This window comes from Culicoides brevitarsis, chromosome 2, assembly GCF_036172545.1.
Source record: "Culicoides brevitarsis isolate CSIRO-B50_1 chromosome 2, AGI_CSIRO_Cbre_v1, whole genome shotgun sequence".
Lineage (NCBI taxonomy): Eukaryota > Metazoa > Arthropoda > Insecta > Diptera > Ceratopogonidae > Culicoides > Culicoides brevitarsis.
Genome location: NC_087086.1, coordinates 16,611,251 through 16,742,024, shown reverse-complemented (window position 1 = coordinate 16,742,024; position 130,774 = coordinate 16,611,251). Strand labels below are relative to the sequence as shown.

Below are 130,774 nucleotides of genomic sequence, written 5' to 3'. Positions count from 1 at the left end.
TCCCCCAAACTTTAAAAAAAAAATCCCAGGAATTACCATCAAAAGTCGAAAGCATACGTAAATTATTAAAAAAAAAACTTTTAAAATTGGTTAAAATCTATAATTTAATAATGGTTCTTAAGCTTAAAATTTAAAAGATATAAAAAAAACGTAAAAAATCCGTAAAAAACGTAATTTTGATTTTAAAAGTTTATTAAGCTCAAAATTCATCAAAAATTACCTTAGATCTAAGCTTATCTTTTGAACTATCTCTCATTAAGCTCGAAAATTGATAAATATGAGCAATTGTAAAAAATTAGGGAATTATTATAAAAAATTTCTCCATATCAAAATAAAATAAGACGAAACACTGTTAAAATCTTTCTTAGCTAAAACTTAACAGAAAAATACCAATTTATCATTTTCAACCAATTTATAACTTAAAACTGCCAACAAATCGAAACTGAAAAAAAATTCCTTTGACATAGTTTTGATTTGAAAACTAAATCAAGACAAAAACTGTGTCAAAAACTATGTCAAAAACTGTGTCAAAAACTATGTCAAAGCAATTTTTGTCAAATCTTGCTCCAAATGGATAAAAATTTATCAGAGGGGCTCTAATTTATCATTTTCAATCATTTTATAACTCAAAACCATCAAAAAATTGAAACTGAAAAAAAAATTTTTCTTTGACATAGTTTTGTTTTGAAAACTAAATCAAGACAAAAACTAAATCAAAAACTGTGTCAAAAACTATGTCAAAGCAATTTTTGTCAAATCTTGCTCCAAATAGATAAAAATTTATCAGAAGGGCTCTAATTTATCATTTTCAATCATTTTATAACTCAAAACTGCCAAAAAATTGAAACTGAAAAAAAAAAATTTTCTTTGACATAGTTTTGTTTTGAAAACTAAATCAAGACAAAAACTAAATCAAAAACTGTGTCAAAAACTATGTCAAAGCCATTTTTGACAAATCTTGCTCCAAATGGATAAAAATTTATCAGATGGGCTCTAATTTATCATTTTCAATCATTTTATAACTCAAAACTGCCAAAAAATTGAAACTGAAAAAAAAAAATTTCCTTTGACATAGTTTTGTTTTGAAAACTAAATCAAGACAAAAACTAAATCAAAAACTGTGTCAAAAACTATGTCAAAGCAATTTTTGTCAAATCTTGCTCCAAATGGATAAAAATTTATCACAGGGGCTCTAATTTATTATTTTTAATCATTTTGCAACTCAAAACTGCAAAAAAATTGAAACTGAAAAAAAATTGTAGAAAAAGTTTGTCCAAATGTTAAAATGTTAATTAAAACATTATTAAAAAGTACCGAAAAAAGTAGAAAAAATTTCTTTTCCTTGATCATTATTTTCTACTTCTCCCTCCTTAATATATGAGGCCCAATATAAAGTGAATCATTTTTTTAAATTGTAATTGCCTTAAATAATGTATAACATTATCACTTTCATTCGTCTCATTGTTGTTTACAAAAAATTTTCCTTCAATTTTTATGGATCAGTTATTTTAGTCCGTTCTTTTGTTCCCACACAAAATGCATACGATCGCGACTTACGACTACGATTGCACCCGAAAATGCAGAAAATCCGAACACGGGAACTCCATAACGGCAGCCTTGACAAAAAGATCCATTTCGAACGAAAAGTTGGCTCGATTCATCGCCAAAAAGTGTCGAAATTTCGCCGAAATCTTAGATGATGAGGTAAGAAACTGCTGATTTGTCGATTTTCTTTGTTTTCTTATCGCCTCTTTTCGACTCTCACAGGGACGTTCTGCATTGCATTTGGCAGTTTCGGTCGGTGATCGTTATGACATTGTGGAATTTTTGCTCCGGCAAGGCGCCTCAGTGAATTTACGAGATCGCGAATCAGGTCAATCATCGTTGACGCGAGCAGTGCTCTACGGGAATCTCGCAGAAGCAGTTCTGTTGGCACGGAATGGCGCCACACTGATGCCCGATAATGATTTCATCAATCCGTTGCAGTATTGCCATCGCGTGAAGAAGCCGATTGACAACGAAAATCGATGCGAAACCTTTGTTTGGGGCAAAAATAAGAATTACAACATCGGGATTGGGAATGTGCAAGAGAAGACGACACCAGATTACTTGGATGCCTTTCGAAAAGCGCGGATTTATGTGCAACAAGTGTCGATGAGCTCGTTTCATACGATGTTTGTGACGGATGATGGGGATCTGTATGTGACGGGACATGGCACGGGTCCTGGAGGACGATTGGGAACGGGAGATGAATTGACGTTGGTGAGTCCGAAGAAGGTAAAACTTCCGTTTAAGGAGGAAGATGAGAAAATTATCGATATTAGTGCGGGAAAGAACCATTCTTTGGTATTGACGAACAAAAATCGCGTTTATGCGACAGGATCGAACAGTCATTCGCAGTTGGGAATCAAATCCATACCGGAAATGTTGTTATCTTACATGGAGATACCGACAAATTTTAGGTAAAAATTGATTTTTATCCGAAAATCGAACATAATTCACAATTTTACTTAATTTTTCAGTGAAGCAAAGAATGTTATTGCAAACGACTATTCCTCAATCGTTGTTACCAACACAAGTATATACGGTTTTGGTACCAATATCGGTCAATTCGGGTTACGACGGGATGTTGAAAGACTTTTTAGTCCTCGAAAGGTAATTTTTCATCAAAATTTATGAAAAAAAATTTAATATTTTTTCATTTTTTAGATCAACACGAACAAAGAACGCTTCCCATTGGACATTGTAGCTACCACAAATGCCGCTGTGATATTCTACTCGAGCACTTCCGCCCTCCTGTACATCCTCTACAAGTACGAAACGAAAATCTACAAGAAACCTTTAATGGAACGCATTACCCAAATAAGCGCCACAGGCGGAATTATCGCTGACGGTCACAAAAATTGCCAAAAACAGGACAAACCATTACGTTTTATCGTGCTTACCGAATTTCACAACGTCTTTATTTGGTACGAAGCCACTGAAAAGTTCGTCAAATGTTCGTTTACAGCCTCACGTTACCTGGAAATTGATAAAATTGTTTGGTCAAACGATGAAATTCTCCTGTCGTACATGGGAAACTTGTACAAGGGATCGGCAACGCATGAATTGAAACATAAAACAGTCAAAATTCCCGGCGAATATCAAGAAACGTACGTCAAAAAGGAAGTAAGTTCGGATCAAAAGACAAAAATCGAGCTGAAACGCATCCCTTTCATTGATAAAGTGATAGAATTCTGCTCGGATCCGGAAGGAGACAATTTCGTCGCTCTCGTTGAGAATTCACGAAAATATCATTCGTTTACGGAGTTCATTGAGAAGTCTTATGACTATGGAAATCTTTTTGCTGCTGTCGATGAATATGATTCTGTGCATGATTTGACGTTCAAAATGGGTTTTCGCAGTTTTCCTGCTAACCAAATCATCATTTGCCATCGTTCGGAGTACTTGAAAAAAATCATCGAAGATCATGCGGGAGAAAAAATCATTGAATTGCGAGAATTATCGGATTTGGGACTGCCATGTGACATTTTTGAATTGATTTTGCGGTATATTTATACGAATCAACCGATTATGAAGACAGAAATTGAGAGAATTACCGTGGATTATGCCCAAACATTCACAATGCTAAAGAAAGTATTGACCGTTATGGGACTCCATGAGCTTATTACTGCTCTCAAAAAGTAAGAAAATTATTTTTTTGTTAATTTTTTTGTTTTTTCATGATAAAATTTTTATTTTTTAGGAACAGTCAAAAGATAACAACTCCTTTTACGCCCTTGAAACGCACAGATTTCCCTGAATTTTATGACGTCACTCTCAAATTGGACTGCGAACAGGAGATTCAAGCTCATAAATGCATCCTCATGTCACGTTTGGAGTACTTTAACATGATGTTCGATCACAGTTGGGCTGAACAGGATACTGTCAACTTGAAATCCGTGCCCATTGAGTTCATGCAACCCATAATAGACTTTTTGTATTCGAATGCGACCGAAGAAATTCGTGCCACGAAATACAGTGACAACTACATGTTTAACATGATAACGATTTGTGATCAATTTTTTGTTACCGAATTGAAGACAATTTTCGAGTTGATGATCAGCGAAAAGATTCACGTGAAAAATTGCGGAGAAATTTTGGAGTTTGCTGACACTTACAACTGTGAAACGCTTAGAAATTGTTGCATGCAGTACATTTCACTCAATTTTTCGCGGATTTTGGAGTTGCGAACACTTGAGTCGACGGAACCGAAGGTCTTGCAACAAGTAAATAAATTTTATCGACAATTTTTCAGCTTGGTTTCGTACTGGACCATCACGCCATATGCAAATGCTGTCACTGACGAGGAGTTGGAACAATTTGTCGCAGATTTTACGGTGGATTTAAAGGCAAATCCCGACGATGGAGCGAAACAAAAGCAAAAAACGAAAACTATAAAGCCCAGTAAAAGTCTTCTCGATCGACGGAGTTACGAAAAAGTCGGGATAATCGCGATGCAGGAAGAGTCATCGCAAAATTTGATGCCTGTAGTGTCGGAAGATTCAAAGCAACAAGAATTTCTGAGTGAAATGACGCAATTAACGGAGAAATTTGAATCGGAAGCAAAGTTATGGACAAAAGTAAACGACAAAAAGGACGTCAAAAAGAAGCAAAATAGTGTCTTAACGTCATTAAAAGTCAATGACATTCTCAAGACTGAATCAAAATCTTCTAATAGCTTCACAAATCTGAAAGCAACGACACCAACAACGCCAAAAGTTATCGAATCCCCCAATAGTCGCAGCACAATCGAACGCACACCGGAACCAATGACGCCGAAACAAGCCATAGAATTGACTGAAAACTCCCCACGGACCAAATTAACCTTCTCCATTGCCGATATCACGCCGTTAAAGATGAAAACGAAAAACAGAAAACGTCTTTCATCGGGATCCACAAGCGATGTACGGAATTTCTTTCAAAACGAAAGTCCAACTGTAGCTCCAGTCACTCCGCCAAACCCTTGGAAGACGATTCCAAATATCGAAAGCTCGCCATTGAAATCTGATCCGCTGCCAGGACCGTCAACATCTTCAGCAGCTGCAGTACCGAAGACGCCGCCCGCTACAAAGTCCTTTCAAAGCATCGTGAACAATGAGCGGAAACAAAAACAATTGATTGAAAAAATCAAAACAAAGTCGCTGGCATTGACACAACTCGAGGAAAAGTGCATCGAGGAATTGCACGAATTTTATAACGTTGATAACATTTTTGATGAATCGATAACGATTGAGCGGCGTCAGGTGTCATGTGACGACGATAGAATTCAATGCGTAAAGTGGTATCAAGATAAAAAATAAATCATTACAACTTGAATATTTGTATGATATTTATCGGAGATATTTATTATTTATTTGAGTTGCAGTTTCGTTTTTTGAAAGAATAAAAATTTCTTTAACATTTTTTTCCGTTGAACAATAAATCATTTGTTTTGATTAAAAATTTTGTAAAATTAAAATAATCGATGGTAAGAAGCCTAAGAAATTTTCATTCGATTTTTCAAAATTTAATTTTTTTTGTTTCAAATTGTTTAAAAATCTTTTGTTTTTAATTTCTTTTCTACATTTTTGACTCTATAAATTTTTTTATAAAAATCACAGATGGTGCCTAAGGCAGTAGTCGAAAATATTTTAAAATTTTTATTTTTGGAAAATTCAAAAAATTGGTATGATTACGTAAAAAAATTAAGAAATTCTATTTTCAAATAAACAAAAATTAAAATTTAGCTTAAAAATCATATAAAGTTAAGTTATTTTTTAAACATTTAGAAAAAAAAATAATTTTTCAAGATTAGACAAATATTTTAAAATAAAATTAAAGCTAATTTTACCTGACTTCCTAAGTATTTAAGCATACCTACACTGTATTATTTTAAAATTATTTTTAACGAATATTACCGGATTTTTATCAAAAATTTTATAATTTTAATTTAAATTTAAATTAAATATATTTTAAATTTTAATTTAATTTAAATTAAATTTTGTAGTATATGTTCCATATACTACTTTGTTTTTACCGCACAAAAAGGGCCCATTTTGTGAAATGCCGGCCTAAAAACATCGAAAAATTGTCAGAATCAAAGGCGGTAAGGTGCTAAACGACAGTAAACATTCCAAAGAATTCGAATTGAGGCAAAGAATCTCCAGCTTGAACAAAAAAATCTGGGGCTCAAAGTTGGGGAAAATGACAAAAACATGGCTTTTTTAGAGCAAAAAAATATCCTTATTTTTATAGCCGAGAAATTTTTTGAAAAAAATTTTTTTTTTTCAAATTTTTTTTTTTCAAAAATTTTTTTTTTCAAAAATTTTTTTTTTCAAAATTTGTTTTGTTTTTCAAAAATTTTTTGTTTTCAAAATTTCAAAAAATTTTTTTTCGCCTGTACATCGGAAACGCAAAATTTAGAAAAAGTCCAAAACAAAAGTTGTTTCTAACATCAAAACCTTCATTTTGAGACGGAGAACGGTAATATAGCTCAATTTTCAAAAATCTGTACATGAGCCCTCATAATAAGAGGATTTTGACTTAAATTTTTTTTAATCAATTTTTTTCGCTAACATCTTTAAATGGCTCCTGTACATCGAAAACGCAAAATTTAGAAAAAGTCCAAAACAAAAGTTGTTTCTAACATCAAAACCTTCATTTTGAGACGGAGAACCGTGATCTAGCTTAATTTTGAAAAATCGGTATGTGAGCCCTCATAATAAGAGGATTTTGACTTAAATTTTTTTTAATCAATTTTTTGCTAACATCTTTAAATGGCTCCTGTACATCGAAAACGCAAAATTTAGAAAAAGTCCAAAACAAAAGTTTTTTCTAACATCAAAACCTTCATTTTGAGACGGAGAACCGTGATCTAGCTTAATTTTGAAAAATCTGTACATGAGCCCTCATAATAAGAGGATTTTGACTTAAATTTTTTTTAATCAATTTTTTTCGCTAACATCTTTAAATGGCTCCTGTACATCGAAAACGCAAAATTTAGAAAAAGTCCAAAACAAAAGTTGTTTCTAACATCAAAACCTTCATTTTGAGACGGAGAACCGTGATCTAGCTTAATTTTGAAAAATCGGTATGTGAGCCCTCATAATAAGAGGATTTTGACTTAAATTTTTTTTAATCAATTTTTTTGCTAACATCTTTAAATGGCTCCTGTACATCGAAAACGCAAAATTTAGAAAAAGTCCAAAACAAAAGTTGTTTCTAACATCAAAACCTTCATTTTGAGACGGAGAACCGTGATCTAGCTTAATTTTGAAAAATCTGTACATGAGCCCTCATAATAAGAGGATTTTGACTTAAATTTTTTTTAATCAATTTTTTTCGCTAACATCTTTAAATGGCTCCTGTACATCGAAAACGCAAAATTTAGAAAAAGTCCAAAACAAAAGTTGTTTCTAACATCAAAACCTTCATTTTGAGACGGAGAACCGTGATCTAGCTTAATTTTGAAAAATCGGTATGTGAGCCCTCATAATAAGAGGATTTTGACTTAAATTTTTTTTAATCAATTTTTTTGCTAACATCTTTAAATGGCTCCTGTACATCGAAAACGCAAAATTTAGAAAAAGTCCAAAACAAAAGTTGTTTCTAACATCAAAACCTTCATTTTGAGACGGAGAACCGTGATCTAGCTTAATTTTGAAAAATCGGTATGTGAGCCCTCATAATAAGAGGATTTTGACTTAAATTTTTTTTAATCAATTTTTTTGCTAACATCTTTAAATGGCTCCTGTACATCGAAAACGCAAAATTTAGAAAAAGTCCAAAACAAAAGTTGTTTCTAACATCAAAACCTTCATTTTGAGACGGAGAACCGTAATCTAGCTATATTTTGAAAAATCGGTATGTGAGCCCTCATAATAAGAGGATTTTGACTTAAATTTTTTTTAATCAATTTTTTTCGCTAACATCTTTAAATGGCTCCTGTACATCGAAAACGCAAAATTTTGAAAAAGTCCAAAACAAAAGTTGTTTCTAACATCAAAACCTTCATTTTGAGACGGAGAACCGTGATCTAGCAAAAGTTAATTTTGAAAAATCGGTATGTGAGCCCTCATAATAAGAGGATTTTGACTTAAATTTTTTTTTAATCAATTTTTTTGCTAACATCTTTAAATGGCTCCTGTACATCGAAAACGCAAAATTTAGAAAAAGTCCAAAACAAAAGTTGTTTCTAACATCAAAACCTTCATTTTGAGACGGAGAACCGTGATCTAGCTTAATTTTGAAAAATCTGTACATGAGCCCTCATAATAAGAGGATTTTGACTTAAATTTTTTTTAATCAATTTTTTGCTAACATCTTTAAATGGCTCCTGTACATCGAAAACGCAAAATTTAGAAAAAGTCCAAAACAAAAGTTGTTTCTAACATCAAAACCTTCATTTTGAGACGGAGAACCGTGATCTAGCTTAATTTTGAAAAATCTGTACATGAGCCCTCATAATAAGAGGATTTTGACTTAAATTTTTTTTAATCAATTTTTTGCTAACATCTTTAAATGGCTCCTGTACATCGAAAACGCAAAATTTAGAAAAAGTCCAAAACAAAAGTTGTTTCTAACATCAAAACCTTCATTTTGAGACGGAGAACCGTGATCTAGCTTAATTTTGAAAAATCGGTATGTGAGCCCTCATAATAAGAGGATTTTGACTTAAATTTTTTTTAATCAATTTTTTTGCTAACATCTTTAAATGGCTCCTGTACATCGAAAACGCAAAATTTAGAAAAAGTCCAAAACAAAAGTTGTTTCTAACATCAAAACCTTCATTTTGAGACGGAGAACCGTGATCTAGCTTAATTTTGAAAAATCTGTACATGAGCCCTCATAATAAGAGGATTTTGACTTAAATTTTTTTTAATCAATTTTTTGCTAACATCTTTAAATGGCTCCTGTACATCGAAAACGCAAAATTTAGAAAAAGTCCAAAACAAAAGTTGTTTCTAACATCAAAACCTTCATTTTGAGACGGAGAACCGTGATCTAGCTTAATTTTGAAAAATCGGTATGTGAGCCCTCATAATAAGAGGATTTTGACTTAAATTTTTTTTAATCAATTTTTTGCTAACATCTTTAAATGGCTCCTGTACATCGAAAACGCAAAATTTAGAAAAAGTCCAAAACAAAAGTTGTTTCTAACATCAAAACCTTCATTTTGAGACGGAGAACCGTGATCTAGCTTAATTTTGAAAAATCGGTATGTGAGCCCTCATAATAAGAGGATTTTGACTTAAATTTTTTTTAATCAATTTTTTGCTAACATCTTTAAATGGCTCCTGTACATCGAAAACGCAAAATTTTGAAAAAGTCCAAAACAAAAGTTGTTTCTAACATCAAAACCTTCATTTTGAGACGGAGAACCGTGATCTAGCTTAATTTTGAAAAATCGGTATGTGAGCCCTCATAATAAGAGGATTTTGACTTAAATTTTTTTTAATCAATTTTTTGCTAACATCTTTAAATGGCTCCTGTACATCGAAAACGCAAAATTTAGAAAAAGTCCAAAACAAAAGTTGTTTCTAACATCAAAACCTTCATTTTGAGACGGAGAACCGTGATCTAGCTTAATTTTGAAAAATCGGTATGTGAGCCCTCATAATAAGAGGATTTTGACTTAAATTTTTTTTAATCAATTTTTTGCTAACATCTTTAAATGGCTCCTGTACATCGAAAACGCAAAATTTAGAAAAAGTCCAAAACAAAAGTTGTTTCTAACATCAAAACCTTCATTTTGAGACGGAGAACCGTGATCTAGCTTAATTTTGAAAAATCGGTATGTGAGCCCTCATAATAAGAGGATTTTGACTTAAATTTTTTTTAATCAATTTTTTGCTAACATCTTTAAATGGCTCCTGTACATCGAAAACGCAAAATTTAGAAAAAGTCCAAAACAAAAGTTGTTTCTAACATCAAAACCTTCATTTTGAGACGGAGAACCGTGATCTAGCTTAATTTTGAAAAATCGGTATGTGAGCCCTCATAATAAGAGGATTTTGACTTAAATTTTTTTTAATCAATTTTTTGCTAACATCTTTAAATGGCTCCTGTACATCGAAAACGCAAAATTTAGAAAAAGTCCAAAACAAAAGTTGTTTCTAACATCAAAACCTTCATTTTGAGACGGAGAACCGTGATCTAGCTTAATTTTGAAAAATCGGTATGTGAGCCCTCATAATAAGAGGATTTTGACTTAAATTTTTTTTAATCAATTTTTTGCTAACATCTTTAAATGGCTCCTGTACATCGAAAACGCAAAATTTAGAAAAAGTCCAAAACAAAAGTTGTTTCTAACATCAAAACCTTCATTTTGAGACGGAGAACCGTGATCTAGCTTAATTTTGAAAAATCGGTATGTGAGCCCTCATAATAAGAGGATTTTGACTTAAATTTTTTTTAATCAATTTTTTGCTAACATCTTTAAATGGCTCCTGTACATCGAAAACGCAAAATTTAGAAAAAGTCCAAAACAAAAGTTGTTTCTAACATCAAAACCTTCATTTTGAGACGGAGAACCGTGATCTAGCTTAATTTTGAAAAATCGGTATGTGAGCCCTCATAATAAGAGGATTTTGACTTAAATTTTTTTTAATCAATTTTTTGCTAACATCTTTAAATGGCTCCTGTACATCGAAAACGCAAAATTTAGAAAAAGTCCAAAACAAAAGTTGTTTCTAACATCAAAACCTTCATTTTGAGACGGAGAACCGTGATCTAGCTTAATTTTGAAAAATCTGTACATGAGCCCTCATAATAAGAGGATTTTGACTTAAATTTTTTTTAATCAATTTTTTGCTAACATCTTTAAATGGCTCCTGTACATCGAAAACGCAAAATTTAGAAAAAGTCCAAAACAAAAGTTGTTTCTAACATCAAAACCTTCATTTTGAGACGGAGAACCGTGATCTAGCTTAATTTTGAAAAATCGGTATGTGAGCCCTCATAATAAGAGGATTTTGACTTAAATTTTTTTTAATCAATTTTTTGCTAACATCTTTAAATGGCTCCTGTACATCGAAAACGCAAAATTTAGAAAAAGTCCAAAACAAAAGTTGTTTCTAACATCAAAACCTTCATTTTGAGACGGAGAACCGTGATCTAGCTTAATTTTGAAAAATCTGTACATGAGCCCTCATAATAAGAGGATTTTGACTTAAATTTTTTTTAATCAATTTTTTGCTAACATCTTTAAATGGCTCCTGTACATCGAAAACGCAAAATTTAGAAAAAGTCCAAAACAAAAGTTGTTTCTAACATCAAAACCTTCATTTTGAGACGGAGAACCGTGATCTAGCTTAATTTTGAAAAATCGGTATGTGAGCCCTCATAATAAGAGGATTTTGACTTAAATTTTTTTTAATCAATTTTTTGCTAACATCTTTAAATGGCTCCTGTACATCGAAAACGCAAAATTTAGAAAAAGTCCAAAACAAAAGTTGTTTCTAACATCAAAACCTTCATTTTGAGACGGAGAACCGTGATCTAGCTTAATTTTGAAAAATCGGTATGTGAGCCCTCATAATAAGAGGATTTTGACTTAAATTTTTTTTAATCAATTTTTTGCTAACATCTTTAAATGGCTCCTGTACATCGAAAACGCAAAATTTAGAAAAAGTCCAAAACAAAAGTTGTTTCTAACATCAAAACCTTCATTTTGAGACGGAGAACCGTGATCTAGCTTAATTTTGAAAAATCGGTATGTGAGCCCTCATAATAAGAGGATTTTGACTTAAATTTTTTTTAATCAATTTTTTGCTAACATCTTTAAATGGCTCCTGTACATCGAAAACGCAAAATTTAGAAAAAGTCCAAAACAAAAGTTGTTTCTAACATCAAAACCTTCATTTTGAGACGGAGAACCGTGATCTAGCTTAATTTTGAAAAATCGGTATGTGAGCCCTCATAATAAGAGGATTTTGACTTAAATTTTTTTTTAATCAATTTTTTGCTAACATCTTTAAATGGCTCCTGTACATCGAAAACGCAAAATTTAGAAAAAGTCCAAAACAAAAGTTGTTTCTAACATCAAAACCTTCATTTTGAGACGGAGAACCGTGATCTAGCTTAATTTTGAAAAATCGGTATGTGAGCCCTCATAATAAGAGGATTTTGACTTAAATTTTTTTTAATCAATTTTTTGCTAACATCTTTAAATGGCTCCTGTACATCGAAAACGCAAAATTTAGAAAAAGTCCAAAACAAAAGTTGTTTCTAACATCAAAACCTTCATTTTGAGACGGAGAACCGTGATCTAGCTTAATTTTGAAAAATCGGTATGTGAGCCCTCATAATAAGAGGATTTTGACTTAAATTTTTTTTAATCAATTTTTTGCTAACATCTTTAAATGGCTCCTGTACATCGAAAACGCAAAATTTAGAAAAAGTCCAAAACAAAAGTTGTTTCTAACATCAAAACCTTCATTTTGAGACGGAGAACCGTGATCTAGCTTAATTTTGAAAAATCGGTATGTGAGCCCTCATAATAAGAGGATTTTGACTTAAATTTTTTTTAATCAATTTTTTGCTAACATCTTTAAATGGCTCCTGTACATCGAAAACGCAAAATTTAGAAAAAGTCCAAAACAAAAGTTGTTTCTAACATCAAAACCTTCATTTTGAGACGGAGAACCGTGATCTAGCTTAATTTTGAAAAATCTGTACATGAGCCCTCATAATAAGAGGATTTTGACTTAAATTTTTTTTAATCAATTTTTTGCTAACATCTTTAAATGGCTCCTGTACATCGAAAACGCAAAATTTAGAAAAAGTCCAAAACAAAAGTTGTTTCTAACATCAAAACCTTCATTTTGAGACGGAGAACCGTGATCTAGCTTAATTTTGAAAAATCTGTACATGAGCCCTCATAATAAGAGGATTTTGACTTAAATTTTTTTTAATCAATTTTTTGCTAACATCTTTAAATGGCTCCTGTACATCGAAAACGCAAAATTTAGAAAAAGTCCAAAACAAAAGTTGTTTCTAACATCAAAACCTTCATTTTGAGACGGAGAACCGTGATCTAGCTTAATTTTGAAAAATCTGTACATGAGCCCTCATAATAAGAGGATTTTGACTTAAATTTTTTTTAATCAATTTTTTGCTAACATCTTTAAATGGCTCCTGTACATCGAAAACGCAAAATTTAGAAAAAGTCCAAAACAAAAGTTGTTTCTAACATCAAAACCTTCATTTTGAGACGGAGAACCGTGATCTAGCTTAATTTTGAAAAATCTGTACATGAGCCCTCATAATAAGAGGATTTTGACTTAAATTTTTTTTAATCAATTTTTTGCTAACATCTTTAAATGGCTCCTGTACATCGAAAACGCAAAATTTAGAAAAAGTCCAAAACAAAAGTTGTTTCTAACATCAAAACCTTCATTTTGAGACGGAGAACCGTGATCTAGCTTAATTTTGAAAAATCGGTATGTGAGCCCTCATAATAAGAGGATTTTGACTTAAATTTTTTTTAATCAATTTTTTGCTAACATCTTTAAATGGCTCCTGTACATCGAAAACGCAAAATTTAGAAAAAGTCCAAAACAAAAGTTGTTTCTAACATCAAAACCTTCATTTTGAGACGGAGAACCGTGATCTAGCTTAATTTTGAAAAATCTGTACATGAGCCCTCATAATAAGAGGATTTTGACTTAAATTTTTTTTAATCAATTTTTTGCTAACATCTTTAAATGGCTCCTGTACATCGAAAACGCAAAATTTAGAAAAAGTCCAAAACAAAAGTTGTTTCTAACATCAAAACCTTCATTTTGAGACGGAGAACCGTGATCTAGCTTAATTTTGAAAAATCGGTATGTGAGCCCTCATAATAAGAGGATTTTGACTTAAATTTTTTTTAATCAATTTTTTGCTAACATCTTTAAATGGCTCCTGTACATCGAAAACGCAAAATTTAGAAAAAGTCCAAAACAAAAGTTGTTTCTAACATCAAAACCTTCATTTTGAGACGGAGAACCGTGATCTAGCTTAATTTTGAAAAATCTGTACATGAGCCCTCATAATAAGAGGATTTTGACTTAAATTTTTTTTAATCAATTTTTTGCTAACATCTTTAAATGGCTCCTGTACATCGAAAACGCAAAATTTAGAAAAAGTCCAAAACAAAAGTTGTTTCTAACATCAAAACCTTCATTTTGAGACGGAGAACCGTGATCTAGCTTAATTTTGAAAAATCTGTACATGAGCCCTCATAATAAGAGGATTTTGACTTAAATTTTTTTTAATCAATTTTTTGCTAACATCTTTAAATGGCTCCTGTACATCGAAAACGCAAAATTTAGAAAAAGTCCAAAACAAAAGTTGTTTCTAACATCAAAACCTTCATTTTGAGACGGAGAACCGTGATCTAGCTTAATTTTGAAAAATCTGTACATGAGCCCTCATAATAAGAGGATTTTGGCTGAATTTTTTTTTGTTAACATCTTTAAATGGCTCCTGTACATCGAAAACGCAAAATTTAGAAAAAGTCCAAAACAAAAGTTGTTTCTAACATCAAAACCTTCATTTTGAGACGGAGAACCGTGATCTAGCTTAATTTTGAAAAATCTGTACATGAGCCCTCATAATAAGAGGATTTTGACTTAAATTTTTTTTAATCAATTTTTTGCTAACATCTTTAAATGGCTCCTGTACATCGAAAACGCAAAATTTAGAAAAAGTCCAAAACAAAAGTTGTTTCTAACATCAAAACCTTCATTTTGAGACGGAGAACCGTGATCTAGCTTAATTTTGAAAAATCTGTACATGAGCCCTCATAATAAGAGGATTTTGACTTAAATTTTTTTTAATCAATTTTTTGCTAACATCTTTAAATGGCTCCTGTACATCGAAAACGCAAAATTTAGAAAAAGTCCAAAACAAAAGTTGTTTCTAACATCAAAACCTTCATTTTGAGACGGAGAACCGTGATCTAGCTTAATTTTGAAAAATCTGTACATGAGCCCTCATAATAAGAGGATTTTGACTTAAATTTTTTTAAATCAATTTTTTGCTAACATCTTTAAATGGCTCCTGTACATCGAAAACGCAAAATTTAGAAAAAGTCCAAAACAAAAGTTGTTTCTAACATCAAAACCTTCATTTTGAGACGGAGAACCGTGATCTAGCTTAATTTTGAAAAATCTGTACATGAGCCCTCATAATAAGAGGATTTTGACTTAAATTTTTTTTAATCAATTTTTTTGCTAACATCTTTAAATGGCTCCTGTACATCGAAAACGCAAAATTTAGAAAAAGTCCAAAACAAAAGTTGTTTCTAACATCAAAACCTTCATTTTGAGACGGAGAACCGTGATCTAGCTTAATTTTGAAAAATCTGTACATGAGCCCTCATAATAAGAGGATTTTGGCTAAAATTTTTTTTTTTTTTGTTAACATCTTTAAATGGCTCCTGTACATCGAAAACGCAAAATTTAGAAAAAGTCCAAAACAAAAGTTGTTTCTAACATCAAAACCTTCATTTTGAGACGGAGAACCGTGATCTAGCTTAATTTTGAAAAATCTGTACATGAGCCCTCATAATAAGAGGATTTTGACTTAAATTTTTTTTAATCAATTTTTTGCTAACATCTTTAAATGGCTCCTGTACATCGAAAACGCAAAATTTAGAAAAAGTCCAAAACAAAAGTTGTTTCTAACATCAAAACCTTCATTTTGAGACGGAGAACCGTGATCTAGCTTAATTTTGAAAAATCTGTACATGAGCCCTCATAATAAGAGGATTTTGGCTGAAATTTTTTTTTCATCAATTTTTTTTGTTAACATCTTTAAATGGCTCCTGTACATCGAAAACGCAAAATTTAGAAAAAGTCCAAAACAAAAGTTGTTTCTAACATCAAAACCTTCATTTTGAGACGGAGAACCGTGATCTAGCTTAATTTTGAAAAATCTGTACATGAGCCCTCATAATAAGAGGATTTTGACTTAAATTTTTTTTAATCAATTTTTTTGCTAACATCTTTAAATGGCTCCTGTACATCGAAAACGCAAAATTTAGAAAAAGTCCAAAACAAAAGTTGTTTCTAACATCAAAACCTTCATTTTGAGACGGAGAACCGTGATCTAGCTTAATTTTGAAAAATCTGTACATGAGGCCTCATAATAAGAGGATTTTGACTTAAATTTTTTTAAATCAATTTTTTGTTAACATCTTTAAATGGCTCCTGTACATCGAAAACGCAAAATTTAGAAAAAGTCCAAAACAAAAGTTGTTTCTAACATCAAAACCTTCATTTTGAGACGGAGAACGGTAATATAGCTCAATTTTGAAAAATCTGTACATGAGCCCTCATAATAAGAGGATTTTGACTTAAATTTTTTTTAATCAATTTTTTGCTAACATCTTTAAATGGCTCCTGTACATCGAAAACGCAAAATTTAGAAAAAGTCCAAAACAAAAGTTGTTTCTAACATCAAAACCTTCATTTTGAGACGGAGAACCGTGATCTAGCTTAATTTTGAAAAATCGGTATGTGAGCCCTCATAATAAGAGGATTTTGACTTAAATTTTTTTTAATCAATTTTTTGCTAACATCTTTAAATGGCTCCTGTACATCGAAAACGCAAAATTTAGAAAAAGTCCAAAACAAAAGTTGTTTCTAACATCAAAACCTTCATTTTGAGACGGAGAACCGTGATCTAGCTTAATTTTGAAAAATCGGTATGTGAGCCCTCATAATAAGAGGATTTTGACTTAAATTTTTTTTAATCAATTTTTTGCTAACATCTTTAAATGGCTCCTGTACATCGAAAACGCAAAATTTAGAAAAAGTCCAAAACAAAAGTTGTTTCTAACATCAAAACCTTCATTTTGAGACGGAGAACCGTGATCTAGCTTAATTTTGAAAAATCGGTATGTGAGCCCTCATAATAAGAGGATTTTGACTTAAATTTTTTTTAATCAATTTTTTGCTAACATCTTTAAATGGCTCCTGTACATCGAAAACGCAAAATTTAGAAAAAGTCCAAAACAAAAGTTGTTTCTAACATCAAAACCTTCATTTTGAGACGGAGAACCGTGATCTAGCTTAATTTTGAAAAATCGGTATGTGAGCCCTCATAATAAGAGGATTTTGACTTAAATTTTTTTTAATCAATTTTTTGCTAACATCTTTAAATGGCTCCTGTACATCGAAAACGCAAAATTTAGAAAAAGTCCAAAACAAAAGTTGTTTCTAACATCAAAACCTTCATTTTGAGACGGAGAACCGTGATCTAGCTTAATTTTGAAAAATCGGTATGTGAGCCCTCATAATAAGAGGATTTTGACTTAAATTTTTTTTAATCAATTTTTTGCTAACATCTTTAAATGGCTCCTGTACATCGAAAACGCAAAATTTAGAAAAAGTCCAAAACAAAAGTTTTTTCTAACATCAAAACCTTCATTTTGAGACGGAGAACCGTGATCTAGCTTAATTTTGAAAAATCGGTATGTGAGCCCTCATAATAAGAGGATTTTGACTTAAATTTTTTTTAATCATTTTTTTTGCTAACATCTTTAAATGGCTCCTGTACATCGAAAACGCAAAATTTAGAAAAAGTCCAAAACAAAAGTTGTTTCTAACATCAAAACCTTCATTTTGAGACGGAGAACCGTGATCTACAAAAGTTGAAAAAATTTTGAAAAATCGGTATGTGAGCCCTCATAATAAGAGGATTTTGACTTAAATTTTTTTTAATCAATTTTTTTGCTAACATCTTTAAATGGCTCCTGTACATCGAAAACGCAAAATTTAGAAAAAGTCCAAAACAAAAGTTGTTTCTAACATCAAAACCTTCATTTTGAGACGGAGAACCGTGATCTACAAAAGTTGAAAAAATTTTGAAAAATCGGTATGTGAACCCTCATAATAAGAGGATTTTGACTAAAATTTTTTTTTCATCAATTTTTTTGCTAACATCTTTAAATGGCTCCTGTACATCGAAAACGCAAAATTTTGAAAAAGTCCAAAACAAAAGTTGTTTCTAACATCAAAACCTTCATTTTGAGACGGAGAACCGTGATCTAGCTTAATTTTGAAAAATCTGTACATGAGCCCTCATAATAAGAGGATTTTGACTTAAATTTTTTTTAATCAATTTTTTGCTAACATCTTTAAATGGCTCCTGTACATCGAAAACGCAAAATTTAGAAAAAGTCCAAAACAAAAGTTGTTTCTAACATCAAAACCTTCATTTTGAGACGGAGAACCGTGATCTAGCTTAATTTTGAAAAATCTGTACATGAGCCCTCATAATAAGAGGATTTTGACTTAAATTTTTTTTAATCAATTTTTTGCTAACATCTTTAAATGGCTCCTGTACATCGAAAACGCAAAATTTAGAAAAAGTCCAAAACAAAAGTTGTTTCTAACATCAAAACCTTCATTTTGAGACGGAGAACCGTGATCTAGCTTAATTTTGAAAAATCTGTACATGAGCCCTCATAATAAGAGGATTTTGACTTAAATTTTTTTTAATCAATTTTTTGCTAACATCTTTAAATGGCTCCTGTACATCGAAAACGCAAAATTTAGAAAAAGTCCAAAACAAAAGTTGTTTCTAACATCAAAACCTTCATTTTGAGACGGAGAACCGTGATCTAGCTTAATTTTGAAAAATCTGTACATGAGGCCTCATAATAAGAGGATTTTGACTTAAATTTTTTTAAATCAATTTTTTGTTAACATCTTTAAATGGCTCCTGTACATCGAAAACGCAAAATTTAGAAAAAGTCCAAAACAAAAGTTGTTTCTAACATCAAAACCTTCATTTTGAGACGGAGAACCGTGATTTAGCTCAATTTTGAAAAATCGGTATGTGAGCCCTCATAATAAGAGGATTTTGACTTAAATTTTTTTTAATCAATTTTTTTTTGCTAACATCTTTAAATGGCTCCTGTACATCGAAAACGCAAAATGTAGAAAAAGTCCAAAACAAAAGTTGTTTCTAACATCAAAACCTTCATTTTGAGACGGAGAACCGTGATCTAGCTTAATTTTGAAAAATCTGTACATGAGGCCTCATAATAAGAGGATTTTGACTTAAATTTTTTTTAATCAATTTTTTGCTAACATCTTTAAATGGCTCCTGTACATCGAAAACGCAAAATTTAGAAAAAGTCCAAAACAAAAGTTGTTTCTAACATCAAAACCTTCATTTTGAGACGGAGAACGGTAATATAGCTCAATTTTCAAAAATCTGTACATGAGCCTTCATAATAAGAGGATTTTGACTTAAATTTTTTTTAATCAATTTTTTTCGCTAACATCTTTAAATGGCTCCTGTACATCGAAAACGCAAAATTTAGAAAAAGTCCAAAACAAAAGTTGTTTCTAACATCAAAACCTTCATTTTGAGACGGAGAACCGTGATCTAGCTTAATTTTGAAAAATCTGTACATGAGGCCTCATAATAAGAGGATTTTGACTTAAATTTTTTTAAATCAATTTTTTGTTAACATCTTTAAATGGCTCCTGTACATCGAAAACGCAAAATTTAGAAAAAGTCCAAAACAAAAGTTGTTTCTAACATCAAAACCTTCATTTTGAGACGGAGAACCGTGATCTAGCTTAATTTTGAAAAATCTGTACATGAGGCCTCATAATAAGAGGATTTTGACTTAAATTTTTTTTAATCAATTTTTTTCGCTAACATCTTTAAATGGCTCCTGTACATCGAAAACGCAAAATTTAGAAAAAGTCCAAAACAAAAGTTGTTTCTAACATCAAAACCTTCATTTTGAGACGGAGAACCGTGATCTAGCTTAATTTTGAAAAATCTGTACATGAGGCCTCATAATAAGAGGATTTTGACTTAAATTTTTTTAAATCAATTTTTTGTTAACATCTTTAAATGGCTCCTGTACATCGAAAACGCAAAATTTAGAAAAAGTCCAAAACAAAAGTTGTTTCTAACATCAAAACCTTCATTTTGAGACGGAGAACCGTGATCTAGCTTAATTTTGAAAAATCTGTACATGAGGCCTCATAATAAGAGGATTTTGACTTAAATTTTTTTTAATCAATTTTTTGCTAACATCTTTAAATGGCTCCTGTACATCGAAAACGCAAAATTTAGAAAAAGTCCAAAACAAAAGTTGTTTCTAACATCAAAACCTTCATTTTGAGACGGAGAACCGTGATCTAGCTTAATTTTGAAAAATCTGTACATGAGGCCTCATAATAAGAGGATTTTGACTTAAATTTTTTTTAATCAATTTTTTGTTAACATCTTTAAATGGCTCCTGTACATCGAAAACGCAAAATTTAGAAAAAGTCCAAAACAAAAGTTGTTTCTAACATCAAAACCTTCATTTTGAGACGGAGAACCGTGATCTAGCTTAATTTTGAAAAATCTGTACATGAGGCCTTGCCTTCATAATAAGAGGATTTTGACTTAAATTTTTTTAAATCAATTTTTTTGCTAACATCTTTAAATGGCTCCTGTACATCGAAAACGCAAAATTTAGAAAAAGTCCAAAACAAAAGTTGTTTCTAACATCAAAACCTTCATTTTGAGACGGAGAACCGTGATCTAGCTTAATTTTCAAAAATCTGTTCATGAGCCCTCATAATAAAAGGATTTTGACTTAAATTTTTTTTAATCAATTTTTTTCGCTAACATCTTTAAATGGCTCCTGTACATCGAAAACGCAAAATTTAGAAAAAGTCCAAAACAAAAGTTGTTTCTAACATCAAAACCTTCATTTTGAGACGGAGAACCGTGATCTAGCTTAATTTTGAAAAATCTGTACCTGAGCCCTCATAATAAGAGGATTTTGACTTAAATTTTTTTTAATCAATTTTTTGCTAACATCTTTAAATGGCTCCTGTACATCGAAAACGCAAAATTTAGAAAAAGTCCAAAACAAAAGTTGTTTCTAACATCAAAACCTTCATTTTGAGACGGAGAACCGTGATCTACAAAATTGAAAAAATTTTGAAAAATCTGTACATGAGCCCTCATAATAAGAGGATTTTGACTTAAATTTTTTTTGCTAACATCTTTAAATGGCTCCTGTACATCGAAAACGCAAAATTTAGAAAAAGTCCAAAACAAAAGTTGTTTCTAACATCAAAACCTTCATTTTGAGACGGAGAACCGTGATCTAGCTTAATTTTGAAAAATCTGTACATGAGGCCTCATAATAAGAGGATTTTGACTTAAATTTTTTTTAATCAATTTTTTGCTAACATCTTTAAATGGCTCCTGTACATCGAAAACGCAAAATTTAGAAAAAGTCCAAAACAAAAGTTGTTTCTAATGCCAAAACCTTCAATTTGAGACGGAGAACCGTAATCTAGCTTAATTTTAAAAAATGGGTACATGAGCCCTCATAATAAGAGGATTTTGACTTAAATTTTTTTTAATCAATTTTTTTCGCTAACATCTTTAAATGGCTCCTGTACATCGAAAACGCAAAATTTAGAAAAAGTCCAAAACAAAAGTTGTTTCTAACATCAAAACCTTCATTTTGAGACGGAGAACCGTGATCTAGCTTAATTTTGAAAAATCTGTACATGAGCCCTCATAATAAGAGGATTTTGACTTAAATTTTTTTTAATCAATTTTTTGTTAACATCTTTAAATGGCTCCTGTACATCGAAAACGCAAAATTTAGAAAAAGTCCAAAACAAAAGTTGTTTCTAACATCAAAACCTTCATTTTGAGACGGAGAACGGTAATAAGAGGATTTTGACTTAAATTTTTTTTTGCTAACATCATTAAATGGCTCCTGTACATCGAAAACGCAAAATTTAGAAAAAGTCAAAAACAAAAGTTGTTTCTAACATAATAAATTTAATTTTTTTGCCCTCATAAAAATTTTTTTTAATCAATTTTTTTGCTAACATCTTTAAATGGCTCCTGTACATCGAAAACGCAAAATTTAGAAAAAGAAGTCAAAAGTTTTTTTTTTGTAATTTTAAATTTTACATTGTGTTTATCATGTTTGTCCAGCATTGAAGAATTGGCAATAAATTCTCTTTCGAAAACGCTAAAACCTTCATTTTGAGACGGAGAACCGTGATCCCAATGACAAAACATTTTCCTCATATAAGGATTTTGACTTAAATTTTTTTTCAATACTTTTTTGCTAAAATAAATGGCTTGTACATCGAAAATTCAAAATTTAAAGTCCAAAACAAAAGTTGTTTCAAATTTCAAAACCTTTTTTGCCGGAAACCGTTTAGCTAATTTAAAAAAAATGAGCCCTCATAATAAGAGGATTTTTTTTTTAATCAATTTTATTAAATGGTTAATCCAAAATTTAGAAAAAGTCCCAAAACAAAATGTTTCTTTTTCAATAACCTTATTTTATACGGATCCTTTATATTTAGTCACTATCGGGTTTGTCAGTCAATTTTTTGTAACATCTTTAAACGGCTCCTGTTGATGCAGGTTCCCTTAGGTCTTAAATTTTTTTAAATCCATTTGTCACTAAATCGGCTCCTGTACATTTTAGATCAGCTCAATTTTCAAAAATCTGTTCATTCCTTCGACAGGTCGTGCTTATTTTGCTTCATTTTCCCATTTGTGGAATCGAGTTCCCAATGCACAAAAAATTTTTATAAGAGTTCGAAATTATAACGGAAAATAAACGGTAAATTCAAAATTAAACCGAATCCCAGTGCAAATTTCGAAAATCTAATGATGCAGAAATGTTTATCTCGTCAAGACGCACAACATTGCCATACATCACTTTTATCCTGGGGTTCTCCAAAATGGACCTCCCATACAAATGACACCTCTTATTATAGATCCTTTATATTTAGTCACTATCGGGTTTGTCAGTCGGTTCGTACACGTCTCACGGCTTTCCCTTAATAGATAGAAGGTTCATTCCTTCGACAGGTCGTGCTTATTTTGCTTCATTTAGGTCCCATTTGTGGAATCGAGGCATGATCCCAATGCACAAAAAATTTTCCCCATATAAGAGTTCGAAATTATAACGGAAAATAAACGGTAAATTTTTTTTTTAATCAATTTTTTCGCTATCATCTTTAAATGGCTAAATTCAAATTTAAACCGAATCCCAGTGCAAATTTCAAAAATCTAATGATGCAGAAATGTTTGTCTCGTCGAGACGCACAACATTGCCATACATCATTTTTGTCCTGGGGTTCTCTAAAATGGACCTCCCATACAAATGACACCTCTTATTATAGATCCTTTATATTTAGTCAATATCGGGTTTGTCAGTCGGTTCGTACACGTCTCACGGCTTTCCCTTAATAGATAGAAGGTTCATTCCTTCGACAGGTCGAGCTTATTTTGCTTCATTTAGGTCCCATTTGTGGAATCGAGGCATGATCCCAATGCACAAAAAATTTTCCTGTACATAAAGAGTTCGAAATTTAACGGAAAATAAACGGTAAATTCAAAAATTTAAACCGAACCAGTGCAAATTTTGAAAAATCTGTACATGAGGCCTCATAATAAGAGGATTTTGCAGAAATGTTTAATAACAATTTTTGCACAACATTGCCATAATCACTTTTATCCTGGCTCAATTTTCCAAAATGTACATGAGCCTTCATAAATTTTTTAATCAATTTTATTTAACACTAAATCGGGTTTTAAAATCCAATCCCTTACGGAGAACCGTGATCTAGCTTAATTTTGAAAAGGTACATGAGGCCTCACAGGTCGTGCTTATTTTGACTTAAATTTTTTTAATCAATTTTTTGTGGAATCTTTAAATGATCCCAAAATTTGAAAAACAAAACAAAATTTTCTAACATATAAACCTTATTTTAAAAAATAAACGTAATAAATTCAATTTTTCCCAGTGCAAATTTCAAAATTAGGATTTTGACTTAAATTTTTTTTAATCAATTTTTTTCGCTAACATCTTTAAATGGCTCCTGTACATCGAAAACGCAAAATTTAGAAAAAGTCCAAAACAAAAGGTTTCTAACATCAAAACCTTCATTTTGAGACGGAGAACCGTGATCTAGCTTAATTTTGAAAAATCTGTACATGAGGCCTCATTATTTTGACTTAAATTTTTTTAAATCAATTTTTTGTTAACATCTTTAAATGGCTCCTGTACATTTCCCATTTGTGGAATCAAAAGGCATCAAAACCCAATGCACAAAAAATTTTCAAAAATCTGTACATGAGCCTTCATAATAAGAGGAAATTTTAACGGAAATTTTTTTTAATCAATTCAAATTTAAACCGAATCCCAGTGCAAATTTCGAAAATCTAATGATGCAGAAATGTTTATCTCGTCAAAACGCACAACATTGCCATTTCAGAAAAACCTAATTTTTTTGCCCCATACAAATGATACCTCTTATTTATAGATCCTTTATATTTAGTCACTATCGGGTTTGTCAGTCGGTTCGTACACGTCTCACGGCTTTCCCTTAATAGATAGAAGGTTCATTCCTTCGATTAGGTATCCTGGGGTTCGTTTATAATAAGAGGATTTTGCTTAATTAGAAGGTTCATTTGCTTCATTTAGGTCCCATTTGTGGAATCGAGGCATGATCCCAATGCACAAAAAATTTTCCCCATATAAGAGTTCGAAATTATAACGGAAAATAAACGGTAAATTCAAATTTAAACCGAATCCCAGTGCAAATTTCGAAAATCTAATGATGCAGAAATGTTTATCTCGTCAAGACGCACAACATTGCCATACATCACTTTTATCCTGGGGTTCTCCAAAATGGACCTCCCATACAAATGACACCTCTTAACCCAAGGCGGTCACAATTTTTCGGTTGAATTTTTGTGGGTAATGTTTTTCAAAACCTTCATTTTTTGGAATAGCTCAATTTTCTTGTACATGAGCCTTCATAATAAGAATTTTACTTAAATTTTTTTTAATCAATTTTTTTCGCTAACATCTTTAAATGGCTCCTGTACATCGAAAACGCAAAATTTAGAAAAAGTCCAAAAAAAAAGTTGTTTCTAACATCAAAACCTTCATTTTGAGACGGAGATATATAGTTCTTAATTTTGAAAAATCTGTACAAGGCCTCATAAAAGAGGATTTTACTTAAAATATAAATCAATTTTTTAAAAAAATCTTTAAAAAATGTTATACAAGAAGTTTTCGAAAACGCAAAATAGATTAGAAAAATTCAAAAAAACAAAAGTTGTTTCTAACGAACTAAAAAGGAATAGACGGAGAAAATGGTAGCTCAATCGAAAAAATCTGTAAATGAGCAAAATTTTTGACATAATAAAGGATTTTGAACTTAATTTTTTATTTCAATTTTTCTATGTCGCTAACATCTTTAAATATTACATTCGAAAACGCAAAATCCTTTAAAGTCTTTTTTTAATTTTTAGTAATTGTGTTTATATGTTTGTCCAGCATATGAAGAACTTTAAACAATGACTCGGTACACAAACGGGTTATGTAACAAACATATACTACAATTCGAATTTGCTTAGCTAATTCAAGGTACTTTTTTCTATAATTTTTCGCCAAAATCGAACATAAAGTAATAAAAAATTTAATTTTTTTGCCAAAATATTTAATATTTAAAAAAAATTTTTTATTTTTTTTTTCATTAATTTTCACTTAAATTAGATAAAGTTGGTTATTGAAGCCTTAGGGAAAGAAAAAAATTTTTTTTTTCAATAAACTTTTTTACTTTATTAGTCTGCATTCGCACCATAAAATTTTCGAAAAATTTACAAAACATCTCACTAACAACTAAAAAAATTTATACAAACAACAATTGTAAGCCTGCTGCAATACGTTTTTTTTATCGACATACAAAGTTCAATAAATGTTTAAGATTTTTAATGGCTAATTATAATTTATAAAAAATCTATAAAATATACATAAAAGCTAAAACTAATATAACTACCAGAGTATCAGTCTTGTATTTTTTTAACTATTTTTATCGTAATTTTATTGGATTTACCTGCGTTGGTACTTGTAAAAAAATTATTTTTGAGTATTGAGTGAAATATTTTTCGTATACGATTTATAAGCTCGATTGTTCCCCTTTTGGTTGAAAAGTTTTTTTTTTTATTTGAGGAAGGAGTTATAGGAAGCGAGGCTTGAAAGCCACATTTGGAAGCTAAAAGCTAAGCTAAGTTTATTGGTAGATCAAAGAATACTCTGGACGATTTTTTCTCAGTAATTTAAGTTTTTTTGTGTGACTTGATGGCTTATGAGTTAAAAATAGTTCGTTGGTTCGTTCATTCCTCATCTTCTGCGTTAAAGTGATGATAATGATGGTGAATGTGGACATATCGATGCACGGTAGATGGCGTTGTGTTTGAGGTAGTTGTTGATCCAGCGTTTTCTGTGCCGCTGCCGTTCGCTTGGAGCGTTGTAGGTTGTGCCCCGTTCTCGTCTTCCGCGTCTTTCAAAAGTAAATTTTCGCATTCGCTTGGCTCAGCAGTGACGGGAATCGAAGCATACTCCAAAACGTACGTTTTTGAGGTGTCCGTTCGTTGATTATTGGGCGTCGTTGGTTCGTTGTCGACGTTGTTGTGTTGGGTCTTGATGTGTTTGCGTGTCGCGGACGAAATCAGGACCTCCTTGTTGAACGTTTTCTTTGGTGAGACAATGTCGACAAAGTCATCTTCCGTGATTTTCAGTTCGGTTTCGGTGAAATCGTTATTTTTGCGTGGCGGCGTATCCAAATTTGTGGGTTTGTTGTTGTTGTTTACGTGATTGTTGTTATTGAGACACGATTTGTCGTCGAGCGTGTTCTTCATGACGATCAATTCGTTGTTGGTTTGACTTCCGCGAATGTCTTTCGTCTCGAGCCACAACTCGACATGGTTAATACTGCGATTTATCTTTTGTTCCGCCGAGAGATTTGGGTTGAGTTGGTTCAGGAGCGACGTGCTGAGCTTCATGGGTGCCGTTTCGCGTGACGGATGTTGCGTTTGCGGTGCAGCAACTTGATGATAATTTGTGTGATGATGTTTGGTGCGAAGACGATTTTTGTTGTGATGATGGGTAAGACGATTGGGTCCCGTGATGACCATTGGGCTCGAAGAGAGATGTACTCCGTTTTTGGCATTTGTGCAAATTGTGGCGTGCAGGAAGGAATCGTAGCCACAGAGATTGGATTCGTGATGAGCGCTGCCGTTGGAAACGTGTTTTGGCGTGACATTGACTTGGTTGAGGGCATCAATGACCTTCGTTGTCATCGTGTGCGAACGATTTCGGTGTTTCGTTGGAGTTTCAATGGATTTTCTGCAAAGAAAAAAATTTCAAATTAATCTCTATGAGCGTAAAATTATGTAATAAAATTGTAAAAAGTCAAATATCGTAAAAGTTATCGTTGTTGATTCTACTTGACATTACGAGACATTATTTACTTAGATTAGCTTGACGCGCAAATCGGCTCCGCAAGCAAGATAAAGCTAATCTCGTAGCAAATTTCTTCTATTTTTCGTCAGTTTCTACTTTCGCTTCATCAAAAACGGTCCTAAAACCCCAAAAAATGTCCGGAATTCAATTGCAAGATCTCGACCTCACCCTCGAGGATGTCAAAACGATGCTACGGAGACATTACGAGCTCAATGGAACCAAAAAATGTCCCAAAATCAATGAAATTGTGATCCGTACTCTCGGAGACGTTCCCGCTGGCATCATGTCGTCGCATTTTATCATCACCGTAACCTTGGAAGATGTCAATGAGAATGAAACCACGTGGTCTTGCTTTGTAAAGCGAACCCCTAAAGATGATTTTGGCTCAAAATACGCCGAAGACTTGGAAACGTTCGACAAGGAAGGCAACATTTATCAGAAATTGATACCAGCGTTGCAGGAAATTGCAAAAGGACGCACTCCCTGGACCGCTGTTTGTTACTTAACGAAGGGAATAGACCTAATAGCCTTAGATAACTTAACATTACAAGGGTTTGTGCCTTCCATTTCGGGTCGTTTACTGGATTTCGATCATCTGAGTGTCGTAATGAAGGCTCTGGCACGCATGAATGCCGCTTCCATCGCATTAGAAGTGAAACATTCCAAGCCTTTGACGGAAATTTTCCCAAATTTACTGCGTGAAAATGGATATCCAACAACAAATACGCCCGGATATCGTCAATTGGGGGTCCAATCATTCACGAAAACCGTTCAACATTTCGTTAAATTGCTTTCCGCTGAAGGAAAAGTCAAGTACGAGAAATTTTCAACGGAGGAACTTGTCGAAATGGTGCCAAAAATCATGCAGGAACTGTTCGAACTTGTCAAACCATCCACGAAATTCCGCAATGTCTTCAACCAATCAGATCTGTGGGCCAACAATATCTTGTTTAAGTATGAAAATAATGAAAAAGTCGTCGATTGTCGTTTGGTAGACTTTCAATTTTCGCGATATGCTCCCCCGATGTACGATATTTGTACTTTATTATTAACATCGACGCCTCGAAAGTTCAAGGAAGATAACGTCGAAGCACTTCTTGACCTTTATTTTGCATCTTTAACTAATGAAATGAGCATTTTTGGGTTGCAAGCTGAACAATATCTCACGAGGAAGGAGTTGAGCGACAGCTTTAAGGTTTATAACAAAGCAGCTTTGATCGAAAGTCTCTGCTTTTTCCAAACAATTTACTTGCCGGAAGAGAAATGGAGCGATTTGGTCAAGACTCCGCAGACTTTTGAGGACTTTGTGTTGAATAAACACACGGAAATTTGCTCAAAAGTGTTCGAAACTCACGCTGGGTACCGCAACAAAATTACTGAAATTATTCAAGAACTGTTGGATGTCTCACTTTTATCACAATAATGCGATTTTTTGACTTTTTTCATTGAATAAAGAGGTTTAAAGGGATAAAAACTCACCTATTGGGTTGAAAACACAAACGATTCTTCTCCATACTTTCTCGGATGATCTCAATTAGTTCATGTCGCTTCAATGGGCTTTTCCAGCATTGTTGCTCCTCATTCCGAATGTCATTTTTCCACAAATTTTCATGTCCAACCGAGAGACTTCTCGCACGAGGCTTCACATTGGCGTCATTTGAGACGTTTTTCTGTTTGCGCGATCTGGATTTCCGTATGAGACGCTTTTTGTTGCTTTTTTGCACGACCAGATCGAACGGACACGACTCCACGGGACATTCCTTGCAGATTATATTGCAATTATCGATGTCATTGTTCTTGTATTCCTCATTATGGCAACTGTTCATGTCAATTAAATAGTCCTCGTCTTGCTTCGCCTTCAGATTGTTCACGTTTTCGTAGATGTCGTCGCGTCGCGGCGTGCCATTCTGCTTGACATTCGTTAATTTGTTGTTGAAACACTCGTTTGAGGTGTCGTTGAAGCAAACGCGTGTCTTGTTGTTCGCCATTAATTCGCGATTTTCCGAATCGGTAGCTGTTGTGGCAGTTGTTGTCGTCGAACAGTCTTTCGACAGACGATTTGTCTCATCGTTGCGTTTTCGTTGCTTTTCGCACGACGTTTCGCTGCAATTTTCCTCATCGACTTCATCTTCATCGGAAATGAGTTTTCTTGGGCGACACCGGTTTCGCCGAGATATTTCGTCTTTTTTCGTGTTGTTATAGTGCGGTCTGGTTTTCGAATCGGGCGAAACGGTTAAGCGAACGTTGATGGTTTTGCTGCCGTAATGCGGCACAACGACAGACTTGCCGATCGATTCGTAAATCGTCGAGACAATTCCCGCGATATCATCTTTGGTTATTTTGCCATGGCCATCCAAGTCGTACAGCGTGAAGGAGAACTGAAGCGGCTGTTGTTTGCTGTCATCCTCCAAACTGACGTCGCAGGTAAATTCCTAAAAAAATAAAGAGAGAGACAAGAATGAAATATATTTATTTTTGAATCGTTTGTGAGGTATTCAATTAAAAAAAATTAACAGACGATCTTTAGACACTTTTTTTTTTGATTGATCTTCATTATGAATGGAACGCAATTTATATTTTGACAATACATACGGGACCATGATGCTTGTTTTTTTTTTATTTTAAATTTTTGTATAATGATGCGCATTGTGCTTCATCATAATGAGCAAATTTTTCGAAAATTTAACTTAAATCGATATTAGCGTATTTTTTTTTGATAAAAATTGAATTTTTATTCCGTTTAAAAAAATGTAAATAAAAATTATTTATTTTTTAATTTTTGACAAAGAGAGAAAAATCTTATATTGACGAACAAAAATTAGACCTAAATTGGATTTTTATCTTATAATTTATTTGTAAATTTAATAATTTTTTAAAATTATTTATTTATTTTTTATTAATTTAAAATTAAAGTAAAATTAAAAAATTAAAATTAAAAAATTTAATTGAAAAAAAAATAAATTTAAACGTAAAAATAAATTTTAATTAAATAAAATTAAATTAAAAAATTAAAATTAAATTAAAAGAATAAATTTAATTAATTAAAATTAATTTTAATTAAATTTTGTTTAAAAAATATTTAATTTAAATTTTGTTTATTTATTTTTTTTAATTTATTTCTAAAACTATTCTTTCTGATCAAAAATATGTTTTTTTTTTTATTTTTTTTTTAATCTAATATTTTACTTGAAATCCATACAAATTAAATTTTTGATCACAGACAGACTAAAACCCTCAAAAAAGTTAAACTTTAAAACGAAACATGCCTTCAAAAGCCGGTAAGATAAAAGACGTCATTTATGAATTGTATCTCTTTCGCATGAATAGCAAGAAAACTTGTGCTGGTCAACAGTTTTTAATTTTTTTTTACATTTACAATCAATTCTATGGAGTGCGGTATAAAGTTCAAGTCTTTCATTTAAAAAACGAAATAAAATGAGAGACAAATGGTCATCGCCAGCTCTATCGCTGCTACTTATCGAGTCGTGCCTCCACTTTTATGACTAAAATAAAATAAAATACTTAACTTCTAAACGCGCTTTATAAAAAAAAATGAAAAAATAAGCTTCATTTAATTGCAAAAATACTAGAAACTCACAGCAGAGTAGATTATGCTAAATACTCTTTAAGCAGATTAATTTTTTTACGATCCTGACCATTTTGTGTGCAAGCTATTTTTGTTTTAGCCAGACACATTCGAGCAAAAAATCGTTGACTTTTAAGCAGATAAAGGTAATCGCGGCATGATCAAAGTCAATCAAAAAAATGTACGTATGTCTCGGACACACATTTGTGTATTATATCGAGATACCGCCGTTCGATATTGCGCACAATTTGTCAATTATAATTAAAAATCGAGGCGATAAAAAAAGTTTGATTTCCCGTTTTTTTTTTTCAATTTTATTTTTTTATATTTATTGGCAATCAATCAAAATTTTGAACTCACCTCTAATCTCACACGATCGTCGGAACCACCGTCATTACTGCCGTCCTTGCCGAGTGCTGTTGACTTTCGGTTGCGATTAATTTCCTTTCGCTGTTTCTTCGTATGCGACGAAGGACTTTTGCGGCCGCTTTTGTTGATGATTTTGTGTTCTGGGTCACTGCCAATGAGTAAGTCTGGCGGCGCGCTACACGACGAGGGAGCACGTGCTTGGTATATCAGTTCCTCAGAGTCTGTCTGGCATTCTTGAAGCACTAAAAAAAAAGAGAAGGAAAAATATTTTTTTAGTAAATTCCGAGAATTTGTGATGTTTTGATTGAGCTCATTATGAAATTTATTCAAAAAAGTTGTTGTTTTGTGCTCGGTGCTCATAGATTTTTTTAGTTTATAATAAAATTCAAATTATTTTTATTGTTATTGCTGGAAGAGCAAGAGCGATGTACTTGTTTATACTGACATTCGAACAATATAAAGAGGAAAAAAAAAGAGTTTGCTTGTTGTATATATAATATAAAATAATATAATGATAATGTATTAAAAAAACGACGTTCTTTGAAATGTGAGTAGATCGTATTATTTGTTAAGAGAATCGGAACAAAAGAATAAAAAAAATTTTTTTTTGAGGTATATAAAGCGCACTTCAAGAGGATTTCTTTGAAATGAGATGAAATGATTTTTTTTTCATCTTGTTTCTTCTAATTTGAACATTTTTTTCTCTCTTGTGTGTTTGTTGATGCACACACAGATTGACTATAACAACATTGTTGTGTCGTTTAAAATAAATATCCTCTCATGTGTTTAAAATTCATTCGAAATTCATTTAAAAAGAAATCAAGCAATTGTTAGGAAAACAAAAAAAAATTAAATCAGATCGGATTTAAAATGAGCTTTAAAATTTAGAACAAGATGGAAGATTAATTTTAAAGCATTAGAAATTAATTCCAAAGTTTTTTTTTAAATCTTTAATTAAAAAAAAATAAATACAGTTGTTAAGCAATTTATGACAACTTTTTAAATTAAAGCTGATTTTTTTTTATTTTTTGTTAAATATTTTTATTTAATATTTTTTTGTAAATTTAAATTAAATTATTTATTAATTAATTAAATAATTTAATTTAAATTTAAAATAAATTAAAATTTTAAATTTAAATCTAAAAATTTTTATAAATTAAAATTTAATATTTTTTTTTTCATAATATTTTAATCTCATATTTTTTACAATTTTTTTAAAATAAATAATTAAATTTAATAATTAAAAAAATTATTATATATTTAATTATTTTTTTTTTAATATAACAAAAATATTAATAACTTTTTAATATGTATATTATAAAAATTAATAAAATTAAAAATTTAAACAAAAAAATAATAAAAATTAAAAAAAAATCTATTCTGTCACAACCTCATTTAAAAAAGTGAAAAAACTCTCGACCAGCTGATAACTTCAAAAAAAAAAAAAAAAATGAAAAAAAAACTACGTAAGAGATGACACACGCCACTATGAGGTAAGCCAGTTCTCACAAAGATTATGCAAAAATGTGCTTTTAAAATAAAATTATGTAAATTCATAGTTTTTATCATCTATCAGACTCCTCTTCTCCAAACTCCATACATCATCAGTCGTCTGTATAAAATTTTATTTTATTATTATTAATGAGGGAATTAGTAAATTAGGAGCGATTTTACGAACGACCTCAATACGTCATTCGTCAGCCACCTTATAAATATCTGCTAAAACACGAAAATTATGCCTAAAAAAAATACAGAATCAACAAATGTTGTTGCATTAGTATTTCATCAAACAGTAACATGGCGCCACTATTAAGTTACTTTTTAAAATATGTAAAAAAAAAAATGTTTAATGAATATTTATAGAAAATTTTTAATTAAGATGTCAGACATCCGTACAACAACAGTTTGTTTGTTTTCTCAATCATCATTCTTCATCTTCGTTTTTTTTTCTTCTTTTGTCTCTTATTTTATTTGTAAGAATTGTCGCAAAAAATAAAAAATGACAACTAGAAATCTCTCGAGAAATGAAAAAATGAAGATTATTGATAAAAATTCGCATTTTCTCAAGAAAATCAAGAGGAAGAGATAAATCTCGAGATTAAACACTAAAACGTTTACACAATATTTTGTGAGCTCTTAAAATATAAATGTAAACAGAAACTCACATAACACACTTTGGGAAGAAATTCACGTCCATCTAATACTTTGCCGAAACGTTTCCAATGAAATTCCCATAAAATTCTCGTAAAAATCTCGTCTCTGCAGTAAAACAACAAAATTTATTCTTTATTTACATGAAGAAAAATCCCAGAATAATCGAGGGAGAGAGAAAAATCTCGGTAAACATGAAATTTTTATTTTATTTTATGCATCAAAACTTTTTTTTTTTGATGAAAAAGAAAATTTTCCGAGAGAAACTTTAAACTGTTATTATTATTATGATGTTATGTTTTCCTTTTGTTGATACAAAGTGAGAAAAAATAACATTAAAGCCGTTACAATGATCGTTAATGAGGTAATTCGGAGTAATTATGAGGAGTAAACATGACATTTAACGGATTTTAATATTCAAATAAATTTTTTCTTTGTATTTTAAGCGAAATTACCGAACGTGAAACGTGAACAAACATCCAAATGACAGATTATTATCGATTCTTTCACACCAAAAGTAATTCTGGGACGGCAATTCCCCAAAAAAAATAAATACTTGAAATTGTTATTCACTCGGCAAAATCCAATTTTTCCGAACAATAGAGAGATAGATTTTCGATGATAATGACACACACACACAAAAGGGAAAGACGACGAAATTTTGTTTTGTTCGTTCATTCTTAGAAACTCTTCATTTTTTTTTCTGGGCTTGGCTGATGATGAACCGATGACGATAAAAATGAAAGACAAAAAAAAGAGATATGAAGAGGATGTTTGTGACGTTTACATTTGGCGTGGAATGAAAACAAAAAAAAAAAAAAATTGAATGGAAGATCCGTGATTCTACGTGAATGAAGCGAATTGTGTCACTTTTGGCAGAAACGACGACAAACTTTGTGTCATTATTTCTCGATTTAACGACGAAAAAAGGTAACATATTTCTTCTGCGCGGATATGAAATGCCATAACCGAGTACGTGAGGGATGGATTTTTCCATTATAGGAACGTCGCGTCGTACCGTAACACTTACGGAGGCACGTAACTCGTAATATAATTTAATTCATTCGTTTCGAGACAGTTGTAGAATTGTTAAATAGGCTCAAAAGTTTGCCTTATGGAGGAAAAATGGGCAAAATTGATCTCTTATGGGGTCAGATTTATCCTTTAAGACTCCAATTGACCTCTTAATTCAAATCAATAATTGCTGAAGAAATTTATTTCACTCGTTAAGGAATTAATCTGACCCCTTAGGAGCCTAATTTAAGACCTTAGGAATCAAAATGACCCCTTTTATGGGGTCAATTGGACCTCTTTAGGAATTAATCATCTCCAGACCCCAAAAATTAGACCCTTAAAGAGGTTTTAAATGTCTTAAGAGGTTAATTTGATCCAATAAAATTTTATTTTAACCCCTGAGAAGGTCAATGTGATTAAAGAGGGATCAAACTGACCTCTTAAGACTTGTGAAACCTCTTTAAGAGACTAATTTTTGGGGTCTTGAGTAAAATAAATTCCAAAAGGGGTCAGATTCATCCTTTAGGAATATAACTGACCCCTCAAGGGATTAATTTAAGACCTTAAAGAATCAATCTGACTACTTTTAAGAGGTCAATTTGACCCATTTTGGAATTTACCAACTTTAGACCCACAAAATTAGGTATAAAAGGTACTAATTTTTGGGGTCTGAAGAAGTTAAATTCCAAAAGGGGTCAAATTGACCTCTCAAAAGGGGTCAGATTGATTTTTTAAGGAGTTAAATTAATCAGAAAATTCATTTTGGGGTCAATTTGACTCATAAGGGCACAATTTCACCCATTTTTCATCCACAAAGTAATTTCAATAAGGCGACCGAGTGTGAGAAATTGGTTTCTTATCACATGACTCGAACAAAAAAGAAATTTTTGTTCCAAAGTTACTCATCAATTATTGATCGTAGTTCCTTGTTTTCATGCCGAACCGAGAACAAAACCGAATGTCGGCCCATTTTATTATTTACGAAAATGCTTTTTATTTATAAATGCACTAAATTTGTGTTCCTTATCTATTCCATTATTATTGTCTTTCTTGCTTTTTCTGTTTCTGAATTTACCGCACTCTGTGGTTTTGTTACCGATATCGAGCTCGAAATTTATTGTCTTTTCATGTTTTTTGTCTTCATAGAATATGCTTCGTTTTAGTCAGACCAACAGATAAGCACACAAAAAACGCTTTTAAATGTAAATTATTTCCAGACAGACGTCGATTGTCAAAAAATTGTGATTCCAGTCGTCACCGAGACAAATTTGAAACTAATTTCCCTCTGATGGTGCATTAAAAATGCAAGATAATGCCGCACTAATGCTCACATAAAATTATTATTATAATTAAAAAGCAAGACGACGAGGAACGTACAAGAAGAAAAAAAATAACTAATAAAACGATAAAAACTTTAAAGACAGTAAAAACCACAAAATTAAATAAAATTAATTGGCGCCGCACTGGTTTGACAACCATCTGCGTATAGTATACAGAACGGAGCTTCGCACGATAATAAATGCTCGCATATATTGTAAATCTTTAATGAATAAGAAAAAAATCAGGTATCACCATGCGGTGTCTTGCAAAGAGCGAAAACAGTATCTGGCTGTAAATATAAAAAAAAGTACGCTATACGTAAAGTAATTGCACATAAATTTATAACAGTGAATTGAGCGAGCGAGCAGTACTGGTAATTAATTTGTATGGCAAGGCAAGGCAACGTGAAATGGAAAAATTTGAATGAGAGGCTGTTTTTGTGCGGTAAATGGCTAGAAATGAACTTCCGTTGTTGATCTATTAGGCGAAAATATTTTATGAATGTTAGGTTTTTTTTAACCCTTTGATGATCTTTGTTTGAAATTTTCTTTTGAAATATAATTTTTTGCTTTTTAAAAAAAATTGATTTTAATGAAAATTAGGATCGAGGCACCGTCTACCGGGTGGCACCCCCTACCGTGATTTTCTTATTTTTATTTTTAAAACAAAAATAAAATTTTTTTTTAAATACGATACAATTATTGTTTTTTAATTTAAAACAAAAAAAACTTTTGTTTTTGAAAGTAATTTTTTTAATCAAAAATTCAAAAAAAATTAATTAAAAAATTTTAATTTTTAAGGATCTTTTTCAGATTTATAAATTTAAAATTTATTATTAAAAAATTCTTAAAAAATCAAAATTTTGTAATTTAATCCATGAAATTAAAATTAAATTTAATAATGAAATTATTATTCAACACAAAAATAATAAATAAATTAATTATTTTAATAATTGCACCTATTAAGGTATTTTGCAAAGTTTCAATTTAAATCTTTAAATCTGGGAAATTTGAGAAATCCAAAATACAAATTAAATTTCAAAAAATAATATTAAAATTTTAATGAAGTTTTCTTTTTTTTAAAAAATATTTTCAACTATTAATGTCTTAAATCATTTTTTTTAGGAAAAAATTCAAATTTTTAGAAATTTTAGAATTTCTCTATGAATTTTAAACATAAATTCAATTTTTTTTAAAAAAGATTTAATTTGTTTCATTTTTAATTATTTAAGACAAAAAAATTTATGTTCAAAAATAAAAAATCCTTAGCATCACGGTAGACGGAGCCTCTACCCTATTAATTATTTTAACATAATTTTCTTTAATTTTATTAATAAATTACAAATTATTAAATTTTCTTTAATTTTATATTGAAATTTTCAACCCAAAAATTAAAAAATTATTAATTTAATAATAATTAAATTTATATGAAAAAAATAAACAAATTAAAATCTTAAATTTTTAATAAAAATTACAAAATTAATTAATTAAAAAAATTATTTAAGACATTTAAAATATTTTTAAAAAAATTCAATAAAATTATTATTTTTCAAATTTAATTTGTAATTATAAAAAAAAATGTAAAAATAAAAAAATCTTTACGTAAGCAATAAAGGGTTAAAATAAAAATAATAGTAATGTAAAAAAGCGAAACAATTTTTCGTTAACTCGAAATTATTCATAACAGTAATTAATTGCATGTCTTTTCCCATTTGAACAAATTATACACATAAACAAACATTACGTTATTATGTTAAATGTAACAAATTAATAGAAACAAATTGATTTGCTTCTGTAATACGATAAGCGAAACTTGTTTATTTTGCAAACTTTTTAATACGTATTTTATTACATTCGCTTTAAAAATACTTTTTTATATTTTTTAATTACTTTTTCCGCACTCGAGTTACTTTTTCTGCTTAAAATTTTTAATAAATTTTAATTTTTTATGCCAAATGACAAAGATCAAGAAGAACAAAAGATCCATTTTATGCGTAAAAACTTCAAAGGGAAAATGTGTGAAATGTCTCCTCTGCGTGTTCAAGTGCTTCATATACATGCTAATAAATGCACATGATGCATCACATTGAAGATCAAAGCGATTTCTGAATTTGTTCGCATACTCATGACAATAACAACACATTATTGCACCATCTTTATTATATTGTGTTTTTTCTGCGATTTTTTTTTGTTTGTGTGTGTAAAATTAAGCGCGCACAGGTCAGATGAAAGAACCAGAGAAAACATCAAACGAAAGAATTTCAAGTCCGGTAGTTATAAGACATAAACATTAAATAAAATATAATTTTTGCGTACAATTTTTCGGTATGGAGTCGTTTCGTTTTGGCATGAGTTTGATCGTTTCACGAAAAAAAAAATTCCAGTACTGAAAAAAAACTTTTTTTTGAGTCAAAAACACGCTTCTGTCTGTGCCAGTTACACGTAAAACTTTTGCTTTTCTTCTTCGTATGACATGAATATTTATAACATATATACGATTTTATTCAAATTTCTGGTGTAATAAAATAAATTAATATTTTCTTCTCTTTTTTTTCAGTATTTTATGGTTCTTTTTTTTATCGCCCATAGCATACTTATTAAAATTCTACGCTTTATACGATAAATTTTATTTTGAAAAAAAAAAAGTTCAGTACCTGCTGACTTGAGCGAGTAGCGAGTATAATCCGACTAAGGGTTTCTTTAGTGTTGAAATATTCTTTCTTTTGTTTCTTCCAAATTAACTTTAACTTTAAAATTCTCTCTCCAAACCAAAAATAAAAAGGATGAAGAAGTGAAGAAAACGAAAGTATAAAGAAAAAGCCGCTAAGACCTTTTTTATCGGTTACTTTGGTGCATATCTGTTTCTCTTCAGTTTTTTTTTTGTTTTTTCGGGTTCGTCTGTGATTCGAGTTAAACCATGAAATGAACATCACAGAAGGCGAACCCCTTTTTAAGTATTTTTTTTTTTGAAACTATTTAGAATCAAAGCCGATTAATTGTCTACTCTCCTCCTCGAAACATTAGAATTAAAAGCAATTAAACTTAAAAAAAAATGTTAAGTGCCGTCATATTTTTATTTTGAATGCATTTCGTCAAAGCCAGCATTAAATACAAGATCCAGACTTGATTTTTTTTTATGAAATAAGAAAAAAAAATCCATAATCGGACAATGTTCTTAATAATTTCTGGTTTTGTTATCGACACGAAATGCATTTTTTCATATATTTTTACGATTGCACTCCATTTTATTCGAACTAATCTTTATGGATGTGATTTTTTTTTTTTTTTTTTTTATATGTGAGAGTTAACTCTTTCAATCATTGAAAGCAAAAAAAAAATACGAACGAAAGATATAATACAACATTATCACATATTGACCTTTTGACCGTTTTATAAATGAAGTTTCGTCGATGCAACAACTTAACTGTAAAAATATATTTTTTTTATAGCGTCGTTATTGAGAAAACAGTGATAGAAAAAAATTTCTAAGAAAATTTCGAAATTATTTCGAGTCGAACTTTTCTAATGATAATGACGACGATGACTGATTTAGAGTTTTGTTCTAATGATTATCTTGTTACGACATGACATTTCACGACATAAATTTCCTCTTAAAACAGAATTCTAACACGTCGAATGACCCGAGTTCCCGCAGACATTTTGATTACGAAATCTTCTTTTTTTTGTCATTAAAATGCTTCAAAATCATTCGAACGAAGAGTTTCTCCGCATTCTTAGTGTCGTCTGCGACTCACAAATCAGACACAGACACACACATGTTTTACTGAAGCTGCTGCTTGCAAACGACATTTACCGTAAGAATTTGTGGGAGGTCGATACTTCATAATTCACATTGAACAATTATGACAAAAATCTGTGATTCTGAATAACTTTTTTTTTTTTGCTTTTCATCTCTTCTCTTCGTTTCGTTCCATTCATTTCTCCGTACGACGGTGTCGATGTCACACGAAAACGCATGGCATGCATCTTTTTGTGTCATGCTGTGCGGACTTTTGTAGTCATGGTGCGACGAGATTCTCGAGATTAAGGTTCTCCGAAGCTCTTCGGAAACATAAAATCATCATTATTAGTATTAAAATAGACGAATAGTTGCAGATGATGTTGTTTTGGCATTAGAAAGGAACGACATGAGGTACCGTTGTTTCTTGTTCGGTGTAGGTAATGTCTTGTTTTAAAGACTTTTTTTGCCTTTTGAAGATAGATCTGATTGATTGTCATATTCGTTTCATGTAAAATTGTGCAAAAAGCACTTTGAAATATTTACTTTTTTCTATAAGTACAAATATTAATAGTGATAGTTAGGCAGGAATAATTTTTTGTACTTTATTTAATAATTTTGACGTAAAATAGAAAACTTTCTTAAAATATTTTAAAAAAATTAAAAAAAAACTTAAAATATTTCATTGATTTGCAATTTATTTTCAAATGTCAATTCAAAAAATGATCGTTAAAATTTGAAAATCGCCTTTTTGCTAATTCTAACGTTATAATTTTTATTATTTGAACCTAAAATGACGAAAAATTATTAAACTTGAAGAAAAATTTATTTTTTAAATAAAATATTTCGTTAAATTGTCAACTTTTTTAACATTCAAAAAACCAATTTGAAAATGTCAGCTCAAAAATTAACAGATTTATAAATTTGAAAATCGTTATTTTGCTAATTCAACGTTACGATTCAATTTTTTGACGGTTTATTAGAAATTTGTTCAGACTGATAAAAAATTGTTTTTAAATTAACATATTTCAACTTACTTGCCAATGTTTTCTCGTAGAAGAAAATTTAAAAATTGCTTTTTTTTTGCTAATTCTAACTTTTAAATTTTTAACGTAAAATAAAGAAATTATGTTCTAGATAGATTTTTGAATTAAAATATCTCCTGAAGTTCTCAAATTTTTCTCATTTGAGATCAGAAGTTCGAAAATTTCTTTTCAAAAATTGAGAGTTGAAAAATTTGAAAATCGCTTTTTTCCTAATTCAAACTTTTTTTTTTATCATTCTTTTAGTACAAAAACTTCTTAATTTAACTCAACTTCCTCATTGTTCCTGTCTCATTGATGAATAAAATCATCGAGAGATGAGTGTCAGCCAACGCAACAAGATTGTTTGCTTGGTCTCTCAAGTGCATTACCGTATTTTTTATTTGTTTGTACAATGTATTTAGATATTAATGTTGATGTATCCACTTACTTAAAACACATTTATTTTTCTTATAACATTTACTTACGATTATTATTATTATTTGAAACCACTTACGACGAAGAAGCGTCTCGCGAGCACTTTACACACACAACTTTCATCTGAATCCATATTGTTTGAAAAAAAAACTCTTATTTATTTTGTGAGTGAAACGAATTCTGAGAGATGAATATTTCACACTAAACGATTTTTTTTTAATTTTGCGTTTTTTTTTTTTTTTTGGTTAAGAAGCATGTCTAAATAATGATGAAGTTGCGTGAAATTTTAACTAGAATCTTTATTGATGAGTTTTTTACGCATTGATTTGTGTTTTTCATACTATAATGAGGTAAAGCCCAAAATAGATTTCTGATGATCATTCATCATTATTTATTATTGTTATTATGGTCTTCGTTATTTTATTTTTTTTTTTTTTGTACAAGATGTTGTTGGTGTGAAGAAGTATTTTACATCGAATCCAACGATAACTGACATACACCTCTCTTTCTCGGCAGTACATTCACCTTGGCGTGTATTTTTTTATGTGAGCGGAGATGAAAATCGGTAATTTGATGTTCCAGATTATTCTATGGATGGATATTAATGGTTGGATGTTCGAAAGTAGTAAATATCATAATAATAGTAGTTCATCAAACATGATGAGAACTCAAAAAAAGTTCATGTGTGATTATAATCTCATCATTAAAGCACCGTTTTGATGGCAGAGAAATACAGTGGTAGAATGCGAAAAATGCGTTATTGAGCAGCGGAAATTAATTCGCGACATGAAATTCTAATATGAAGATTCTAATATGAAAAAAAAAAAAAATAATAATTTAATAAAAAATTGAAAAAAATACTCTTCTTCTATAAGTTATCTTAAAATATTGAATAGTTTAATTTTTTCAAAAAACAAAAAACAAAGGAGCAAATTGTTCTTATTTTACAAAAACAAAAAAAAAACAGTTTGTAGTAAAAATTTAGAAATTTAAATAATTTTTGAATTTTTAAAATAATTTTTCTTTTAAATATTTTTTAAATTATTATTTTCTTAATATTTTTATCTCATCAAATTAAATTTTATCTTTTCTAAAAAATTTAAAATTTTTGAATAAAGTTGTCTTGTTTTTAAAATTTATTTTAAGAGTTCATTTTTTATTTAATTTTTGATATTTTTTAAAATCAAAAAATTATTTCTGGATCAAAATTTATAAATGTAGTAATTAATTAAGTGATTTAAAAAAAATCAACCTACCACCGTATCACAAATGCTTCAAATTCCCTAATCCATCATAAATAGTTAAATTTTAACAATTTTTTCTATCCATCATCCATATCAAAGAAGGAACAAAACAAAAAAAAATTCTTTAAAAAAGACCGCGATAGCGCTTTATTAATCCCTTCTCCTTCATTAAAGCCGTGATGAGGTCAATGGATGATGATTTGGACCAACCATGACACACATGAACTAATTTAAAATCTTGCCTACGGATTTTATAAAATAATTTTTTTCTCTTTTTTTTTTATTATTCCTCGATTTTACGGTTCATAGAAATGAAAAAAAAAACGTTGGAGAGTATCCGACTAGCTAGAGAAAGATAATAAATAACATGAAAATACAATATAATAGATCAAAGAACATCGTCGTTTTCTTTCTGACTCGTATCTTCCATTAAATTATATCAAAAAAAAAAATCAACGAACGACGATGCGTGTGTGAGTTGTAAATAGTGCTTTGATCTTGATTTTAATGATGATCATCGTGATTTTGATCATAAGTTAACAAAGTTTCCAATTTCAAGTCGTCGTCGTCGATGTTTGTGTGTATGTTGTCACGTCAAGTCCAGTCAATTCAATTCCTCTTTTGTTTCGATTCGAATTTGAATGGTTACATGCACTCATCCATTCGAGTCGTGAATGTGCTTTTTTGTACAATTCTTCATCACTGTCATGCTGCATCATGCATTGACACATCCGTTGTTGATCAGTTCCTAACTGACGAAAAATTGTACCTACGTTGAAAAAAAAGTACGTTAAGGCAGGTACAATTTTTAAAAATATTTTTTTTTTATTTTAGAACTAAAAATATTATAAAGAATAAAAAAAAATAATTTAAATTTTATTTTTGATGTTTTTTTTATTTTTTAATTTTAAATTTAATTTTCAAAAAAAAAAAAATAAAATAAAAAAAAATAATTTTTAAAATGAAAACTATTAAAAAAAAAATAAATAAAAATTTTTTAAAAAGAATATAAATAAGATATAAGGACAGAGAACAATTTCAATATTTTTTTAAACTTGATTTATTATTCGATTAATTAATTAAATTAGTAATAATTTTAAAATACATAAAATTAAAAAAAAAATAAAATAATTAATTAAAAATTATTAAAATTAAAATTAATTAATTATAAAAAAATATTAAAATAATTTATTTATTTAATTTAAAATTAAATAAATACTTCAATATATTTTTTAAATTTATTTATGAATTAACAAATAAATATTTTTTTTTAATTTATTAATTTTTTTATTTTTTTTTAATATTAAATATAATTAATCAATTTTTTGTATATTTTGTCGTTTTTGGTCACAAAAATATTAAAAACAAAATTAATTTTAATAAAAATTTAAATAAAAACTTTAATTTTCAGACAATTTTTTTGTATTTTTCATTCATTTTAAATCTAAAAAATGCAATTTTTAATTATTCTCGCTTGGGATTTTTTAAAAAAATTAAATATAAAATATGAAACATTTTTGAAAACTGCACTCGCCTAAGGAGAAAAATATCTCGAAAAAGATGCAAGATGCGTTTTTTCTTCTTTCCTGCATCGACTCGACATGCATGTGTGTGTATGCAACGACGATATGTGATGGAAGAATAAATACAGATAATAATCAACGTTTCTACACGTAAAAAAAATAATAACAACAAAACAGAAATCTTGGAAAAAAACAGTTTTCTGACGACGACGATGATGATGATGATGCAGCCGATTATTACGATCGTCGGGGCATTTCATCGACAAAAAAACCGTTCGATCAATAGAGAAAAAAAACTTCCGTCATCCAGAACACTCGAGAATCAATGTCATTTTTTCTTATTTTTTTTTTTGGCGAAACCACTTGGTCGCACACAAAAAACCACAAGAGATAAAAAAGATCGATTTTTATTGTAAAATTTCCGTGCAACGCGGCTACTGTTATTGTTGTTGTCTTTTCCTTCGATTTTTGCCACAAAAATATAATCTCATTTTTTTTACTGTTGCAAAGCAAAGTAACCACATGCAACAACTTACGCTTAGATTGTGTACGTACATTCACATTTTTTGAGCACGTGGCGGTATTTTGCTTTTTTAGTCAATCAGAATGCACGTACAAAGCAGCAGAGAAAAGCAGCAACAGACCAACAATGCCTTATAAAGCAGCTACCATTGCATTGTTCCTTATCCACCAAACCATATATTTTGCTAAAGTTATGTTCCTCGTCGTCGTCGTCGTCGTCGTTCGAGTAATATTATATTTCACCGTGTATCGCAAAAGTGGGATCGTATCAAAAAAAAAAAAAAGGTACAAAAAAGCAGCAACAATAACAACGGAGCTGAACATACAATCAATGTGTGGTGATGTTCTTCAGAGGAACCGAGAACCTGTTCTCGTTCGACGATTTTTTTTTTAGTAATCATAAAAATTGAAGAGGAAGAAGGAAAATACAAAATAAAAACCGCGCGCGCGAAAATTATTCAATGGCTTACAGAACATTTTTTTTCTCTGTCTGCAAATAATTAGAGAAAGACGTCCTGCGAGAGAGAACAAAAGAAGCGCGCGCGCCCTTTTCTACTGAAAATATTTTTTCTCGGAACAAAAATCTTCAATCCGATGATCCGTCATCCATCAAAAACAAAAAAAAAAATATTAAATGTCTTTCCAAGTAACGTAAATATTTACGAAAAAAAATAAAAATTAAATACTGAACTCGGAATTTTCGGAATATTCCGACAAATGCAAGTCTCTCGGTGCCTTATTTATTATTTTTATTGTATTTAAAACCTGGTGTGGTGGTAAAACTTTGATAATTTAAATACACTCAACACACGTCTGTCCATCATTTATGAGCCATACACGCAACGGCAACAGAAAAAACATCAAAGGCAAGGTTGCCGACAAAAGTAAGCAAGCTCGTTGTACGGCACAGAGAACTTGATTTTCTGTTCGTTGCGTATATTCGACGACGACGACGACGACTTGGTAATGTAAATATTTTTTTTTTTGCTTTTCTCAATATAAATAGAAAGAAATGTTTGTAATAAGTCGCGATTTTAATGAAAAAAAAAATTTAGAACTACGAAATTCAATAGAAATTCAATGGACGACGACGGACAAAAAATATTAACAATCCGCAAGAAATTTTTTAAAAAATACAAAAAAAAAATACGAGACGAAGATTGACAGCACAGTACACAGTAGCATGCAATTATTATGCATCTTTTTGCCGAGTTCTTTTCTGTTCCTTCTTTTCAAACGAGCGACGACGACGACCAAACAAATGTTCGTTGTATGTTAAAAGTATAAACGAACACAAAAAAAAAATTCTTCCTTTCTTTTTTTTTATTTTGTATTTTTTTTTTCTTTCGTATAATTGCACGACGACCAAACCAACTACCGTCTTGAATTTTTTATCTTGGGATATTCTTCTAGAGCAAGAGAGAGATGTCGAAGAATTGCAGCAATGAAGAGACATGCCAACAAATTATAGCTTTTTTCTTCGTTTCAATCGAAATAATTAATAAGCGGTGTCGCGCTTTGCTTCCAACAAACACGAGACAACCGTCGTAATTGCCCTGCTTCGCTCTCAAAAGGAAAAAAATTCTTTCATTGGCAGGTTGTTATTGCAACATTTTACTACTTTTTATTTTTTTTTTCTTGTGAAAAAATATTCTTCTTTGTTACTTTTGAACAAAATATCGGTCAAAAATATTTCAGGACGTAAAAAAACAGTAGAAACCAATCGTTAAACGTTTTTTTTCGTCCATAAAAGAAACATGTACATTTTTTTGGGATAAAGGCACCGATCCTTAGAAAAAAAATTGTAAAAATGGCTTTTTTGTCTAGTTTTTGAAACATATATGAACCGACAAACAAAACGTTTCGGACTCAGGTAAGAAAAAAAAATTTTTTTTTTTCATTTTTTTTAAGTAAAAGACTTGAACGTATTTTATATCGTAATTTTTATAGTTTTTCGGACAGACAAAAAAGTTTATAGGACAATACTCGACTTTTTTTTCGTATTTCTTTGGCACAATGAACGCCTACAAACAATTTTTTCGTTTTTTTTTTCAAAAGAAGAACTTTCAACATGAATTATGGAAGATTTTTTTTCTTTTTTGGTCTTTTTTCATCAAATCTCTCACAAAACAACAATAAAAAAAATAAATAAAATTAGCTCACCTGAAAATTGCTTATATCCTCCGAGTATTTTGTGTCTCCACCATTTGACAATATTTCCTGCCATACTTTTTTTTTTGTTGCTGATTGTTTTTTCGATCGAAGTTTTATCAATTTATCGAATCATAAAAATAATAAAAATCATTTTACAATAAAAAATTTTATAATTTCTTGTGTAGTTGTTATCTATCGGAAGAAGAGTTGTAATTATTGTTGTTGTTGGACTTGAACGGAAGATACATCCATTATAAGAATTTTTTTATTTCTTTCGATGTTTGTTTGTTATTTTGTTAGATAAATCAAAAAACACTCATATACACATATTTTATTTTATATTTTTTTTTGTTGGTTGTAACACAATATGTAAGTTATATATATATATGTTGATGACGACGACGACGAACGACTCGTTAGCACAGATTTCTTATAAATACACAATAAACTTTTTTTCCTGTACGACACGACACGACAGGAAAGTGTATGGGGTCTTTTACTCTCCTTCTAGTAATGAAACTATGAGAATGTTGTTTACAAAAAAAGGCAGACAACTGCACTGACGTCTCTCGAACTTTTAATATTTCGTCGTTTTTTTGAACAGTTTTCGACATGTACGATTAACTAAAATGAAATCCTGGTTTGTCACTTTCTAATATGATATTTTATTTTGATTTTTATTTCACTTTTCGTTGTTGTTGTTTATTTTTTTTTTCGATGTGTAATAATTGTTATGGCCAATATTGTAAACAATTTTTAATACTGAATTATTATTTTTGTGTCAATACTCCATAAAAATTGAAGTAAATTATTTTTTGAACACCGTTTTGTGCTTAAACTGACGAATTTCTTTGAATTTTTTGTAATTTATAAATAAAATAGTAAAAAATATTTTTTTAAAAACGCGAGTTTCTTACAATATACGTCTGCACAATACGAAGCTACTATTGAGAATGAACGGAATAATGGTTTGTTTTCTTCATCATCCGTGAGGAACGACGCACGTTGTATGAATGAATGAATGGAACATGGTAACACCGAAATTCATACAAAAATAAAGAGAATGAGAGTAAAAACATTTTTTGAGAGGAAACGAAATTCATTCAGTTTTTAGTACTACGGAACTGAAGAATGAACGGAGAAATTTTGTTTGTAAATAGACGATGATGGTAAGACGTTACATCAACATTGCATTACATTATTTAACAAAAGGAACAAGGATTAGGAGAGATGATGATGAATAAGATAAGGAAGTTTCCCGTTTTGAATCATGATCATGCCTTGAATAATATTATTATGGAAATTTTTTTCAAGAGGTGGATGTAAAATTTGTCATATTTAAGGATGATTTGAATAATTTTTACAATTTCTGGATGAAGTTTTTTTTTTAATGGATTTAAAAAAATGTTTTTTTTTTTTTGAAAAAATGAAAAAACATTAAAATAAATAAATTTGAAAACATCTTGCTAGAGCGAATTTCTTTTGTTTTTTGTATGATTTTATCGTAAATAGTAATTTTTCAATTAAAAAATTAAAAAAAAATGTCAAAAATATTTTTATTTTTAATTTTATATTTTATTTTTCCCCCTGAATTTTTTCTACAAAATCGTAGGGGGGCGACAAAAAATGGATAAATTATATTTATTCGCCTTAATGAATTAATATATTGGTGAATAAAATTTTTAAAGCTTAACTGATGTGAAAATTGAACGGAAAAATTTTAATTATTTTTGAAATGAAAATTCTATATTTAAAAAAAAATTAATCAACTTAAAAAAATACAAACTTAGCTTTAAAATATTAATATAAATTTAAATTTTTTTGATGCATAATAATATAAGAACAAAAACTTGACTTGAAAAAATGCATAAAAAAATTTCGGTTCTAAAAACATGCAGATTATGAAAAAATAATAACTTTAGAGCAAAAATATATTAAATTTTAAGTAAATCCTGATAAAAATATTAAATTTTATTCTTAAAACTTTTTTTGAATTTCATGAAAATTAAATATTATAAAAATAAAACATTAAAAAAATATTTAACATTAATATATTTTAATAAATATTAAAAAAATAATTAATTAATAAAATTAAAAATTAATATTAAAAAAAGTTATTTTTATTCCAAATTTGCTTTTAAAATTCAAAATAATTAATCTTGGATAAGAACATTTTTGGATAAAAAAAAATTAATTGAAAATCTTAACCGAAGAAGAAAAAAATTGTTACCAACTGTCACTTTTAATGTTATAAAGTGTTTACTTAACATTGACTTAAGCGTGAAGTAAAACATTTTTGTCTATAATCGTCAAATTTATGACCAAAAACTCTATAACAAAAAATTTACTTCCATATAAATTTTTATATTTTTTTTTTGTCTAAATAGTACAAAAACCCAACATATGACAAAAAAAAATATTTTTATATTATTTGTCAAACTCAAATATTTATATTTGAAAAGATATTAAAAGATATTTCAAAGATAAATATAGTTCCTCGTGTGTTCATTGCTTGTACGAATTACAACTTTTAGTGTTGCTCTCTGCAATTATTGATATTGAAGATCAACGAAACACATTAAAATATACATAAATATACGAAACGCAACAACAACAAAAAAAACGGTGCGAGAGATATTTTGCGAGATACAATTTTGTTGTTTTTTTTTTCGTGTTAAATTTGCAGCAGACAATGCAGCACAACAACGCAGCAAAAAGCCTACGGCGCAGTTTTAATGCTGGTAAAGTGTTGCAAATTATAGCGTTCTTCGTGTAATTATAATGTTTGGTAAAATTAAGTCAGATATCCTGGTCTCCTCAAAACGCAACGCACTCTTATTCATCGACGGGCACGATAGTTCGAGGAAATTAACACGTTTTTTTTTTCGTTATTTTTAAAAGTTTCTTACGAAATATTAATGTTTGTTAATTTTTCTGTCAAATTTAGAGATGTGGTGTTAAAATAAAGACCAATTTATTGTCGTTTTGTTTGAACAAAGTGTGCAATTTTTTTCCAGACTGGAGTTTCGTGTGTGTAAGAGGAAAAAATATAAAATAATAAAATATTATACATGACAATTCATTCTTGCGCTGCGCGATTAAATATGAAGTCAAAGATGAAACAAACCGCCCGCCTGTCATTTACAAAGAGCACATCTGTGTCCAATGTTCAATAACATTATAAGGCGAAGCCACTACACACAAGAGAAAAAAATCAAGAAATAACAATAAAAAGTATTTTATTATACGAACGAACGACAGCAATGTGACGTATAAAATTATAACAATATATCATTAGTGTTGTTAAAAGATGTTCTTTTAAGAATGTCACATGGATTTGTGTACACAAGAGAAGCAAAAAAAAAAAAAAAATTCACAATTATTTCACTGAACACGTTCAATTAATTTTTCATCATCGACCGATGTCATCTGTTGGCTTGTCGCTCATTAAAACAATTAAAACGTCGATTAAACGAAATATTTTCCGATAATTTATTGCATTACGCCAGCATTTGAGGTTTTACAGCGCATTATCTAACAAAAAAAAAATAAAATAAAAATCGAGAAAGCTTTTGTTCTGATCGAAGAAATGTTTGAACGTATTATTGAATGTTCATGTAGAAAGCAATAATAAATAATAAAAAAAAAATTTTGGTGCATTCTCATAAACAACATGATCGACTATCATCATGCACGAGCAACACCTGTCTTTTTGTTCCTTCTTCGTTTCGTTTTTTTTTGTAGTTTTTTTTCTGTGTTAACATTATCGGCCTTTTGTGTGTAGGCAGAGTTCAAGCAACAATGTGTAGAAAAAAAAAATCATAACTGACTTTGTATCAAAGTTTTAGGTGAGATATTTTGAAAAAAGTTGTTTTTTTAAGAAGGATTTTTTTTATTGATCATTTGGATTAATTTTTTTTTTACTTTTTAGAAAAAATCAATTTTAAGAGAAATTTTCTAGAAATACAAAAAGTCTTAAATTTTGATATTTTTTTAAAATAAAAACTTTTTTCTTTCTTTTTTAGGTGTAAGAAGACTTTCTTCAGCAACCACAAAGGCAAATTCACCCCCTATTGACATGATCAGGTACAAAAAATGAGGAAGTTATGTTCGCTGTTCTTGTTCATTGTAATGATGTCTGGTGTCCTGTTGTTTAATGTCAGCGATACAAGTCTGCTTTTGTTTCTTTTATTAATATTAAAATACCGAAACTATGAAAAATTAAACTTTTGAACGGTTTATTTTTAATTTAAGTATTAAGAGTTTTATTTAAAAATAATTTTCTTGGATTTTTATTTAAAAAAATTACTAAAAATGAAATATTTCAACTAAAAATATAATTATTATTAATTTTCAATTTAATATTTTTCATTTATTTTAATACATAAATGCTTTACATCGGAATGATTTTTGCTGTGGAAGAAAAAAAAATAAATTTTCTTAAAAATATTAAATTAAAAAAATAAATAAAAATAATTTAACTAGAAATGTCATTAATTAAATTTCATTATTAAAAAAAAAAAAAAATTATAGAAAAATTTAAAAAATTTTTAAATTAAAATTTTTATAAAAAAAAAGAATTAAATTATATTTAAATTAATTTATTTTAATTATTTATTTAATTTTAATTTTATTTTATTTTGTATTATTAACTTTAAAAAAAATACAAATATATTTCAATATTATATTTAACAATGAATTTTTAGACAAATTCCTTAAACAGACGACACAAATATTCTTTTCATGTCATATTTACAATTAAAATTGCATTCAACATTCAAAGCAACATTGTTGCATCTATCATACATTCACAATAAATAAATAATTGTAAAAATCTTTTTTTATATCATTTAATTTTGCAGTTAATCAAAGCGATGACGGAACTAATTTAATTTGTTCTACATTAGTCTCGAATTATCTAAACATAATAAATTAAAAAAGAAAAAAAAATCAAATCGAATTTTTTCTGAATATTTTTTAACGTACATTGCTCCCGAGGCAAAGTCAGAATGATACAAAATCGACACATGTTTGATGATGAACAATACTTACATTTATATATATTTTTAAAAAAATTATTCTATCTTCTTATTATAATTGTTTCAAAAAAAAAAAAAAAGATCTGATAAAATTTTTAGAAACACATGATAGCACATCAATATCGGAAGACGTCCCTCCAAGCGAAAATTAATATACAAAAATAAGAAGAGAAAAAAAACTGATATACAAACACTATTTATAACTGCAGGATACGTGGAAAATGTTATTATTATAATATGTATTATGATTATTTCTTCTACAAAAAAGATTAAAAGCAAGCATGCCGCCATGACTTTACAATAACACAAAAAAAGAGATATAAAAAAGAAGAAATCAAGCACTGTCCCCAAGGTATCTCTTGATTTTTTTTTTTTGTTGCATGAATGATGAACACACATGGAACTGTATACTTTGTATCAGATAAAATACGGCAAGTGTCGTATTACATAAAGTCGCGGCTTTTTCTGCGATGATGAAGAAAGAAATAAAAATTATAAAAAAAACATTTAATAATTAAAATTAATATAAAATTAAATTAATTTGTAATTTTTCGAAAGATAATTAAAAGTCAATTGAGGATTTCCTCTTTGTTGCGATTTTCTGCTGTCTCAACATCAACGGGAGTTGCAACAATCTTAACTTCTTCATAAAAAAAAACAACATTCGCCGATGCACCACAGTCTCTCTGTCTGGTGAATTGATAATTTTTATGTTTTTATTTTATATATTTCCATCCAACGCCGCAGCAAAGTATTATCTCCGCTCCATGCTTATTCCGTCAATTCTTTATCTCCATCATCTTTGTGGCGTATATTTGGTACGACGGACACGCATATTCACATACAATACTACATAGCGTGATTACTACTTGCGCTCGTTTGATCTTTGCCGACAAATTAGTTTCTCTATCTTTGCATTACTTTGATAAAATGTTACGTTTTGTGTGTAGGAGACGAAAAAAAAAGAGTAATAAACGTAGCTTGATTTTTTTTTGCTGTAATAAATTAAGGAAGATAGATCGAAGTTTATTTCGAAAAATCAATAGGATGTCAGAATAATCAGATTTACAATCAACATCATCAATGGATATTAACGTTGGCATGATAGTGATCAGACGGAAGCTAAAAGGCAATGTTTCGTGCTTTGAGAACAGTGACGCAGATGTATTGCTTGGAAGTAAAATAACGTTGAAAAAGTTAAATTTTAGATTTTTTTTTAATTATTTTTTATCACATGATCTTCAGAATTCTTTGAAATTTAAATTTTTAGTTAATTTTAAAATTTTATTTTTTTTTATATTTTACTACAAAAAATATTTACGGTAAAGTTATTTTTGTATTTTTTTTAGGTTTTTAAGAAGTCTAAAAAAAATTAAATATAATTTTTTTAAAATTATTAATTTTAATTTTGATTATTAATCAATTAATTTTAAAAATTAATAATTTTTTTTTAATTTTAAAAATTAATATTTTTTTTATTAATTTTAATAATTTAAATTAAAAATATTTAAAACTTATTCTAAATGGATGAAATTTTAAAAGAAAAGTTCTATTTTATCATATTTTAACCATTTTATAGCTTTAAGTTATAAAAAAAAATTAAACTGAAAAAAATTCCTCTGAGTTAGTTTTGTTTTTTATTTTGAAACCATATCAAGAACAATACTCGATCTAGATTTTCGTTAAAACGGCGTCAAATTTGCTCCAAATGGAAAAAATATTAACAAAAATATCTATTTTATCATATTTTTGAATATATTTAACTTTTTAGGACCTTTTTATATATAAAAAAATTATAAATTTTATATATACATAAAAAATTATAATTCTTTTGTTTTTTCGATACTCACTTTTAAAAAAATTCAAAATATTGAAGCATTCGAGATCACATACATAAAAAATACCTGTCGTCGTACTTCAGAAAATCGCCAGACCTGCGCATTCATCTTTCAACTATTTTACACTGGGTGTGAGAGCATAACTTTTTTTCATTGGGAATTATTTAAATTTTTCAGCCGTTAAATATATATATAAAAACTCCTTAATTTTTTTTTTCAATTTTGTTATTTATTTTGTATACCTACAAAATTATTTATTTTCTTTCACATAATTGTTATTTTCTGTTTTTTTTTTCTTCATGTTTCTTCATTTTACTATATTATATTGTTTTCTGTTGTTGTTTTTTTCTTCATAAATATTAATTTTTATATGTAGTTTTTTGTATATAATTATAATATTTTTTATTTTATTTATCTACTTTTTTCATTTCTTTTTGTTTGGTAAAATAAATACATATGATCTTGTAAGCATTTCTTGTTAAATCTTCATGTATGTATAACTTAATTTTAATTCATTTAATAAACACATTCTTGTTGCTGTTTACGTAGCTTCTAGTTTTTTTATATATCTTTTTTCATATAACACGGTAAATAAATATTTTTTTAATAATTGTTTCTTTTCAATAAAAATAAAATATAATAATTTTTTGGTTATTTTTTATCTAAGCCGTTTATTTTTTTATGTATATTTTACTTTCAATAGTTAACTGTTAAGCAATTTCATATTTTTTTATAAGTTTATTGTTTTTCCGTTCACCGTTTTTTACTTTTTGCTTTAGTTACGAATATTCTTTTTTTTTCATATATATTTTTTTTTGTTGATAGACATTACATTGTGTTTTTTTTTCGTTAATTCAATATTTAAGGTAATATTTTTTTTACTTTGAACTGAGTATTAATTTAATAATTAATAAAATCGTTTTTGATTTATTTTTAATAAATATAAATTCATATTACTTTGTAATAAATTCAACAATTATTATTTTTTTTATAACAATAAATATATATTTTTTGTATGGATAATTTTTCTTGAGTAAATATATATGATAGAACTTTGATAAATATATATCTTTATTCAAAATATAAATTATTATGTTTTCTTAGACAATATTCGTCTACCCAAAAAAGTTTTATTTATTTTTTTTTTGTACTAAATCAAAACATGTATGCAAAAATATTGTTTTATTTTACGGAAAACTTTTGAAACTTTATTTGATTTGGTGAAATTTATTATTATTTTTAAATTTTATCTAATAAAAATAAAATTGGATAATAAAAGTAAAGTAAAGATAAAATGTTATTTTGGGTTTTCAAAGTTCATCATAAGAAAACACGTGAAAAAGAAGGTCTCTGGTCAAAAATTAAATTCGGAGAAAATTTTTGCGCCTGTAAAGTTCACTTTAAAAATATTTTTTGTTACATTCTATTCATCTTAGCAGTTTTTTCTTTCTATAAAGATACATTTATATAAATTTCACGCGTATTTTAGTTCATTTTATTTATTTTTTATCCACCTATTATTATCTAGTTGATATCCTAAGAGTATTATAACAAACTATACACGACAAAAACACTTTGCGATGCACATTTTGGCCGCATTGATGACAATTTCACAGTAAAAAATATATTTTCGGTATGAAATTGACATCAAGTGAGGTCCTTTGAAATCGCATTTCGGTCTTTTGCTTCGTGATAACTAATAATTTTCTTTTCATATCCTAAGGTCTTATGATCTAAGCTTAAAACTACTGTTATTGTTGTCCTAATTTCGCTGGACTTAGCACTATTTCCGATGTATCAGCTGTCGAAGTAGATGAAGAAGTTGAAGCAGCCACTTGTCTTGTGTGCGTTGATCCGTTGCTTCGTGAAGACGTTGATGATGCGGTTGTCGTCCCTGATGCTGTCGCCGACGTGAGCGGTTGCAAGAGTGTCGTTGTCGCTCTACTGAAATCGAAGTGAGACCCACTGCTGCTACTTTTGCTCGAACTACTTGCTGCTGGCGGCGGCGGTGACAGTAAGTTGAACGTAAATTTGGATGTGGTCGTCGCTTTGCTCGAGCACGGAACGTAAGAGGGCGGCGGCGGCGGTTTTGTCGACGCGGATGACGTCGCGCCTTGCATTAATTGCGGTATAGATATCACAGTACTTGGACTACTACTTACACTGGTTGTACTACTTGTGGATGATGTTTGATGCGTTAGCACGTGCGTGGACGAGGCGGATGGCGTGGCACACGTCGTGGTTGCGGTCGAAACTACGGAAACGGGAAGAACCATTAGCGAGGTTTCCATGACTTTGCCACTGTCGGTCGAGAGCTGAGAAGGTGTTGGTGATGGTATTAAGGCGCCGCTGGTTGTTGTTGTTGAAGGTGAGACTTTTTGATTGTTTATTGAGAGTCGTTGACGTGATAATTTACTACTGCCGCTACGGCGATGATGAACACTATCGGAATGCTTTATTGACGACGTCCTGCTATTCGATGCCGACACCGACACTTTTTTGCTATTGCTAGTTTCATTATCACTTTCAATTAGTTTTTTGCTATCGTTATCATCCTGTTCCTCCTACAAAAAATCATAAAAAATCAATTAAACCTTTTAAAATCACCGGAAAAACTCACTTCATCCTCATCACTATAGCTCTCATTGCCATAGTCGTCATTTGGATCGAATGGATGTGGATCGATGGGTGATGTTGCAGTATTATCAATTACGTTAAGTGTGTCTATGTCTATACTATTAATACGTTTCAGTTCCACGTCGACTGCAAAAAGGGAATTTTTCATGAGTTTTCATTAAATTTTCATCAATTTGTCAACTTACCTTCTTGTTTGTCCGGCTCTTTAATTGTCGGCACAACCAAACTTGTCGCTAACTTACTAATATTTTTATTGTTACTCGTCTTATTTCTTGTATTAGAACTAGAACTACTGTTTTCCGCTACAGGCGTCGTCTCCGTTTCGTTTTGCAGGAACAGCGACGTTGTAGCAATTTGACGGAGAGCTTCGACACCCTCGTACGTTTTAGTCTTAACTATTGACTTGGTGTTTGATCGAGATAGTTTTGGCTAAAAATATTCAATTAAAAGTGAAAAAAATTAGAAATTGAATTTTAAACTTTTTGTCAGAGCAAATTAGGATATTTTATCGAAAATTAAAATTAAAAAAAATAATTAACTTTAAATTTAAAGTTAATTTAATTCAATTTTTAAAATTTATTTAGAATTTTCAGTTTTACTAAATTAGAATTAAAACTTAATTAAAATATTTTTTATAAATTTTAGATTTTTAGATTAATAATTTTTGACTTAAGAATTAAAAAATTAATTAGAATTAAAAATTAAAATCTTTTATTTTTAATAATTTTTTAAAAGTTGAATTAAAATCAAATTAAATTTTTTTTTCTAAAAAAATATTGAATAATTAATTTTACATAATTTTTAATATTTTCATTTTTTGTTGATTTTTTAAATAAAAAAAAATATTTTGAATTTTTTGTTTGTAATTTTTTAACGTTTTTAGACGTTAAACCTTGATTCTTAACATTTATTTAATTTTAATTGTTATTATTTTAAAGTTTGAACTTAAAATTAAAAAAAAACAAACAAAATTTCCCAAAATAAAAAAGATTTGGTCACGTGACTTTCAAAAAATTTTTTTTTTTCAACATTTCAATAGAAAATGTGTTAATTAAGTAAATTTCTTTAGTTTTTTGTATAATTTTACCATTAATTTTTCATGATTTTTTAAATAAAAATTCCAAAATATGTCAAAAATATTTAATTTTATTTATAATTTTTATTTTTTTTGAATTTTTTCGACAAAATCCGAAGACAAAAAAATATATTAAATTTATTCGCCTTATTATATATTATATTAATTATTAAAAATTTATTTTAATAATTTTATTAATTACCCAATTTAAATAAATTTATTTTTTATTAAAAAAAAAAATATTATTTTTTAAATAATCATTAATGTTGACTTTAAAAAAAAATCTTTTAATTTTTAAGAATTTTTCAAAAATACAAAAAAAATTTTAAATCCAACGAGTTCAAAAATCAAGATAAATTAAAATCTAAAAAATTGTTACCTGGCTACTATGAGGACCCATTGGCGTTCGTGCTATTGAAACTCTCTTGTCTCGCAGTAGGGAAGTCCTGTGATCCGCATCATTCTTGTCTTTTTCGTTTTTCTTCCGTTTTCGCTCGTCCTTGTTACGTCGTATACAACTCGATGGACAAATGCAAAAAAAGATCCGTAATACCATAAATACAAAACCGACAACTATCGTGATGAAAAAAAAATTACATGAAAAAAAATCAAATCTCAGGTGCAATTTCCGTAAATATACGTTACCTATCATAATCGGACCTATAAGTCTTAATTCTGTCGTTTTAAAACCCTTTTCTCCGGTGCCCACAAACGCTATCACCAGTCCAAGTGCAATCGTACCAAAACCAATGTAGAGAAAGGCATTTGCAAAGGTGCTCGGGCCACGTATCACACTGATGATGTCATCGTCGTCCGATGAACCGGCAAGCGAAACATCCTGAACCTGCATGACGGAACGCAAAAAAGAAGTAAATTAATCATAGTTCTTGTCAAGAATTTTTCATTTTGTGTGTTTTTGTGACATAAAAAGGTGAGATATTCCTTTTTTCACCTTTTTTTGTACGAAAATCCTAATTTAAATGTCACAGTTTTAAAAATTTTTTTTTTCAGTTTAATTTTTAATATGATGGTAAAAAAAATTAAGGTTAGTTAGTTAGTAATGAAAAATGAAGAACGGAAAAAAATTCACATGAAATTTTAAAAAGCAACACGAACCTTACCATCGGACCAAAAAGAGAAAGACACAAAAAATTACATATAAAAATGCTTTTGAAATGAGTTTTCGTGTCTGCTTCATTAGATAGAAAAATAAGATAAACATATTATTACATTCACAAACCACATGACGACAACAATAGTTTTTTTTTTTGATGGAAAAAAGAGATAAAAAAATACACATGGCGACGATCATCAAGTAGTACATGTAGAAATAGTTCGTAGTAAGTAACGGAAAATGATGAGATAAGAACTTACAACTTACAGTCATATCTTTTTATTGACCACTGTGTATCTTTCGTTGTATGTCTTTGTGTATTTTTTTGTTCGTGTATAGCGAAAAAATGCTCATCAATGAATTTTCAAGTACATGAATAATTTATGAATTAAGACATTAATGAAAAAATAGATTTTTTTTCGTACTATTCTGTTGTTGTTGTGTAATGTGTTTTGTGTTTGTATTCTAGACTAGGATTTTTTTGTGTTTTTGTGTGTAAATATATGAAAACGTGTGTTTGAATAAAAAAATAATTATTAATGCTTTTTCTTCTATTATTATGTATATATTTAAGTACACTAAATATATATGTTCAGTTGCGGCCACACAACAATTGGCCAAAGTATTTACATATAAAATAAAACGTCAAGTCACACAACACAACATCTAAGCACTCGGAAAAATTTTAATGAAGGAAATACATTTTTTGTAGGTTGGTTGTTCACGCACGTGTAAAAAACTTGAAATATATTGACATACACACATCATGTCGTGGGAGGAAAACACACTGAAAAAAATTTGGAAAAAAACGTAGAAAAATTTTGTGAAAACATCAATTAAAAATTTTTTAAAAAACATTTAACAATTGGGAAAAAATAGTTTAGTTTTTTTTTTTGACACACTTGAAGTATTTAACTAGAAAAACTTTACATTTTGGAAAATTGCTGAAATAAAAAAATAATAAAAATTAAAATTTAAAAAAAAAAAAATTAAAATGAATATTTTTTTAATAGTAAATATTAAGATTAATTACAAAAATTATTAACAATTTTAAAAAATAATTTTTCAGTGTGATTATTTTTTATTTAATTTTTCTCAGTAGGACGGAAATGAAAATATTTCTAGAGCATGTTAAATAGCTACGCTTGTTGAATTTTTGAAAGTTTATAATTTTCTTTGATGTATTACCACGGGAATGTAAAATTTGAAGTGTAATTGTAATGAAAACTACTTTTGTTAAGCATGTAAATGTTAAAAATTACGAGTTGAGTCATAATATTAAAATGTCCTATTTTAGTTGAACATGTTAAGAAAATAACATTTATGTATATTTTATGATTAGACGTTTTGTTTGATTTTTATCGGATTTTTTAACAGTTAGGAATTATTTTTTATTTTTAAAAATATAAATTTTAATTGAAAAAATTTTTTTTATTATTTATTTTCTGTATAATTTTGAAAAGTAATTATTTGAATTATTTTAAAATAAATATTTAAATCATTATTTTTTTTATTTAAAAATTATCATAAATTTATAATGATAAATAAAATATTTTTTTTTATAAATTAAATTATAAAATTTAAATTAATTAATTAATTTAAATTATTTTAAATTATAATTTTTATTATTTTTTTTTAAATATCATCAAAATTAACTAAAAGTTTTATTTTTAAATTTTGCGTAATATATTGTTGCGTATTCAAACGTAATAAAACCATCAATAAATGATCAACACAACGCTATTATCATTTTCGTGACTTTTAGCTTCCGTGACTCCTGTTGCATCTTCTTTCAATCACTTTACACAAAAATTTTCAAAAAATTGTAAACGGTTAAACACGACAAATTAAATATATTTTACGACCCACCCCTCATGATTTTAATTTGTTTCCAACTCGTAAACTTTATTTTTTTTCGTCTTTTGTTTAACATTTATTTAATTCCAGAAAAGTTGGTTTTGGTTCATTTTCCGGAGTCATTTGTAACCTTGTGTGCCACACTTTTGTGGTGCCGTTGATCATACTCGCCAACATTATAATTATAATAAATATAAAAGTTGATGATTTTATGTTGGTAACTTTTATTTAAAAATTGTGGTTAGTTTTTTTTTCGTTGTTCCTCCTCGTGTAGAATTTTTATGAGATCATATATTTGTTTTAGTTACAAAAATGTTGTACGACAAAAAAAAAACTTATGTGGTAATTGCGTGATAAAGGCACGTCTGGCGAATTTTTCGGCTTAATATATATTGTTTAGTAAAATTATTGTTTGGGACTTTTATTTTATCATGAGAAGGAACGTCGGTCGAAAGAAAGTGAAAAAGTTATTTTGGGCACATTAAAAACGAAAAATTAATTCAATTATTTTAAAATAATATTTATGTTTATTCTTCTGTGTTGTTAACGAAAAATGCCAGCCTTGAAATTAATGTCAGGCACAACAAAACAACTGTTATAGATGTCAACTCGTAGTTCAAGGTCCCTTCTATTATATTGACGCAGGGTTCGAAAAACTTTTTTATTTTGCTTTAAATTTTTAATAAATTATAAAATTAAATTATAAATTTATAAATAAAAAAAAATATAAATAAATGATAAAATTTTGAAAAAAAAAAAATTATTTTTATTTTCAAATTTAATTTTTCATAAAAATTAAAAATTTTTACCTTATTTTTGAAAAACTTTTTATTTTATTTTTTTTCATTTTTGACAATTAAAAAAAAATAGGTATAATTTTCAATACAAAATTTTTTAATTATTATGGTATATTTTGATTTTTTTTTAATTTTATTTTTTTATAATATTTTGTAAAAAATTAATTTCTAAAATTAAAAATTAATTTTTAAAAAAATTATTTTAAGTTAATAATCAAAAAAATAAATAAATAAATAATAATAATAATAAATTTTACTTAATTTAAAGTTATTTTTCTATTACAATAGGTCTTCGGACCGCGGTGATCCATCCTCAAACCTATTCTAAGTTATTTTTTAAGAAAATTTATAAAAAGTAATTTCAAACCCTGTAATAAATCATTTAATGACCAAAAGGTACCGACCGCCTCCATCACGTCATCAAATAATAAGACATTCAAACTTTTGAACTTTTCGTACATCAGTCTGGCTCGGTATTTTAACATCATGCGTGCATAAACTCTGTTAACAAAACTTTTATTATTTCCATTTTATTATTGTTGTTGTTGTTGCGAACAGCAGCTTTCCCCTTTTTTACTTTTTTTTTCACGAAGATATCACGAAACACTTCTTTCTCTTGTACCGAAACACACAATTTGCGGTATGTTGTAACAACCAAGCACACACACTCGAAGAAAAACGAAAAAAAAAAATAAATGGATGATTTAATTAAATCATGGCTTAAATATTGTTCAAAAGTTTTTTTTTTCACGAAGAGCGTCAGAAGCGACGATGACAGGACTTTGCGACTTTCAATTACAAAATAAACAAAGAAAGAACGAAAAAAAAACGTGAAAAATGTTCGTGTGGTTTAATATTTTTTTTTTGTTTGATACTTGATTTGTGTAATCGCATTACCCTATTTCTTTGTATCCACGGCTTGTAACGGTTGTGTGTGGAAGCAGTTTCTTCCTGAACGCTACATTTTCGTCCTCTTTCCAACCAGGCAGCACGTCCTTGTGCGCACTATAAAAATGGGGGATGATTTTTTATGTCACTAAATGCGTTTTTCAAGATTTTTAATTTTTTTTTTTCATTTGAATTTATGTGTTTATTTTTTTGAAAAAAATTAAAAAAGGTAAGGTATGCGGAAAAACCTTTCATTATTTTTGTTGAAAACTTTAACTCTGTTAAAAACTACACAGATAAATATTAAAATTAAAACAAATAAAAAACTAAACTCATAATCAATTAAGAAGTTTGACATTTTAAAATGATGCATTTAAAAATTGTAGAAAAAAAAGAGAAAAATCGTGTGATAATGATAATATAAAAAAAGTAAGCGGAGAAATAAAGATGAGAAAAAAAGTGGGAAAAAAATATTTTTTTTAAAAGGGAGTTTTCTGTGCATTTTTTTGCTGCTAAAATCTATCTAAAGCATTTTTAAAGCAGATTAAGCATTTTTTTCTTAATAATATATCTTTTTTCTAGGATTTTAAGAGGAATTGTAGGCGCTTAGTTTAAGGGATTTGTGTTGTTTGTATAAGGAAGAATATTAAGTGAGCAACTCAGAAGCAGTAGAAGTAGTTAGAAGAGATTTAAGTCACTATTTTTAATCTCTAAAATTTCTTCTCTAAAATTTTTTCTAAGATAATGAGCGAAACTTTGACATTTAGAAAAAAAAACAGTTAATGATAAATAAAATTTTTTGACATCTGTTCCGTTAAATATTTATTTTTTTTTTCATGAACAAATGATAATATAGAGAAAAAAAATCAATATATATTTTTTTTAATGTTGGAAACGTTTTACATTTGTAGATACATGATGTTTATTAAACGTTTCGTTGATATTTTTAATGTTCCTTTGATACGTTTGAGACCAAGGACATCTTTTTTTCTGTGTTATACGCAGAGCTTTCAATTCAATTACATGAAAGAATAAACAAAAATGACATTCCATCGATGTTTTATTGATGTTGAGCTTTATTTTCAATAGCGCAACGCGGTACATATTGTGAAAACAGAATTTTATTCTTCGACTATTTAGGCCCGGGTGTTCTTTGTTAATGAAATTTTGCGGCAGAAAAGGTTCTTTTGTGTGAATGAAATAAGAAATAAGCCTGGATTATATCGAAATTTTCCAATATTTTGTTTGATTTTGGAAATAAATCTTATTGGTTTTTTTTTTGAATTTAATAAAATATTTTTTTAATATTTATTATTTTTTTCTGAAAATATTTTATTATATTTTTATTTAACAAATTCTTTTATTAAAAAAAAATATATTTTGTGAACTATAAGAAAAATGAATTAAATAAAAATAATTATTTTTATTATAATTTATTTTTAATAAATAACTTATAATAATTTTCATATTTAAAATATTTTTTTAAGTATAAGAAAAATTATTTAAAATTATAAAATGCTTTTTTTTTTACTAAATTATAATAAAAATATATTTTTTTTAAATTATTTATTTTTTTTTTTTAATAAAATCTTTTAAAAAAATTTAACTTTCAAAAAGAAATAAAAATTTCTTTAAAAATAAATTCGCTAAAATTAAAATTATTTCTCTACATTTTAAAGAACAATTTCAACTTTAATATTTTAAAATTACAAGAATAAACGACGATCATTAAAATAAATCATTAAAACTCCACTTGTGCCGATCTGAGAGAACATTTATTGCGAAAGCATCCTATTTCGGTCTCGGTGTTCGTTAGTTTGCATCAAAACAAACAAATAAAAAAATCTCTTCTTTCTCATATCATAAAAATGCACAAGGAAGTAAAATTGACATTGGAGAAAAAGAGAAAAAAATGAACGTCCGGATTTTTGTTTATTTATTCTTTTTTTTTCTTTAATTATCATCAAGTCTGTTTGTTTTTGTTTAGCAAAAGTTTCCACTCATCATCTATCTAGCTTTTTTTTTTATTATTTTTATATTTTTTATTATCGTACACGTACACTATGTGTGTTCATTTAAAGCTCTATGTATATGAATATGTTTGCTAAATTAATGAATGAACGAACGAATGACTGAGAATAAAAAGGAGGAAAGAAAAAAACAAAACAAAAGTTATGATTCGAATTGAAGAAGACGTTTCTATTTTATGAAATTTATATTTTCACAACGAACGAGGAGGAGGAGGTATGTCATGTGTTTGTATGTTTTTTGAGCGAATATGAATGAACATGATAAATGTTTACAATCATAAGCGTTTTAAAGCGAAGTACTTTGAAACAATATATACATTATCATACACAAGGATTATGGTATAAAACTACATTTTCATGCGACAAAATTTTTTCTCATTGCTTTTGCTACAGAAACTTTCAACATTTATGTACAAGACTCAACAATATAAATTTAGCTCTGTGAAACTTGAGCAGGCTGTCTGTGTGTGCGTCTGTGTCGGGAAGCGTTAAGCAAGCTTTGTGCAAATTTATATAGTTTCTTTTCTTGTCATTTTAAACTGACACACAACACGTACTGACATCGTTTTCAGGAAACTTTTATTATTTATTAAATCACCCGAACGCACGATATAAAGTTACTTTTGAATTTCAACACCAGATGAATTTAAGCGATCAATCATTTTTTGATTAATTTTAAAGGATTTTCTCTTATTTTTCTCGCTCAAGCTCATTCAAGTTGACCTAAAAACTCATCATCATCACAAAAGAAGGCAAATTAATTGGTTTTTCGAAAAAAAATATATTTTCACGTGAAACATTTCATATTTCATCGATCCGCCCGTCGTTATCTAACATCATTTTTCGAACGAGCGAGTAATTTTGGTGCTACAAAAATAACTTTTTGCCCTGCATTACAACTCGTTATTCCGGATAATTTAGTGAAGCAGGATGTGGTTGGTTCAAGACGCGTGCCCGATATGAATGGCTCTAATGATACCAGTAATTTCCTCCGTACAACGTTTTTTGCTCTATTTTATCTGTCTCGGCGTGTGTGCGGTTATAAATTAGGACAGAACATGAGAATTTATAGCGAGTCACAATTCTCGTCATCATCATCATCAGTTGTGCCGGTATCAGTTGTTTCGTGGCTTTTTAAGTATCATTATCATCATTTATTAATCAGATACGAGCGGAGATATTGATGACTTGATAGAATAAATGACTTTTTCGACACGTTTTTAAGGGATTAATGGCGTAAGAGGTACTTAACCATGATGTTTTAGGAGATTTTAGAAAGAGACAAGAATTAAAGAGTGATAAGAATTTCCTGTAGAATTTTAAAATGCGTAGTTTTTCTTGGTTGTAGAAATATCTCGATATGAGCAATGTTATAGAAGTCGTTAAAATATGATTTTTTTTAGCTTTTTATGACTTTGAAACATGAGAGGAGTTGAAATTTGTATAAAGATTATTTAAGTTAACCGTAGTTTTATTACTTTTTTTATATTTTTTTTAAATAATTTTTTCATTGTATTTCTGTTTACATCAAATTAAATAATTATTAAAATTATTTACCTTAGACTTAAAAAAAGATTATTTTTCATTTTTTAGTTTTTTGAAAAACATCGAAATTTTTTGTATTCTCTATGAAATAATATGAAACACCTCTTAATTATTATTTAATGATTTTTTAATTAATTTTTCTTCTAAAAAATTTGTTAACTTTCAAATTTCTTTAAAAATTGTTCAAAATTTTTTTTTTAAAAAAAAAAATTTAAATTAATTAATATTTTTATTTTTTTAAATTTTATTTATTTCATTTTTTCTCACAAATTATCAATATACCATCAATAAAAATATTAGTTATTATTATAATTTTTTTTAAATAATTTCAAAATTTTATTTTTTTTTAAAGTTTTGATAAATTTGAATATTTTTTGATAAAATATGAATTTTTCATATTTTTAAGGATTATTTTTTAATTTAAATTAATTAATATTTTTATTTTAATTAATTAATTTAATTTTTATTTATTTTTTTTAAACATTTTCTATCAATGAAAAAATTAATTAAAATATTTTCAAAAATTTTAATTCATGTTTTTTTTTAATTTGATAATTTTGACTAAATGAAAACACAAGTCACCTGATTATTTCTTTCAGTAAACTTACCCAAATAAAAAAAACTATGTTTAAAACTTATTGAGCACCGACAAACAACTTGATAAAGGAAAATAAAAACTATCAAACAGCTCTGGGCTTTTTTTTTTTAAAAAAAGAATAATTTCCTGTTGTTGGCACACTTTTAAATGGAATTTTCCATACATAGATTTCCTCCTGGAGCCTTGTATTTACTCAAACTTTCTAGAAAATGGCAACATGAAAAAAAAAGTTTTCGCATGTAATATTTTTTGCCTTATCTCGTAATCGTTTTAAGAGACCACACTCATTAAACAAAAGATAAACAAACACTAACTTTTACTCTCCACTCATGGCAAATGATAAAAGAAAGAGAAAAAGCAGATTAGGCACATATTCTCAAAATTATATGGACCATAACTATGGATTTAAACCCATACACACACTGAGAAAATCTAAATATAAGACATTGACCCAGATTTTTCGCACTCGTGTTTATGCATTGTCTAAATAATTCACTTATAACTTGTGTGTTTACACTGTGCGAATGTTCCTTCTGCAAAACTATTCAAAATTAATTTCCATCTGCTTTTGTTCGAGTATTCCAGTCTGAAAATGAAGGAGAACGGAAAGGCCGTAAAGTAAAGTATTTAATATCATTCAAGTCATAAAATAATAAAAAACTTGAAGATTTTTTGCATTATAAATTATGGATGGCAGCAGTCTTAATTGTGCGATCTGTTCTTTATTTTTGCACTGCTCTGTCAAACCATAACGGGCCTTAAAACTCTTAAATATTCACTTGAATTGCTTAAACCAACAGAAATAAAATAAAAAAAAAACGAAGAAAATTTAACATTATTTTATTTAAATTAACATTTGAATAATTCAACAAAGCGTGTTGCTGCAACTAAAATTTGTGTTTTATTTAAAAATATTCGCGAATGTGTCTGATAACCCGCAAGAAATTTTTTTTCGCCTTAGAAAAAAGTTGCTTTGTAAATGTTGCTGACAATATGCATCCAAAATTCGACACACAAACACAACATACATGTTTAAATTTGATTTTAAATATTTTATGGAGTTGAGAAACTTTTATATAAATTCACCTTTTCTTATGTTTTCTTTTAACTTTATTTTTTTTGTGTTTTTCTCTGAACAATTCAAGCGAATCCAAGTCTTTCTCGTCGACGGAAGTACACATAACATGGTTTTAATATTTATTATGTGTGAAAAATACCATAAAATGTATCCGATTTTGTGCATCAGCAGCAACTTTCGTCGACATTGTTGGAAAAAATAAAATTTCAGAGACTCAATTATCATGCTGCTGCTGAAAATAATAATAATAATGTTTATCGAGACATGTGCAGACAGAAATGCAATGAAGACAAAACATTTACTTGTCTACAATGAGTTTATTTTGTTACAAAACACAACATTTGGAATTAATTTTTGACGTTTCATTTAAATAAATTTAGTTTTGAATTTCACACTCTCATGTCTCTCTCGAACACAAACATTTGAAATAAAATAATTTAATCCAAAAAAAAACTTTTCCAATTTATACACAACATATATGTTCATTTATTGGTATGTATGCTAAAAATGTGTAAAAGTTAAGTGCAGCAAAAATAATTTCCTAAATGGAAATCTCTCGTTCTCCACATTTCAATTATAATTTTTAATGAATTGAGCTGTAAAAATTTTATTTTGTAAATAGACAAATAACAAATAATAATGTGTTTTAAGAGTTTTTCATTGTAGGCACTTGTGTAAATTATGTAAGAGGTTTTATTGGAAAGTTCACTCTTGTTCAGCATGAATTTAAATAATACGAATTTGAAGTGAAGGAACAATAAAAAAACGTGATTGCACGAGTAAAGTTTTAAATCCTGAAGGACTTTGAAATGCAGTTTTTTTTTTGCTGAACAAATAAAATCAATGCAACTGTTTTGTGCAAGGTAAAAAAAAAATAATGATATATTGGGAATTTGTTCGGTAAAAAAAAAATTATGTTAACCCTTAACGTAACGAGTTAAAATTTTTTTTTTGCTGCATGTCAACTTAAAAGAAAAAAGTTTCACTTAGCTCAATAAAAAATTAAAAAAAAATTTTTTTTAGATATTTTGGAATAATTTTTATAAATTAAAAATAATTATTATGAGCAATTATTATTAATTTTAAAACATATAAAAATATTAAAACTTTATAAATTTTATATTTTTTAAATTTTAATTATTTTTTTTAATAATTTTTTATAAATTTTTTATTTGAATAATTTTATTTTTTTAAGTCGAAATAAATTGAGTGTTTTTTTTTATTTTTATCATTTATGATATTATTTAAAAAAAAATTATTATTTTTTTAATTTTTAAATTAATTAATTTTATGTTTTTTAAATTAATTATTAATTTTAATTAAAAAATTAATTTTAATTAAAAATTTAATTTTACTGAATTAATTTTATTTTTCTTAAAATTAAAAAAAAATCTTTTTAAAATTGTCTTAATTTCGAAAAATTTGTATTCTTAATATTTTAATTTGTAATTTTTCTATACAATTATTTATCTAAATATTTTTAGTTTTTAAATTTCATTTATTTATTTTTAACATTTTTTTCATCAATTTGTGCACAATTTTTTACCAATTAATTTTTCTTTCTGAAAATCAATAAAATTTTGTCTGAAAGGGTTAACACAATAAATTCTAAAACACCAAACCAACTCAACAGAGGATAATTAGAACTTTAAATCGTTCTATTGTACCCACCGCACTCCATTTACAAACACAATGCACCCGATATTTATTTAGAACGAACATTATTTACAACGCGTGTCGCTTACAACGACTTTTATAGAGAAAGTTTTAATAGTTTTTAATAAATTATCTGTCTGTTCCGTTTTTCCACTTTTTATGTTTTGTTTGCACTGCAAACCAATATCAAAACAAATATTTGTCCTTTTTACTGCATTTTTTGTTGTAAGTGTAAAAAAAAGTCCTCATTAAAACCAAAAACCAACACAAAAATTCATTAGATCATTAATTTTTATAGTAACCCAAGAAACGAGATGTGGTTTTTAGTTTTAAAAAAAATATTTTTTTCCGTCGGTCAACTGTGAGTGTAGTAGCAGCAGGCCTTGTTAACTGTGCCAAAATGACATTATATACTTGTTGAGTGTTGTCTCAAATTGAAATAAAAGCCAAAAAAAAAAAAAAATATTGAAACGATACAACTACTAGTTAACTATTACACAGAAAGCAAGCAATATAATTCCCAGCTGCAACTAAAGAATATTTTATTTACTACGAAACACACTCTCACACACATTTTGCTACGGAACAGTGAACGAAAAAAAGCTGAAAAGAAAAATTAAATAGGAAATTCACATGATGAATCATGCAAGCAATGCCAAAACTTTAATAAATATACAAAATATCGTAGTATTTTTTTTTTGTATAAATTTAAGCAAATTGTTTATGAAACTTATAATACAAACTAACTCTAATAGTTTCCGGAACTTGACTACTAATTGTAAAAATGCTTGAAACTCTATTGTGAACTGTAAAGTGCTTTAATAGAACCATAACGATGCTTGCTGTTCTATAAAATGTTTTCTATTTGTGGCCTCTAGCGCTAAATTATTGTCTAAAGGGGCTGTCTAAGTACAATAAAAATATCTAAATTTATAATTTTAATCAACACTTTTCGGTTATAAATATATATATAACTCGGTAACTTGTATTTTATGTACAAAAGGGTAACACAAACGAAAAGCAAGTAGCTTGTATGTACCAACAATTAACTCAATTTATTATCGATAAACTCTGAAAAAATACAACATCTTCCTATGAATATTTTACTTGAACTATGTCTGTTCATTATGTGCAACAAGAAATCAACCACTTTTAATATACTTAATGAGGCACCGCAACAACAAGGCTTATAATAATAAATATATAGGTATATTAAAAAAAAATAATGAAAATTGGTTTTCGGAACAGAAATGTACCCTGCGGATTGTAAAGGGGTGATATTAAGGAAATATAATTTAATTCCTAATTTTGGAAAAGGAGTTAATTTAATTCATTAAACTAATGTCATAAGGGATCAAGGTCAATCTGAGGTCAAAGAGATCGATCTTATGCCCTGTATTAAACTAGAGCCTTTTAGGAGTTAACTACGTAGTTATCCATACAAAATTCGGGAGTTAACTACGTAGTTAACTCGTAGTTAAAAATTAACTACGTAAATTAGCGGGAGATAACTACGATAATTAGCGTTTTGATGCGTTCGCTTGCAAAAATCCTCATGATTTGAGTCTCGATTTTCATTGAAGATGTCAATAAAAATCTTTTGAGGATTATTTGACGATGTAAATATTAATATCTGATTTTCAAAATATAATTTTTTTTCCGAAATTCGACATTTTCAATTTTTTTTTTTTATAAAAAAAAGCTTTTTTCTCTAAAATCAGTTAGGTTTTTTGTAGAATTTTGAATTTAGGTTTTTTGGACTATTTTAGGCCTAACTAATACAAAACCATCAAAAAATCTCATGTCATTTTTTTTTTCGATGAAATGCTGATATCGGGTGATGTGAGTTATATTAAGGAAAAAAATTAAGCCCTAATTTTGGAAAAGGAGTTAATTTAATTTATTAAACTAATGTCATAAGGGATCAAGGTCAATCTGAGGTCAAAGGGCATTAACCATTTTGGAGTTGATTATCTTCAGACCTAAAAAAAAATTTAAGAGGTTATGTGAACCACTTTAGAGGTTAGTTTAATCCCTTAAGAGGTTATTTTAATCCCTTTTAGTATTTTTTCAGAATCATAAGGGATTAAAATAACTCTTAAGGGATTAAACTAACCTCAAAAAGAGAAACAAATTTAGAGCTCCAGATAATCAACTCCAAAAAGGTTCGATCTATTTGACCTCAGATTGACCTTGACCTCTTAAGAAGTTACTTAGTTTAATCCCATTAATTTAATGTATTAAATTAACTCCTTTTCAAAAATTAGGGACTTAACTAACCCCTTAATATCCCTCCCTTTCCAATCCGCAGGGAATATATGTTATGTATGTAAAAAAAAATAAATGAAGGGAGGATGCATTAAATGAATTAGTCGTTATTAATTTTTTATTATCGCATAATTCAATCAGCATGAAATTTTGTTAATGAAATGAGTTTTCTGAGCCTAAATTAATAAATGATAAATGTGAGGCTTTGCTGTCCACGTGGGAGAGAAACAGAGACAAATGATACCGTAAACACCGCATATAGAATTGCCCCTAAAAGTTGCTTATTGTGTGTACTTTATATCTGTCAAGTTGTAGCCAAAATTACATTTTAATTGTTTGTTCATAATAATTACAACAGGGTGACAAGTGTACGTTTTTTTTATCAACAACGTGAAGGAACGGGAGGAAGGAATCAAGGAAGATACTTTTTTTTGTAATTTGTGGGAATAAGGAATCGAGCTAACTCATTAAACGAAAGGAAAAAATTTATAAAAATTATTAGAACTTTAATCAACAAGAAAAGAGAAAATTTGTATTTAAAGAACCGTAATCACATACATTTACTAAGGCTAGATCAACCTTCTCTATGTATTTTGCCTATAAAAAAATTCGAAAAAAATGAAAAGAGAAAAAGTAGCAGTTAATTTGTTAATTTTTTTGATTATTATTATTATTATTAGTTATGTAACGTACTTTAAAATATCTTAATAATATAACACAATAATATATGTTTAATATTTAATTTAATAATATTCAACATAAGCATGGATGCAGTTTATAAAGGCAAATATTTGCTATACAAAATCTTATTTTTTTTTTAATTTTTTTATCACTTTTTTTGTAACTTTATTTTTTTTAATACTTTTTTGTGCATTTATTTCTATAATTTTATTAATTATAAATTTTAATAAATAATGTTAATATTTTTTATTTATATTTAATTTTATATTTTAATTTAATTTAATTTGAATTTAAATAAAATAAATTAACTTTTTAATTTAAAAATAATTATTTTTTAAATTTAATAATAATTTAATTTAATAATAATAATATTATTTTTAATTTTAAAATAAATGCACAAAAAATAATCTAAAGGTCGCAAACACGTGAAAACATTACCAAACACCATTACCTAAACAAATTAAATGCTTTAATATTAATTATAAACAACTGTAACTAATAATTAGTTAAATTATCTTAACTCTAAGAACGGAATTTCGACGGATCTGTAACGGACAGTGATTTTCTCTAAACCTATGCGTTCATGGCAGTTGAGTTTATGTGAAATTTTGTGTGTAATGTGAGCCAATTTATTACATGTTTTATTTTGAATTGAAATCTATTGATTTTTTTTTTTTTTGAAAATGATTTTCTAACGATTATTTTTGTGTTAAAACAACATTTTTAATAATAATCATTCAAACCAACCCTACATCATCATGATCATTATTTTTTTTCTAAAAATTACTAAATTTCTTCTAAAATAATTATTAATAATTTCTAGTTTTCATCTAATTTTTCATAATAATCTAAAAAGGGATCACGAAGAGTTGGTTTTTTTTTCTACAAATGCATTAATTTTCCTAATTTTTTTTAATAATAATTGTTTACTGTGAAATTGATCGATTCATGGTTGTTTATCTTCATTAAAAAAAATCTAATTGATATTAATTTATGCTTTTAAACCTAATTAATATCATTAATTTGCATGCCAAATAAAATTTGAACAGTAACGTTAAAACCCGTATGTTTTTTTTTGTTGCGTATTAAGAGGAACTTTGAGGAATTTCAGTCAACAACTTTATGTATGTATAATAAAAAACCCGTTTATTTAATAAAAAAAAGTTAAAATTGAATATATAATAATATATGTAAAGAAAAACTCGGGCTCAAAAAGGAAATGTATATAAAAAACTCAAGCATTGATGCGATATAAAAATATTTTGAATGGAAAAAACAACAAAAGAATTCAAAAAACGTACCTGAAGTTTTCCATAAAAACATTCGTTTTATTATGAAAAATATTTTTAATATCATTTTTTTTTTTTGAAAAGTAAGAAAAGATTAGTATTTCATTAAAAATTCGACAAAAAAATGTTAAAAAAGATTTTTATCTCTATAGCGGTAAAGCAACAATTTTTTAATAACTGCACTCAAAGTGACTGCTTGAATGCAGATAATCAAAAATGTGTTTGCAGCGCGTGCCGAGATCGAGCCTTCTTCCTGTTTTTATAATCAAAAAAACTACAAAATTCCAATTATTATGAATTTTCCTCTTTTTTCTCATCGTCTTGAAATGTAGATAATCACTAATTCGATAAAATTTATGTAGGACTTACCGTTGCATGCATTGCAACACAATGATTATCTACATTGAAGCGTAGCAGTTATCTAATTTTATTAAACGAACGCCGATAAAGGGAGGAGTCAAAGGTTGTATCCAAAATTCAAAATTATTCAACAACTTTTTCAACAACATTTTATTTGGCAATTTCCTACAGTATAAATATTTTTTCCTATTTTTTTTTTTCAATTCAAAAATAAAATCGAAAACCTCTATTTTGTCGTTCCTCGTAAAAAAAGGTAAAAAAAAATTGTCGAAAAAAACTCGTACATAATTTGGCTCATTATTACTGTTGCACATTTAGCAATCTAATCCACTATAGTTAGTTACTATGTTATATATTGGTTAAATATTATAATATTATTATATATTTGTGTTGTGATTGATTGTAAAAATGTGCGTCTATTTTGACAAAAATTATATATTTTTTTTTGCATACTTTTTTTTTTGGCTAAGACCTGGTATGCAGTGATTTTTTTAAAAATATTTTACGTTGCGAGAAAAATCATAAATATAAATTGCAATAAATGCAACTCTAAAAGGTGTTGCAACGTGTTTTTAATGTGTTTCTGTGTGGTTGTGTGTTGTCGATAAATTTGTTAATTTAATTTTTTTTTTGTTGTTTGAGGCTTATTTTATTTTTTTGTTCTTTTTTTTTATTATTTTTGTATATATACATGTGTCGTCCTGGCTTTGTTTTGATGTCGCGTCGCGTCTGAGGAGGAAATGTATACAAATTTAGTTAAAATTTAATTTTTTCTAATTAAATAAATAAATATTGGAATTTAATTAAAATAAAATTAATTATTTTTTTAAAAAAATAATTTTGTATATTTAAAAAAAAAATATGTTTAAAACAAAGCAAAACCAGGACTTAATATTAATAATTTTTTATATATATACAAAATACTAAAATATTAATAATTAACAGAAAAATAAAATAATACGTTACAGATTATATATATATTTTTTTTATTTATTTATGTTGTTAACTTATTACCCAAGTGCGTGGTGGATACTGTGGAAATGGTTGAAGTTCCCTTGTTGCACAATTAGATGGACATTTCTTTGATTTGCCACCCTTTTCGGAGCGTTGTTTTGATCTTAATGCAAATGCCGCCTGCATTTTGGCGTTCTACTTTGCCTTTTTTTTTAGTTAAATTTGTATCGTTTTTTCTTACGTGAGTCGATTTTTTTTTTGTTTTGTTATGTTATAGTAGTATGTTATACCTTACCAATATTTACACGATACAATTTTATTTTTACTTGAATTTTTCGCTTGTTTCAGTTGTAGCAGGCGAAGAGAGAATAGCACTTATATAGTATATAAAAATATGGTAAAAAAAATCAAACGTCAAACCAAAAGTAGAATAAAAAGAAGAAATTTATCCAAACTGCAGCTGCTGTGATTACCAATAATGTTGCTCGCATTGTTTAATAAATATAGATTTTTTTTTGTGTGTATTTACAGGAAAAATTGTTGTTTTTGTTTTTTTTTTTGGTTGTGCGTTTTATGTGTTTCCATATTGCCGTTAGTTCATTTCCTGTGGAAGTTGTTCCACAGGTTTCTGGCCATTTTTGTTAATTTTTTTTTATTTTGCTCGTCATTCACATTTTAAAGGCTAATTTTAGGCTACGTATGCTTCGTTTAATTTCTTTTTTGTAAGGTACTCCAATTGTCCATCGAATTGTCATCGTAAATCAAAAATGTTTTTTTTTTGTTTAATTGAACAAAGTTTTATAGGGACACTCACGTTAGTTGAAAAAAATTAAGAAAATACTTTTTTAAGTATTTTTTAAGAGGCACGTATCATAAACTTTTCTTTTTGTATTGATTTTTATGCTTTAACGCTAATAAAGTAGTAGTTGTTGTTGTAGTTAGTTATGTTATAGATGAGTATACAACATATATATAATTATATATAATATATCTTCCTATAGTAATGTATATAATATATATAGTAGAGAAGAAAGAGGGATTTCCCAGTCAGTCAACGCTTATGTCGAAGATAAGTTACTACAAAAATTTGCGCAATTCCTGTTGTATATGGTTCTATATTTAGCACAGTATCAGCTGCGATGCATCTTTCGTGTCTGTTCTTTTGTCTCTAATTTTTTTTATATTTTTCTTTTCACTTCATCTATCATCAATATATCTTAATTAATATTTTTTTCACTTTTTATAAATCATTGTTTACTATTATAGTTACTTCTGAAAAAATTAATTCACTAAGTTCATGATTTCGGAAACATTTCCTTCAGTGTGAAACATAAAACATAAAAAATAGCAAATAATTTTTCCATCACACGTATACAGAAAAACGGAAAAACATAAAATATTGTGTGTTTTTTGTTCATGTTGATAAAAAGCGGCTTAAATGTCGTGATTTTTTTTTCATCTCAGGATGATGATTTTTTTTAATTAATATTAAGTTAGTTAGTTAGATAAATTTACAGAAAAAAAACACTAAATTATTAGAATTGTATTTACACAAATTTTAGATTCATACAGTTCTTAAAAAGTCACACATTTTATCAGCAGAATGAAAAATAAAAAAAATCTTTAAAAAATAATTCGAATAAAAAAAAAATACGAAATTGACAAAAAGAAAGCTGTGACATGCACGTACAATCTCATGACAATCAGGACATCCAATGGAGACGACAGTATAGCAAATCTAAATTAAATTGTTATTTATATAGAATATTGAGATTGGTGAAAAATATCGAACAAAAAAAAAACGTCGATAACGAAATAAAAGTGAAAGTGTGTCCCATTAAATTTAGAAAGTAAGTAGAGAAAACATCGATTTTGCTTTATTTGTAGGGAAAATGTTATTAAAACGGAATTTCAATGACATTTTCTTCTTAATTTACTTGATAGTTGAACAGATTTACGGCGAACACACAGTTTACGAACAAAAGAAAAAAATAAAGAAAAAAAAATATTGAATATGTAAAATATCGAGTGAAACTTTAAAAAAATTGTGCTTACAAGAGATTTTAAATCGTTGGGCTGTCATCTAGTGTAAAAAAGTTGGATGTTGAATTTTTTCTACAACTTTTATTTTATTTTTTTTTTTTTTTTAATAGAATGAACACATAGAAAGAAGAAAATTATAAGGAAAAAATCATTTTTCACTCATCATTCATACAGTTTGTTGTGTAAAAAAATGTAGAAATATAGTAGTTAGTAAAAGCATTTTTTGCATATTTAAAATAAGCTGTTGTGCTCTATTTTTAATTAGTTGGTTAGTTAGTTAGTTAGATAATTAATAGTTTTTTTTTACTTTTTTTATATTTTTAAGGCTGTAAAGTTAGTTAAAAAATTTAATTTTAGAATAAATTTATATAAATATTTATAATATATTATAGAGATTGAAAAGAAATTAAAGCGACTACTAGATCAGCAAGAGAAGGTGTGAAGGTGTGTGTGCTTTCATTACTTTGACTTGCAAGACTTTGTACATTACTTGGAAATATTTACGTTTGTACACACATGAGATGTTGATTTTTTTTTTGTTTGAAAACTCATAGTCCACCGTATGTATTAAGAAAAAAGGTTAATAACCTTAAAAATATTTATTTAACAAAAATTATCTTTTTATCTTAAAAGATTAAATAAAAATAAATAAATAATTGAGAAAATCAGGAATAAATGAGGTTAGAAATCAATAAACAATAAATTGTAGAAGCAGTCAAGATTTAAATTAATAAAGTTTTTGCGGTTGTGGTTACTCGAACGTACACAGATAAATAAATAAAACATCTTCTTTAGTGCCTCTTAAGTTTTTGTTATGTACCGAGAGCAATTACTTTTTGGCAATATTGTTGGTTAAAGATCTTTAAACAAGGAAACGGTCTGTATCCAAGCAGGAAATTAGAAAGGTAGGCAATGTTATGTAAGCGACCAATTAGTAATATAATAATAATTTACATTTAACATTAATGTTAAAGTATGATTTGTGGTTAAAGCTTCGTAAATTTAATTTAAAATTATTTAATAATATTTTTATATTAAAATATTATCTTTTTTTATATAAAAAAAACTAATTAAAAGTTATATTTATTTATTTTAATTATTTATTAATTTTTTTTTTATTTAATTTATTATTTGAATTATTTTTTTATTTAAACGTCAATCGAAAAATATTTAATTTTAAAAGAGTCCCAAAAATGTCCCTTGATAAATATTTTTTAAGTTATCATAAATTTATTATTTTTTTTATTCATAAATTTGTTTAAAAAATTAATAACTTTTTGATTTAAATTTAATTTTTTATTGTATAAAAAATTTATTTAATTTAATATATTATTTATAATGTTAAATGTTAATAATTAATTTTATATTTCAACATTGTTCATTATATATTTTTCATCGAAAATTTATTTATTGTGTGCTTACGAAAACAAAAAAAAATCAATAAAATTACCCTTATTTTCATATTATTCAAATTAATAAAAATAAAAATTTATGAAAAATTTATTGTAAAAAAAACATTGCTTAAAGACCATTAAAAAACATGAAAATATCGATACAAACTCATGTTCTTTAAACTTAAAAGATGTTTCATTTTTGCCTTTTTCTACATGTTTCGTGAAAACTCCCATTATTTTATATTCTTACATGAATAAAAAATCGAAAAAGTTTATTCGCTTACGCCCAATGAAACAAAAACAAAAGTTGGGCTCACAAGAGTTTATTCAAGTGTATCGCAACGTGCAGTAAGTATTTATTTATTTATCTGTTTATCGAAAGAAGCAAAAAAAAAAAAATAATGAGCAACCACAGCAAAACTTTTTAATTATGTTCGATATGAGTTTTCGGGGAACTTTTGTTTGAACTTGCTCAGAAATTAAAGATGATCTTCTTATACAATTTTTTTCGCTGCTATTTTTGTATTTACATTTGTTGTGATTTTTTTTTCTAAGAAACAAAAATCAGGTGCTGTACACAACAAATATTTGTTCAACCTAACTCGCAACTGTAAAGATCTGCCACGAAAAAGGATAATTTAATGAGTTATTTATTTGTTCAAATATCAACTTGACACCTACGACGAAAATGGTGACGCCTGATATTTAACCACAATATTGCCTAGAAAAGGTTTATCCATAATTAATAATGTAGAAGCAATTATTGTGTAGTTTCTCCTGTTTTTATTTTGTTTATCGAACGTATACCATGAATGAATGACAGCAAAGTCGGTGTTCAACGCTAATTCCCATGATTAAGTCGAGTAACGAGCAAAAACGGGGATTAAAACAAATATTATACTACTTCATAAATAAGGCATCGCTGTGTGATATTATGGAAAACTTTTGTTATTCCAATAAATTGACTTCAATCCTTCTTCATTCATTCTTGTGGATAATCAAAATTTCATCACTATCCGGTCGACGGTGTTGTTGGTGCCTGCAGCTGGCACTCAAATAGGTATATAGCAAGAAGTGAAGTTTAAATTTGAATTTGCATATTAATGTGTCCCGAACATCATTTTCACACTGTTTTATAAAATATTAGGTTTCACCTTTATAATATTATAGTAACGAAGCTTGGTAAATATTTTAGCTGGAGCACGAAAAAACTGTACGAAATCCTTATAGATTGCCGTAAATTGCAAAATTAGTTGCTTTCGGGGGTAAGATATATGCGTATAATGTGCTGAATAAATGACGGTAATGTTTATCAATATTTAAGAGGAATAAATATTTGACCCAATTCATTTCCTTTCATTCAGGCGGATAGCTTGGATCATTGGTTTAACGCAGCTCTACGGATTGAAAAGAGACGAAGTTAACATTTTAAGGCGTTAATTTAATCCATGATTTTGTGAAAGTAGGTCAAACTAACCTTCAAATAACATCAAGGTCAATTTGAGGTCAAAGAGATCGATTTAACTTCTTTTAAAGTTGATCATCTTTACAGCCCTAAAATCCATTCCGAATTCTTTCAGGAGGTTAATTTGGTCCCTTGAGAGAGATTATTTTTATTCCTTGTAATGCTAAAAAGAAACGTTCACAAGGGATTAAGTTAACCTCCTGAATGCTTAAATACTATTAGGGCTGTAAAGATGATCAACTCGAAAAGAGGTTAGATCGATCTCTTTGACCTCAGATTGACCTCTAAAGATTTTAGATTGGCCCTTAAGAGATTAGTTTAACTTCTTTTTTCAACATAATGGATTAAATTAACACCTTGAAGGGTTAACATCACCCCTTTTCAATCCGTAGTGCAGATTAAATGGCAGAATATCCATCAACGACAGACCTTTACAGTTGTTCAAGTCATCTTGCGCGCGTCATATGTACAGTTGTGTGTAAAAAGTGCTATCAGAAAAATGTTTTACATGTTTGTGATTATTTTTTTGTTAAAGAGAAGTCGCATAGTTGAGAATAATAGGTACTCCCTAATAAGTTACGAAAGCAAAGAGTGAGAGATAGAGAGCCATTTTGCATTCATTGTATTTACAGGTTGTCAGAGGTAAGTATTTCTTACGACACAACAATATCACAAATTGGTTGCTTTTTTGATTTGATTGATTTGAGAGAGAGAGAGAAATAAAGAAAAGAGAAAATTAGTGATTGGCAATCAAGAAAATATTTTGATATAAAAATTAACATCAAACGATAAACGAATGAAAACTTAAAAAGTCGTAAAAATAGTCGTTATCGCAACATAACGATCAAGAAAAAACATCAATTTTCGTGAAAGAAACATTGAATAAATTTTTTTTCATTTTTTTTAGTATTTTTTTAAAAACAAAGACCATTTTTGTTTTGTTGTTTCGATTAAAAATGTTTACCCAAGATTTAGGTGGATATTGAGGATACGGTGGTATTTCTTTGGTTGAAACGTTTGGTGGCAAGTCTAGTAGTCGACCCAATTTCTTCAATTTTCGCCGTCTTTCGAAGCGTTGCTTCGATCTTAACATCAAAGCCGCTTGCATTTTGTCTAAATTTTTTGTTTACGGACTTCTCAAAATTTGATATATATGTTAAAAATTGGAAAAATTATCGCGTTAGTTTATTTTATTATTTTTTTTTTTCAAAAATGAAATATATGTAACCATGTAACCTTTTGTGTATTATATATATAATATATTTTTTTTTATGTAGGGTTATGTTGGAAGAAACGGATAACAACTCAATATTTTTTTATGTTTCAAAACATTTTCTGCTCCATGGTGATGATGATGACGCACTTTCTGTCAAAAACTACCCACGCGCTAACTTTTTCGCTTCTTTTCTTTAATTTTCATAATTAACATTAATTTTCTGTTTGTTTTCTTTTTAATCATCAACTTGTATTGCGTTTCCATTTTTAATTTTATTTAATATTTTTCTCAAAAACTTTTTGTCACTTTTGATTATTTTTCTTTGATTTTTCGTTTTAATTCACTGCTGCAACAATTTTTTGCTTGCATGCATTGACTTGACTAACATTTAAGTAATAATTGACTTAATTTTATCACAATTTTGTGCAAATTCTTTCGAGTTTTCTTGTTATCTGAAAATAAGAGAAAATTTACCATTTTAACATTAACATCGTAATTATATTTAAGTTGGATCCTTATCAAATTCATGTGAGTGAGTAAGTTTTCTTCTCGGCAAAATCACTGACAAGTTGTATCATTTCTTTTCCGCATTAAAATGCAGATCACGGAAAATGTTTCGGAAGAAATATTGTTGAAGGCATTAACAAAAGTACACATGCCGCCATGTATTTATGGGAAGAATAACTGCAACAGCAGCAACTTCTTCTCAATTAGTTGTCTGCAATATATCTTTGCGATGAAGTGTGTTGTGAGTAAAAACTTGCTGAAAAATGCTGTGGGGCTCACAATTTTCCTCATAAATCGATTTTTCAAGCGAATATTTGATAGTAGAAAGAAATTTCCTTCTCTTAAAAAATAAAAGTTGGTGAATTTAGTCACTTTTTATTGTTATGTTTGTTGATCAGGGTTGTAAAAAGTTATTTTTCTTTTTAATTTTTAAAGATCTGATCTGATCTAACCTAAAAATTTAACAAAAACATCAGATCTAGTTTTTAGTTCCCTCATTGACCGTTAGGAGTATTATTTATTTAATTTCTTATATCATTTGAGATTTCAAATTATTTTAAATATTTTTTTTTTTTGAACTCATAGATCATAGCAGATCAAAAAAACTGATCTTTCAAAAATTCGATAATCAAAGATAGAAGAAAAATCGAGATCGAAATTTGAGAATGATCTGCTTTGATCTATGAAGATCAAATAAAAACCGTTAAAATAATTTGAAATCTCAAATGATCTTAAAAAGATTAAATAAACAATGCCCCTAGCGGCCAATGAGAGAACCAAAAAATTAGATCTGATGATTTCTTTAGATTTTGAGGTTAGATCAGCTTAGATCTTTTAAAAATTTTAATTAAAATGTAGTTTTAATTGAATTTGGAGTAATTTGACAAACAGAACACTTGAAATACTTTAAGAGCCCTGTTCATGCCATTTTTAGTTGTATTAGGTACAAATGAAGAAAGCATATCATGACATGCATATTATTTTTATTCAGGGTGTGTCTTTGATACAATTTTTCATATAGTACAACAATTTTCCGTGTCTCTGACTGAAACTTTCGTAGATTTGTTTGTTTGCCAAAAAAAATCGAACACACAATCGAAGACAAACTGACTCACAAACAAATCACCGAGATTCTTGACCAACAACGAGACAGAGCGAGACCACTGTTTGCATTCATTTTATTGTCTCTGTCTCTAAATGAAATACTCATTAGAATTGTCATTCCACACATAAATTCATCATCATTATTCATGTTATTAAAGCTCAGTGAGGGCGAGCGGAGGAATTATTGTATTTAGTTATTCATACAAACGAAATTTCAGCGCGACACATACACAAAAAGAGGAAATTGTGCTCAAGCAAGTATATTTTCATTTCATTAATGTGTTATTTTCTCATTCATTTTATTGTTATTGTGAGGCAGGCTCGCAAAGCTTGCGACGGCGGCAGTACCTCAGTGAATTATTAACGTTTTGATGCTTGATGAGAATTATGTGTGTGTGTGTGTCGTGTGTCTCTGTGTGCTTGAATAGCCGAATAAAGCGCTGTTTGTGTGTGCGGTGGCCATGACAAATGATACTTGACGGTGATATAGTACAAATCTGACTCATTATGGTTATTATATCGCGCTTGTGACTCCGTTGGGACACAATTTTTTAACGTTTCTTTCTTTTCGGAAATTAAGCACCGATAGTTTTTTTCACGTTTTGATATCCTTGAAGTTTTAATCAAGCCCCAAAGAACAAAATGACCAATTATGACAGAAAAAAAATCATACGCTTGAATGAAATAATAATAAGAAAGTATAAAAAAAAACGGAAAAAATGCTCGATCGATAAAAGGTAGGAGGCATATATGTGCTGCATGCCAACAATTCGTGGGAATGTGTGCGATGTGAGGGAGCAAAAAAATGTCAAAATTATGAAAATTTTTACTTGAAATATTATTCAACTATTCCTTCACGTGTAATGAATGAAAGATGGGTGACAATCAAAAAAATGACTAGCAATCAGTCCGTAAATTGGCTCTGAACATGTTGAAGTAGTAGTCAACGCAAGGTTACGCACTTTCCATTAACCAGGCGTCTCCATTTTTAACGAAGTTTGTGAAAAATTTGTGCTTTTAAGCAAGGATCGACCTTTTTTCAAGACAAATTACTCATAAAAACTCATGTTTTCTTATAGTTTTTTGTTATTTTCATGATTCTAGACTCTAAAGCATCAAAAAAAAAAGTAAAATATAAAGTTAAATTTTTTTATGAAAATAACAGAATGAACCTGTTTCACATTTCTTATCTTTCACAGGTGAAAAAACACATCAAAAGTAGTTGAGTTAAAGTTAAATTAGGTTCAATGGTCACAAATAATCGAATATCCCATCAAGAAAAATATTAAAAGTATCGGAAAAGTTTCAAGTAAAAATGAATGAAAATGGTTTGAGCAGCTTATTGAAACTAAATTTATTTGGGTCAACAAATTTTTTGAGGTTTACTTGAAGCTGTATCTGATATTTAGGCAAAAAAAAATATTAAGTTAACTTTAATGTTAAATAAAATCTTTTAAGTCATCTTAAGTCATTATTCAAAGTTTTGACTTTAGCTCAAAAATACGAAAAACTGAAAAATCAATGAATTTTTTTAATTTTTAAGACTTAAATTTCAAATTTTTCTTTTAAGTAAAATTAATTAATTAATTAAAAAATCTAATTATAATAAAAAATAATTTTCGAAAAATTGAAGTTTCGACATAATTTAAAAATAAATAAATTAGCTTTAAATCCCTTACTTTTGAATTTGAGCCAAAATTATACTTTTTAAAAAATATTTTCATAAAATTTCTAAAAATTTTTCAAAAAACTTTGATCTTCACAATATTGACGACCGAAAAAAATAACTAAAAATTAAATTCTATTTTAAAAAAATGTTAAATTTTTAAATTTGACTTTGACTGAGTTTCATTTATAATTCTGCAATTTTAAAAGATTTTTTTGATTTAAAAAAAAATATTTAAAGATTTTTTTTTAAATTCTCGAAACTGCTTCAAATTAAACGAAAAATAAAATGCAGAAGACTAATTAAAGAATCCTTCGTCTTAAATTACTGCTCTAAAATAATGACACCATCATCATCGACTACGTTCATAAAAATTGTTCTTTCTAAATGCACCTGTCTGCTACTTTTTTTCTTCCCTTTTATTTTTCTCTACTTCTGCTAAATTGCAGCCACTTTAATTTTAAATAGCGCCTGACACACTCCGCCATGCTGCGAACGCTCCAAGCAATAGACGAACGTTAAGTTTAAAAATGTGCAGTGTAATGGCAATAAACACAGAGCAAAAAAAAAATGGAATAGAAAGAAAGAAAAATGATAACATTCGCATATAAAACTATAAATAATGCTGAATGTTGGGTGTAAAATACAAAATTTCTATGTGGTTAACTCTATTTATTATTATTTTAATGTGTCATTTTTTGTGTGTGTGTGTACATCGCTCGTGGGGTAGACAAGTGGAAACAATTGGCGAAAGATAAAAGCTGGAAGACACTTGAATGTGTCTATTTTGCGTTGCATTGTTTCGCATCATGCAGAGTTCCGTTTGCATGCATAAAGCGAAAGAGTTGTCAGCGAAAAAAAAAATTTTACTGAATAAATTTGCATCAAAAATGGCAAAAACTCCCTTTAAATCTAATAATTTCAAATTATTGCTAAACTATTAAACAAGAATGGCAAGGCAATAAACAAGAATTTTCTATTTTTTTTTTATTTTTTGTCCAAACGACAAATTAGTCATACAATAAATTGTCATTAAAAGAAACAAAACTATGCGAATCTGTCACAAACACAAGACGAACTTTTCCAACAAAATTTTAGAGTTGAAATAAGTTTTGTATTCGTGCACCAACTGTGACACATTTTATTCAAATATTCAGAAAAAAGTGGAATGAAATTAAAGTCAAACTCGAATGCGCTTGTTCACAAAAAAAAAAAAATTAAATAAGGCCGCTTCAAATTTATTTTGAATTTTTTTTCAGAATAAGAGGGGGCAAAAGAAAATTCAAATATTTTTTCATACAAAATGATAAAATTTAAACAATTCTTGGTCATTAATAAAAATTTAATTTGTTGAAAATTTCTTATTCAAAGTTGATTTCAGAGTAATTTATCTAAAAACTTAAAAAAAATAATTTTTCATAAAAAAATACATTGAAAAAATTTTTAAAATATCAGTTCACTGATTTTGGAAAAAAATATCAAAGAAGAAAATTCTTGTATAAATTTCATTTTTTATACCAGGTTTAATACAAAAATTAAAAAATTTGAAAACATAAGTTCAATAATTTCGAAAAATTATTTTTAGAGAAGAAAATTCTTTTAAATTAAATATCATTTTTAGTACAAAAGTTTAAAAAAATTTAAAAATTTTTAAAAAATTTTTTGAAATTTTCTTAAAAATTTGTGAAAATAGACAAAAAACGATAATATTTGATGAATTTTTTTAACTTTTTTTTATTTTGCCCTATTAGATTTTCGACTTGGGACATGGGAAAGAGTTCAAAAAAATTTGGAACGGCCTAAAAAAAAGTGAAAAAAAAAATCTTTTTAAGAGTTTCGTTAATCACGCTTGGATCAAACATGCTGAAAAAGTATTAATAATTTGTGGGGTTTTGTTCGTGTGTGTCAAAGTGTTTTTTTTTGCTTTTATCTCATCATTATCTGTAAAAGGTAAAAGTTAAGCTGAAGCGAACTAACAAGACATTCATTAAAAAAAAGTGAATTTCGTGTCATTACAAACCTCAAGATGATCACACGTGCAAACCCCTTTTTGTTGGTGCTCCGGATCGAGACACCACGCATCGTCGGTCCATGGTTGTCTCTGACCCCCATTTGGCATGAAGAGATTTTGGTGTGCCGCGAGAAACGCACGAAATTCCTCATTGTACAACTCTTGTGCCGTCTGGAAAGTCGTTGTGCGGTAAAAATGTTCGTCGTGCGGGTCGAGTTTTCGTCGGTGCACGCTGCACTTTCGTTCGAGTTGATGCGCAGCAATCGAGGAAGTAGGATGCAAGCCGGGATGCAAAGGCGTAGGAATGGCAGTTGCCGGCGTAATTGTGATTGGCTCCTGCCCGGGAAGTGTGAGCGTTAAATTTGGTCTGTCAATGGGATCGTTTGTGTAGGTAAAGTCTGTGAAGGGGGGACGTTCTATGCCCGCGGGAAAGCAAATGTTTGGCGTAGCGGGCGGCGAGGCACGTGCAGCACCCGCCGCAAGTTCGTCAAACGCAAAGGGCGTCGTTGCTGTGTGAGATCGGTGCAGACCGCTTGCCTGGAAGCCATGATGCAACATGCCACTCGTACTGGGACTCTTGAGTTCGGCGTCATTTAGCGAACCCTCGTTAATGGGCAGCAGCAAGCGACTACCCTGTACGCCCGTGTACGTGGCACTTAACTTCCTGCCGACACCTTGTGGCGGACGCAAGTAGTTGGCTGGTAGCTGATGGAAACCCTTACTTTTCGTAGGAGTATCCAGACTACCGCTAGCTTTTGCTTGCGCTATCTTCTCACGCAGCAACTTTTGCTGGCTTTCGTTTTTCTTCTGCGCCAGAGCCTTCTTTTTGTCGGCGCGGCGCGACGCCAACGAGGCTCCTCCAGCAGCGGCATACATCTCGCTGCTGCAGAGTTTTCGTCTCCGTTCTACGTTGAATCAATAGCGCGGTAGAAAAATACACGAAGAGTAATTATCTCTTATTTTTTTTTTCTTTTGATGTTATGACATTAATTTCCTATTTATTTACTTTTTTACAACAACATTGACACACATATGACAGAAACAGAGGTGTGTCAACGAATATTCTAGTTTGTTGTTTCTCTTTGTTGTCGTTATAAAACAGTAATAAGCTGAATATTTTTATGATTATTATCTTTCTCTCTTACTTACGAGTTTAGTTACCTGCCAGGCGAAACCTCACCTTAACTTTTTATTACAACAACTACTAACCATAATAAAACTAACACTATTTAATAGCAAAAAACAATTTTCTTTTTGTCCAGCAAAATAATTTTTGATTGATTTTTTTTTTAATTATTTAATTTTTTTTTAAATGCATGTGTTTGTTAACTTTTTACACAAATTTGAAATTTATGGGTGGGAAATTTCATAAATTTATAAATTTTTCAAATCCCTGCATGTTTCAGAAAACTCAGATTTTTTTTTTTTAGTAGATGGACGTTCAAAGTTCATGAAAAATAACAAAGCTCATGTATAAAAAAGACCTCTTAAGATTTATTTTTTTTTTTTTTTTGTTAAGTAGACCAGTTTGTTAAATTCGATTGATTGTGTGAGTTTTTTTTATATATTTTTTTTTGTGTGCTTTTGATAAATAATTTATTACATTTATTCGCAAGTCATGTTAGTCCTTGAATATATTTTCTACTTAATTAATCAATATATAACACCTATCAAGTCTAAACGGGAACATTGTGCCTATTTTATATTTTTTGCACATCCATCGAGACACACAAGCTTTCATCGTAGCAGAAGAAGAATATGTTGTAGTAGTTGTGAGTATCATATAGCGAAGCGAACACAGTCATCACATTAATTATTATAGTAAGTAGTTAGAATATGACAATTATTTTTTTTTATTTGTATTTTTTGGTCAATAACTCAAGTTACGAAAGTTAGCAACAAGCTAGTTTTTTTTTTTGTGCTGTAATTAATTGATTGATACAAATTACTGTCCTTCGTCAATATTTGGCCCGAGTTTGACGAACGAAATTTTATTGATTTGCCCGAAAAATTAACCTTTAACCTTTTTTTTTGACAAAAGAAATTCACTAAAAGCTCATTTAATAAAAAAAAAATTTTTTTTTTGATTAATTTTTGATGAGCTTCACCGAACAAAAAAAAATAATAATAAATTTTCCTAATTTTAATCCAATTTAGGAGTTCAAATCACTTGGAAGTACGTGACCGCAAGACTTTCAACAACTTTACGCCCTTTTTCCTATCATTATCACTTTTATTCAGAAAAAAAAATATTAAAAAAAAAGTTTTCTTTATGAATGAAGAGCAACTGGTAGTTTATCAATGACTCGAATCGATAACAATAATATTTATTAATAATAATACAGATTGTGGCAAAAAGTTAAATTATGGATTTACTGAAGCATTTTTGTACTTGACCAGAGAAAAATTCCTTTTTTATTTTCTATTTCTTTCTCGGAAAATATTGATTTACTTATTTATTGGTCAAATTTCCAGTTAAGTTGTTACTAACATGCAACTAAAAAAAAATGCAGGAAATAAAAAAAAATCTTCAATGAATAATTTAAAGTCTTCAATTATTGTGTTGATGAAATATATTTGGTGCTTGAGCTTCCTATCACTATAATAAAAAATAAAAATGGGAGGTGTACACTTGAAAACCTGTTGAAAAGTTATTGATTTAGTAATGATTGTATTCTCGGGAAGTAATTTTGTGTCGTCTCGAACGATTAACAATTTACGACCTCTAAAAAAAGAATTTTCTTTTATAACATTTTTCCTTTTGTTTGCGAAGAGAAAATAAATAAAAATCGGTCCGATTTTCCTCAATCAATCAAATCATGTAGTTTTTTTTTGCCTTTTTGTGTTTATTTTTAACTGAGCAACGAGTTTGCTTCTTTGTTATTCAATGTAAATATATATATATATTTTATATTATTTTAGCGTTTTAACAATAATCAATAAAATATGTCAATCAATATATAGCTTGCCGATATTTTTTTTCTTCTTCAACTGTTCTGTTTTTTTTTTGTAATTTATTATTATTTATATATATAAAATATTTTTTTTTGTGTTGAATTCCTTATTTACTTTAACTTATTTTTTTTTCTTATATCATAAGTTTTGTGTCTTTTTTTGTAAAAAATTACATGTCAAGCATTGAAAACTTCATTTATTGTCTTACTAATTTGCTTATATGATTACCGTTAACATACATGAGTTTTCCCGTATTATTTTTTATTTTATTACAAAATTTAATTTATTTTTTATTTATTATAAATCAGTGCTTTCGGCAGGTGTAACTTCTTTTTTGCAGTTATATAATATAAAAATATTCAACTTTTTACTTGTTTTAATTTGTGTTACTTTTGTTAATTAATTTTGTATGTTTTTATCTAATTATTTTATCAGTTTAAACGACGACGAACGTCCACCGAGTGTAAAAAGTGTAAGTTTTTTTTAGAGTTTTGTGTATTTATGTGTTTATAATTAAGGAAATGGAAGAAAGGAAATTATTGTTTTTTTCAGTAGTAGCAGGAAAGTTGTCCAAAAATATGTCTTTTTTAAAAGTTCAAGTCTTGTTCAGTTGTAAAATGTAGAAAATCTCTTAGTTTTTTTTTTGGTTTTTGGTTAGAATCAATGTAATTTAGGCCGTTGGGTTCACGGAGTTTGTTTTGTGGGGTTTTTTCTTCTGCAAGCAATCTGGAAACAAAACGTTGAAAAATTACATCGAGATGCAGATTGATGATGGCGGCACGTTGCAGACAACGCCCCATTTTCTGTAGCACCTTGCATTTTGAAATAAATTGTTGTTGTACTTTTTTTTTCTTATAAAAATAACTTTCTTTTGCAGAGATTTTATCATCGCGCATAGAAAAATAGCCTTGACACGAAAGAAACGAAAAAAAAAGAATAATTTGAGCGCCTTAACTGTCTTACATTTACGCAATCTGTTTTCATCTTCTTCTTCTTTTCTTGGTTTTCCTTCTAACTTATTGTTATTTGAATTTCATTTCGTCTGTCTATTTCTGACTCTTTCTCTTTTTTTTTCGACGACATCGTCGACTTACATGTTCGGTAATTTTTTCTGCTTTGAATTTGTATGAATGCATTGCAATAATAATGATATCGAATTTATTACTTTCATTTTATTTTTACATTTTTTTTTTTGCTCTTCTGTCTTGTGTTAAAATATATTTTCATCTGAATATTTTTCTCGTTTTGCATGAAAAATAATAAAATAAAATAAAAAAAAATCGTGAAGAGAATCAGGTGGGCGCACCACTTATATCCTCTTGGTTGTACTTTGAGCGTCAAGTCAAGCCAAGCCAAAAAATATGGGTTTTATGAAAATTTTACTGCACAACACACCGAAAAATATATAATTCTTGCATAATCATAATACAAGTTTTTTTTTTTTTTTTTTTTTTGCGGAGGACGAACAAGAGTACCTGACGGTGTAGTTAAGCATCAATATGAACTAAAAATAAAATGAAATAAAATTGGATCAAAAAAACAAAATTTTGCTCTTCGGTTTTCTTCTTGTCTTCAAGGCGGAAGCAAACAGCAGAAAAAAAACAAAAGAAATTGATTGTGGTCTCTTCACATACAATCTCACTGATTGAGTGTTTCACAGGTAGGTAAATTTTGTGCACAATGTAACAAAATAATATAACTTTTTGTTGGATGTGATTTTAAAACTGAAAAATAGATTTTTCCATTTATTTTTCTTTGTGCCACTTTCGTTCCTTACAGCAAATATAAAACCGACAACGTTCATTTTGGTTTGCCATTCAATATTTTTTTTTTTTGAAGTGATTTATTATTCACTTTTTGGTTTGTTCAAGAAAACTTTTCAGATTCTTTATGTGAGAAAAAGACGAAAGATATAAATATGGGTATTGAAATTATGTTATTGTTACAGACACACCGATTTCTGTTGAACGGAATGATGAATTGACCTTTGTTATTCCTTTCTTTTTCTCTTTATGTAAATTAAAATAGAAATTCAATCAGTTAAGGAAAGCTAATAAGATATATTTTGGAAAGTCAATAAAGATTTGAGCGTATCTAGCAATAAAATATATGAATTTTTATGCAGAAAATTCAATGAAAAATAATTTTTTTCATATTTAAAAAAAATAATATTGCTGTATTTAATTTTTTTTAATATATATTTTTCAAAAAAAAAAAAAAGATTTTTTTTAATTTTTTTTTTGAAGATATTTTAAAAATATTAAAATTTAGTAAAAAATAATAATTAATATTTATATGTAATATTTTCTAGTGAAAAATTGAAATCTTTATTAAATTTTAACAAAAAAATTAAATATTTTTCACAAAATTTTCGACAAATTTTCAACAAAAAAAAATTAAATTAAATTAAATAAAAAAATAACTGAAAGTATAATTTAACTTTTAATTTTTGGAAAGATATCGTAATGAAAATATATTTTTAGAATAAAGTTGTTTAATAAAATCTAATTTAATGTTCATATTATTTAAGTACAATATTTAAGTCAATAATTTTATTTTTTTATTATATTTTAATTAATTAATTAATTAAAAGCAACAAATATTTTATTTGTGAAATTTGTCAAAAAAAAAATTATTAAATTTATATTATTAATTTAACATTATTAATGATAATTAAATATTTATAATAATGTTAAATAAATTAATTTTTTTTAATTTAATTTTTTTTGACAAACTTTAGAAAAATAAAAAGAAAATCTTACTTTTAATTTGCTTTTAATTAATAAAACTATTTTTAAAAATTCATTATTTTATTTATTTTTTATAAAATAAATCTATTATTTTTATTTTATCCTATATTTTAGCCCAATAATTTAAATTTCGAACAATTTTCACAGTTGCGTTGTGTCTTGAAAAATACAATTTTGCGGAGTAATTCCATTCAAATAAGAAAAATTAAATAACAGACAGACGTTCAAATATCGATCTTTTTCTCATTTGCAACACTTCGTTTTTCGAAAAACAAGCCAAATAAAATAAAATGACTAATCAATAATTTCCGCAAACATCTTAAAGAATGTTTGAAGTAGGTTTTTCATCCCAACATCTCGGCGGCACACAAAACGAATTTTTAATGTTTCTCAAAATAAAACCTATTAACATATTCTGCATGACAAAAGAAGCGAAAAAAAAATTTTTTTTTTCGACAAGGAAAAAAAAACAAAAAGAAATGAATTACAATATTTTACTGGTTATCGATGAGATGACATCAGCATAAAAATCTTTGTTTTATGGCGTGTGACAGAGAGCAAGCTAAAAATTGTAATAAAATAAAAGATCGCCACGCGTTCCTGATTGTAGTAAGGCTGATAGTAAATTCCTCAATATGCTTTTTCTTCTTCATTAATATTGAATGAATAGAGAGCACGCGCCACAAAATCATTTCGGAAGCATCTCCGTCGTATGATTATAATTTTTTTATTGCGAACGTTGCCTGTCTGAAATTTTTTTTTGCTCTTTTTTGATAATAGAGCGATATGCGATGATGCGTAACGTGGCGACATGTCCTTAAATTTTGCTGTGATTTAAATGATATATTGGCAACCGACGATAAGTAATCAATAGACAGCTCAAGTCAATTGATGATGCATGAGAGAAAGCGAAAAAAAACAACAACAAAAAAGCGTAGAAAAGAGTTCAATCAACATCGAGATGACAATATTTTGGCCGTCATTGGCGCTTGTTTTTTCTTTTGTAATATTTTTTTTCTTGCAGAAAAGTATCGGGAACAGCAAAAAAAGTTACAAGAGGGACAAAAAATCTTTTATTCAAATACGGCGCCAAGCATTCGGGAAAAATTTTACAACATCAACAATGACAGATACGCACGAAAAAGACGCAATGACAACGAAACGCGTATACAACATGATGACAATGCAAACCGATAAGCCACGTACACACGCATTTATTTATTAGGGAAGAAACGTACAAAAATCGAGAGAAATTTATCTCCGAAGCTAATCTGGCTTCGTGTAGTTGTCGTTGTTGTTGCCAATGTTGTCGTGGCCTTAACAACAATAAAAACTGAGTTGTGCCGCTACGAGACGACGAGCTTTCAATTTTCTTTTTGATTTAGCGAAGTGGGTCTGACTTAACTCCCGATACGTATAAAATGATAAATGTGTTGTGTCTCCGCCATTCACTGCGTTCATTCATCGTATCATGTCGTACAAATGTTCTTCCTCCTTTTTTTTTTGTTGCCTGCTGTTGTCAATTGGTGCGATTCAGAGTTATCGCATCTTTTCCGTAAGCAATTTGCAATTATAAAAAAAATATGAATTTTTTATTAGACAAGGTTCGTATTTTTGATTTATTTTCATAATTCAAATACGCACAAAAACACATCCGTTCGCACGTTTTAACATTTTTTTTAGCAATAAATAACATTATGTAATGTAATTCATATTTGTACAGCAAGAAAAAAAACTCACACAAACCTACAGAATGAAAATGTGTATGGGAATCAACCTTTGCTGTTCGCTCTCATATCTCATGAGTTTGAAAAAAACGCTTTTTTTTTGTACTGTCAAAATTTGCTCCTATTTCGTACGAAAGACAAAAATAATATCAAAATGAATTCAGCGATCTTGTATTTCACTTCAGGAACAAAAAAAAATTGTATTAACTGATGCCAAGAAATTTTTCCCGTGCAGAAACACGCGGGCGCTAGCGGAACTTTTGCTTTGCTTTGCATGTGAGACTAAACAAATAAATCTGAGTAAGCAATTAAATAGTTGTTTCTGATGTTGTAACTGAAGCTCTGGCAATGTAACTGGATATACAGACGAAAAAAAGTTTTGTTTCGAAAAAAAAAATTAAAAGATTGCAAAAATTTTTAACGGATGAATGGAAAATTGATGAAAAGTTGTTGTTTATGTTTTTTTTTAAATAAATCGTATTTTAATATTTTTGTATAATTTATGACATTAAATAAAAAAAAGAATTTTATTTAAATTAATTTAATTTAATTATTGAATGATTTTTAAATTTATTTCTGTTATTTAATTAAATTAATCTTTTCAAAATTTAATTTGTTTTATTATGAAATTGATAAATTTTAATAAATTTTTTTTAAATCAAGGTTTTAATTAAATAATTATTATAATTTATAATTATTTAATAGTTTTTTATTTTAAAATTTAAATTATTTTTTTATTTATTTAATTTAATTTATTATTTTTTTTAATTTTAAAATAATTTAAAATTTAAATTATTTTTTTATTTAATTAAGAAAAATAATAAAAAAATCAATAATAATAAAAATAATTAAATTTGATAATTTTCAATTTCAAATAAACTTTTTTTTTATTTTTATAAAATAAAAATAAAATTCATTAAAATCAAAAAGATTCAAAATGGTAAAATTCCCCTCATTCTTATATTAATTTATACAAAATTTATTAAATAAATTTATAATTATTGTTTATGATATAAAATAATATTTAAAAATAATTAAATTAATATTAAAATTTTATTAAATTGAAAATATTCAAAAATTGATTTAAAAAACATGAAAATCAATAAAAACACTTCGAAATGCGAAAAAAAATATTAAAAGGTTAAAACATTCAACATGAAACAAGTTAAGTTCTTTGTAGCAAAGCTTGAAAAAATTCTCCTCATAGTCACTCCTCTTTTCTACGATAGAAAACTTTTTTTTTGTATCAAAATGGCAGAAACTGCGTTACAAAAAGTCTTAATGTAGACTTATCATGTCTCACGATATCAGGAAAAATATTTTCCCGAACATCGACCTTTTATCATTATTTATTTTTTTTTTTGCAAAAAAAAATCAACTTCAACATAATCTAGGTGAAGGACAGAACATTTTTTGCATGCCACACACAAAAAATCTCTCTTTTTGCACAAAAGCATCCCACAAATAAATTAAATTTTATCATTTTATAATAATCAGCACTTTTGAGTTCATCGAACAAGTAATGAAATAAAACATTTACTGATAATGCAATCAAAAACTCTGCTGATTTTATCACAGTGCCGTTAAATTTTTCATTATATCAATAAAATCATTAGTACAGTAATTATATATGGCATATAAACATTCACATATGATCATATGTTTGACCTATTAAAACGTGATTGGTGCTATTATTGTTACAGAATATGCAGTTTGGGGATTATTTTATTTTGTATAGCGAACAATAACAACAACAACGAGTAAATGTCGAGAATAGAGAGCGAAACAGAGGAAAATAGTAATAAAAATATGATAGAAAAAAAATGTAGTAATAGCTAATGCATGAACAACTTTTAGATCTCCATATTGATTTTTCCTTTCTGCCTTTTTGCCATTTACGGCATAATATTATTATTACAACCTATAATATTAGCATATATACTAATCATACTTTCGGTGTTGAAGTTTGGTGTGTTTTGTGCCGAAAGTGTGTACAAAACGAACATTGACATCATAATGGCTGAGTCATCATAAATGTTACCCGTGTTTGGTGAAATTTCGTATTTTTTCGTCGCTCAAACGGAGAAAATCGGTGTGGCACTAGAATTTAATGATAATGGACACATTTGGGATCTACACATTGCTCCATTATCTAATAGTTCATAAAATATTAAAAATAAAAATTGATCAAGTTCCATTCATAAAATCGTTTATCCCAAAAATTCTCTTTTTATGAAGAGACATTTTGAAAGGAGGTCATTTTAAAATATCCCCAAATTTTGTCTAATATTGAAATATTAACGTCAACAACGGCGGTTTATCTGAAATATATCCGAAAACATATTCATTGCCATTATTGCCTTCCGATTTGTTCATGTCCTTGCCATTAAAGTTGTAATAAAAATGAAATATAAACCCTCTACAGCGGCAATCCGCACAAACAAAATTCAATCCAAGAAAGAAAACAAACACACAATAAAAAATATTCCGACGACGACGAGTGCACGAAAAAAAAAGAGACGTGCCATAAAAATAATATAAAAATCACCTGTAAAAACCATCGAAACTTTCGTGTACGAACGATGACGACGAGCCATATCAAAATCGTATTTTTGTCTATCAAGGACGATACCATAGTTTTTATCATTTGTTACCGCATTCCACGCACATTTTTTTTTATTTTAAACCTTTTTGTGGTTAATTTTGGTCGTCTGTCTGTTTGTCTCAATTTTTTTCATTTTTTTCGGTTTCTTATTTTTTTGAATTTTTTATGAAAAAGCACTCACGTTCATTTTTATCGTGAAAAGGCATTGCAACTCAATCTCTTTTGCACAATCAATTGTCATCGCACTTTTGTGTATTTGATTTGACAAGAGGATACATGAATGTTAACCACAAAAGTTCTCAATTCTTCAAGCGCGTACGTGTGTGCATGGCGCAAAAGGATCACAGCTCGGGGGAAATGTTTTTATTTTTTTTTTTAATTTATTGTCATTTTAATTTTTGGGACAGCTGCATTTGGTTTGTCGAATGTCACATTGAAAAAATAATTAGAGGTCATGAAGGAAGGTTAGGCGGCGGTTCTAGATGATTTTTTGGTTTTAAAAATAAAATATTTTAAAATTAATAATTTTTTATTGATTTTCATATAATTTTCGTTAAACCAAAAAAATAACAGTAGAATTTAATATTCATATTTTAATATATTTAAATGCCGAAAGCTACAATTTTTATTAAAAATGGCTTGAATTTTGTTGATTTAAAAAAAAAAGTAATAATAAAATACATAAATAATAATTTTGTATTAATTTTTCTCAATTTTTGCTAAAACCTTTTTTTTTATTAAAATTAAATTAATTTTTATAATATCTTTTATTATTTTCCTTATATTTAAAAAAATATTTTTTTAAATTGATTTTTTTTTTAATTTGAAAATATAATTTTTATTTATTTTATTTTAAAATAATAAAAAATATTATATTATTGAATGAAATGTAAATTTGATAAAATAATAAACTTTAAATATTCTTTCCTTTAAAAATTACGATTAGAACTTAGTTATTAATAATAATATATTTTATTTTATTGTACAATATTTGTTACGGGCTAAATAATCTACTGTAACGCCAAGGAGGAGCCTTTTAACAATATAATTTAATTTACAATGTTGTCAGGACAAAATTTTAATTTAAAAATGTTTTAGAATTAAGTTACAAAGAATATTTAAAATTCAGATAGAAAAAATCTTAAATAAAAAAGAAAACTAAAAATAATAAAACACTTTAAAATTCTTTAAAATTATTTTTAGAATATTTTTTAAATTTATAATTTATAATTAGAGTAAAAAAATTAAAACTTTTATTTAAATTAATTAAAAAATTATTAAATTAAATACTAAAATTATTTTTTAATTTTAAGGTTTTATTGAATTTAAATTTTAATACAACTTTTAAATCGAGTTCATTAAAAAATTTGTTAAAATCAAAAAATTTCAATTTTAACAAAAGAAATCACATATCAAATATTTTAATCAACAATATTCAGCAAAAATAGGATTTCAGGCAATTAAAAACATCAAAAGATCCACATGAAGCCATGATAAATGCACTCTCTTGTGATCACAAATTACTGTCCATTCATAAAGTTTCGTCTCTATCGACGAGTAAATTCAACTTTAAAACATCAAATTGTCATACGCAATCAATTATCTTTTGATAAATTGAACAGAAATCCTTTTAATTTATACATTTTCATTATTTTCTCTGTGTGCCATTCACTCTGATTAAAGAACAATCACGCACGCATGCACGCATAGGTAAGTAATGGAATATTACGAATTCAACTGATGCTCCAAATTTAACCATGCAAATAATTGATTTGATTTGTGTGTGCTATATGTTGCCAGATAAGTGAAACACAAACACACATGATGCAAAACAAAATTAATTGAACTTCAATTAAAATTCAAAATCGATTTTCGTCCATAGATCTAATTTTTTGTGATTCTTTGTTAATTTTTTCCTCTGAATTTTTCCGTTCATTCATGAAAAAATTGTTCGTAAATTTTAAAACAATTGCATGTTTCCGTTTTTTTTTACAAACAATTGCCAGAAAAAATGCCAGATTTTTCCAGACCGTGCACACAAACGACAAAAACACAAAATATTTAGTAAATATAACACAACGCAGGGTTTTTGTTGCTAAATCCAACTGATATTTCGCAGCTGTTTCGGTTGTCATACAAATTTTTTTGGTCGTTCTCAACTGTAAATGCCGCTATTAGTTCACATCTAAGGTTACAGCAGCAATGAAACAATGTAAAAAATTTCGTTTTAAAAGTTTTGCTCAGTTTTTGCTCTGACGAAGCTGCTTGTGTAGTCATTATTTTTTCATAAGTTTCGTTTTTTTTTTTGCTCTCGTTCCAAAACAGACAAAAATGTGAAAAGAATGCGTATTTAGTTTGCGTTTTTATTTTTTGGTTACCTCTTGCTCTGTCCGTATGGCGGGCGGTAAGGAAGTGCAGAATCCACAAAATTCTTCCGAACAAAAACATGTCGCATCGCAATGTACGAGACTACTGGGCAAACTTTCGACATGCCATCGTTGATATTTATCAAAAAATAAAAAAAAAATGTTATACAATATTTTTCCTGCCGCCTCGTCAGAATACATAAAATTCATCGATCGATATTGGTTTTCAAATAATATTTTTTGATAGTTGCATGCCAATTCATTATACCACAAAATATGCAACAAGAAGGTTAATCACTCTTTGGTATGTGTTTCGTGTTTGTTTGGTTTTGTATAATTTTTTTTTCCAAAACAACCACAAAAAATTTTATTTTTTTTTTTAGTTGTTCGCCGAAAAAACATGCAGTTTGAATATTTTTTTGGTTAAATTCATTAAAATAATTTAATGCGGGACATGCATTGGCGTGTTTTGCTGTTTAAATGTGACATAGTTTGTTGACTGTTTTTAGAAAAAACTTTAATAAAAATAATTTTAAAAAATAATTATTATTATTTTTTAAAAATTATTAAAAAATAAATTAAAATAATTAATAATTTAATTTAATTAAATATTAAAAATTATTTAAAAATAATTTTTTAAATTTTCTCAGTTTTAATTTTTTTTTTAGATTTTAGGTTAGAATTAAATTAAATTTAATATTTTTTTGTCTAAGTAATAAATTTATTATTTTTTTTTAGAATTAGACTTTTTATGAATGATTTGCTCATTTGTCTCATAAGAAAGTTTTAATTTATTGAACACCAATATCGACTTGATAAATTGTCAAATGTATCCTTGAAACCATAAAATTGAATTAAGCGGTTATAAAATTAATTGAAAATGTCTCATAAAGTCATCCTAAAATTATTTTTGAATAACTTGATCGTATTTTGTACAATTTTTCTAAGATTTTCATGTTTTCAGTTTTAAAAAAAAAAAAATAAAATAAAATAAATTTTAATAAATAATTAAATACCTAATTTTTTTTTTATTTTAAAAGAAAAAAAATTAAATAAATAAAATAAAAATGAATTTTTAAATAAAAAAAAAATAATAAAATGAAATAAAAATAAATTTCTAGGTAATAAAATTTACAAAAATATATTTTTTTAAAATTTAAACTGATTTTTGATAAAAAGTTAAAGAGACATCAAAAAAAACTACCAAAAACGTATTTTTTTATAAAAATCCTTGATTTTGTTTTCACATTCCAAAAGCTCTTATGATAATTGATACAATAATTATTTAAAAATGTCCACGTTTCCCCAAATGCATTCCGCTCGATAATGAAATGCATTCAAACACTCTCGACTTAATTGCTATTTGACCTTAAATTTGTCAAATATTCACACATGACATTGCCCTGGTTTCTTCATCATCATCATTATTATTTTATATTTTTTTTTTTTCATAACAAACAACATTTTTTTCCACGTCGTACGTCTGACACAAAATTAGAAATAATAACAGTCACCGTTTATTGTTTAATTCCACAACAACCACAAGGTTCAAGTACACACAAGTTCGAAAAATATTTATGGTTGCGATAGGACACAGAAAACATTTAACATTTTCCTTGATTGAAATGACAAATTATACACGTAGGTACGGGCGCGTGAGAGAAAATACAAAAAAAAAATACATGAAAAGAATATCGCTCAATTAAACAAAATTGGCTACCATTTTTGTGATCATTATCAATTATTGCGTCGGATACAACATTTTTACATGCAGCCAGAGTACGTGCCATGCCGCACTTCAATTTTAGCGTGACATCTAATACATTTCGGGGTTAAATAATAATGTGATAATCGATATTTTTGGGCAACTTTTCGGCGTTTTAATTGGCATCACACGTTTTTTTTAATCCACTTTTTGACAAAAATCAAAATTTTTGCCGAGGATTACGATGCTGATTTATCGCCGAGTCTCTTTTTCTCTGGCAGACTCTGATAATTTTTAATTAACTTTGGGCGGCTTATGTCTTCTCTCTTCTCCTTTTTCGAGATAATTGCTTTTTAATCCTTTTAAGTAAATAAACATTGCTACACACAAAACGTTGCAGGCAAATGACAGAGAAAGAGAGAAAAAAATCGACTAAACTTCTTTTAATTCAATTACCCTGGCGCCGCGCTTTTGTTTTCTTCTTCATCCAATTTCAATACACATCCTTCCCAACACTTAAAAATGATCCTTCTTCTTCGTTTTCCTCTTTTTCTCTCTTTCGCGCACTTATTCGTGCCACTTTTCCGATATTTTAAATGGGAAATTAACAAATCTAGTAGAAATTTAAATGTCTCCCGTATACCTCAATCAATTTTCCAAGAGCTGTGGAAAGGCACTGATATGATCAATGACACTTTAAACTGGAGTAGAGGCAACAACAACAACAAAAAAAAACTGTGAGTACGTGAGAAGCATGTCAAATTAACGTTTAAAAAGGGACAAAGCTCATGAAATATTTAAAGGTCTAAAATGGTTGTGCGAAACTTGATATTGTGTAATATAAAGAGGAACAGAGACAAATTAGATGACTATTTATCTTTTTACATGTGACTGTATTCACAGTTGGAAACGAAGTGTTATCCATCGAGATTTACATTTTTTTCCCTTCTGCTGTTACTTTGGCAAAGTAGCTGCTTGATTTTTCGTAAAATGTGGCAGTTTAACCTTTTTATGTATACTCTGGGGTATATTTGTAGCCGTTATCGAGACCTAACTCACTTTTTTTTGCGGGTTATGGCGCGAAAAGTGATTGTTTAGTGCACTTTCGTGGATTTTTGTGACGTAATTTTTAGCGCTGAGTTGACTTTTTAGAATTTGAAGTGAAGATTTGGTTTATAAAAAATTACATAAAATTTAAGGAAATGAAGCATTTTATAATTTTTCAATTAAAAACTGTAAAAAATATTTTTTAAAATAATAATTTTCACAAATTTGAAGATAATTTCACAAATTTTTCAAATTAACAATTTTAATTAATAAAAATTAATTTAATTTTAATAAAATAAAAATTGAAAATCAATAAAAATTTAAAAAAAAATATTAAACAAATTAATAAATAAATTAATTAAATTTTATTTAGTTTTGTATTTTTTATTTAATAAAAATTAAAAAATTAAAATTTTAATTAAAATAAATAATTTTAATTTATTAAAATGATTAAAATTTAAATTTAAAATAATTTGTTTTTATTTATTTATTTTTGTTTTGTAAAATTATCTGTAATTTTTGTTTTTTTCAATTTTTAGATTTTTTCATGTCTTTATTTCAAATTTTTTAACTTTTATTTTTTTTTTAATTTAAATTAAATTTTAAATTTATTATATTTATTAATTATAACTTTATCAAATATTTTTTTAGAGCATAAAACATGTGATCATTTCTAATATTTTTTTATCACAAAAACAGCAATTTTTCAGTTTTTACAGAAAATTTTAATTTAATTCATTTTTAAATATTTTTTAAAAATTTGGATGAACATTTTTTTATTTAAAAAATCTAAATAATTATTTAAAAAAAAAATTTTAAGAATTTCTAAAAAAAATTTACGTTTTATTAAAAATATTAAAAAATTTCAAGGAATTTCAACCCATTTACAAAAAAAAAAAAACCTTGAAAAACACACAATAAAAAAACGTCAAACGGTTAAATTTTGACACCCACATATCAACACATCATAAAACGTATTATTATTTTGGAAAGTCACGTTCCATTCAATAAAATTCCAGGGGAAGAAATTACATATATTTGTGAAAATTTACTGTCGACAGTTGTCTGTCTGACATATTTTCTGACACACCAACGTCAATATACCGTAATTATTCCGCACATGCAATTCAATCGTTTTCATCCCTGACATGCATCCGTAAATACATGTAAAATACCTACAATAATAATTTAAAGGTTCCGTTGTCGATGTTGTTACTTTACCAGAAATAATTGCTATTTAACATCATGATTCACACTACGAAAAAAACATATTTTCTACGAAGGCCGAAAATTAATAAAATACAACAAAAGGACGCAAAATTAGTCCTCTGACATTTTTGCACAACAAAAAATTAAGTTGAAACAATGTGAGAGACACCGAGTTGCCAATTGTTGCTGTATATGAGGACGACGACGACGACACATGAGACACGAAACACACACGAGAAAATGCTGGCACTAAATTTTATCATAATAATAATCGACATAATCACATGAATTTTTAACACATGAACAGACGTGAGACTCGTATGTTTCAATTTTAAGCATGATTGATGCACTTTTCAATTAAATGTCAATATCTGGGAAATTGATTTTAGTCGGTTTCGTCGTCATTTGATGAGTGGAAAATGTAACCCGTTGGATATTTGTTGAATAATTGTTGCTTTTGTACCTTTTTTCTAATGCCATCTGACCAATCATGCGGAACGATGACGACTTGGACAACATGTTTTTCCTTACGTAACGCAAAAATAAAGTGATTTTCTTTTTTTTTTATTCAAACCGTTGACGTCTGAAATTCATTATTATGTAGCTTTATTGCCGAAATTGTACACTTCACATGAATTTGATAAGGATCGTGAGACGAAAATTACAAAAATAGAAATTAATAATAAATAATTATTTTATTCACCTTGTCGTTTTGTTCCTCCAATCTTCTTGATTTTGCGTTTAAATTGCTGTTTCGTTCATAATTAATATTTTTTTTTGTTCACTATTTATATAATATAATATTATATTTATTCAAATCCAGTTTCTGTTGAATAAATTATGAGTCGTGTGCACGTAAAATATTTTTCCTCTTATTTATTTCCACAAAAAAAAAGTAGTTGTAAGTGGTGATGATGACGATGTTACTAAGGCCATTGGTATTTTTTATTTACTTTTTTTTTATTCAATATACAGCACCACATCGAAACAGTTTTTTTTTATATAAACACACACCGAATACATCGAAAAATAAAATATATATCATGGAACGAAAAAACAAAAAAAAAATATCCGAACACCTGATTTTTTTTTTTGTGACTTTGCTTTGTTATGTTTAACAAATAATCTTCTTATTTGCTGATTTTAACCGCATTTCCTCGGACGAGGTCTCGGTCAAGCAACCAACGAACGCGCGTTACAACGAAAAACTTATTAATTTACATCGTGTTCCATGATTTATGATGATTTTTGTTGGCAAACGATGACGATTGACTGAAAGCTGGCGGTTTGTGGTTGTTCATTTGCTGGACATTTTTTGAACAATTCCGGATTTTTTGACAATACATTGTGCCTTAGAAACAATTCACTTTTTTTTTTGCAAAATTCCTTTTAATTATTTTTTTTTTGTTTTTTTATGCACACTTTTTTTATTTATTTAATTAACAATTTTCTACGAAAAAAAAGATCAAAGATTTTTATAAAAAAAATTATTCATTAAAAAATTTAACAGTTCGTTAACTCCATTGTCAAATGAATTACATGCAATCACTTAATTTACAATGACTTTTTCCGAATAAAATTTAAACATTTTGTAAAATTGCCACAGAACGACATTCCGATTATTTTTTCCAAAAAATATTTATTGCATTGATAAAATTCACTTTATTTTCCCGGAAAAATTTTTTCAAGTGTGTCAATAAAAAAAAAAATTTTTTTTTTGTTAATTAAAAAAAAATGTTGAAACAGTTTTAAAAATATTTTTTCATTATTATTTATTGATGGATAAAATTTTCTACCTAAAAAAAATAAAAATTATGTAACTGAAACTCCATCAACAAAAATAAATAATAACGAAAATAAAAAAAAAACGAACGAGTCAGGGGACACAACTATAAAATAAAGAAGCTTTTTGCAGCCCTTTTTCAACTACTAGTCAACTAAGTAATTGTCGATGAAACGGTGAAATTTCTAGCTAAAAATCGATAAAAACGGTCAATAATCATTTTTTACACTTGAAAATATTTTCGAGGAATTATTGTTATAATTTTTTTTGGTTATGGAGTTAAGGTCGAATCGAACACGATTATCAAGTGTTACGTACATTTTTCACTTTTTTTTGTATGTAAAAAGGATTTTTTTTAACAATTTAATTTTTTAGGTATTTTTTTTATATTTTTTTATGTTAACCAATCACTATCACATAATAATAATAATTAGTATCTCTACGAAAAATGTGTATTAATTACTTTTTTTATTTTTTTTTTTTTTCGTAAAGTACACAAGCAATCACTTAATATACTACATATATGTATTCTATAACTCTAACTGTAGTTTACGATATTAGTTCATAGTTTATAATTTTTTTTTTTTGCTTTTTGATCATTACTCGACAACGTCTAAACAACCACTGAACATAATATTATGCAAGTCAAAGCATTGCTCTTTTTACATGTTTCTCGTTACGTATGTGCCCCACAGAGACACGTGCCGAACGCCATACACGAGGATGAGGAAAACTGGATCCTTTTTAACGGCAAATAATTTTAACAGTGTATTTCGTCGAAATAAAAGAGAGAGAATGGGAGAGTTTGTGATTTTTGTCACACGCATGGCTCACGTTTTACATAATGTTGGCTAGGTACTTGAACTGATATGATAGCAATATTGATAGTTTTTGAAGTGGGTGGTAAATAAATGCCTAGATTCGGTAATCCGTGTTTTTTTTAGTTGAACATGATTTTTTTTTTTTTTGTAAAAATCATGAATTAACATCAACGCGAATTTTTATTGCAAATCCAGTTTTCACAAAAATGTTTATTTTTTTGACAATTTTTAAAATTTTTTATAAAAAAGATCCATGAAAAAATTATTACACAATTTAAACATTGTTGTCCCAAATAAATATTAGAAACGACATTTCTCTCTCGTTAAAACTTTCTCTCTCTCTTGTCGTTAATGCATCCGAGTCCCCGTGAGGCTCGTATAGAAACACAAATCAACCATATGATTTGTTCACTTATATAACATCAGACGAAAATTCGTAATCATACATGCTCGTTGCTCGTGTAGATGCATTTTTATGGCAATACGTGAATCTTTTACATGGAACACTCTTACATATAGCATATATACGGAAAAGTGTGTCATCTGATGTTCGTCTCTCCCATGTACTAATTTTTTTTTCGACAGAATTTATCCCACTTGTGTGCTGCACACCTGTGTGGCGCGTATATTGATCTACTTATGAAAATGGATTTTTACAATAGTTTCTTCAACGGACAAAAAATAACCGTTTAACTTAAAGGGTTGTCAATTGGAAGTTGATGTTTTGATTGAAGAGTTTCAAGGTCAGATCAAGGTTTTTGGCCCATTTTAAGTGGAACAAGTTCATCTTAATTTATAAAAATAAAATGAACCCGTAAATTTTGTTTAACGAACTTTTTAATTTACCGCTCAAAAGTATGCAATAAATATGGTTTTTAAAGAAAATTTAATTTTGTGCCTCCGTGAGGTATGCAATATACTTTACATTTCATTTTGTTAATTTTTGATGAATTTTCCCATAGTTTTTCTTATTTTTTATGCTCCAAAACTTTCTAAGAACCAATTGGAACATATTACAAAAAACCTCAAGAAGATTTTTGAAGCAGAAGTTGAGTTATTGCATTTCAAAATTTATCAAGATTTTTAAGCTCTTTTCAGTAAATTAGAAAATTCATAAAAAATATTTTGTGTTAAAAAAAATTTTACTTTAAAAAAATCACTAATAAATATATTTTTGTTACAATTCTTTTGAAGCTTTCTTTGAAATTTTTCATCAAATTGGAAAAATTACAAGAAAATTTATGAAAACTTAAGAAATTTTACGTAAAATTAATTGCATAAATTTAAGAGCATAAAATTTAATTTTCTGTAAATTGCATAATTTTGAGTGTTAATTTTTCACAACAAATAAAAACAAATAAGATTCTTTGGTAGAACCGGGTAGAACCAAATCTACGGGTCCATTATTTTAAATAGAATTTTTATTTTCGATTCGTAACTTTTGACAGTTCATCAAGAAATTGTCAAGAAAGCATCAAACAACGTTTATTCAGTTGTATTGACGTTCTCTTCAGTTGTTGTCTCTTCAGGCTCGGGCTCCGTTGTAGGTTCTGGCTCAGCTGTCGTTGGTGGTGGAGGAGGTCTTGTTGGCGGGGTTGGATGAGGAGGTTGAGGACGGCAATGCGGAGGGCAGTGAGGTCTATGAGGTCCATGTCCAAGAGGATTTGGAGGTCCATGAGGCTTTGGAGGTCCATGAGGATGACGACAATGCGGAGGGCAGGGTCTTGGAGGACGAGGACGTTCCTCAGAACTATTAGATGGACTGCTATCCGAGTCATCCGAATCATCAGAGTCTTCCGAGGAATGTCTCTTTGGCGGATGACGAGGAGGCTTTGCTTCACTTGTTGACACAAAAACCGCAAGCAAGACCGTTGCAAGTAAGACAATCGTTAAAACCTTCATGATTTATTTTTTTTTCGCTTTTCCTTACTGTCCTTCACAATGAACTGGAAATTTGATACTGTGACACTGAAGCAGTGGTTAAGCTTTTATATACCGCTTATCTTCCGTCTCAAAACTTGATGAAAGCGAACTGATATGATTGTTTGTCTAGAACGTTTAATCAGTTGCTTTCATGAATGGGTTTCATTGATGCATTGATAAGACGTGAATATCTCACGTGTTACAATAACAATCAATTACTAAATTTCCGTTCAATTATTTACTTTCTATCTGTTTTGATGTCGTTTAATTACAATTCAAAACAATCATCATTTAATTGACTGGATTTTCCGAAGAGGAGTGAATTACATCGGTTTCTTGTTTGGAAAGTAAACATTTTATATGAGCAGAAAAACAAGATAAAAAATAATGTTAGTCATTATTCGACGAAAAAAAATTCTTGGAAGCGTGGCATGAGTGTTATCAGAGATAACAGATATGGTCTCAAGAGAATCAGATTAATCTAAAATGACTTGGATTAATTTGTTGGATTTTCTCGGAAGAAAGTCTGCAATGTTTATGTTATCTATTGAGGAAGTGAATTACGTGGAAAAGTACTCGGAAAAAGTTCATTGTCAAGGTCAAAAGTTTATGTTTGTGAAAAAAATATTTTGACGAGGAATTTTATTAAATTTTAAGCAAAGTTTAACACCAACAATTTTTTTTTAAATCCATACAAATTACTTACGATTTAATTTAATTAATTTTAATTTTTCTCAAAAAAAAATGTTTAAGGAAATAAAATTGAAGAATGTAAAAAAAAAATAAAATTTATGAATGTCATCGAATAAATCGTAAAATTTTTTAATTTTTTAAAGGTTTTGGCTAATTTTCAAAAAAAAGTTAGAAAATTCATATTTTGAAATTGAAAAATTTGAAATTTTAAAAGAGCAGATTAATTATCAAAAATTTAAAGTTTCAGACTAATTTTACAAAAAATTTGAAACTTTCAAAAGATTTTCGGTATTTTTTTTTTGTATATTCAAATTGGTAAAAATTGGTTCAGTAAAAATCTTTAAAATACAAAAAAAAAATATTGTAAAAGGTTAAAAAAAAAAATAAAATATTTTTTTTTCATTATCATTCATTCTTTAATTTCTGAGGTCCGAATTATGTGAAGCATTTTTTTTAATTTTACTTGCCTAATTTAAAAATAAATAGTAAAAAAATTTGATATTTTTTCGGGCATCACAAAAACTGCTTCTCAATAACCCTCTTAACATTTTTATCTTTAAAAAAATTGATATGAAAAGTAAATTTCTTACCAACTTTTTTTTTCTAAAATTAACAAACTAGAACTCAAAAGCAAATTTAACAAAAATCATAAAGAAGAATTTTCAAGTAAAAATTTCCATTAAATCCATCAGAAAACGTTCTCCAAAAACCCAAAACCATCAAATTTTCCATTTTTAAAATTAAAAAGCTCACCGCCAGATGTCGCCTCAAATTCATTTTCTTATCTTATCAATCATCCACACATTCAACACACAAATTTAACTCAACTCACTCTCTCGAGAGACGCAAAAAAATGAGCGTAAAATATCCTTATCAGTACATTTTCCCCCAAATTTTCCAGTTTTCCACGAGTTTTCTCTCCGCTCTCATTCTCTTTTTCTCTCTCTCTCTCTCATTTTTTTTATCACTACGCGCAAACACAGAGCGAGAGATGTTACACCCAATTTACTGTCCTTATCAACGCCCGACTTTCGCGTACACGTAGCTGACATACACATGTTGATAAGACAAAAGTAATATTTTTTTTTATATAAAATTCTCTCGTCGTCGTAACTTCAAAGCTAAAATATAATCATGGTGGAAACCACTCTTTATAATGATAATAATAATACGTGCATGCAAGGTCTTCGTAGGAGGAAAAAAGGGGAAAATATTCATTAAGTTTTACAGCAAAGACAAATATTAAAGCCTGATACCCATATTTGGCATTCGAATGTGTTTTGACTGAATTTTCGTTTTTTTTTTTATTGAAGAAAGGAAATAAAATAAAAACTTGTAGAGACGAGGACGAGTGAACGAGCGAGAGTTAAATTTGATAGTAATGTTTGTTGCTTTTTATATTGTCGACGTTTCTTTTATGCATACCACACGTATGCCTGCCGTAACGTATCAAAAGTGACGAAGACGACGACACACAACGCACGGAGAAAACGAAGTCGTCGTCGTCGCGCGGCTTCGTGTGTGTGGATGGATTCTACCTTGAGCTAGGTCTTTCTAATATATATTTATGTGTGAAAAGCGCGTGCTTGGCATTTTCATCATTAAAAATACTTCTTTTTTCCTCTTATATACAATGAAATTTTTTCGTCATCACTCGTTGTAGTCGTCAATTTCTCTGTCTGTCTGCCTATTCTGCCTGCGACTCGTACACGCGACGAAGCAGAATATGAAAATTGAATTTATATGAAAAAAAAGAGGAACTTCATTGATATATATTTTACTTTTGTTCGCTTCTTCGCATAATAATAAAATGATTGTTTATGCCATTAATTCGCTTAATACGTTTTTGAATCGCAATTAAGCTCTCTTTTTTCCGTCGTCGTCGCTCGTTATCCTCAAATCATTTGCAGACACATGAATTTTTATTTTATTTGTGCGCTCATTACTGCCGACACACCTACAAAATTTTAGCGGAGGCAAAAAAAAAACAATAAGCATTTTTCTTGTCTATTTTAGACGACGACGACGACGACTCGAAAAAGAGGGAAACATCAACAAAGTAATTGAATTGAACTGGCATGCCTGCACCAAAGGAAAAACACAAAGGAAAATAAATCAAAAAGTTGTAAAAGTAAATAGCTCATGTGGCGGCAGGTTTTCGCAGCAAATTTGTTTGTTTGTTATAGAGGAAAAGCAATTCCCAATATGCCAATAGTTTAGTTTTTTTTTCGTTCGCATGGTTTTAACAATCAATTAAAACTTGCAGATAATAATTGACAACAAAGAGCTTTTAAGCGCGGGAAAATTGTGTTTTTCCACTGACACGAATTTCATGCAAGGAGAAAATATTATTTCATGTCAACAACTTCCGGCATACAGGGATGTATTATTGATCAGTTGGAGGGAAAATGCACTCAGGGCTCGTTCAAAAAGAATTAATTTGATTGTTTTTTAATTGGATTTTTAAATTTGTTTGAAAAAAGGAAAAACAAATATTTTCCAAGTCATTGTTTCAATAAATTGACTGGAAAAATATGTTGCGTTTAAGTTTTATTGACGTAAAATTTTTAGTTAAAATTTTTTTATGAATTATAAAATATTTTTATTAAAATTTGTTAATTAATTACCAAATATTCGAGATATTTAAATAGTTTTTTTTTATTTTTTTTAATTAATTTTAAGCAAAATTATTTTTAATTTTATCAAAATTAAATTATAAAAACTTAAGAACTGACTTAAGATTCATACGTTCAAAAAAATATTTAATTTTGATCTGTAATGTAATTTTAAAATTATAGAATATGAAAAAAAAATTAAATAAAAAATTATCCAATTTTTTTCTCAAAATAAAATAAAATAAAAAAAATAAAAATTAAAATAAAATAAAAATTTTTATAAATAAATTAGGCAATTATTTAATTATAATTCATTCTTTCAAAAAAATAAATAAATTAAAAAAAATTAAATTTCATGAAAATTTTTATAAAACGATATTTTATAAAATTATAATGATTTTTAATTTTTTTTAAAATTATTCATAAAGAAATTTTGAAAAAAATGAACATTTCACATTATTCGAATTTTTATAATTTTTAAAAAAAAATTTTAATATTTTTCCACAAGCTATTTTTCCAAAATTTTTTAACCCAAATCCATCTCTGTCAGCAGCACATGTGTTTTGTGTACAAAAAAAAAAAACAAACAAGTCCAGTCCATCTTGTGAAACTTTCATAACACAAGTTTGTGAATTCCATTCATGCGTTGTTGTCTCTGCACTAATCAATTATTAACACAAGTCACAAAACGCAACTTGTCAATTATTTATACGCGTTATCGATTGTCACAATTTCAGCATGAATTTCACAAAATTTGGCATACACAAAATTTTTTCCATTAATTATAAGATTAAATAAAATAAATTTCCTCTAATTCCCAAATATTTATCCGGAAAATTAAAGTTTTTATCCATAATTTTACAATCTTTTCCAAAGAAAAGTTTCTCAACATAAATAATAGATTTTCTGCCACTTAGAAACAATTGAACATGTAACATAAGGTTTACTAAGAATTAATATTTACTCCAAAAATCCATTGTTTGCTAGTCATGAAGTGGGAATAGGGACTCGAGACTTTCTATTTACTCGTGAATTAATTATTCGTGTGATAAAAAGTTGAAGCTCCAAAAAGAGGCAGGAAATAAATGACAAAAAAATTTGTTATTCACACATATGTTAACACTCCGCTGTCAGATTAACTTAAAAGGTGTGTAATGGCTCTTATTAGTTTTGTTTTTTTTTATTTCTCGTTATTACTATATTTTTCTCCGTAGGCATTAAATAAACCAAAAGTCGGAAAAACAACAAAACTATAAATAAAAACGTGTACGGACGGCGTACGAACGAAATACGTATCATTATTACTATTATTATTATTACAGAAGGTATTAAATGTGAAAGTTGAGCATGTAAAATCGATTAACTAAAGGCAACAAGAAACGGCTACTACTACTTGCTACTACACGGAATGTTTAATAGGTTATTGTCAGTTTAGGACTCCGCAATGGAAACCGAATATTATGAAATTTGTCGGAACTTTCGTGTGTGTCTGCATTAAATAAATCATATGGAAAAAAGACCAATAAATGTTAATGGATCTTAACTTTATAGGAACGAAATGCAGGTCAAATGTGGTTTATCATCCAGATCACGGTATGTGTGTGTGTGTGTTTTAACGCCAAGGCGATAATCGAATTACGTTGGATAAATGGATTCGAAACATCATTAATTTGATAATGAGATTTTTTGGTTGATTAAAGATGATTGAGATTAGCAGATGGGTAAATTGGAAAATGCTTTTCTGTGATTTAATGGTTTTTTTTTTTGTCAATAATTTATCTTAAATCGATCATTTAATTGTCAAGTATACAAACATTCATAAAAATCAAATCAGAAAATTGAATAGTTTTTCATACATTTTCTTAATATTTTACTTTAATTTTAAAAATAAAATTATTTTGTTTCCAAAAGTTAAACAATTAATTAAATTAAATTAATTAAATAAAAGATAAATTAATTTAACATTATTAATTAAATTAAATTTAAATAAATTAATTATTAAATAAAATATTTAAAAGAAAATAAATTAACAAACATTCTTAAAAAAATAATTCTTTCAATCAATTTTCTTTTTTTAGTACATCAAATTTTTGATGTAAAATTTTAAATAAATAAATTATAAAATTTTAATATTTTTGATGTAATTTTTGAATTAAAAATATTTTTTTTATTTTAATTAATAAATTTTTAGTTGTCATTTGTGTTTTAATTATTTACGAAATAAATTTGTATTAAAAATCCAAACAATCAATTAAATGCTAAAAATCAATTTAAAAAAACCAATAAAATAAAAAAAAATAAAATGCATAAAAAGTAACAATTTTTACTATCGATTTAATACGATCTTCTGATTCATTTTTTGTCATCATTTAATACTTTTTAATTAAAAATATTTTTTTACTTTTTAATTAATATTTTATTTATTTTATATTTTTCTAAATTTTTATACAAAAAAAAAAATATTTTAAAATAAATTTATAAAAAAACAAAATACATCAAAAATTCCTATTAATTTAAAAAAAATACAAAAATTGGTTCAAAAAATGTCTTAAAGCCAAAGGAAAAGTTAAATCCACCAATGTTATAAATTATTTACTTCACTCATAAATAAATTACTTAACATTTCCTCTTGTTAAGTAACGAACATCGATTTATTTGGTCTACTTAACGGTTCTTTGTTCCAATAAAACCGAAATGAAACATTTAAAACTCGCAAAAAAACTGCCCAGAAAAAAAGAAACATATTTTACTATTAACTCTTATAGACTCGCTATCATTTCCAGTTAAAAGCTTCACAAGAACGAAACGAAATATAGGAAAAGAACAAAAAAAAACACTAAAGGATAATTTATATCATCATAATTTTTTTAAACAACACCATGTACTTGTAGAATTAGAACATATTAAGCTGACAAAAAAAGACGAAGCAAGAGGAAAAAATTTTGCTTCATGGTATGGCACCTCGCCAAGAGAAGACGTACACGAGAAACGACTATAATATAAATTAACAAACTAATATGGTGTGAATAATGTAGAACACATTGTGTTCTTGACTTCATTTTGATGGTGCTGAAGTTTATTAGAAAAATTTTCTCCTTTTGACACTTTTTGACTGTACATACTTGTCGTGCATCGTCTGCTTCTTCGTCGTCATGTCACGTGCACAAAATATTTCTTTTCAAGTAAAAATGTACGAAAAATGAGACTTAGTTTCGAATAAACTTAAATTGATTTTTTTTGTGTTCAACGTTTAAGGAACATTTTTTTTACACAAAAAAAAAGAGAAATTTGCGAAACACTTTCCTATTCAAATACAAAATTGCTCGTAAATCAAATACTATTAAGGTTTCTGCTATAAGAGAAAAATTTTTAAACATTAAGAAACATATAAAAATATTATAAAGCAACAAATGATTCTATCTAGAAAAAAAAATGAAAATAATATAATAAAAGCCAGTAATGTTTTGGCAAACCTCCATTTTATATTGTTATACGAAAAAAAAAATTGCTGGTTACGAAAAACTTTTGAAAATTTGCATTTATGAGCTTTGATCTATTTGAAGCAATTACGAAAATGACTTCATCAAAAAGTTGGCCAGTAAATGAAAAAATGGAGGCGTCTGGTACTTTTTCGCACGAAATTCGTCGCGAACGTTAAAGCATGCTAGCACGCGTCCTGGTTACGCCAATCAAAGTAAAAATGAATTTTGCATTTTTCACGCGCCATTTTTCCATGTGAAAATAATCAACAAGAATTTCTTTGATTGTTACAAGAGTCTTGAAAACTCGTTCCCAAGAAAGCAAACCAAAAAAAAAAGGAAAATAAAAAAAGTTGTGAATAGCAATCATAACTTAGAGCACTATAATATTATATCTCGGAGATATTTTTACAGACACACGACGGACCGACGACAACGACGTCGACGATATGAAGACGACAAGGATGATGATAAACTTGTGCTTTTCTGCTCGTTGTCGTCTCTTCTATCTGTGAGTTTTTGTTTTGTATTTGTCCTCAAGAATGTTGTTGTTATGAGTGTGTGTGTTGTACATAAAAACACATTTTCTAGAAATAATAAGACATTTTATGACGATTATTATATTATTCCTGTTCTTTGCCTTATTATATGGTTTCGATGTGCGGAGAAAAAGACGACATCGACATACAAGGCTGTTGTTTTTTTTTTCATTAAAGTAGGTCAAAAACTTTCAATCATTAATTAATTTTTGAAAAAAATATTTAAATTTCTGAGAACATTCAACAGTTTCAGCAAATTTCATTAAAGGCAAACACTCAAGTTCAGTCGAGTGGACAAAAAAAATAGAAAGAATCGATAAAAACGAATGAAAAAAAAACTGCTGATGATACAGAAAAAAAAGAAAGTAAATCTTCGAATTACATGTTGGCTTATTTAACTCTTCGTCGTACCTACTTGCGATATACGTGAAAAGAACGGTAGATAAGACTCTGAAAGACAATTTATGAACGTTTCTAATGCGAAATGTTGAGTACTTTCCGGTTCATGTTAAATTCAGTACACTCCTGTCTATCTCTAATGATCAACAAACTCGGTTGGTTTCTTATACATTTAAAAACACGTATTAATCCGCTTCGTACTTGGATGAAAGAATTGTGGGGAATTTGTGTTTTGCATTGGTTTTTAGACAAATTTTTATAATTTAAAAAATAATTTTAGATTTAAAAGAAGAAAAATTACTAAAATTTATAATAATTTAAAAAATTATTAGTCATTAAATTTTTTAAAAATTAAAATTGAAAAAATAAATAAAATAAAAATATTTAATTATTTAAATTAATTAAATTTTTAAATAAATTAATTGTTATTAATTTAAATAAATGCATACTTAATTGAAAATATTCATTAAGGCGATGAAGAAAAAATAAACTAATTTATAATAAATTATTATTTAATAATACCTAACAAATTAAATAAATAAATTATTTTTTAAAAAATTATAATAAAAAAAGTAAATAAATTAAATTAAAAACATTTTTAGATTTTAATTTAATTAAATTTAATTAAAAATTTTTTGTTAAGACGTCTTTACTGATTTTTGTTTAGATAATTTTTCAATTTAATGATTTTAATGATAATTTTTTAAGAAATTTTTGAATTGTTAAAAAAATCTTTTATTATTCAGAAATCAGAATATTAAATTTTTAATTAAAAAAATTTAATAATTTAAAAAAAAAAAATTCAATTTTAAATTTTGAAAAATGTTGAAAAATTCATAATTTATGTCTCGCAATATTTTTATACGTAAATAATGATTTTCTCACAATTCAAAAGCTATAACACGGCAACATTTATCTATACGGGTTCAAGTACGAGTTCAAGCATTTTTTTTCTTCATTTCAAATCGGCTCACACGGAAAATACAAAGGAGCAAAATTATTTGATGTACAAAAATCAGCAGAAATCGACATGAAAGTTTTTCCGTGTAAAAAAGTGATGTCGATTGTAACAAGAACGAACTGTGTGTATTTGCTGATTACAATTTTTTCTCTTTTTTTTCTGTGTTTTTAACCTAACGTCGAGCTACAACGATTCAACGAGGGGGAACGTGGAAAGGAAACGCGTGAATCATCATAAATTGAGCTTAGAACGTTTTTTCCTCTGTCTGTCCTTCATGGCTTTCGTTTTGCGAAAGGCTCATCGCGTTGCGGGTGAATAAAGGATAGAGGCGACGAAGCAAAATGCACTTACATTACAGCCCACTTGAAATCGGTGACAACTCAATTTTTTTGTTCCCTCTTTTCATGAACTTGCTTTTTTATTATTATTCGTGTGTAATGGGAAGGAAAAGCAGTAATAATAATAATAATAATAGTAATAACAACATCAACACAATTTATATTTGTTTTTTTTTTCGGTAAGCCTTTCATCTTTCGCCAGCAAATCGAGGTGCTTGATGAGCTGTCTATATGAATGAATTAGATTAGAACTGAAATAAAAATAAACAGTTGTTGTTGTTTTTCTTTCGTTTTTTTTTTCGAGCAGCCGTTGCAAGCGAACGAAAAAGTAAGCAACACATCGGAATCACACAGGGAATCGCGTTCTACAAACTTTATTGTATTGATTTTTTGCGTGTCACTTGATCAGAAAAGGGCAGATTGTGTATGTGTATGGATGTCTGTACGTACAATGAAAATTTCATTCTTTCATGCTCTCTCTCTCGTTTCGTTCTTTGTTGTAAAGAATTTTTTTTCTGTATTTCATTTTCAATTTAAAAGTTGATATTTTTGCTTGTAATCGGGACTACTAATATTGGGCAAATATAATTTTTTTTACAATTTCCTGTACTAATTGACACAACTCCCCCACATTGTGAAGGCACAAACATGCAACGATTACAAAAAAAAACTGTATAATGACTACTTTTTTGCCCCCGTGTGTGTACATTATTATTAAATTAAAGTCAGTCCCAGTCGTATTTTGCCACACGATGCTACTGACGCCGCATTCGTGACACGCAATCCTTTACACTTTTTACATTAAAACGATATCCAGCGACTGTCGAATGAAAGGGAAAGCTTTTTATCTGCTTTTTTCTTCGCTACGGATTGAAAAAGTGTGAAAATAACTTAAAGAGGATTAAATTTATAACTTTTTTAAGAATAAGGGATTAATTTAACACCTTTAGAGGTTTTTTAGCGTTGAGAGATAAAATTAACCTCTTGAATTAAATCCATATCAAACTTTTTCCTCTACTTGAAGCTCAATTTGGGTTGAATTCATCTTAAAAGGGTCTAAAATAACCTCCCGAGGAGTTAAATTAACATCCTGAAGGTTAAACTCTTTTTTTTTGTTAACAGGAATAAATTAACCCCTTTTGCAGTTGACAATTTTCGGACCAAAAAAACGATAAATATTAAGGAGGTTGAATTAACCCCTTAAGTGTTAAAATAATCTCTCAAGGGGTTAAATTAACCTCCTAAGGGAATTTTTGTCTGAAAATGATTAAATGCAATAAGGGTTAAATTATTCCTGTTAACCAAAAAAAAAAAAGAGTTGAACGTTCAGTATGTTGATTTAACTCTTCGAGAGGTTATTTTAGCCCCTTGAGATGTTAATTCAACTTCTCGAGATGTTAATTTTACTTCTCGAAATATTGATTTAACTGCTCGAGATGTAAATTTAACACCTTCAGATATAAATTTAACACATGAATTAAATTAAAGAGTATAAATTAATCTCTCAAGGCGCTAAAATAACCTCTAAAGGTGTTAAATTAATCCCTTATTTTAGAAAAAGTTCAAATTTAATCTCTTTTGAGTAAATTTCACACCTTTTCAATCCGTAGAGCTCTGTATGTCGGTCATGTAATGGTCGTCTAGTTCAAATGAATTCGTTTCGAGGCATGTTACTAATGAAAAGATCAAATCATGACGATGATGCAATCAGCGTTGTTTGTTATAAAGTTCAAAAAAGAATTACTTTTTATTTTTTTTCCCCTACCGCAGCCAACTTTGTGCGAGTTGTCAGAATCACAGCAAAATTCAATTTTATTTAGAGCAAAAAAAAAATGTCGTCGGTTGAAAATTTGTTTATGGGTGAAACTGCATCGAATGCGACACAAACAACGAAGAAAATTCGTCGAATCCGCAAACGCAGAGCCACAAAATTGTCGTTAAAGAGCGAAGCAGCAAAAACCACGGCAGCCGACATTGCCTTATTGACGATGGAAAATGCGGAATTAAAACGCCAAAATTCCGAACAAACGAATCAAATTTCCAATTTACAACAAAGCATCGACAAGTTGAACGACATTTTCAACACACATCACACTGATTTCGTGGGCAAAGGCTCTAACTTAATTACCGGCAAAATCATCGAGTTGAGTAAGAGAAATCGACACCTGTACAGCGATATGGAGATATATCGCACGAAATGCGAGACACTCGAACGCGAATTGGCAAAATTGAAAGCGGACACGGGAAAAGACAAAAAACCAAAAATTGTGAAGCGTGATCCGAATGAATGTGAAATCCTGAGAGAAAAGCTAAAAACGGTGACAATGAAACTGCTCGACGTTTCCAATCAAAATCAGAATTTGAAGAATGAAATTAAGGTAGCTGTCAAGTGTTTGGAGCAAGAAGTGGGCGATCACAAACCTCTGCAGAATATCTTGAGTAATGTTGGGGGATGGCGCGGCAGAGCTCAACAAATTTTGAAGCTACAAGCAAAAGTTGCGGAATTGACGAGAAAATTAAATGGCACGGAAGATGATCCCGCACGAGAGACACAGCGACAATTGGAAGTGGCTCGCCGGTGTGAAGTTGAGTCATTGCAAAAGGAAACGCACGAACTCAAAAACACCGTTAATGACTTGCAATTTAAACTCACAGCTGCAAAGACACGCAACAAAATTCTACTTGATGAATGTGCCGCGTACCGGGACAAGTGCCAAGGTTTCCTTAACGACCAGAAACGCAGCGAAAAGGAAATTACGGAATTAACTGCTCACTTGAGTGCGGTGCGCGCTAATTACGAGTCTCAATTGCGGAACTTAACGAAGAAAATTGAAATTTCCGAGTCGAAGACGCAAGTGTGTCACACGAGTGTGGATCAAGTGTTGTGTGAAATGCACAACAAGAACGACTTGTTGTGCCAAAAGGACTCGGAAATTTTTAATTTGCAGCGAGAATTGGAGACAATGCAAAATGACTTGCGAAAAGTGTCGGGAGATTTTTTGTTTAATTGTCGCAATCTCCAAAAACATCAATATTTGGCAATTTTAAATAATTTGGAGGATGAGAAGAATCAACTGCTGACTCAGATTGAAAAATTGAACGAACGATTGAACGCGAAACAAGAAGCGGTTTTGAACTTGAAGAACGAAGTCGAGAAACAACGCTTGAAAATTTGTCGTTTGGAAGGAAAGTTACGTAAGTTTCTTCAAAATTTACTTTTTTTCAATGTCAAAAAATATTTTCGACTTAAACTTGAGTAAAAAAAATTTAAAAATTACAACTTAAAATCTATTGACTTAAGCTTAAGTTAAATAATTAATTTAAATAAAATTTGTCATATTATTTTTTTTCAAATGTGACATTCATCTAAAAGGTTAAGTCAATTAATTTTTTAAATTAAATATGTAGTTAATTATTAAAATCCAAATGAAACTTAATATGTAATAAAGTATTTATTTTCGAAAATCCAATTAAATAATTAATTAAAAATTAAATTAATCATAATTCAAATAATGAAAAGTTAATTAATTGATTATTGAAATTTTTTTTTTCAAAAAAATTTTGACTTAATTTTAATAATTTTAATTTTTTTTTAAATCAATTTTTAATACACAAATATCAATGTAAAAAACTCAAAACAACAATAATATTTATTAAGGATCAAAAATTTTTAAAAAATTTGGTATTTTAAAAAAATTAAAATTTATTAAATTTAAAAAAAAAATAATTAAAAATTATTATTATGAAAAATTATTAATTAATTAAATTAAAGCTTTTACTTAATTAATTTTGAAAATAAAATTTAAATTGGCAAAAGAAGATTAAAAAAATTAAAATTTATTAAATTTTATTAAAAATTTTTCATATTTAAACATTTAGTCAATTGAAAATAATTTTCAACCGTAATTTTTTTTCAATAATTTTATCGATATTTTTTTTCAAGGAGATGCTCTAAAAGAAAAGGAACAAATCTCATGTAAAAATCAGCGCCGCAACCGCATAGATGCCTATTACAAATCAATTAGCGGCAGTCAGATTTCCCCGAATGACGATAAAAATTCTGACCACGCAACTCCCGTGGAAGATACAAATCTCAAGTACGTTTTTTTCTGTTCCTACGCATTTTTAGCACACAGACACAAACACGTAAAATGAGCAAAGAGATAAAATCTTTCAACCGTTTTTTCTCGTTATCTAGGTTGGATCTCGCTAATGAAAGAATCCAGTATTTAGAGACAAAAATACACGAAATCACGTTAGAGCGCAACACGGACGTCAAGGAACTCGTAAATATCATTCGTTCATCGAAAAAGTTCATTTTCGAGGCACTCTCTAACGGAGAAGCAGTCAAAAAAGTATCGACAATGCCGAGAAAAGAGGAAGAAATCGACAAAAATTAAAGCGGCTTTTAAATCGACATTCTTTACAACACAATTAACAATAAATTTTTGTGTGTATTGCCTTCGTTGCATACCCACGGATCGTAACATTAAAGCTAAATTCCTCCTCTCAAACATTATTACTCATTATATTTTACGACTAAAGTGAGAGATAAGAAAAGGAAAAATGTTGTAATGTCGTTTTGTGATGGTTCGTGTGTTACAAGGTGTAACCGCATGAGAGCAACGTTACGCCTGCCGTTGAATTTCATTCATTTTTAATGAGACCGATGTTCGTTCGCACACTTCTTGCCGAGCGTAACAAATGAGCTCCTGGCTTGCACAATGCCACAACGAAGCGCAAGTTCTTCACGCGTGTAGTTTTGCGGTGCTGCTTCGAACAATGTTTCGCCACAAAATTTTCCGAGAAAAAAAACATCCTTTGTCTCCCGGAGTGGAGACAATGTCACTTTTCGTTTAATTGCATGTAATGCCACAATTTATTAAAACTACTGCGGAGAATATAATGGAACACTGATTGACATGTCACATAAAATTATACAAATTGCACTATTGCTTTCGAGTATTGAGCGATAAATTTTTGTCATATAACACGCAATTTATGTCATATTGAAGTATTTTCCAGCTTGTTCGCTCGCATGTGTCAACTCGTAAAATCTTCGCATAACAATGCAAAAATAGAATATTCAAGACACTCCTTGCGGTAAAGTTAGTTAGTGCCCTCACGAGAGCGTATTTTATCAAATTTTAGCGTTAAATGTTTGATCTGATTTTTTTTTTATCAAAAAAAAATTTTTTTTTTAAATTAAAAAAAAAATCTTGTAATATTTTTTAGAAATTTTATTTTTTCCGTATTTACCTGTTAAAATATTTTATTATTTTTTATTGATTTTTTTTTTGTTGAATCAATTTTTATCACAATGGCTTTTGACCGGAACACAAATTTTTATCTGCATTTCAATTATAAAAGAAAATAGGATTATAATTAAAGTTATTTATGCAAATTTCAGAATTGTTTGAATATATTTTTTAAATGCATGCCTATAATTTTATTTCATAATACTCTGAAATTTATCAAAAAAAAAATCTCGAATATTTTAAAATTCTTTCTTTTTAAAATTAATTACAATTAATTAACTATTTTGAAATTATAATTAATTATAAATTATTAAATTATTTATAAAATTTAAAAAAAATAAATTAAAATTTAATTATTAAATTTATTATTAAATTAATATAATTAATTAGGTATAATTAAAATTAATTAGATTAGATAAAATTTCGAGAAATAAATTATTATTATTTTTTTTACTCAATTAGAAAATTTTAATAAAAAATTCATTTAAAAATTAAATTTAAAAATCTTAGTCCCATAAGACTATATAAAAATTCTTTAATGTTTTTGACGGAACGCAAGATAAAATTGAATAAATAGAACAAAAACACTTTCCCACAAAAACAAATTAAGTTTTCAAAATTTATTAAAACTTCAAACAACAAAATCCCAATTTCTTCTTACATAATATCACAAAATTCATACACACAAAAAATTCACATCAAAAAAATTCCTATTTTTTAATAAAAAAAGAAAACACGAAACAACAAAGTACGTCAAAAACTGTTTTTGTAACATTTTATTCCATATTTATCTCATCCGCACCAATAAAACCATCCAATGATAATCTTTTTTTCTCGTTTTTTTTTGTTCCATCACGACAAAAAAGGATCTGATACAAAAATTCATATACCTGTGAGTGATTGATGCTAAATTTCTGCTGTACAGCCGCAAATTTTTATCCAGCTATTATGTATGACAGCCTAGCCATATTCCATTTATAATGAGTGCTTTTGTGATAAATTTGCCGAGTAAACTTTATGAAACTATAATGATGAATAATGAGGTGAATATGCGGTCATAAAAGAGAGACACAATGATAAAATCTTGCAAAAAAAATGTAAAACGTGTAACTGACGGGACTCAATTTTACCGCAAAATATTGTTCTATTTTCGTTCATTCCGAATTTCCAATTTTTCAACTGACAGAAGAAATATTTGTAAAATTATTTTAATTAAAAAAGTTCTTTGTAGCGCGCTCGAGAGAACATGTAGCATCATAAACAGACAGAAGCAGAGAGAAAGATACCGAATACGATCAACATTTTATTCGAAACAATCTCGTGATACCATCAAACTGTCTGCACAATTGTCTAAATTGTACAAAATTCCATGTCTTGACTTCATGATGACCTCTGTTGTTTTGCTTCACAAAAATGTTCAATAACACTCAAACACGACTTTTTTACAGCTCAGACACTTTATTCCCAAAAAATACAAAAAAAACTTTATTTTCGATTGTAAAAGAAAAAAAAACGTAAGATTAAAACAAAAAAGATACGAAAAAAGTCAAAATCGAGTAAAACTGCAATAAAATATAAACTATTGTTTATCCAAAATATTTTTCGTTCAAAACAACGTAGGTACTTATTCCAATAATAAATAGAAGAATAGACGAAGGAATAGACATGAACAGCTAAAAATGGGATATTTTTGACGACGACGACGAACGATATACAATAAAACAGCACAACATCGTAAAAATTGGGAGAAAAACAGAAAAAGTCAAGAAAAAAGCAACAAACAAAATATGACAATAATAATAACAAGTCGAATCTGATATCGACGTCATGGTGTCTCTGGCATTTTTTTGCTACTCGTTCATTTATAATTTGCTATTTATTTATTTCGATGATTTTTTCTTTGTCAGAATCAGACAAAAAAAAAATTCAGAGTTTATGGGAAGCTATTAGTAAAGTCATTTATGTCAATCAAATGGACACTGATAAAGAACTGCTCACTTATTTTAAGTTTCAGTTGGGATTTTTTTTGTTGATGGTTTAATGGAGGAATATTGATGAGGAAAAATCATAAGAAATTAAAGAGATATTTTAATGGAAGTTGATTGAGAGAAAAAAAATAATTCAAATGAAAACTTGAAGCTAACATATTTTATTTAAATATTTTTTGATTTTCAATAATTTTAAATAAACCTAGGTTTTTTAAAAATAATTTTTTAAATTATTTTAATTAAAATGGTCAAAAACCAGTTTTTATGAGGAAATTTTGTGTTTTAAAATAATATAAAATTAAATTTTATTAAAAAAAAAATTATTAAATATTTATTTTAAATTTTTATATTAAATAATTTTTTAAAAAAATAATTAAATTTTTAATAAATTAAATTTTTCTAAAATTTTATAAAAAAAAAATTTTTAAAAATTTAATAAATTTTTTATTTTTTTTTATTTAATTGTAATAAAAACTTTAACTTTTTTAAAAAAATAAAATATTTTTTTTTATAATTTTTTGTTTTATACTTTTTAGTTATTTCAAAATTTTTAAGGAAAAAAATTTTATGAATTTTTAATTTTTTAAAAAATTAATTATTTATTTATCTTAGTTTTTAAAAATTTAAAAAAAATAAATTAATTTTTTTTTAAAATTATTTTTTTAATATATTTTTCTATTTTTTATTGAATTAATTTTTCAATTTAAATAATTTTTTATTATTAAAAACATAAAATATAATTGAAAATTAAGAAAATTTAATCTCGCCCCAATTTTTTATAAGTAATATTCAATAATCTTTTAAAATTAATTTCAGAAAAATTGGAATTTAAATAAAAAAGCATATAATAAATTTTAAAATTATTAAAAAAAAATTTTAAAAATTAAAATTTTTTCTATTTTTTTTATATTCAATTTAAATTTCATAATTTATTATTTTAAAAATATAAAATAATTTTTAATTTATAAAAGTTTTAACTTTTTTTTAATTCTTCCTTAACTAAAATTTTTTAAGTTGAAATTTCTTTCAATTTTTATTTAATCACAATAAAAATCTTAATCAAACCAAAATTAACCAACATCGCACAGTAATTAAGCAAAATTTCCTTCAATAACAAGACATAATAATCACCACATCGACATTCATTCACCCAAAGACACAAAGGGCGTGAATGCCTTTAATTGTCCATATAAACCAAAACTTAACTAACTCTCCGAGCACATTTCAATTTGAAGGACTCTTTGTCCCCATTTGTGTTTTATTTATCTGCTAATCCAACCATTTATGGAAACAAAGAGATCATTCATGGCATTAAATTAAACGACCAATCGCTATCCAGAGACCTATTAGCCATCCATATGCTCACAATTAGGTTCGTTATTAGAATCTCTCCCTTTAACGTGCAATGCGTTGCCTTTCGTATTAAATTCTGTGACACGAAAAAAAAATCGTATTCCAACAAATTGCGGATTAAGATCTTTTTAAAGCGAGAAAGAAAGAAACGTTTCTCACACTTGCAATCCTTTTATGTTTGTTAAACCGAGTCTTCAGTCAGAAATTCACGCTGCCACGTATTTTTTCTTTTTTTTTTATCCAACGCAACGAGGAAAAAAACGATGATCTAAGAATGGAACACACTTGCTTGTCTTTTATATCATTTATTCATATGTCTTTTCAATTTTCATGCTTTTCACTTATTTCAAAGCCAAAACGGAACAAAGGTTGCGTATGTGTCTCTACAAAACCCTTAAATATTATGTATTGTTATTTTTTTGCCTCGTTTAACTTTTTTTTCCTTCCAACATTATTCATAGACGCCACAAAACCATATTTACATTTAATAGGCTAAGTAGACCACGATCATTAGTCTATCGGCTACACACACACTATCGCTATATTATGCTATCTCTAATGTGGTGTGACGATCAAACGCCAATAGAATTATAATATAAAAAGGACAAAAAAAAACTACTGAGAGAGATTATTGATTTGACAATGTGCGTGCAATTATCGAATTGGTTTATTATTGAGGACACAATTTTTTTGGTTAGTTATTTGTTGTTTTATACTATTCTAACACTAAACGGCAAAATTCGCGACTTGCTTCAAAAATTATGAAAATTATTGGAAATTATGAAGAACGAAAAAAAATATTGAACACGATTTTTTGGTCAATTATTTTTGAAAATTGAGAAAAAAAATAATTTGCTTCGATTTTTGTCTAAATTTAATTTTTTTAACTACAATTCATTCAAAAAATTAAAAATTTTCATTTTTTGAAAAATTTTACTCAAAAAATTAAAAATTTGTTTGTACAATTAGGTATTAGAAATTTTTAATTTAAAAAAAATATTTTAATTTATTTATTTATTTAATTAATAAATTAAATTGATTTTTTTTTTTTGTTTTTCAATGAAATACAATTAATTTAATTATTTTTTTTTTAAATAATTTTTTAAAATCAAAAAGAAATTAAAATTATTTTTATAAATAAATTTTAATTTATTAAAAATATTTTAAATATTAATTTAATATTTTTATTAATATTAAAAAAAATATATAAAAACTTGACAAAAATCGGATAAATTTTTTTTTTTTTTAATTTTCAAAAAGAGTAAAGAAAAAATACGCGTCGAATATTTTTTTTAATTCTCTATGATTTCCAATAATTAATTTCATAATATTTGAAGTTAATCAAAAATCTTGGCGTTCAGTGTAATCTACGCACTATCACCCAGAAAAAACGAAAAAAACACTCGCAGTGAGTTAATGTGTTGTTTGCCTGCCTGCTATATGTGTGGTTGTGTGTAAATATGTTTGGGGGAGTGCCACACACGGTTTTTTTTTTGCTGTCGAGACTAACCTGAGTTGAAGAGGAATTAGCGGACGAATTTAATTCATTTTTGTCATTTGTTAGGTCAAATAGCGGTTCAAATTTGTCTGGAGGAGCCACCGCAGACTTTTTGTTTGTCATTAAAATTTGAGAGAGACACGTTGAAACAGCTAAAAAATAATAAATTCTTGTTAGTGTCTCAATTTTCATAGTTTAATAATTTTTTGTTGCTAAATAAAATTTGTAGAATTAATGTCAATTAAATTTTATTTAGTTTCATGAAATAAATCTGTCTAGACGTGGTTTGTGTTGTGGCACGGTTTTATTTTGTATATTTAATAAATTTAATATCGCTGTTGTTTTTTGTTGTTGTTGTTGTACGAAATAATGAATCAAGTAAACAAAAGTGACAAAATTTGAACAAAAAATTGATAATTTAATGGTAAATAAAGAGGACGAAAATTGAGATAAAACTTCGTGTTGTTATTGTTGTTCTTAGTGGTTTTTCTTTCTTTTTAAATAATCTACAGGGTGTCTTTATGTAAATTTTTGGCCTTCCTTGTTTGCAAATGATGATGGCGATAAAGCGTGTCGCTCTAGCTGACCGAATAATCAACATATTAAAGAATTTAAGATCAAAAAATCCCAATCATTTTAATCCAGATAAATTACGAAATTACATTTTGTGTCAACAAACGCTTTTTTCATTGTATATTTTTGTTGTTTTTCCACATCTACCACTCATTTCGTATGACAGATGGAAAAAGCGCCCGCAATCAAGATTCACAAGAGAAAAAACAATATTTTATGTTTTATTTGGCAAAGCGTCGCGTATCTTTTGTACAAAAATTTTATATAAATAAAACAATATCTAAATTCATTTATTATATTAACATAAATTGAATCAAAAAATATTATTATAAATCGTCTAGACGAGACACAACTCGGATTTTTTTTTACTGTATACATTATACGTACTATATATGTACAAAGAAGGACAACTAGAAAATATTATTATTAAAGAAACACTAAATGAGTGCTATTTGTCTAGTTTTAGATTATATTTTGTTTTTTTTTCAGCATTATTGTTGAAAGATATAGTACACATGAAGTAACTACTTTATTTACACGACAAAAAGAGATGATGATTGATTACATCATGAAATTTATACACAAAAAAAATAATAAGTTGAGTCAACGAGAGTAATAAATTCAAAGTATTTAAGAAACTATTATATTTATTATTGCAATGATTCATCATTCAGTCTAAATTTGCGAAATTTTTCTATCATTAAATCTCTATTTATTAAGTACCCTAAGCTAAATATTAACTTGTCTAAAAATTTTTTATCTATTTTTTATAATTATCTAAAAGATAGGCTCCTAAACTAACTCCTAAAATATATATTGTTCTATATGATGAGGAAAAATTTATTTAAAAATACAAACTGCTACAGGTAAAAATTTTATAATGTAATAAAAAATATAAATAAAAAAAATCTTACCGTTTATTTAATCCTTATGACAGCTGAGGTCTTATGATGATGCAATGTTGGTACAATTTAATTTATTTTAACTTGTTTTATTAACTTTTAATATAATAACAATAATATTTATTATAAAGTTGGCCTTGTTATTTTTGTTTTCTATTTTTTATAAATTTTTTTTTTTTAAATAAATGCATTTTCTTATTAATTCACTTTTTCACTACAGTTTCTTACATTTATATATTTTTATGAATAAAATCGTATAATTTTATTTATTTTGAATTAATTTATTTATTATTATTTTTTTATTTATTTTGTAAGGAAGGCCATCAAACTTAATATTAAATAAATAAATCAACAATTTAATCTTCTTATATTTTGCTAAGAAACTCTTCAATTTTTTTTTTGTATTTTATTTTGTTTTCCTGAATAATGAATATTTATTTACTTGAATGGGTTTTAACTCGGTTATTTTTTTATATTCACACAATTTCTCAAATTTAATATATTTATACCTTTTTTTTCTCTTTGTTGTTTATTTTTTCTGTTTACTTTACGTATATCAGTATAACGGAGCACAGTTTAATATATTATTCCACTGATTTGATTCGAACTATCATTAATTTTGTAAAAGGGATCAATTTTTGTTTACTTTGTAGCAAATTTTATCATTAAATATTGATTTGCGCCGTTGGTTGCGATGAGCGACATTTCTGAAAAAAAAAATACAGAAAAAAAAAGATTACACATTTAACGTTTTTCTTACAAGGCGAACATTATGAGCTTTTTTTTCTTTGAATTCTCAAGAAAATTTAGGTAAAAGTATGTGACTAAAAACTCCACATTTTTAGTTTTTAATTTATAATATCGCTGATCAAAGGGACTTGGCTAACAAAAGGGACTTGGCTAACAAAGGGCCCTTATTTTATCCTTTTTAGTGCGTTTTTAAAGCCCTTATTTTTTACTTTTTAGTTCGTTTTTTAAAATGTTTTATTTTTAGTGTTTTTTAACACTTTTTTTTCATCTGTTTTTTAATATATTTTTTTTTTAAATATTTTTTTTTATATTTTTTTTAAATATTTTTTTTAAATTTTTTTTAATTTTTTTTTTTTTTAATTTTTTTTTTTTATATATATTTTTTTTATTTTTGACTTTTTAGTGTTCGTTCTAGAATTTGGCTTAAACATTTGTGAAATCTATATATATCTTATTAAATATAACAAAATTAATTAATTAATTATATTAATATTAACTCTTTAATATAACGTGAGTACATTCGGATAATATATGGCGAATTTTCGAATTTTCTCCCATTTCTGTCGGGGTTAGAGGGATGATGTGTATATCAAAATTGTTCAGAATTTCACGGCGCATCTTTTGGCGGTTGAATGAAGTCTCTCACAATTTTCTTTCATGCCGTTATGGTCAATTTTGTGATTTTTGGTATATAGGCTTATATGGGAAGGTCCCATTTGATACATGAAAGTTGAAAATCTAATGATGAGCGGACCTTCTGCGAAAAATTTCATTATGTTTTGACCCTACTTTGAGCCCTCTATCTCTTAAAATAAAAAAGTTATGGCTGGGACAGACACAGGAATACGGTAGTGAGTTGTAAGAAAATGTTTATAATAATATATGGCGAATTTTCGAATTTTCTCCCATTTCTGTCGAGGTTAGAGGGATGATGTGTATATGAAAATTGTTCAGAATTTCAAGGCGCATCTTTTGGCGGTTGAATGAAGTCTCTCACAATTTTCTTTCATGCCGTTATGGTCAATTTTGTGATTTTTGGTATATAGGCTTATATGGGAAGGTCCCATTTGATACATGAAAGTTGAAAATCTAATGATGAGCGGACCTTCTGCGAAAAATTTCATTATGTTTTGACCCTACTTTGAGCCCTCTATCTCTTAAAATAAAAAAGTTATGGCTGGGACAGACACAGGAATACGGTAGTGAGTTGTAAGAAAATGTTTATAATAATATATGGCGAATTTTCGAATTTTCTCCCATTTCTGTCGAGGTTAGAGGGATGATGTGTATATGAAAATTGTTCAGAATTTCAAGGCGCATCTTTTGGCGGTTGAATGAAGTCTCTCACAATTTTCTTTCATGCCGTTATGGTCAATTTTGTGATTTTTGGTATATAGGCTTATATGGGAAGGTCCCATTTGATACATGAAAGTTGAAAATCTAATGATGAGCGGACCTTCTGCGAAAAATTTCATTATGTTTTGACCCTACTTTGAGCCCTCTATCTCTTAAAATAAAAAAGTTATGGCTGGGACAGACACAGGAATACGGTAGTGAGTTGTAAGAAAATGTTTATAATAATATATGGCGAATTTTCGAATTTTCTCCCATTTCTGTCGGGGTTAGAGGGATGATGTGTATATGAAAATTGTTCAGAATTTCACGGCGCATCTTTTGGCGGTTGAATGAAGTCTCTCACAATTTTCTTTCATGCCGTTATGGTCAATTTTGTGATTTTTGGTATATAGGCTTATATGGGAAGGTCCCATTTGATACATGAAAGTTGAAAATCTAATGATGAGCGGACCTTCTGCGAAAAATTTCATTATGTTTTGACCCTACTTTGAGCCCTCTATCTCTTAAAATAAAAAAGTTATGGCTGGGACAGACACAGGAATACGGTAGTGAGTTGTAAGAAAATGTTTATAATAATATATGGCGAATTTTCGAATTTTCTCCCATTTCTGTCGAGGTTAGAGGGATGATGTGTATATGAAAATTGTTCAGAATTTCAAGGCGCATCTTTTGGCGGTTGAATGAAGTCTCTCACAATTTTCTTTCATGCCGTTATGGTCAATTTTGTGATTTTTGGTATATAGGCTTATATGGGAAGGTCCCATTTGATACATGAAAGTTGAAAATCTAATGATGAGCGGACCTTCTGCGAAAAATTTCATTATGTTTTGACCCTACTTTGAGCCCTCTATCTCTTAAAATAAAAAAGTTATGGCTGGGACAGACACAGGAATACGGTAGTGAGTTGTAAGAAAATGTTTATAATAATATATGGCGAATTTTCGAATTTTCTCCCATTTCTGTCGAGGTTAGAGGGATGATGTGTATATGAAAATTGTTCAGAATTTCAAGGCGCATCTTTTGGCGGTTGAATGAAGTCTCTCACAATTTTCTTTCATGCCGTTATGGTCAATTTTGTGATTTTTGGTATATAGGCTTATATGGGAAGGTCCCATTTGATACATGAAAGTTGAAAATCTAATGATGAGCGGACCTTCTGCGAAAAATTTCATTATGTTTTGACCCTACTTTGAGCCCTCTATCTCTTAAAATAAAAAAGTTATGGCTGGGACAGACACAGGAATACGGTAGTGAGTTGTAAGAAAATGTTTATAATAATATATGGCGAATTTTCGAATTTTCTCCCATTTCTGTCGAGGTTAGAGGGATGATGTGTATATGAAAATTGTTCAGAATTTCAAGGCGCATCTTTTGGCGGTTGAATGAAGTCTCTCACAATTTTCTTTCATGCCGTTATGGTCAATTTTGTGATTTTTGGTATATAGGCTTATATGGGAAGGTCCCATTTGATACATGAAAGTTGAAAATCTAATGATGAGCGGACCTTCTGCGAAAAATTTCATTATGTTTTGACCCTACTTTGAGCCCTCTATCTCTTAAAATAAAAAAGTTATGGCTGGGACAGACACAGGAATACGGTAGTGAGTTGTAAGAAAATGTTTATAATAATATATGGCGAATTTTCGAATTTTCTCC

General features: G+C 28.1%; 7 protein-coding genes across 7 annotated transcripts in view; 3 read left to right on the top strand and 4 right to left on the bottom strand.

The window, feature by feature from the left end:
- The window catches only part of LOC134828605 (uncharacterized), a 10,153-nt gene extending 9,897 nt beyond the window's left edge, over positions 1 to 256 (bottom strand). Inside the window, exon 1 of the mRNA XM_063841586.1 lies at positions 221 to 256. Within this exon, the coding sequence (XP_063697656.1) occupies positions 221 to 256 (36 nt within the window). The remainder of the gene's footprint in view (positions 1 to 220) is intronic.
- A 1,252-nt stretch (positions 257 to 1,508) lies between these two features.
- Positions 1,509 to 5,449, top strand: LOC134832663 (inhibitor of Bruton tyrosine kinase-like). The gene is made up of 5 exons (XM_063846769.1): positions 1,509 to 1,704; positions 1,768 to 2,462; positions 2,523 to 2,655; positions 2,710 to 3,683; positions 3,746 to 5,449. The coding sequence occupies exons 1-5, from the start codon at positions 1,537 to 1,539 to the stop codon at positions 5,340 to 5,342; spliced, it is 3,567 nt and encodes a 1,188-aa protein (XP_063702839.1). The 5' UTR covers positions 1,509 to 1,536; the 3' UTR covers positions 5,343 to 5,449.
- Positions 5,450 to 25,820: 20,371 nt separating this feature from the next.
- On the bottom strand, positions 25,821 to 46,488 carry LOC134828604 (protein naked cuticle homolog). Its single transcript, XM_063841585.1, has 4 exons — positions 46,425 to 46,488; positions 31,281 to 31,531; positions 28,814 to 29,766; positions 25,821 to 27,217 (listed from the first exon to the last, which is right to left on the bottom strand). Exons 1-4 carry the CDS (start codon positions 46,486 to 46,488, stop codon positions 26,206 to 26,208), a joined length of 2,280 nt encoding a protein of 759 aa, XP_063697655.1. The 3' UTR covers positions 25,821 to 26,205.
- LOC134832912 (uncharacterized) lies at positions 27,447 to 28,825 on the top strand. Its single transcript, XM_063847127.1, has one exon. It carries the CDS (start codon positions 27,468 to 27,470, stop codon positions 28,755 to 28,757), a length of 1,290 nt encoding a protein of 429 aa, XP_063703197.1. The 5' UTR covers positions 27,447 to 27,467; the 3' UTR covers positions 28,758 to 28,825.
- An 8,243-nt stretch (positions 46,489 to 54,731) lies between the features above and the next one.
- Positions 54,732 to 86,401, bottom strand: LOC134828603 (uncharacterized). Its single transcript, XM_063841584.1, has 7 exons — positions 85,535 to 86,401; positions 61,670 to 61,777; positions 57,650 to 57,848; positions 57,384 to 57,577; positions 56,115 to 56,358; positions 55,913 to 56,055; positions 54,732 to 55,856 (listed from the first exon to the last, which is right to left on the bottom strand). Exons 1-7 carry the CDS (start codon positions 86,399 to 86,401, stop codon positions 55,044 to 55,046), a joined length of 2,568 nt encoding a protein of 855 aa, XP_063697654.1. The 3' UTR covers positions 54,732 to 55,043.
- A 19,577-nt stretch (positions 86,402 to 105,978) lies between these two features.
- Positions 105,979 to 106,395, bottom strand: LOC134828602 (submaxillary gland androgen-regulated protein 3A-like). The gene has a single exon (XM_063841583.1). The coding sequence runs from the start codon at positions 106,393 to 106,395 to the stop codon at positions 105,979 to 105,981; it is 417 nt and encodes a 138-aa protein (XP_063697653.1).
- A 10,877-nt stretch (positions 106,396 to 117,272) lies between these two features.
- Positions 117,273 to 119,840, top strand: LOC134828601 (coiled-coil domain-containing protein 13). Its single transcript, XM_063841582.1, has 3 exons — positions 117,273 to 118,635; positions 119,384 to 119,537; positions 119,639 to 119,840. Exons 1-3 carry the CDS (start codon positions 117,273 to 117,275, stop codon positions 119,838 to 119,840), a joined length of 1,719 nt encoding a protein of 572 aa, XP_063697652.1.
- The last annotated feature ends 10,934 nt before the right edge of the window (positions 119,841 to 130,774 follow it).

Bases quoted from the DNA above. Each gene is read 5' to 3' on its own strand.
- LOC134828602 (XM_063841583.1), bottom strand. From the start codon at position 106,395: ATGAAGGTTTTAACGATTGTCTTACTTGCAACGGTCTTGCTTGCGGTT.
- LOC134828604 (XM_063841585.1), bottom strand. From the start codon at position 46,488: ATGGCAGGAAATATTGTCAAATGGTGGAGACACAAAATACTCGGAGGA. The intron at 31,532-46,424 runs GTGAGCTAATTT...CTTTTTTTTTAG, and splicing joins AGGATATAAGCAATTTTCAG to TGCTTCAAGAATGCCAGACA. The intron at 27,218-28,813 runs GTGAGTTTTTAT...TTTTCTTTGCAG, and splicing joins TTGTGTTTTCAACCCAATAG to AAAATCCATTGAAACTCCAA.
- LOC134828601 (XM_063841582.1), top strand. From the start codon at position 117,273: ATGTCGTCGGTTGAAAATTTGTTTATGGGTGAAACTGCATCGAATGCG. The intron at 118,636-119,383 runs GTAAGTTTCTTC...TTTTTTTTCAAG, and splicing joins TCGTTTGGAAGGAAAGTTAC to GAGATGCTCTAAAAGAAAAG. The intron at 119,538-119,638 runs GTACGTTTTTTT...CTCGTTATCTAG, and splicing joins GTGGAAGATACAAATCTCAA to GTTGGATCTCGCTAATGAAA.
- LOC134832663 (XM_063846769.1), top strand. From the start codon at position 1,537: ATGCATACGATCGCGACTTACGACTACGATTGCACCCGAAAATGCAGA. The intron at 1,705-1,767 runs GTAAGAAACTGC...CGACTCTCACAG, and splicing joins CCGAAATCTTAGATGATGAG to GGACGTTCTGCATTGCATTT. The intron at 2,656-2,709 runs GTAATTTTTCAT...TTCATTTTTTAG, and splicing joins GACTTTTTAGTCCTCGAAAG to ATCAACACGAACAAAGAACG.
- LOC134832912 (XM_063847127.1), top strand. From the start codon at position 27,468: ATGTCCGGAATTCAATTGCAAGATCTCGACCTCACCCTCGAGGATGTC.
- LOC134828603 (XM_063841584.1), bottom strand. From the start codon at position 86,401: ATGTATGCCGCTGCTGGAGGAGCCTCGTTGGCGTCGCGCCGCGCCGAC. The intron at 61,778-85,534 runs GTTTGTAATGAC...CCATTTTTATAG, and splicing joins GCACGTGTGATCATCTTGAG to TGCGCACAAGGACGTGCTGC. The intron at 55,857-55,912 runs GTGAGTTTTTCC...GATTTTTTGTAG, and splicing joins GCTATAGTGATGAGGATGAA to GAGGAACAGGATGATAACGA.